The sequence below is a fragment of the Brachionichthys hirsutus genome, chromosome 12 (genome assembly GCF_040956055.1).
Source record: "Brachionichthys hirsutus isolate HB-005 chromosome 12, CSIRO-AGI_Bhir_v1, whole genome shotgun sequence".
Taxonomy (NCBI): domain Eukaryota; kingdom Metazoa; phylum Chordata; class Actinopteri; order Lophiiformes; family Brachionichthyidae; genus Brachionichthys; species Brachionichthys hirsutus.
This window is the reverse complement of record NC_090908.1, coordinates 10,047,714-10,191,892: the sequence shown is the minus strand read 5'-3', so window position 1 is coordinate 10,191,892 and position 144,179 is coordinate 10,047,714. Positions and strand designations below refer to the sequence as shown.

General features: G+C 43.9%; 4 protein-coding genes across 4 annotated transcripts; 2 read left to right on the top strand and 2 right to left on the bottom strand.

The window, feature by feature from the left end:
* The first annotated feature begins 11,086 nt into the window (after window positions 1-11,086).
* gjc4b (gap junction protein gamma 4b) lies at window positions 11,087-16,906 on the top strand. The gene is made up of 3 exons (XM_068745953.1): window positions 11,087-11,238; window positions 14,283-15,461; window positions 15,552-16,906. The coding sequence occupies exons 2-3, from the start codon at window positions 14,315-14,317 to the stop codon at window positions 15,563-15,565; spliced, it is 1,161 nt and encodes a 386-aa protein (XP_068602054.1). The 5' UTR covers window positions 11,087-11,238; window positions 14,283-14,314; the 3' UTR covers window positions 15,566-16,906.
* Window positions 16,907-17,264: 358 nt separating this feature from the next.
* Window positions 17,265-26,300, bottom strand: LOC137902486 (lactase/phlorizin hydrolase-like). The gene is made up of 17 exons (XM_068746573.1): window positions 25,709-26,300; window positions 25,222-25,292; window positions 24,233-24,310; window positions 24,052-24,145; window positions 23,491-23,575; window positions 22,720-23,398; window positions 21,970-22,621; window positions 20,319-21,866; window positions 19,966-20,234; window positions 19,594-19,884; window positions 19,297-19,495; window positions 18,951-19,153; window positions 18,716-18,822; window positions 18,500-18,631; window positions 18,111-18,334; window positions 17,648-17,884; window positions 17,265-17,485 (listed from the first exon to the last, which is right to left on the bottom strand). Exons 1-17 carry the CDS (start codon window positions 26,298-26,300, stop codon window positions 17,265-17,267), a joined length of 5,682 nt encoding a protein of 1,893 aa, XP_068602674.1.
* Window positions 26,301-47,099: 20,799 nt separating this feature from the next.
* Window positions 47,100-123,939, top strand: hdac4 (histone deacetylase 4). Its single transcript, XM_068746572.1, has 27 exons — window positions 47,100-47,121; window positions 68,022-68,084; window positions 83,931-84,125; window positions 84,240-84,385; window positions 84,695-84,869; window positions 87,118-87,238; window positions 88,260-88,378; window positions 92,749-92,877; window positions 93,118-93,224; window positions 93,343-93,462; window positions 94,123-94,336; window positions 94,750-94,958; window positions 100,160-100,423; window positions 101,578-101,764; window positions 102,196-102,329; window positions 102,838-102,940; window positions 104,246-104,292; window positions 107,439-107,546; window positions 108,839-108,894; window positions 109,103-109,190; window positions 110,190-110,309; window positions 110,395-110,492; window positions 115,410-115,528; window positions 116,200-116,333; window positions 122,994-123,078; window positions 123,156-123,297; window positions 123,849-123,939. The coding sequence occupies exons 1-27, from the start codon at window positions 47,100-47,102 to the stop codon at window positions 123,886-123,888; spliced, it is 3,345 nt and encodes a 1,114-aa protein (XP_068602673.1). The 3' UTR covers window positions 123,889-123,939.
* An 11,526-nt stretch (window positions 123,940-135,465) lies between these two features.
* LOC137902204 (twist-related protein 2-like) lies at window positions 135,466-135,972 on the bottom strand. Its single transcript, XM_068746275.1, has one exon. The coding sequence runs from the start codon at window positions 135,964-135,966 to the stop codon at window positions 135,466-135,468; it is 501 nt and encodes a 166-aa protein (XP_068602376.1). The 5' UTR covers window positions 135,967-135,972.
* Window positions 135,973-144,179: the final 8,207 nt, after the last annotated feature.

The window sequence follows — 144,179 nt, the reverse complement described above, 5'->3', positions numbered from 1 at the left end:
CGCTTCTACTTTATTGGCCCCTCTTCATTGTGAGGAGAGTTGTTGCGTATAACACCGATTTCTTTGTCCCGCCCATATATAATAACTTTATATGAACAGCGAGTGCAACCTGTTAAAACGGGAGATAACACATATAGAAACTAGAAAAGGTGCATTCATGTGCACAAGGATGCTTGCCCCCCCCCCAGAAACAAAGCAGACCTGGTCAACTTTCCTCATTTATAGCAGACACTTTCTGCACCAAATGGGGGGGGAAGGGGGGGCAAAGCCCATCCCTGGAACCCATACAAGCAAGTTGAGGTGTCACCACTTATGTTGCATAATTGAAGACGCCTAGTCGTAAGAATTCAGCAATGTGTCTACGCATGTTCAGAGAATTAATTGCTAACCGCTAGATGACAACTCAGCTGTGAACATGTCAGGTGAAAGAAGAAAAACCGGAACGCTGACTTAAAGTGAGAAGTTGGTTTTTTTTTGTTTTTTGTTTTTTACTTGAACTGCATGAAAGGAAAAAGTAAAGGGTGGAATCATTTCAGTGTCCTGAGTGGGGGAAACTTCTGTAAGCGCAGAGACTAGATTTAACGATTTATTGTTTACCACAAAATATGCAATTTATCGACTGCAATGAACAAACAACATGAACATGGTATATATTTACATTTGTTTTTCCCAAAATAATAAATGCTACTTTCACCGACTCCTATAATCTCAAAAGGATTCAGACCCTTTATGACCTTTGTCGTCCTTTAGCTGCTGACAACGTGGCATAATATCCACCATCCGGAAGCGTCGCCGAGGAATCACAGCCCATTCCTCATGGAAGTTTAGGAATATTCCTGGATTTACATGCTTCTTCAAATCCCACCAGAGATTTTCCTATCGCATTCCCTGTCAGGCGACTATGAATGGCACCCTTTCACGATTCAAGGTTCTGAAAGCAGGCCTTTGAAGTCTGCTTGGAATCAATGGCCTTTTTGAAGTGTCCAATGACACGTGAGATTCATGTCCCTCAATGACGGTGAGATGCATTCTTTGAGGATTTCCTGATATTTCTTGGACTTTTTCTTGCATTTTACAGACTGCAGTTTTTCTATGAGGAAACTAAAGCACCAAATGCATCATTGCGATGCTATTTGCCACCGTGCGTAGGATTCATCATCCCAACAGGTCCGTATCCAGATACTTTCAGCCACAGGAACGGACATTTCTTTGCTTCTGAATGTCTTGGATTTTGAATAGTGGAGTCCTCGCCCTATAAATAATTGTGTTTATCTTGTGACGTGAGTGTTTACAGTCCCGCTTTCCCATGCACTCGAAGGCTCCTCCTGCATCCTGACGTCGCACATGATATTCATTAGTTTATCACATTTGGAGGATCACACTCGATCATTCCGAGCGAGGCCACAACACTCCAGAGCAGCTGATGGTGCTGCTAGCCCCTGAGGCTAACGTTATTTAGCACGCTGCTCCTGGCAGAAACTGAATCGCGCCTCCAGTTCTCACTGCCAAAAAAACAGTCTTAGTTTTGTTTACAGCAAAAGATCACATGAAAGAAGTCGGTGAGGTTGTAAATCATTGCATCTGCTAACAAATCTTGTCACGGTTGAGCGCAGAGAGAACGGTGCAACCCAATGTCAGAACCGGACCGGAGGAGGCGGACCTTTGCGGGGACAGTCATCAGAAGAGAAGGGCCCACTTCCTGTGTTGATTTAAAAGACAAACAGTTAGTAAATAAATGTCATTATAAACTAATCTTAAATATAAACATGGCTGCGATATTCAAGTCTACCCTAAATCCTACACGTTGGACTTTTACCTTGTGTAACAGGCATTTTATTCATGTGCAAAAGATGAATAACGGCAGCATGCAGAATGCGCCGATGACCCAGAGTAATTATCTAAAAGCGATAACATGCTGTTTTTCCTTCCTTATCTTTGCGATTGATCTGATTAGCTTCACCCATCTCTGTTTAGCCTTTGCCTTTCCTTTTTTCACACGGTCAGCTTGTTGAGTTTTTAATTTTCTGGTTTTTCATCTCTCTTCAGTGTTGTTATCTGCTTTCTTGCACTTTTTTTAAATAAAAATTTCAGTTTGAGCATTTTTAATCAAGAGGATTTTTTATTATTATTATTATTGTGCCAGCTGTGTGTTATAGCATTTAGCTTGTATTTCTACTCCTGAAACCTGACAGTAGCGGCATAAAAATATATTTATGTTAGGTAATCATAAAACAGAAAAGCTCTGTGTCTGAGTAACTATCCTACCACTACTTACTCACAGTTCACAACGGGGACTACTGGGTTTGTCCTAAATTTCTGACGTCTATCGACAGATGGGTGCATTTTTTGGGGCATATTTCTGAGAAAGTGGTCATGAAAAATATTTTGAGTTAAGATGTGGCTTGGATGCTGCTAGAATCTGAATCTGTATCTGTGAAACTCTGCATTTACCTGTAAGAAATCTTTTGTTTTTCAATCATCGGTAAGATTATATAGTGCTGTGATGACTGAGGGAAAGTAAAAGTGCTCTTAAACCTGGAAGTGAGGGTTTCGATGGGCCTCCATCGCCAAGCCAGAGGGTAACGGGTCAAACCGGTGCATGGAGGGCGGGGATGGGCGGAGTCTTTGAGAATGGATTGGTCTCTGGAAAATCAGCAGGAGCTGGAGTCGATTATCATTTTGGGCAGAGTTGATGACCCTCTGGTGGCTTGTTAAACCTGTTTCAATACAACACCTCACCCATATATGAATAAACACAGATTGGTTGGAATTCAAAAGATGGGATTCACAATGTCCTCTTTCCACATTCGAGCTTCAATACAGAAGCTGTTGTTGTGTAGAGTTTGAGTCGTTGCATTAAGTAGGTTGGAAAAAGAAAATGCATGAAAGAACATATGAGATGATGATCGCCACTAACAGTAGCTTCGTCTACAGGAAGCAATGAAAGGTCGCCATGGGCTCTTCCAAGGCTTATTGACCGAACAGGCCCGAGTGTTCCACTTTAAAAAAAATAAAAAAAACCCACAGCTGTTCGGTTGCACGACTGGAAGAAAGTGAAAAGTTCACAAATTCCTCTGGAGGAGCTCACAGCTGTTGGGGGAAAAAAAAAGTAAAAAATCCAACCCTTGTGTTCCAAGAACCACCCAGTTTTGCCTTTTCTCAGATTCCAGCTTCTTCCTATACGAATGCAGGGATGAATAATTGTGGATGGAAAAACACAAATATTGTTCCCGCTGTGTTAATGAGCTGGTGACAGAGGGATTGCTGACGCAGCCACGCAGACAAGCCTGAGCCGTTGTGTAACTGGCTCAACCGCAGGGACGACTCCGTGTTCTTTTCTCAATGCAGAAACAGGTGGGACTGTGAGACGCCTTTAACGGTCTCTAACAATTGGGTAGCAAGTATTGGTGTTGCTTGTTCTTTCATAAGCGTAATAAAAAAGACTTAACAATCAGAGTATGAATCATGACCGACAGGCTGCTGCACGGGACATTTACTCCGGATTAAAGGATACACTTGTACATCTGAACTGGGTGCCAGATGAGAGGGTGCGGCTGCGGTCCAGACCAGAGCCGACCATTCTGAGTCCGTCTCGTGTCTTTGGAAGGCGCTCACTGGGGAAAATGTGAATCCCAACTACTGGTGAAAACTCTACACTAGTGCATTGTGTGTGTAGGGTTCACACAGGAAATGTGTGAAGGATGAGACATTAATAGAAATGTCAGATAAAGGTCATTATTGTGAGGTTGAGCGGCATTAAACACGTTATATTCTAACATAATGACAGCAATTATAAGTTCGAAAGATTTAGAATACGTTAAATGCATTTGCTACAGACTTGTGTTGGTCAAATAAGCAAATCAGCAAGTTGACCATTTGCGATTGACAAAGGGAGATGCATTTTGACATTTTTCTTTTTACATATTGTGTGTGTGTGTGTGGGGGGGGGGGCATTTTGGACTTTAATGGACATGACAGCTGGAGATATGACGTTGTGATGTCCGGCCGACCGGATGTGTTGAAGTTCACAGTGCAGTCTGAAAGGAGCAGGCAAGAGTTTTTTCCGCAACAATTTGGACTTTTTTTTCAGATTTTTCTGGCCGTTTCTGCAGCGTCTGAGTTTGGTTTAAAAGACCAAAGGCGGATTCTTTCTGTTAAAGCGATGCCAGGTCCATAACAACCATATGAAGACGCCCATATGAAACAGACGAGTCAGCGTTTGTCCCAGACTGTATGTTCGCAGTGTTTTCATCAACACCTTTTAACCATTTGACAACTATAACATAATACATGCATCCATCTGTTATTTTGAAGAACAACAAAGGAGCTTGGCTTCCCCGCTCCTGTCGGGGCTTGCATTTTTCATTTGAGATGCTTTAAATTTGTCACCACGGTCACCGAAACCGATGACCACTCACATTTCAATGTCCTTATCTACGTTTTCCCCTTCAGCATTTCATTCTGACTGAAATCAGCACATTTACATACAGGACTCCCGTCTGCCTTTCTGCCCCGTTAATTCAAATGCATGAGGGAGCAATGGCGTGACACTGGGGGCGATTTGAAGCTTTCGTTGCCTGTTGATTAAGGAACCCCCCCATCTTTTAGCATTTGCAAAGACTGTCAGCAGTTGGGTGATGAACTTTGCTAGAGTCATTTCCACTTTGAGGCCTCATTGCTCAGTGAGACTCAACTGCAGACATGGTCTTCTGAGTAATCGCCACCGTAAGGAGAATATGTGTGTAACGTGTCCCGCTCAGTTTTGGTCCAAAAAGAAGCTGCGAGACTTAAAAAAAAAAAAAAAAAAGAACCTCTGATTTCATGACATCACCACTCAGACATGAGAGGGCAGCGCCAGATGGAAGCAGCAAATGTCCATGTTGAGAATCCTACAACAAAGACACCATTTAATGTGAAACTTCTCACCCAGACTTTCAAGCACTGTCAAATAAAAAAAATCAGCTATGTGGACATGGATTTAAAACAAGAATCGCATGCTAACATGGCGACAAGATGATTGGTTGGCCAAAGCATTTCCTCCCTCACACACAAGACAATACAGATTTTGTCAAATGAACTCGAGTCCAAATCATTCTCGTCACTTTCACAGGCGTCCTCAAGTTGCCGCACTGCCATGAATCCAAATCCTCTTTCGCTCTGCAGTCTCTGTGATAGATAATCTCATTTTCCTGCCACCCAGAGAAGAGGGGCTGTTAGCACTGAATCGATGGTGATCCCGGCCGGTATACGCAACCAATAATTCCTGTCTGTCCAACTCAATGCCAAGAGCTGGCAGCAGGACTGCCAAGTCTTCTAAGCCTTTTACGGCTCCTCGGTGCTGACATCACAAAAAAAAAAAAAATGCTGTTTATGACAAAAAGTTGAGGCTTTAATAGTCAAAATGACAATTACTTTTATAGCTGTCATTTGTTTTATGCTTCTTGCCTTTGACAAGTGCAAGTGAGGTGGAAACCTGAAGGAGAAAGAAAGTTTCTCCACCTGGAGATAAAATACGGACCGACTTCGGTTTTGATGTAAGGCTGGCTGTCATTGGAAGAAGAAAGACGGAAAACAGCTTGGGTGTGTGCAGAGTTACAAAACCTCCGAGCCAGATGTGAGCAGATTGAGAGTCGAGATACACATGGAGTCTGTTAAGGCAGAGTATCCACAGGCAGACACAGAAATAACTGTGTGTGTGGGAGTTAACACTATAGGCCTACAGTTTTATTTTTTACAGCGTGCATTAAAACACATTTTTCAATTACGTAAGAAATATATATATATATATATATATATAAATTTGTTTAATTTAAGCCATTAATAATACCTTTTAAAAACTGCACAGGGCCTATTTTCTGGAGTTGTCAGTCAAACTTTACAAAACAGCGCAAAGAACAAATAAAGAGTCTCGCTGTATCACCTTTGAAAAGTGAAAACCTTTCACAAAGAGGTTTTATGGACCCTAACAGCACAAAGAGTCTGCCAGCCATGTGATGTGTTCTAAGCAGGGGGGGGCAGTGGGACACAGAGGTCATCCTGAAAACCCACATTTCCTGTGCCTTGAAGTGTTACTTTCTACCCCTCATAGAGGGGCCTCGGGTTTCTTTGCCCCGAGGCACCGCTCCTTTTTTGCTTGGGTCAATCTCTGTTGTCATTTCAATCGATATAACGATCCACACCTGAAGACGCATTGCATAAAACAATGAACTTTTGCTTTACATGTTTACAGCATTTCACGAAAATGTCAACTTATCAACGTGAGTTCCAGTTTGCAATCTTTTAAAATGGATTTAAAATAAATGTATGAATGCGGAACATTTTAAAACGCGAACAAAAGAGGCCTCAATGGGGTCAGGTCAGAACTTTAAGCAAATGTTGAGGTCGATAAACAATCAACTTCAGTGAAATTTGAGGCCTGACTATGAACTTTTGTCCAAACATTGCTGATTTTGGATACGCTGAGGAAAAGGAAGACTATGGATAGACTTGAAAGCTCAAATGAAGACGACTCGGGGGAAGTCCAGCGAGTTGCGATGGTTTTAGTCCTTTTACGGCACTGGACAATTGTCCTGTCAGGATATTTCAGTTTTAATAACCAGGACTGCATAATTTGTAGAAGCGAAACCACCAATTTGCTTAGATTTGAGATGTGTTTCCATTGTGCTGTTTCAAAAACAACAATTGAATCATCTTCTGAAAATCCACCTGTTTTGTGCACGTTTCCATGCAAGTTCGGGAAAAAAAAAGAAGAGATTTTACTCAGAGTACAACTCAAACAAGTACCGGTAGTTGTATGAATGGCTGCAAGTCTACACATTCCTGGGTGTCACCTGTCGTACGACTTTCCTTATTGTGATCCGCTTAGCGAAACGCGTCTCTTCCTCCGAGAAACCGTCGTTTGTGGAGACACACGGGAGCTGTTGTTTCAGGTTTGGAAACTTGAAGCAACCCCGGCAGAGATAATCATCTGTGGATCCCGCCATCGGCCGCACCCAGCCCCCCCCCCCCCCCCCGATACCCTCACCGCCACCATCTGCTACGGGGGTAGGGCTGTCTGTTTCCATAGTAACCGTATACCCCTCCTCCGTATAGGAACTGAGGTTTCTTTTGTGTGTCCCACGTGCTATCTCAGTGCATGCTCTTTGGAGATGCTGCTGCTGACGTCGTATCAGGTTCTGCGCTGATGGATTTCATTCACGATCACACAAACAAGATGACGTCCCGGATGAGGAGCTTTTTGGAATTATGGTACTGGGGGGGACTGGGGGGGGGGGGGGGGGGCAACAGCTGTAAACACCATCAGTCCCCCACCCACCCCACGCAAAAGAAGGTGACATTGCAAGATCACCCACCCCCTTTAAAACGCCTTGCACAATCAGCCCGTCCCCCCCAACCCCTTCAAACTGTCCCAAAAGTGGATGATAAACAGGAGTAAAAGTCTCAGGAAAGAGAAGAAGCATTCTGAGTGCACAGAAGCCCCCCCCCCCCCCACCACCACCACCCCCAACACACAGAGAGTTATTTGCCGAATGACTTCACACAAACACAGCAGCATAACTGTGATGACCCATGAGGTTGACTTTTACGAAGGCAATCATTTAAAGCGTTTTCGTCTCACCATGAAATCATGGTCAAGAACGAAAGTTTCGATTTACGGCATTCTCTGTGTTTGGAACAAGCGTCACGACAAGGAAGAGAACTCAGCTATAACGCTGGTAGATTTAAAAATACAGTTTTTTACTCTTGAGCAGTTTGCGGTCGTAGTAATTACAGTGACTTTCTTCGGTACGCACGGCACCGACAGCTCTGGATATTGCTCGCATATGAACGTAAAATGTGCCTACAGGCCTGTGTTGCATATTTAGTTTTATTCTGATGTGATTATGGGGGGCCTTTGTGAGATCACAACATTTCTCTATCCAGTCCAGCGTGTCTGAATCGGCTTATGTTTTGAGGTAAAGTTATTTTTGATCAGAGGCAGAACCTTATTAGGCAATATTTAGGATGCACAGACTTAAGCAACACAGATGGAAAGCATTAGTCTTTCTGGCTGGAAAATCGACTTCCCTGTTGTGCTTTGAATTTAAATGCGGGCTTAAGTTCACCGCTGCACTCCGATGACTTGTTTCTTATAGGTGTAGGTAGATTCTCTAGCTTTTTTCTTTGTTTTGATTGTGGATAGATATTTACATAAATATGAAAGTGTGACAACTGGCAGCCAGCCTGCAAATGAAAGGGATTCCTTTCTGACCTCCATAGTCGGCGTGGATTTTTTTTGCAACATCAGCTCGAACGGATGCTAAATTAATCTCGCACTAAAATGATTCGCTGAGCAGCAGCCCTTGCTTATTCTCTTTGGCGTGTTGGCAAGGAAACGACCCGAAGAATGCAAGCTAAAAGATTAAAAACAACAAGAGCTCGCAGCGAGCCTTAAAGAGATTACTATGACTGGAGCCGTGCGTTTATGCACCTTTGTCCTTCTGCAAAGATGGTGTTAATTTTGGAAGGAGGGTGATCCCTGCTGATTAATGCTCACATTGTGTGCTGCAAGGGAGCGTTGCATATAGGAGCACACCTTATATTAATGCAGCAGAAGCCATATTTTATCCATCCTCGTGGTCCACTCGTGATTTTCGGCTTCTTCTGCTGACAAAGGAGCGGAATGCGACTGCCTGAATGGGAACAACACGACTTTGGAACTGGAACTTGCACGAGCATTTAGGCTCCAAACCAGTTGTGGGATGACTCTTTCAACGTGTGTGTGTGTAACTAGAAAGCAAACATCACAAGGGGATGATTCACAGTGGGTCCGGTTCTGGAACAAACAAGAGCGTAGCCCTTTCTACCTCTTTGGAGATGTTGCGACATCGTAACTATGGGGCTGGTCGCTGCGAACGAAAACACGTCTGTTCGCAATAAGTCATGACGAGCAGCCAGTTCTGCATGACAGAAAGAGATCCGACTATGGGCGATAGAATAAAGCCGGCGACTCGATTCCCTCACCTTCATGGTCAAATCAGAAAACCTTAAACAGGCTCACTGAAATGCCACAACAAGAAATTCATGCTTCTGTGTCAACACGAGTAAGCAGATTGGAAGGGAACTGACAAATAGCCTCGGGTTTAAGCGTAAATCATCAACGTGTGTGTGTGTGTGTGGTGGGGGGGGGGTCCTAAAGATGAAATGTTCACCTTTTAAACTTCACCCAGCATCATCCGACATCAGGAATAACTGCTCAGAAAGCAAAAAAGCGACTTTGGCCAACGGTCTGAAGGGAACCAGGAGGCTCCTCCAGCTCCAGATTATCTCTGGACTGTGGTTCACCAGGGCACCCCCACAATGCACCCTTTAGAATAAAAGAATGCCTGTGGTTCACAATGGAGCTTCGCTGCTCCCTGAGAAGTGGGGGGGGGGGTCAGCATTCCTCCCCTGACCGCCTGTTTGCACCAGATATTAAAGAATAACTGCTGCTTGTAAAGATGTGCTTTCTCCTGCTACTGGGCTAGATGTATATATGTATATATATATATGTATATAAACGGGGGCTTGATCTGCGGCAGCCCATTCATAACAAGCAATGAGTGAGCGAGATATACGAGATATACGAGATCTGCTTTGTCTGCGTTTTTTTCTGAGGCGCGCAATGGAATCCTGCATTCGGGGAGATGAGGGGAGAGCACAGTGTGATCATTCAATGTGAGCAGCCACCCCAGGAGACTCATGCTGACTGGATGCCTGCAGTACTTAATCTGGGTAACCAGACGTCTCCCACGTGAGTCATTCCTCTGGAGAAAGTGCAGCGTAAGGCTGGAACTCCAACAGGCAACTCATTTTGATGGAGTGCGAGCCTCACGCCGTACTGCAGCTTGTAGCTTCTTCATTGCAGGTTTCAGAAAAAAAAACTGCACTGATGGGATTCGGCGACGCAAAGCCTTTAGCGCATGCAGGGACATGCGTCTTTTAAACTCTGACCCTGCTAATGAGAATACTACTGATGAGTGTGTGTGTGTGTGTGTGGGGGGGGTGCAGCTTCAAAGGGATGCTGTGATGAAAGGCACGTGCAACCGCTGCAAAAAAATAAATAAAGCAGCGGCGTGACGTGGAGGAAAGGCCCCCCCCGCCGATGGGCACCAGTCTGCAGCAGCAGGAAGACGTGTTCTGTGTTCTCTATCAGACACAAGGCTTCTGCTGCCTTGTTATCTCCACCGTCTGATCAAAGCAATGTGGGCAGACGCATCTGCAGGCTGCAGCACGAAGCATTTAGCGCTTGCAGCCCCCCCCCCCCATGGTGCATGGTGGTATTATGAGCAGCCTGTTTGTTGAGGCAGGGCTCACATCACAATCCAGATTGTTGGATTGCAATCATTTCCCCCCAGCGATCGATGTCCTAATATATCAGGTCACCAGTATTTCAGTAGTGCACATGTACAGTAAAAGCAACCCCCCCCCCCCCCAAAAAAAAACAACAACAACATAAAATACCCCTGATGCTTGTGAAACTTTATTACAGCACCGTTCTGTCTCTAGAACCAGACTTCTGTGTCAGCAGGTAAAAGTTCCTATTTGCACGTGCGGATGGATACAAAGACAGCGCCGATATAAAATGAGTTTATTCCAGTTCCTCACGTGTCGCTTCTTTTTTTTTTTTTGCTGTTCCCATTCTGCATTTTTAATACACTCAATATATATATTGAATTAATATTAATGAAACAGCTCCTGGCATTCAAACTGAAACAAGAGTTAGCAAAGTTATGCTAACTCTTCCTAGCTGCTCAGACTGATTATATTATTGTTATTATTTTTCTTTCTTTTTTTTTAAGCACGACACTTCCGGCCCAGGTTGGAGATTAAAAAAAAAAATATTTATTAAATATTATTTAACTGTAGTATTCAGACTCTAGGCGAAGTTATCTGAATGGCGAAGCGGGAGATTGCGTCAGGGAGCGGGGGGGGGGGGGCGTCGGTCGGTCGGCCGCCTCCCTCTCCTCCGCGCAGACAGGGGGGAGGAGAAACGGGAGGGGGGGGGAGAGACTAGTCTTTTGTCCTCACGCAGCGGTTCAGCTCAGAACCACCGACGACTCCTCGCAGGGAAGAGACGCCGGGACGGCTTGATGTTGGAGCGGGGGGGGGGCTTTCTGTTAAACGAGAGGAGACGAAGGAGAAGGCTCCCATTCTCAGAGACAGCTTTCCGGGAGCCGACGTGCGGAAGCGGAGGAATCCGAAATCACGACGTGGAAGGTAAGAATCGAGCCGCAGCATCACCGCGCACAGAGTTGGGAGGGGGGGCGCTTTAATGGCGCTTTAATGGCTCAACTTTAGACGTTTTGCTGTAACTTTTGAGCTCGCAGGGAGCGGGGGCCGTTTTCGGAAGAATAAGAAATGCCTCGCCGTGTTCGGGAAGGCAGGCTCGGAGGTGCTCAAGTTTACGCGCGGCGGCTGGCTGCGTTAATTAGACGATGGCGTTGCGCGGCTTTATTTTTCATGCTGCTATGCGGACTGTTCCGTTAATTTAATCCGCGTTTCTAGATTTTCTCGCCTGGATTTGGTGATGGAGGAACGCGGGGATTGGTTTCTCTTTTTTTTTTTTTATTCCCGTTTTTTTTTCTGCAGCTCTAAATCGCCGCCCCCCCCCCCCCGTCTGCAAAAGCAACACATTATGATGGATGGTTAACACGAAGTTGGACCACGGCTCACTTCTTTTATACGGGCTGTTTGTCTGCCATTGATTAATGCGCGTGGAGCCACGCGTAACGGCTCCGTGACGTCGTTCCACGAGGGTTTTTTTCTTCTTCCGACTTTTTTCTATGTGTTTTTTTTTATGTATTTCGTATTTATGTACTGCTTTGACGACATCCGGGGCCTAACCTACACTAGTTTGACTCTGAATAGTTCTGTTCTGGTTCTGTTAAGGCTGGGGGGGGGGGGGGGTTCTCTCTCTCTCTCTCTCTCTCTCATGGAGGACCTTAAGTAGCATCCCAGATGTGGGAACCACAAAAGGCCTCTCTGTTCTGCAGCCAGTGTCGAAACGCATGGAAGCAGTTTCCACGTGATAGAATTAGGTGAGAAGTACAGATCAACACGGGACCGTCACAAGGGCTGAAGCCCCCCCCCCCCCCCCCCCTCTTAAATAAAGTAATTTGTTATTTAGACACCCTGATTGGCTCCAGGAATAGACCTGGAGTTGTTTACCTCTGTTATTCTCATAAAAGCATTTTTTTTATTTTTTATTGGGACACACGGATTAGAATAAACGCTGAAATTTGCAGACAAATGTTTTTCACATTTTTTTTTTTTTTTTGACAATTAAATGGAATTTTCTACCCGTGCAGCTTGTTAAAAACGTTCCTGCTGGGAATACCGCCAACGCTCACGCCTCGCCGCTCGGTGCCGCTGGGTTAGCTCGCTGGAGACCCGGTTGCATGCCCCCCCCCCCCCCCATCATCATCATCATCATCCCCATGTCATCTCGCCTGCTGAAACAAAGCTTTATCTCAGGAATTCAGGGTATGCTCTTGTATTATCAGCCGAGCAGTAAGCCCAGCCGGGCCCGCTGGGTTCTGAGATGTTTCACCTCATAGCCGGACCGCGGGTTCCAAACGTAGCGGGGGGGGGGGGGGGGTTCAAATCAAACATTCTGACTGCTGGGATTGTAAATGCACCGTTGTGATGCCCCCCCGGGGCTAATCCCAACCGTCGAGCTACTTCACAAGCAGCGATGTGTTCTCTTGACTTTTCGTCCTTAACGTTCATTCATCCGGAGGAATGTCTGAATGCAAAGGTTCCATATTTCACGTCATTTTAAATACTTTGCGCGTTTTTTTTAAATCACTTTTTGTCGCCTTGAACACAACGGCAGCGTTTTGCTGCCTCAACAGTTTAAAATGTTTTGCTGCTTATTCTTCCAACGTTTTATTTGTTTTGAGTCTAGTTTCCACAAAGTCTAAATATGAACATGGAAGTCTTTTTTATTTTTTTTTACACACGCAAGAAAAAACACTTTTCCATTCCATCTTGAGCGAAACCGTTTTCACGCCAGCTGCCTTTTTAAACTTGGAACACTTCAAGTCCTTCCTCCTGTTGTTTGAGTGCGACTGCAGACGAAGAGTCAATGTTGATGGTAGTCGGTGCTCTTAATGATTCCCTTTAAAGAGTGATCAAGCGGCCGGTAATGACCGTAACCCCCCCCCCCCCCCCCCCCCCATCACTTTGAGTTGCACAATAGAAACTAGTGTTCCCTGCTCTGTTGATGTAATCCGGGCAGGTTTATCAAAACAACGCTCCCCAGTCACACCTTGGGAGTAACTGTCAAATATTCCTTCCCAGTAAATAAAAAAACTTCATCCTACCTGGATTCCAGAGCGGGGCTTTGGATTTGTCTCGTGCCGTATTGCTCGACATGCTCGTAAACAAAGATGTTAATTTGTGAGCTCTGCAGAGGTTTCAAACACTGCACGGGTAGACGAGGCGACTCGTGTTGAAGTTTTCCCGCTATGATTGCACCCCCCCCCCCCCCCCCCACAAATCTCAAAGCCAGTACCTGTTAGGTTCCTCGCATGTGCCGCACGGCAGAGAAAGCAAGGTGGCACACTCTTTAGCTACTCCCTTTCCCGGCTCATGGGGGGGGAAAACAAGACGTGATTTCGGTGTGAAAAATCATCAAAGAATTGGTTTTAAGAGCAGCCGAAAGTTGAATTCTGTGCAGCCCTGAAAGGAAATAGTTCTGTGGTCTCTGATAGTGTCTACTTAGTGCGTAGTTTACAGCAGAAGATAATTACTCAGAAGTTCGGTGGGTCACAGCGGGTGTGAAACCACAGCTTGTTGCCTCTTAAAGCTTTTTTCCTAGCCACCTTTTTCTGTTGCATGTAGTAGTAATCCTGTCGGATTGAACCACAACCACCAGCAAGTACATGTATTCAACCCAATGCATATGAAGATTGGTTTCTGGGCTGTTATGTATTTAATCTTGTATTTTTTTCATTAGAACTGACGCCCTGAACACGAACCTGCATCACGTTTTCAGTGTTTCAAACATGTTTTAACTTAAGACGATGACCTGGATGTGGTGAAATTCTATGAAATCAAATGTGTCAAGGGGTAGTTTGGGCTGTTTGCACATGTGAATCAAGAGCACCATCTTGTGGCTGATTTGCAGTAACGCATGAAATGTTCCATTTTATTCTTCTATAATCACAATTGATATATTTTCAGGTTTTGTTGCCTTTCATGCGGAGCGTTTGTGGTTTTAAGGTTCACCCCTAAATGAAATGTTTCTTTCCTTGCAGGTTGAGCGGTTTCCTGCGATTCCAGATTCAAAATGAGTTGGAGCTTCCTCACGCGTCTTTTGGACGAGATTTCCAATCACTCCACGTTTGTCGGCAAGATCTGGCTGACCCTCCTCATCGTCTTTCGCATCGTGCTGACGGCGGTCGGGGGCGAGTCGATATACTACGACGAACAGAGTAAATTCGTGTGCAACACGCAGCAGCCCGGCTGTGAAAACGTGTGCTACGACCGGTTCGCGCCGCTATCGCACATCCGCTTTTGGGTTTTCCAGGTGATTATGATCACCACCCCGACCATCATGTACCTCGGCTTCGCCATGCATAAGATAGCCCGCATGGAGGATGACGACTACCGGCCGCGGGGAAGAAAGAAGATGCCCATCGTGAGCCGCGGTGCCAACCGGGACTATGAGGAAGCGGAGGATAACGGGGAGGAAGACCCCATGATCCTGGAAGAGATAGAACCCGAGAAGGAAAAGGAGACCGTGGAGAAGCCGAGCAACAAGCACGATGGTCGCCGCCGCATCAAGCGCGACGGCTTGATGAAGGTCTACGTGTTTCAGCTGCTGTCTCGTGCCGTCTTCGAGGTCGGCTTCCTGTTTGGGCAGTACATTCTGTACGGGCTGGAAGTGAAACCGAGGTACGTGTGCGGACAGAATCCTTGCCCCCACACTGTGGACTGTTTTGTCTCGCGTCCCACGGAGAAGACCATCTTCCTGCTGATTATGTATGGAGTCAGCGCCCTGTGTCTGCTCTTCACCATGCTGGAAATCCTCCACCTCGGCATCAGTGGCGTCCGGGACTGTTTTTGCAGGCCGAGGCCTCGTCCTCCCACCCCCCGCCACTCGGCCATGGCCAGCCAGAGGTCTTCGATTTGCCGCCAGCCCTCTGCGCCGCCCGGGTACCACACGGCGCTGAAGAAAGACCCGTCGGGGAAAATGGCTTTCAGAGACAACCTGGGGGACTCTGGTCGCGAGTCGTTTGGGGACGAGGCGTCGTCCCGGGAGCTGGAGAGGCTCCGCCGCCACCTGAAACTGGCCCAGCAGCATCTGGATTTGGCTTATCAGAATGGGGAGAGCAGCCCGTCACGCAGCAGCAGCCCAGAGTCCAACGGAACCGCAGTCGAGCAGAACAGGCTGAACTTTGCCCAAGAGAAGAAGAGCAGCACATGCGATAAGGGTGAGACTTTCAACCTTTCGTAGATTCTGATCTGATTGAAGGCGGTAACGTCAAGCGTTGTGTGACAGTCGTCTTCGTCTCTGTTCACAGGTCTGCGTGCATGAGTGCGTAAACGGCCCGGGTGACGCGCGGTTTAGTCCCGCATCAGGAACTGAGAGAGGGAGTAAGGGAACAAAGTGCGAGTGTGTGTGTGTGTGTGTGCGCGCGGTATGAATTTTGCTTGAGGTGCATGAAGTCAGCCCCAAGCCCACCAGTGTTGTGGTCGAGCATCGAGTCGAACAAGGAAGACGGTGGTCGTCTCAACCCAGCAATAATGAAGACGGCGGCCAGTCAAAGGATCCAAAGTGCTAACAAGCTACCATCAGACAGCAAGAACGTTGTAACGTGTGCATCTCCCTCAGGGCAGCTATTCTCCGTGTTTCTGTTTATATTATAAGACTTAGAGCTAGTAGTCATTTTTTTATTTTTTATTTTTACGTTTGTTCTCTGTTGGAAGTTCAGTCAGTGCATCTCAAGTTTACCTTCGACCTTAACTGGAACTGTTTTATGGTGTTGTGTTGAGGTAAGGCCAATTGTGCAAAAAAAAAAATGTGTTTAAACTGTAAGAATGTTGAAACTTGGTGAGAGTGCGAGAGTCTTTGTGGATGCAAACAAAAGGTTGGCAAGGCACCGCTTGCAACAGAAAGGTACTGGACTTGCTGTCGTGCTGATGAAGTTGTGTTCTTTTTTTCATGCAAAGTTGTTTCATCGATTGATGTCGATGTTGGACCAGTCAACAGTCCCAAGCCCGGTTCCTTGATAAATGGAACACACTTGGGGTGCCTTTTGTCCAAAGGAATAAACAAACCTTGGGTAATGCTTGAAAACCATGTAACTCTTTATTGTTTTTTAATGTTCAAAAGTGTATTTGATACTGTTCTTTATTTTTTTTGAGTGGACTTGAGAGAAGTTCTGTCACCGTGGCTCGTTTTTTTGATTTTAAAGAATGCCTTTCACTGCTGTCTTAGCTCCCCGAAGCCCAAATCAATCCGGAATGGACCGTGCATTCTGAGAATATGTGGGTACAATTTGAGTTGGCGCTACAGTTTCTCTTTAATATTGTTTGAAATGCATCCCCTGCATCTGAGCTTATTATTTCAACCTGAAAGCGTAAGTTTAGTTTTCCCGTTGCTTCTGGATGTGGAGATATTTTTAACGCATTTTTGGATCACTGTTTTTTTACTGCTCCTGGGTCCTTTGAAGGGTTGCAGGCTGACGTAATTTCAAATGTGAATTCAATGCCTTGAATGCGCTCTAAGATGCCATATTTTGTATTCTGAATCACATCCGCAGTGCCGTCAAATATTGTCATCTCAAGTTATTTTTTGAGCAATGTTTTTCTACTTTTTCTACTTTTTTTGTATTGATAGATCTCTGTCGTTAGTTTAAAACAAATAAATTTGTTAAACAAATGCAAGGTCTCGAGTGATTAATCCGGTTTACATTCCTTGAAGTTGTGAGTTGAGTCCAGTTTATACTGGTTAAAGTGTGTAACTGTATGAGCAACATTTCATCCAGCGGGACCAAATCTGTTTAATTTATGGTAGATAATTTACTTACTGACCCCTAAAATGTAAACCAAAACTGCTGGACTCTCATCTGAAACTATTTTGTTGATCTTGAGTTTCATTCGTTGAGATGCAAAAGGACTTTGATGATTGAGCAGTGGTAAAAATAAGTTTAAAAAAGAAGCTTGCTCGAGCCATAGATCAACGTTGTCAGGTATTTACTGAGGCAACTGAATCCCGTTACAACCATTTACTGTTAGAACGTCCTCTGGAGGTTTATAACGTCGTCGTACTGCATTTTTCTGCCTTTGTGCGCCTTGAAGAAGCAGACAGTCGAACAAATGGCTCCAAGCACTGCGACAACCAGTAGAGCGAATGTGCTGTACAGTCCGGCCTCTGCGTCCTCAGTCGAGAGCGTCAATCCCAGGAAGCTGACCGAGTTTTGGGGTGTGGTCACTGTGGTGGGCTCAATTGTGGCTGTGGAAAAAGTTTGGTTATTGAAAATGTAACCCGTCGTTTTCACATCTAAAAAGTTAAAGGACAGGGTGAACTGGAGAACATTGATAATGCAGATTTTGGAGATCAGTGTCCTCACATCGATCAGTTGGCAGGTTTAAGAGTAACTCTGCATCAACTTACCTTCGGGATCTGGGTTCAAGCACTCGTGCAGTCCGGAGGAAGGGTCCGGGAATCCATTGCATTTGATGATGGTGGAATAGCGGGCAGCAGAAGTCTTGGCCACTCGAGGCAGGCTAGTGTCTGACTGGTTTACGTAGAAGAGGCCGAATCTCTCTGAAAAGCCGGTGGCCCACTCAAGGTTGTCCATCAGAGACCAAGCTGTGTAGCCACGGATATCCACGTCATCCAGCAGGTAAGCTGGGTGCGCAAAAAGAGCACCTTCAGGACTGAACATACTCGAGAACTAGAAGTATATTGGTTTGAAAATCACTTTTACTCACTGAATGCAGAATTAGTATGATTTGTTTTACTGCAGATACTTTATGAGTTACTGTGAAATTGCTTGTATCAAACAAAATGTATTAAAAATTAATTTTATATATACAGTATATATATATATATACTGAAAGTTGTGGTCGGATACCTTTCAGCGCCTGGTTGATGTATTGCTCATAGTAGTAGCTCCTGTGAATATCGTTTAGTTCGGTAGGTCCTCGCTCTGATATGCCATTTTCTGTGATGATCACAGGTGGATTTCCGTACTCTTCTTTAATGAAGTTTAATATCCTCCGGAATCCAAAAGGTGAGACCTTCAGCCAAGATGAGCCTGAATCCAGCCAGGTGCGATCAGCAATAATTCCAGCACCCCTGAATAGATCGAATGTGTGATATTATTTAGTTTCACAAAAGTTATGGTTCAGATGATGGACGCAGTCAATGTCAGGTAGAAACATAATCTTTAGTTAATGTTATACATACTGCAATGCACGCTTGCCTTTACTGCTTGATATTAGCGTCTTGTTCCAAGCTTACCTATCGGCGTCATAGTGCTGAAGGTTTTTATAATCCACAGGGAATGCGAGGACAGTGGTGTAATGGTTGAACCCAAAATAATCATGGGTACCCTTAATCCTCTTAATCTCATCTGGGGTGAACTCTGGTAACCTGAAGAGATTGCATTTACACATTAAAAGTTTCCTGATAAAACATAATTTCATTCCTTACTTATGACTTCACTTTTTATAGTACCGAGATTTTGGCAGGCCGGCAGCTAAGCTTCGCTTTCGAACGATCGTCTTCATCACATCGCTGTAGTCTCCATTAAACACGGGATGAGCAAACCAGCCAATGTAAAACTGCAAAAGGAGACATGCAACAGCTGTTAAGGACCTCACCTCATGTTGAAATGTGAGAGGAAGATCCCGACAGAAAAACATTCTGCAAAGTACAAGAGACGTGAAAGTACTTCCTGTTTCGCCAGTACCTGCACCACACGTTTAGCTGCATCAATGTCCTCTTGCTTATGGGGATTTCTAGGTTCTGACCAGTCAGAATTGATGGTGATTGAAATCATTCCTTTTTGTGATGCCCGGTACGTGTCATTGTAGAGATGCCAGGCCTCAGCATGAGCCTTGAGCAGGTTGTGACCCACGATGTACGGCAGAGTACCCGGTCTAAAACTGATGCCTATAAGAATAAAAGGAGTATTATAGTCACACCTGTTAGCTTCTTTCTCTTTTTACCTGGCGTAGTACAGGAAACCCCCTTCAAGGACCCACAAGGGTCTCTGGACCGCCCTTGGTGTGAGGTAGTTCATTATAAGTTCATACCTGGGGCAGCTGCTCCGTAGCCATGGCCTACATTGGCTATATTGTATGGCTCATTAATGGTGATCCAAAATTTCACTTTGGGGCCAAGATGTTTAAAAATAATATCAGCATATTCCCTGAAATTTTCAACAATGGTATCATTTTCCCAGCCCCCGTTATCCTGTAGAGCTTGTGGAAGATCCCAGTGGTAGAGAGTGATCTGACAGGAAAGGGAGAATCAGAGATAAAACTTTCAGAATTTACACATTTACAAGTTTCCATTGTAATTGTAATTCTTAAATGTAAAAGAGAACATACATGAGGTTGGATGTTTGCAGCAAGAAGTGCATCCACAAGTCTTTGGTAGTAGTTGAGTCCCGCCTCATTGATATGTCTTGTGGTGCCATCAGGAAGTACCCTTGGCCAGGATATGGAGAACCGATAATGGGTCACTTTAAGTTGCTGCAAGATAGCGACATCTTCTTCTACTTTGTGGTAACTGTCACAAGCTATGTCCCCGTTGTCATCATTGAAAACACGTAGAGGAGTGTGGGCGAACTTGTCCCAGATGCTGAGACCTTTTCCATCTGATCGCCATCCTCCTTCAATCTAGAGACAAAAACAGAGTGTGGGTTATTTGTGCATTTCAAGGATTCTGCCACGATGACACGGTCTCTTCTCAAGAGTTACCTGATAGGATGCTGTTGCAGTACTCCAAATGAAATCTTTACCAAAATGTCCATAAATTTGCTTTTCGTCTTCTGTTTTCGGGAAGCCATTGTTTTTTATGACCTGGGAATAGAAATGAGCCGAGTACTTGGGAGTCCTTGGTCGATTTCGGTTCGTGAAATCCACATGGTGTAATCCAAATCCAAGAGTGTACCCATTGAGCCACTCAAACGAATCCATGAGAGATGCCGCAATGAATCCTTTCACCTTGACCCCATCGAGATCAGAGGCTGTGTATTAAACGTCACACATTAACAAAAGTGTCAAATGAACATGGAAATCAATGATTCAGCAATCTAGTTATGCCTGTTTACCTTTTAAAGCCTCATTAATGTAAGTCTTGTAATAAAATACTCTGGCGGTATCATCCCAAGTTGTCTTAGCTTCTGTAGCCACTCCATTCTCAGTAATGTAAACATCTGGGTCGCCATACTCCTCTTTGATCCAGTTCAGGAGTCTTCTCAGACCCCAGGCGACCGCTCTCTGGTTGCTGATGGCAGTGGTCGGGGAATCTTTTTCCTCGGATTCAGACACATCTTGGTCATTCTCATAGGACGCAGGCTTTAGCCTCAATGTGGCATGCCGTGCAATCTTTGTGGTGTAGTGATTAACACAGAACATGTCAGCGGTCCCCTTGACGAAGCTCTTTTCTTCTTCGGTGAAGGAAGGCAGTCTTGTACTTGGAAGACGCTGAAGCTCACTTTTGTTTCCAACTTGCCACTTCATCGCATCGGGATAGTCACCATTCCTGAAAATAGGGTGTGCAAACCAGCCCAGCTGAAACTGCAGAGCACGGTCTGCAGCCACAACTTCGCGGGAAACATGGACATCTTTGGGCTCAATCCAGTCAGCATTGAGAGCAATAGACACCAGACCACCCTGTGACTTGCGGTACTTGTCATCATATGTGTGGTAAGCCGTGGCGTGTGCTTTTATGAGGTTGTGTGCAACTCTGTAGGGTGCAGTTCCTGGATCACGAACATTTGGTGGGATATGTCCGAGTCCATATCCTGACCATGCAATTGTGTGAGGCTGGTTGAAAGTCATCCAAAATTTCACTCTGTCTCCGAAGGTGTCAAAGCAGAAGTCACAAAATTCGTTGAAAATGTCTATCATGTCCACATTTTCCCAGCCAAGTTTTTGCAAAGCTTCCGGGAGGTCCCAATGGTAGAGCGTCACCATGGGAGTTATGTTATATGCTCTGAGGCCATCAATGAGTCGATTGTAGTAGTTAACGGCTACCTGGTTCAGAGAGGAGCGTCGGCCGTCTGGAAAAATCCTGGACCAGGACAGAGAGAATCTGTACGACTTCACCCTTAGTGCTCGAAGCATGTATAAGTCTTCTTCAATTCTGTGATAGCTATCACATGCCACATCTCCATTTGCACCAGCAGGAATACTGCCAGGTTTTTGTGTGAATGTGTCCCAAATGCTGGGTCCTTTCCCATCAACATTCCAACCACCTTCAATCTGGTAAGCCGAGGACGATACTCCCCAGCCGAATCCTTGTGGGAAAGTGCCGTAGTGGTAGAGTTTTCTCTGGAATTGTGACTGTGGTGAGAATTTCTCCCAGACCACCTTGGATTTAGAGGGAACCTCTGAGGGTTTTAAAGCTGCTCTACGGTGGGTTTGTTGCCTTTCTGGCCTTTCAAAGATATTCTGTTTGCGTGCAACTAATCCATTTCTTTTGATAACCAGAGAGTAGAAATACGCAGATTGCTTCGGGGTTCTTGGTCTATTTGCATCTTCAAAGTTGACATGGTGAAGACCGAATCTTTGGCTGTAGCCTTGCTTTCCCTCAAAGCCGTCCATCAGTGATGACGCCGTGAATCGCTGCACATCCAATCCATCCAACAATATTGCTACAAAACAGACATACACAAGAACAGATTCATGTTGACATTCTATCAGGATTGTGTACAGGATAGGTTGCAATGAGCAAAATGTAACCCTCAAAAAACGAACCTTTCAGAGCCTCATTTATGTAACTCCTCATGTAGTTGATTCTAGAGGTGTCATTAAGACTGTCGCCGCTGTATTCAGTGGGCATACCATTCCCAGTTATAAGGATCGGCACTTTGGTGGCATTCAAGTATTCTATGGAAATGTAGTTTAGAAGTCTCCTAAGACCCCAAGGTGTAGAATGGATCCAATCAGAAGCTGTGGAGGGCCACAAAGGGTCCGCCTGTGCCTTAAAGTCACCCACTCCCTGAGGGCCAGCAGCGCAGCCACCATCAAGGCTGTTCACCAACCGGGAGGTGTAGTGGTTTAATCCCAAAAAGTCAGCTGTTCCACGTATTCTTTGTCTCTCTTCCTTAGTGAAAACTGGAAGTCTTGCTGGCGGCTCAGAGATGGGGCACGCAATTATTTTCTCTTCTACCTTTGTCTTGAGTGTTACTGGATAATCTCCATCCACAAATATGGGATGAGCAAACCAGCCCAGCATGAACTGCAGGTAGCGATCCGCTGCTGCGATGTCTTCGGGTTTGGAAGGGTCAAATGGTTCAGCCCAGTCAGAGTTCAGTGCAATGCCGACCTTCCCTCCTTGTGTCTTCCTGTGCTTGTCATTGTAGACATGCCAGGCCTCTGCATGGGACTTCAGTATATTATGAGTGACCTGCAATACAGATTTAGATTAGTGTTTACATTGTAGATTGACTGTATTAGAAAGACAAGGATACTGTATGTTTATTATAGTATAACCATTGCCCTCACCTGATAGGAAGAAACCACATAGTCTTTTTCTCCAGGGGGATGCTCACCAGTACCATAGCCTGCATGGCTCACCACCCAGGGGCTACTGAATGTGTTCCAGGTCTTGACCCTGTCTCCAAACCTGGCGAAGCAGAAGTCTGCATAGTCCTTGAAGGCCTCAATAATGGAGGCATTGGTCCAGCCACCATTGTCCTGAAGTTCCTGGGGCAGATCCCAGTGGTAGAGAGTTGCAACAGGGTCTATGCCAGACTCAACAAGGGCATCGATCAGCTTGTCATAGTAGCGAGCACCTTTCTCTGATTGGCTGTCCAGGCGGCCAGAGGGGAAAATACGAGCCCATGAGATGGAAAACTGGTAGGTCTTGATGTGAAGGCCTCGCAGGAGGTAGGCATCATATTCCACCTTGTGGTAACTGTCACAAGCTAGATCAGCTGTCTGATTGGCGAAAGCTAGGCCATCATGTCCAAAACGGTCCCAGATGGTCTCCCCCTTCCCGTCTTCTGACCAGCCTCCTTCAACTTTGAAGGACTCACTGGAGGTGGCCCATTGGAAGTCATCAGGAAAGGAATCATTCAGGAAGGCATCTCGATCTGCTATTGTCTGGGCCCCAAACTTATCCCACACAATGTGGTAAGAGTTTTTTAATGCCGTCATCGTGTTAGACTCCGAAATGCCATGACTGTTGAAAAAGACAAATAGAGTTATGTAAATATACGTGAAGCAAACTTGAAAATATGAATGAAAATTAATTTCATTGAGGCTAACTCTTACAGCCTTGGGACATCCTGCATGTTCATCTTAGCCAACATTTCCATCATATCACTTCCCACAATATTCAGGTCTTTGTTGTTCAAAACTGTCATGAGCACAAACAAAGTTCCTCGGATCAGTTTATGATCAACGTTAATCAACATTTCTCACGTTACATTTCCTCGTTTAATGGCTGATTTCTTTACACAATAGGCATCAGCTGTAAAACACAATAATTAGCATTGTATGTATTAAAACTTCAGCAGCTGTGCGCTCCCCACACATGCTATTTCTTGCTAAACTTCACAGGACTGCATCAAAGATAATGTAGCGTCCGTCAGACGTAATTTATTGTCACATGTTAACACTCGCGATTATTGTCCTGTAAAGATTAAAGATACTGTGATTTACAGCTGAACAGCCTTGGCGCCTAGTCATAATCTCTTTGATGTGTCAAAACAAGTACTCATTTTGAAGTATGAGTTTGTCATAAGCGGGCGATTACAATTGCAAAACTAATTTCTTTGTGCCTTGTGCCCAGACTTTAGACAGTGACTGTAAGATGTCTATAATGATATTTACCCTGTAGGAAATCACCAAGGAGTTGGAATTCACTTTCAGGACAACTGTCACAAGTCAGCTTGTACAAAAGGAAAGGCAAATCCCCACAGAACACCTACAAGTACAGCATATAATGCTTGTGAGTCTGATGGTAAATACATATAGTGAAGTGCAAAGTAAACATCAACACCTTTTCACTCACCTGTAAGTTGTGCAGCTCCTTTGCAAAGTTTGATATATGAAGACAATCGTATTCGATCGTGACTGACAAGAAATCCATCTGTTCAAAAATGGTGAATATAGGAGAATATTTGATCACGCTTGTGCCATATTTTGCATTAAAGGACGAGGATAAGGAAGTCCATAAAACATTTTACTGGGCTGGAGATATACTTTGGAGCATGCTGAAATAGATATAGAAAATAAGTAACCACCACAATGGGGCATCTCGATAATCTTGGACAGTCATAAAATCATGGATAAAGAAACATTATTAATAAAACAACTGTGTGTGGGGGGTGCAGTCTGACATATCCGTGCTTTCTGTAGCCAGAATAAGGAAACATTCGGCACAGGCGGAAGCTTTTTATGAACAAACTGCATAATTCGGATTTATTATAATTTTGTTAAATCCAATCCAGCACAATGTAGATTTTTTAATAAAGATTATTTTAGTATTACGTTGCATGGCTTTATATGGCTGAGACAGCTGTAGTTACTTGGCTTTGAGGAATCTCCTTTAGCTAATGTGAATATTGTTTTTGTCTGCTTTTGCTGAAATGCTCAGATGACGATGCTCAAACTAGAGCTAGACCACTGAAAAAAACACTTTTATAAATATTTTCCAAAAATTGTCTCGAACGAAATTGCTATGCTTTGGATCAAAATTCACATTTTAACCACCAAACTCCGGTTTTATAGCTAAAGCATTTTCTTTTCTTTTTCGTTTTAAAATCCAGAAGAGAAACAGCCTGTGGTATAATGCAGCCTCAACGTACCAAATGTGCTTAAATGCATGTAGAATTCTAGACTGCCACAACAACAACAAGATAGTACAATGCTGAAAATGACAGAGCATTGCTTTTTACAAAGACGTAATCATTTCAGATGGTCTTCAGTTGAGAATCAAAGACCAACAACACCTGAATCTAACGCATCATCTGACAAAAGAGGAGGAAATATTCCGCTTACTGAAGTTGAGCTTTTGATTTGGGGAAGAAACGCAGCATCACTCGCTCTCAGGCCAATCGACAGACGTCTGCCTGTCAATACGAAAGTATAAATCCACTGTAAATGCACCTGTATAAGCCTGATTTAAACACAATGCTAACACATGGAACAGCTGATGAATATGTGTCAGATATGCTGCAGGGTCCTGGTATTTTACAAGCTACCGTTTACTCCAAAAAAAGAGAGAGGCATTTTAAATTGTTGATACATGTTTTAAAGTCTGAAGGTTTGTCTGAAAACGATATATATTCATACAGAAACGTACTTTCACTGATCTCACAATGACTGATATAATCTGTGTTATAAATCAGAAGGTGAAGGGCTTCACCTTTGAAAGTAGTCGCTATGAGCTCCTCCTAGAGTACCGTAATTTGTTTTTTGGTACGGAAATACGCTAAAAAATATTACATACTACTTCAAACATTCATTTACACGAGTTCATTCTTACCTTTGCCAGGAAACCGTTGATGGTAGAGCTGGTAAATGTGCTCATTGAGGTGGAGGATATTCTGCAAAGGCAGCCCGTCGTGAAGGACGTCGTCCAGGTCACTCAGTGTCAGCCACAACTGGGCCAGGGCTCCGAACTCCTGGAAGGCAAACTCGGCATACTCCTGAAACTTCTCCCCCACCTCCCGGCTTTCCCAGCCTCCATATTTTAATCTCAGAGCGTCTGGCACTGTGGATCCATGGAGGATGACCAGTGGTTGAAGGCCGACCTCCTGCAGTTGTTCCAGCAGCATCTGGTAACAGGCAACCACATCCTGCCGGGGCTGGCTGGAGAGGCCCGTCGGAAGGAGTCCAGACCAGGACAGTGGCAGTTTGAAATGCGTCACTCCTCTGCTCTGGAGGTACTGAAAGTGCTGTCTGGAGCCTGGAGGAACGGGTTGACTGCAGTCAAAGTCGTCACCCGCTGCCCCGCCTGGGCTTCCCCTCAGCTGCTTTGTCAGAGGGCCGGCAACAAGCATGAAGTCCTCCTGTCCCTTCGCCTCACTGCGAAGACAACCAAGAGACAGACACACGACCCACAGTAGATGCTTCATTGTGGCCCGAGAAGGATGGACTGATACCATCTATTGATAGCCAAGCTTTTTATTCTGGTGTTTGCTGATTGCGTTGTTACACAATTGTGATTGACGTTTCAACGTTTTATTGCAGCCATGCCATCGTGTCAGTAAGACTCTGGACTCACGAATGATAACTGCGCCCCTCTCACAAATGCTTTTTTTAAAACGTGCTTCCTTCTGAGGGTGCAGGTTTAGTACGAAAGGGGGAAAGACAGAGAATATACCGGTAGTCAAATGTTGTTTGATTTGAAGCCGTAGTTGTATTAGCAGCCAAAAACACTCAAAAAGTTAACGTGCCATATACTACTTTGCTTTTGACCCTTCATGCACAAAAGTTATTTGTCCTTTTTTGCGCGATTTAATATTCCACCTGCTCATTTGATTGGTTATGATCGACCTCTCTCCTTAGCACATTATATGTTTTAACATATATCATTCTGACCCTGTCTTGCACAGGATGTTGATGTAACTTTAGCCCAAATTCAAACCATCAAATCATCCTCTTTTGTTCCTTTATTTGAATCTGCACTGAAAAAAATGAAAATCAGGGATGTTCAAATGTGTCATTTTGTGGTCTTTGCTGCGTCAGCGTATTATTTTGAGAAACAAAGACCAGTTTTGCCTGGAAAGTTTGTTTCAGTCAGATTTCCGTGTCACTGTCAATGTGCAGCCTCTAGATGGCGCCAGTGAATAGCTTTTTATGTGGAATTTTGAGAAACAAATGAATATCAAGTCAGCGTAATCATTGATGCCATGAAGAGGGACTTTACCAAAAGTAAAGCTAATGCTGTAGAAGAATATGAATTCAATTTAAATGAGGAAATCAATTACAAATGAGGCTTTTTATTGGGTGTGCTTTGGGCAGTATTTTGTATTTCCCCAAATTATTTAGATTTGCATCAAAGAGTCTGATAATGAAAATATTTGACTTCAAAATTAACATTCTCAGTTTCAGAACCACGCCAATGCCACAAAGAACCTTTGTTATCTCTGCCTCTTTACCTGAAGAGACCTCAAAAGACTTCTTAAAACAGTTCACTCAAAAATGCCTAAAGTACACAGTATTCCTGTAAGCAGCTGGATAAGATGAGGACTTATATAAATACATCAGCTTGAATGTGTTTATGTGTGCCACTAAACTGCAGAAGAAGAAAGCGCCTATTCCTGTCCTTAAATGTTCATACTGAAGTATACAGAGATCGAGATCGGGTTCTTGTCGGTCTTGTCGGAGGTTGTTCACTCACCTCCGATGGATGCAGGCGGCCGCTTGTGGCTTTAAGGCTAAAGTGAACATATCCACTTAAAGAGAACTTTAAAAAAAAAAGGAATGTCTTTTCAAATTAGTTTTAGCATCATGCCTTATAATATGAGCTATAAGGAGTCATTTTACATTTTTTATTTTATTATTATGTTTTAAGACAAATGCCTCATTTTCTGCTCTGCTGTGAGTAGATAATGACTGAATTGTCTGTGTGTGTGTGTGGGGGGGGGGGGGGGGGGGGGGATCTCTTCAGTAGGAGGAAGATGTTTGCTGCTATCTTAAGTGTTGGAAGGACTTAGCTCTACAAACATATTCCACACCTGTTTACCTGTTAGTTTGTTATCACTGTTCCATCGGCGAGCTTGAGAAGCCAGTCAGACTCCTCTAGATGTCATTCAAATGTCATTTTATGAAACAATAAATGCCACATTGTGCTTTTTGTCTCCTCCAGACGCCTGATCCACATCTGTGTCCGTGACAACAGACAAGTGAACACACTACTACACCCATGTTGCTCTGCACAAGCTCTTCATGCCACATGTGGCATCGGCACAATGATGAGATTTGATGTTCTGCTTTTAATCAAAGGCTTGCTGGGTGGAGGTCTCCCCTTTGTGTCGTGGAGGCAGAGTGATGGTTATTGCAAACTGCTGCGTGCCGCCTTCGCTCCCTCGGTCCCCGCGATTTTATGGGCGCACGATGGAACAGTTACTCTCACCAGGAGTTTTTAAAAGCAAAGAAAATAGGTAGAGCTTTCAAATGCGTTGGTTTAATTTTCACCGCTGTACAGTTTGACTTTTCTGTTATTTTCTAATCAAGTCTGGCATAAAATTACATCTTACACCAAAGAGAAAGCTGCATTTTCCACTCTTTGTCTCCTTCCAGGAAAGAGGATTAGATCTTCCGAGTTGAAATCATAGACCAGGAAAAAATGATTGTTCAAGAGTCACGTGGGATTGGACGCTGGAATCGGTGCCTCCCAAAACTGAGGGGAAATATTTTCATTCCAATAATAGCATTGTGATACTTTAAGAATGTCTCTGTCTTAGCCAAAGCTGTCGGAGCAGGGCCTTTAGCATCTTAAAGTTATACTGGGTGTCATCCTTTTGATAACTGGTGCAATTTGAGTTGCATGCAGTTATAAAAGGATCACATAAAACGCTCTTCATCCCCTTGTGAGTCCCATCAGCACCGTTTCCAGGTTTCACCTTTAGCGTGACTCAGTCATTGAATTGTTTTGGAAAAATCTAAGTTGTAATGTCGGATCAGGCAAACGTTTCCCAAAAGCACCATCTGTAAAGAACGAGACTAATAAATGGATGTTGAGTTCTGTTGTGACTGTAACCCATGGCAACCTGTGATGTTGAAACCCAGGTTGGTGAACATGCTCCTGTGTGTTCATTTTATGAGAAGGACACGAGCTCTCTCGCTCCGTCACACACGCATTCATGCGGTCACGAGTTGCTGCCTTGTGTCTTTTTTTCAAAGCTAACCCCTGAAGAATCCGCTGATAAAGATGATTTGTTTTGCTTCAGGTCAACAGTTGATGGCTGAGACAAACAGGAAATGTGACGTCATGAATCAAACATTCCTGGCAGGATACAGACTGTGATCAAATAAAGACACCCTAACATTCATCCATCCATCCATCCATCCGTGTCTTGGGATACACCCCGGGCGGATCACCAGTTACTCACAGGGCCACATAGAAGCACAACCAATCACAATTTGCTACAGCCAATTTGGAGGAGGAAGCTGGAGAACCTGGGGGGGGGGGGGGGGGGGAGCTCTCACAAACATGGAGAGCATGTCCAAATTCCACACAGAAAAGGTTTTTGCCTGTTTCAGGGCAGTGGGAACGAGTTGTAAACCCTAAACTGACATCCAATCGCCATTTATCATTCATTCACTCGTCTTCCGAACCGCTTTGTCCGGCACCGGGTTGCGGGCCAAGCTGGAGCCTCTCTCAGCAGGCAATGGGCGAGAGGCGAGGTACACCCTGGACAAGCCGCCAGTTCATCGCAGTGCCACACACACACACACTTATGGGCAATTTAGTGTAACAAATTGGCCTAATTTGCATGTTTTTGGCTGGAGAACCCACACAGACACGGGGAGAACAGCGCTTACCACTGCGCCACCATGCGGCCCATCACCGTTTATGTAAGTTTAAATTTTATACTTATTACCAAGTCCAATATTCGGTGTTCTTGACTCTTAAATGTGTCTGTATGCTCTCTGCCGCTGGACGGGTGGTGTCAAAGAAGGTTTTCCTCTGAAAAGAGCGGACTGCTCCAGCCGGAACCCGAAGCGCTGAGAGTGAATCAAAAGAGCTGAAAATCTCTACAGAGCTGTGGAAAAACGAGTTGTAGATTAAGGTAATAACTCGCCGCAGCGAGCAGCGATTCCACGCTGTTAATACAGTGTCGTTTGATATACTGTCATCATAAAATAATGATCATAACCCCCCCCCAAGGGTTCACAACTAAAAATGTTTACTGTGTCATGGGTAAAATATTGATATTGGACAAAGTCACTCCTTGAAGTCTAGTTACATGTAATTGTTTGTTAGACTGAATTTACTCAGTGGATCACATGAATGAGACATTTTGGGTCTCTGATACTTCATTAGGTACAGCCAAGGGAACTGTTTCTCTGTCAATCTCCTGGAGAGAACTTTTGTTGAGATAAAGTAATAAAACACGCATCAGATAACGGGCTGGCATCACGGCTTAACTCTAACAGCGCCTGTTTTAAAGCTAGTTAGGGACCACTGCTGCGTTAGAAGCAAAGCCTCCTGAGGGAAGCCCTGTTTGAAATCAACAGATGTCTTTATTGAGATCATTATCACAGATATTGCCTTTGACAGAATCAATTTCCTTGTTTTTGCCTCTGCGGTGCTAGATTGGCTAAATGCTGCCTTCTGGGTTCCCGATTCCCACTTTGGAGGTCTCGGCACGAAATAAAGCAGGAATGGAAACTGGAGCAGGAAATTGAAAAGAGGGGTCCTGTTGTGTTGTGGGGGCTGCAGAGTCTACTTGCATTTCCTCTGAACATGCCAGGCTGGCGGTCTCTCCAGATGTATGTGTGATAATTCTCCCAGTCGTCAAAGTTCTGGTCAGACATGTGATTCAATATTAACCCTGTCTTTAAATGGTAACGACAGTTTCATCATTACTGCAGAAGTCCTTGCAGCTTCTGACACTTCTCATTGGTGTATTATCAGGTACCACACTTCTTTTTTTTCCTCATTATACTTTTGGATTATTATTATTATGTTTTTGATGGAATTTGTTAGTTTAGCAGGATTACGGAAAAACCTGCTGGATGGATCTCGATGGTAAAAAAAAATAATCTGAATATGGATCTTGGTCTAGTTTAGATTCCGTCAAATTTTGAGAGGGATCCGGATACCCGTCTGAATACAAAAAAATATATATTCAGGATTTTTCCATCTATTTATAATGGAGGCTTTTTCAAAAAATCATATCTTGTAAAATATGCGCCATAAAGGGGTTTATACAAAATGTTTTCTGGATCTGATGCAGAACGAGGTCAGGATTTGTTTTCTAGAATCTGGTAAAAAAAAATACTCCGATTCACTTTGACTTTTCATGGTTGGTGTATATTAATACCAAGAACTATTTAGAACCTTTTCGTGATGATCCAGATCACCATGTGGACGGTGTAAATCTAATTACGAGTGTTTTTCTAGTTTTATTTTAGAACGAGGGGGGACAATGATGGCAGGAGAGACAAAAATAAAATACTGCAAATACTCTAACTTTGTTATAGAGCTCGTTAGAGCTCATCTAATGCTAAAAGCTTCCTCAGTTATTACCAGCGTTGAAGACAAACTTCATGAACTCAGCTGTCAGGCCATAAAGGTGCACACATAAACAAATGCAATGCCTAGGAGAATAACAAAGTCACTGTGTGCCTCCTCTCACAGAACGGGTCTGAACAATCTGGCCGGGTTGGGTTTGTTTGAAAATCCTAATTAGGTCCAGCTGTCTGTGTGCCACTGGTCTCCAGGAAACAATTAGTGACTGCCCCACCATGACAGGATGCAGGCAGCCTCTCTAGCGCTGAACTCTCTCCCCCCTACTGAGCCGAACCTCCCGCTGAAAAGCAAACGAAACAGCGAGGGACTTCCAGGGTCATCAGGTAGGCAAGGGACAGCAACGTGCTGTAGCAAATCCTTTGTGTTTATTTACTATCATTTGATGCACTGTGGACGAAACCTTTTGGAATCGATGCAAATTGATGGCAGAGTTTGATGAATTTACAGTGAGACATCCAGAGACATCAGTTTAAAGGACACGAGTATGGAAGAGATGGTTGGAGAAAACTGTTGGATCTAATAATGAAGCAGTTTTCGTCTTTAGTTTTGGTTTAAAAAAATATACAACTGTACATATATACACATAGTATGTAATTTCTGCTGATGGGAGTCTCTGATTCAAAAGAAAGTGGGGGGGAAAAGGTCTTTTAATAACATCGTGATGTAAACTGGGATCATGGGAGTTTACAGCAACAGGGAACAAGTGGAAGAAATGTTAATACATGCTGAGTTCACTCCCTGGCCCTGCTGGAAATGACATCATCAGGCGAAGAAGTGGAGCACACCAGCTTGGATGAAGATTTTTCCTCATTTTGAACATTATGCATTTACACAACTAAAATGGCTTTTAAAAAAACGAAAAGGTCTAGTTGGTTGAGATAATTTAATCATGTGAAGTTGATGTTTATATACACAATTCAATATACTATGATGTTCTTTGCTCTGAAAGGCTAAAGGAGGAGGAGGAGGTTGGGATGGTGGCGGAAAACTGCTGTTGCGAGTTCTGTTGCTAGTCAACGTATGAATGAAGCATCAGATGATGTAAGAATGACCTCAAGCTTTCCCTGAAGCACACAGCTCAAGTTGCAATAATTCTGCGTAGTAAACCCAATATCAACATTTCCTCAGCAGCACTGCGTTCAGATTTTCTTTTTCTGCACGGGTTGCGCTCTCATACCGCAAAACCAGCCAAGCTGCTGATCACTATCGCGTGCCGTCTCTCCATCCCTCTCTGCCTGTTTCCCTCACTGTGCAAAACATGGAAAGTGGAAAAGAAAATTAAACTGGAGTGTTTTTACTTTTTTTTTTTACTGCAGGGCGGCCAATTGCCTCCAAATGAGTCACAGCTTGACTCATGTGTCATTTCGCTTGGTCTGCTGCGGCACACGAGCGCTAGTCAAATGCAGTTAAATGGAGTTAATGTTGGATTCGAGCACAAAACGTGACGTATTTCGAACTCTGGACCCTAACCTTAACCCTAAGCAAACATTGGACAGTACGTACTCTCCAGTGTCATCTCCCAGTTCCGTACCGGGCGTCACGCTTCCTAAAGGTCTGCCAGTGATCATAATCCTGCTGGTCAAGAAGATCTGGTCTTGTTTTTTTCTTTTTCATTTCTCCATGTTGAGCACAGGGGTGCACAATAAAATAAAAGTTTACAGCTTCATTCGTGCTGTACGTGTAGAATATATACAGAGCATGCATGCGTATTGAAGTTCAATTGAACAGAATAAGAAAGGACGTATTCAAGTATGCATGTACATGTACACCCAGGAAATACAAATTCTGTGATTCTTCAAAACATCTCGGTGATGATAGTAAAAGTTTAAAAATGCAGGAAACATTTCTCATCAACCCTGAAAGCGTCAGTGGCGTAAGAACAGTTTTAATCCCGCTGGGGTTACGTGCTCGGAATAGGCTTCCACTTATCAAGAGCAGACGATTGATTCACGATATTGTGGTGGAGACTTGTTTCTGGAGAGACGCGAACACAACAGCCTCTGATTTCCTGCCACCCTTTCATTGCATCCGTTTCTTTTCCCTGAGAAATCTAGTAGCAGGAATGTAAGGAATCGGTATCTTTAATTTTCTCGCCAACAAACACATTCGAAATGTGGAAGGAAGACTGAAGCGTCTCCGTGGAATACATGAGATCCTTTTTGTTCTTGAAAAGGCTACATACATAAAAGAATTGTTACGATCAAAGCTCCAGTGTGGATTTCACTCCGGTATTTTCTTTCTTTATTGTAACATTTGAATTCCAAACATTCATAAAAGACACAACACGTGCGTGTTTAGCCACAAATCCACACTAATTGTTATCTTCAAGTTGTGCATCTGTGAACCGAAGCACAATCTGTACAGCCCAGACTTCAACAAAAGCCCCACAATAAGACTCTTTATCCAGTGGGTTTAAGTGCACACTCTCAATTATGTAATAGATGATCATCCCCTGTTTCCATGGTAATGCTGCTTAAAACTGGCGGGGAGCGTGCACGATTTTGAACGCTGTCATTCTTTGAACTCTTTCTCTCTTGTTGGCGTTCTTAGAGGATTAGAGCTGCATTCTGTTCATCACCTTCACCCGATCATTTCGGAACGGTGTCCCCCCCCCCCCCCCTCCCCGCACCCCTTTGTCCCCTATTGGAAGCTCCTGAGCGTCTTCATTGTGTGCGATTGGGAATAAGCATGCAGTCTGGGAGTAAAGAAAAATGAAACCGCATTGCTTGACTTCTGGTTCTGCGTAGGCATCCTGAAATTCGCGGTAAGGTTTTTGTTTGACTCCAGATTCAAGGACGCATTCAACCCTCTGAAAGCCAAATCTAATGAAAGCGTAAAAGAAAAACAACTGAGTGAAAAATCAAGAACCAAAATGTAATGTAATGTGTGCTGTAAATCTACAAGGATTATTTTGGGCTTCGCTGCTGCGCTATAAATCGAGCATCTTTATGTGGAGGAATACAGAAGGTCACGCTGACAGTCTCACAAACTGCACTGAAAAGAAAAGAATAAAACCGAGCGAGAGAAACCCTATTGACACACAAGCAGGCATGATCGGAGTCATCCGGGGATCCACTGTGTCAGGAGACCCTTGAGGGATCACCGATGCCATGTCGGCTTGGTGTAACAGGATTGGCTGCTGCGCCATGTCTTAGATACCATTAATCCCTCTTATCCACTTACTGCACCTTAAACTGTGGAGGAAGATTTGCTGCTATCTCCTGTCAGTGATCCCTTCTTTAAATCCGAAGCCGAGGAAAAGCTTCACGTTACATCCCAATCCACTGGTGTGTATTCTTAGAGTCTGGGTTAGACAGGTGAAGTCATTTGTGGCGGTTGATATTTCTGCAATGTGTTGTTTTCTATTGATATGGAAAAACAACTCCCCCCCCCCCCACCCCACACTCCAGAAATCCCAAAATCTCTCAGTCCACCTGTTCTATTTAGGATTTTTTTTCTCCACACATCATCCTTTAATTCCTTTCCTGTTTTCAGATCAGGTGATTTAATGTCATCTTGGATTTACAGTAGCCAATGAGAGCCATCCACCTGTCTATGGAGTTGCAGGACATATAATACACATCCACTAGGAGACATTGCTTGGACCTAAAATATTCATAGCAAATGGATAAAAGAGCAACAAGTACAACTCATCTTTCATAAAAACGGTGACAAAGGAAAATGAACTGAACTTGTGGACTGATCAACACAAGGTACAAACACAAAGGCCGACATGAGGATTTAGATATATTACAACAATATATTACAGCGAAACTCTGTTTGCACAACAACTTTGTCACAGTACCAGCCCCCCCCCCCCTCCCCCCCCACCCGTTTGCCACTTTTTCATGTCCTGGCATCTAAACTCGGCTGCAACTACAGCCTGCAAATGTGTCAACGCTAGCTTATCTCCTAAAAGATAATGCTGTGCTCTCCGGAGAATGCTCAGCTATGTTGAGTTTGGAAAAATTGATCTTCCCGTTGGAGAGTGCAGGAAATCCATTCACTGCTGTCAAAGCAATATTACAATGAAAGCATACAGCGTAGATTTCCTGCAGATCTCAGGCGACCTGGGAGCTCAAATGGAATTAGGACTTGCGTTTTGGTAGGAAAGAGGATATATTTGATGAATCAGGTGTTTTTCCAAGCCTGCACTGGCATTGGAGGAGCGCTTGGGCCTACAAGCAACTTCTGTCAGCAGAGAGGATTTTATGAATCACTCGTATTTTGGTGAAATGAGGACAGTGTGCATCGTTAAAACTACGACTGGACTTTATTGTTGTGTCTTGATGTTCCCTTTCTCAGTAAGTAGATTAAATCTTTTGAGATCATACCCCTAAAAGAGTTTTTAAAACTGTTGCAGCATGAGCTAATACACAAGAGAAGTATGACCGTATTCTAAACCCACACGTTGTCCGAGCGGAGCCTTTCCTCTCCTACGACACATTTATATGACAGCTGTGACCCGTTTACACTCGTATTTCATGACATACTGCATATTAATGTATGCATTATGGCAAGCAAGGCTCATGCCTGGGACTTATTATGCACTTATTAAGCGATATGTTTCACACATTTGGAGGGAACAAGTCTTAAATGTTAACCATCCAGCCAGCTGCGTGTCTAAACATTTCCATAAGGAGGGAAAAACTGAGCTTCACCACAGTCGGCATGGAGACGACCTCTGAGGACCGAGACTGGACAAGAAATCATGGCAATTGATTACCCGAGTGCCTCTTGATGTGTTGAGTCGGTGTCATCACACGCCATAAAGAGCACAGCTTTTCTAGGAGGGGGGGGGGGGGGGCTGAGTGCATTTATAATCAGCACGCGCTTAGATTCACATCACACATCAGTCAGCTGTTTGACACACACACACACACACACTGATCCACTAAGCTATAGCGGAGAACACAGTCTGAAACTAGCCCTGACTGTATCTGTCAGGTAGATTGAGAGGCTACAGAGCCAGCAAGTACATGAAATAGAATAGAAAATGCTCCAGCACAGTCTTAAGCCCGGATCTGTTCCTGTTACATAAAGTCCAGATGCATTCCTCTCCTCGCTGCAGCGGGGAGACGTTCAGAGGATGCTTATTACGCTGTCAGCGGTGTCCTTTTGGAGGCGAGTGGTGCCTGGGTTGATTTGTCCCATCTATGTTCAAATCAGCTGGTTTGAGCGCATAGTTATTATGCTGTCAGCGTTTTCTTTAGTCAACGGTTCCACTGGGCTGAGCCCAGTCCTGACGCGTGGTCTCAATGTGGTCTATTGTTGCGCCGGCCTGCTTTAGATCGCAGACTAAGAGTGCACGTAGCACACTGCTATAGCATTATTGCACTCATCCAATCTTTTTATTCTAGACTTTCTCAATCCAATTATTCGCTTTCAGTCTCTAGGAGCGCTCTATAACCTACAGAGGACAGCTTCACTCGTTTTTTTTCTTTAATTATCATGAAAATTCCATCTTCATCACGTCCTGTCTGGCCTCTATAATCAGCTGTAGACAGCATGTTTGGATTCAAAACAATGACAAGAATAACAACTCAGTTTTCTCTTTCTTCCACCTAATTAAAGCTGAATTCCCATAGAGCATGCGATTTTTTTATTTTTATATTGCTGATATTGTGTCATTGTTGTTTTCAGCGCCTGTCAGTGATGTCTTTGCTATTGTTTAAGAAGGAAGATATGAGCTGCAACCCCTACGGTGACAACTGTTTATTAAAAGTTGGGGGGGGGGGGGATAGGATTCAATAATTAAAGGCTTTCTGCGGGGACAGTTTAAAAATGATACTTTACAAAAAAATATCAAAGAAACAAGGGAGATTTCTTATAATAATAAATGCTAACTTAATGATATCACATGAGATTTGATTTTTTAGCCCTGCTTCATACATATTGTGTGAAAGTTTTAATGCTAAAAATATTTAGAGGCCACATATCATTTATGCGCTACTCAGACTTATATTTGGATCGTAGATATTCAACATATAGCGTCACCTTCACATTTCTTTTCCTGGTATGAAAGAGGTTGAGGAGGATTGTGTCCTTGCAGATGGTGAATGTAATTTTTTTTTACAATTGAAGATAGTTAAAGCTGATTACGAGCACCCACATTTGCCTGTATTTAACGTTTCCCTGTATTTCACTGGGGTTTGGACTTTCTAATCATGCCAGGTTTTAAAATAAAGAAGGAGGCAGATGATCGCCGTCTCTCCGACACCGATTTTAACCCGTCATTCGTAAAATAAGTCTCACTTTTCTCAAATGGAAAGTCTACCGTTGGTAACGGCCTCTTTACTCCGTTCAGCACGAACCAATGCGACAAGTTGTGACATGTTCTCATGCAGTTGAGGAAAAGTGATTCTTAAGAAAACGAAGCAGACTTCCCTGCTGCACGAGGAAGCAAAAAACAAATATTCACTCATTCACTCAACAGGTTTTAATGAAATACATGCTGAGTTGGTGTCCATCATCACATTCCTCATCATCAGAATAGTTTGGGTTTTTTCTGCATTTTCTGACTTGTATATGTTCTTAATGACTTTACTCTAAATCAGAACACAATGATGTCGTGAAATGTTGGACATTACATGCGGCGCTTGGTTGTTAATGATTCATCCATGACAGAAGAACAACAAGCGTAAGAAAACCTCCTACTCCTTTGACACACAGGAAGCTGCTTGCTGGCTCAACCCCCGTTTCTAGCCATGTAAGCACATTATTTAAAAGCTCAAAAAACCTACTGTCGTATTTCAGCATCTAAGTACTTCCTGTTTATTATTACGTTTTCAAATTGACATATCATGTTTCTCTAGCCTCTGTACACAGGAAAATAATTTCCCTTCCAAGGACTCAAATCCTCCAAATAGTAATGAACCACTTCCTATGACAATTTGTCATCATATGAAACTGGATATATACAAGCAAACAGTAAAAGCTTCCTTCATCTGAATTAGCTCTTTGCATTAATATTGATTTCATTGTCAGCATTGGAGGTTTTGCAGCAATATTATTTCTACTGTTCTGTTTACCAGGAGGAAACTATGGCATGCCGTCAGAAGCGCCTGGATTCTTGGGTGTGTATGTACAGCTTAGAGGCTGATGTGAAAGTGTTCTGACTTGGCTGGTACGGTCAGGCTGATATGACATGAACATTGAATTTATTTCCAACAGAGTTACTGCTGTCAGTCAAATCTGATCAAAGCACAGTCACTCCGTCCTGATGAGCATAGCTGCTTTTTGACTGGTAACCCCCCCCCCAAAATAACAAGGGTCATTTTTTGGTGCTTTAATCAGTCATGAAAAATCAATGGAAGCAGACCTCCTCCAAAATGTGAAGGTTCCATTCATGGTGAAACAAATACAACTAATGGCAGCATGCATACCCACCACTTTAATGAAACCTTCATGTAAATTCCAACAAAATATAAGCACCATTAAAAATAGCTCCTCTGACATTTATAGTATAGAAAATTAAAATGCATGCTCATTCCTAATTTATATAAAAAAAAACCTTCTTACAAAGTCGAAAAGTAAAGTTTCTAAAATAATTCTATTTAAATGTTTGACGACTTCTTCCTCTCACACACACCTCTTGCACGCTTCCATCTATTTTATTGTAATCCTTTGAGTCATTTATGTGTAATTTGCAGACTCTATGCAAATAAACCATTTTAAAATGTAACAGGTTCTTCCCTGTTTTATGGCCAATCCTTCCAGCAAGCATCAGGAAAGCCTCGCACAATTTAATCAGTTTAATTTTGTTTAATCTTACGGATGGATACAAATGTATTTATTTATCTTTAATTGACCTTTATTTAACCAGGTAAGTTAATTGAGAATGAATTATCTTTTTCCATAACGACCTGGACCTAAATTGCATGTTTTAATGTTGCAATGCTTCTGCTTGTCAAGTGACGTCACATAAAACGCGCACAGAACACATGACACTGCCTCATTATAAACGGTATGACGTCAAACGTTCCTTCAGCTGTCAGTCATGCTGTCCCGCAGGCCCCGCCTCCTACAGGAAGTCGCGTGACACGTGACTGAGTCAGTATGGCGGCGGTGTTCGCTTGACAGTGCCGACGGGTCCTAAAGCCCTGTTCCCGGTGGATTCTACTGGATACCGGGAGAAACACCAGCCCTCTGCGCCCGCGGTTAGATTCAGGTAGTGTTTCGCTCCGTGTTTTCACCACATCGTTTTCTATTTGTGTTTTCACACACGAGGAGAGAGAGAGAGAGAGAGAGAGAGAGAGAGAGAAAAACAACAACAACAACAATGACAGAAAAAACATTTGTGTTGCCCCAAGTTCGCCCCCTCGGTTCCTCTTCCTCTTCCTCTTCCTCTTCCTGAACTCGTCCCTGATGTTCCTGGAGTTTGTGTCGTATTTCTCACTAGTTGTCATTTTGAAGTGGATGTAAAAGTTGAACGTGTGTTGTTGACGGTCACATTGACGGTCCCTTGTTTATTTTATTTTATTTTTTATTTTTTTTTAACCATTCTCTCCAGTTTTCAAAGTGTTGTTTTAGGTAAAAGCAAGCAGACGTACAGAAATGTGTCACCCGGTCACGGTGGTTTGTTCGCCGGCCAGCGCGCGTGTAGGAGCTGTATTTAATGGTGTAATAATGCTTTCCCTCCACTGTTATAACGTTATCTCACATATTTAGTAATGAATAAATAAAAAAAATAAGCCGGTTTTGGCGTTCATGTGTGAGGAAGAGAAGGTAATGTGGAGATTTGTGCTGCTTTTGGGAGAGTTTTTGGGGTTTAGGTTGTCAGCAGAAGAGCGCAGCAGCAGGAAGGACCCCCCCCCCCATGTAAGACCCCCCCCAGGCAGGTGAAAGCCTTGTCCCCTCATCTGTTGGTGTTCTGTGAAGATTTATTTTCCACATGAAAGGAAAATGCAGCGATTTCAATCAACGATAAACCGGATCTTGATTAGTCCGTGGTTCAATTTGATTCTTAGCTATTCCGGTTAAGATGTGACTAAAAATGATTCCAGATCTGTGCCAAATGTTCAGAGGCCCGAGTACTGATCTCAGCCTTTACTCTAAGCCTTACCCCGTCTCCCAAATGTGAAGAAATGTTCCCATTCATTTTTTCTCTTCCTTGAGTTAGCTGCTTTAAAATACTTCAGAACAGTCAGACGCAGTAAACGTGGTCGGGGGTGGATGGTAGCGTCGGACGCCAACGGCACAAACCGCGGTCGGAGTCCGGCCTGCGGTCGGTGGTTCGGCACTTGAATTGAGGTTCGGGAAACTTGTTTTTGGGTCAAATGCTAGCGAAAACGATTGGAATATGTTGTCAGTCGACATTTGACTGATCTTGACTCTTGCGTTGACGCGCTGGTGAGTCGCCATCCGTGTGGTTCCACAAGAGGAAAATGTTTCTACAAAAATCAAGGGCATCTGTGTTCTCCACATGTTCAAGCTCGAACCGGTCCACATGGGGATGAATGAGCACCGTCTTGGACTAGCACGGTGGTGCAGAAGGAGAATCCATTGCTGTCATTTAATCTCAGCTTTTTATCTAAACATCCCTGAATTGCAGGCTAACTTCAGTGTCGTAGCCGAAGGTCCTTCTTCCTCTGTTCCCCTGAGTCTCCTTTTAAGCCTTTGCTAGCGGAAGCTATTCCCCCTCAGCCTTACAGGCTTTGAAGGGTGGCTGGTGTATAGGCTCGTAAACTCCAGGCACCACAGGAAGAAGCCCCCCCCCCCCCCCACCCGTGAGGCCAATGCCCAAACTGCAGGCAGGATCTGCGTAGAAAATCCTTTATTTGTGGACGACAATTATCTTTTCTCCACCTAACGGCCAGTGAGAGTGAGAAGCGATTCGTTCCTTACGAGGGCGAATGTATTCCTGTCCGAGGTTAGCTTCTGTCTTGTCCGTTCCTGTTCGCCGACTGCGGATCATGTTATTTATGGTATGGCGATTGTGTGAAAGGCAGGCTGAGCGTGCATCGGCCTTTAATTGGCGTTAAACCATTTCAGACTGAGCATCTTCTAAGAATGGGCGAACAATCGACCGGCCCATCGATCCGTGCTCTACTTCCTCTCTTAAATGTGCAGCTCTGAGACGGTTGAGAAAATAAACGGCCCGTTTGATTTTCGCTCTTCTGCTTTACTGCTGGGATGCAAAAGGGTTCACTTTAATGTGTTTATTCTTTCTCTGGATTTTTGTAAACAAACAAACAGAGCCTTTCTGTACTGAATTCAACCCACCAGGCCGGCTGACTACCAGGCATACCGTTTCGGAGCCCTTCATGCTCGTTCTTTGTAATCTCATTAATAAGCTCATTTCGCTGAGTTCCATTGTGCTTTGTCAGGGTCCAAGCCGTGACTTTCCAACTTCCTCCCATCATTTAGCACAAGCTGGCACTGCATAAGCTCGTTTGTTTGTGGACATTTTGTGGTTGTTGTCACGCGAGTGGATACTAATGAGGTCTATTTATTTCCTTGTTGTGCGTGGGGGGGGGGGGGGGGGGGGCAAATAAGGGGACAGGAAGCTGTGAAACACCGGCACATTCACGTTGCTTTGCGCTGCCTTCCGTTCAACTTCTCTACGTGTTTGCAAACAAATGTATCTTTGTGCCTTTTTCATTTTTTCTCAGTTTGTATTTTGTGCATAATTGTTATTTCACCACAGCCCCGTTAGCTGACAGTCTTTTCACAGTCATACGACTTCCATCTTGGATGAAGCGTAAAATACCTACATATTCCTTCCTTGCTTTGCCTTTCTTTTCTCACTTGACATACTTTTGTGCAGCTTACTAAGTGCGAGAAAGCTGGAATTGGCCACGAGGCCAGAGAAGCAGTAAAAGTAGACAAGAGGAAGATTCAAAGCAGTAAAATGGACACAGAGTCTTTAATGGGAAGCTTTACAGAAGCTCTCAGCCTCAACTGATGCGATTTGAAGCTTGATGAATCCTTGTGTGTTGATCCTTCTGAGTTCATAGCTGTGCTCATTATCCCAGATTCAGATCCCTATACCTCATTATGCCTCACGACTCCAATAACAAATTCATTTGAGCTCCTTTGTGCTCTGCCGGGGCCGTGTCCTGACTTCGAACCTGTCCCAGCTCCCCAAACTTGCAAAAAAGTGTTGGATGAATGAAGCGCTTGGGGAAAGTGGTCCTTGTTTGTGGATTTGTTGTAGATGTCGAGCTAATGGTTACTAATTGAGTCTATTAATGGCACTGTAGTTTTAGGCTTCTGTTTCGACTCAACTAGGACTGTGCAAACTATCCCGCCATATTTAGCCCCCTTCTTGTTGAATCACCATAACCAAAACGATGAGGATCTGAGATTGTTTGCTACCATAATTTTAATTTCCCGTTTAGAATATTTGCACTTTGCTGCAAATTTATTGCATTTCACAGAAAACTGATTTTAAAGTCTTCCGTTTTTCTGTTTGAGATGTTTTATTAAGACTCAGTCTATTTGAATAACGATCGGGCCTTGGAAGTACAACGCGATCGATGCCAAGCAATGTGTTGAAAACGGTGTTCAACTTCTGACATGCGTTGCAAATGTTAGACGCTGAGGCTTCAAATGGTTGAACATTAAACTTGACTGCTCTCTAGCATGGTTTTGACATTGTCAATGTACGGTGAGGTACAGTTTAATGTCCTTGTGCTGGACGATGTCCTTCATGCTGTTTTGTCGTGTCCATTTTGCCTAACCGTTTACCGGGTTTTCTTCGTCTTTTGCTCTGTCAGTCATTATTCTGAACGGTAAAGTTCAAGTGTGTACCTCTGTGGTATTAAGATAAATAAAGCAGTAATATATAAGGCATGCATGTCACTTCTCCATCAAGCCAAAGGCTTATAATGCAAAAAAAAAAACACATTTTCTTCCCATCAGTTTGTCCACAAAACAAGTCAAGTTTCAACTTATCTCATTCTGAAGGAGCTTCTACAATGTAGAAGTAGAGCTCTAAGTTCATGAGCCAGTCAGGCAGTAAGGTAATACGTGGTCCACATCATAGTTGACTAAATTCTTTTTTTCTTTTCTTTTGTAGATTAATTTAAAATCGAAAGCGTTTCTTCAGGTCATGCGTCGGTACCGCTACGACTTTTATTGTGCGAAAGTAACACATTTGATTATACCACTGTCATGCAAAAGTCTGTTGTGACTTATTATTTATTTTCTAATCTGACGATGGCCGTGATGTCCTGTGGTCGGAGCAGGACTTATTTATTTGCAAGAACAAGAACATACAGAAGGCAGCGTTGCATTACTGCAAGTCCTTTCATGCCCGGTAGTGTTACTTCTCAAGCATTCGTTCACTCCTCCCCCCCCCCCCCCCCCCCAGCTCACCCACCTTAACTGTCTTGCCACCTCAGTTTGGCACAGCAATACCCTCATCTGAACATGGGACAGTCTAGACATGTCACAACGTTCTCTCCCTGCCCTGCTGTCAGAGAACTTTTCTTTTGCCGTTTCCTTGTCGGAGTAGATTTATGGATTAAAATCTTTCTAATCTAATATAAAGTTGTAAAACGATTCTACACCCACAACAGCAAGGAAAAAATCAGCAATTTGTCAATCAACACATTGGAATTGCCTCTAATCCCACTCACCCACTGAATAATTCATAGTAAATTAGAGGTGAGAGGCTGAAGTCTTTCTGGCACAAGTGCATTTTCAGTGATTCATTTCATGAGCTATGCAAGGGGACTCTTAATTGTTGTTTACTGCTGGCTGGCCGACCACATGTTATTTTTTATGTCATCGTGATTACTCCCGGCAGCGCACGGAGAGCTTGGGAAATGAAGTCCATTAAGGGGTCCTGAGAGCTGTTTTCCTGTCAAGCTCCATGAAACGCTTCCAGGTTCAAACTTAACCGGATGAGGACAATAAATCTAAATGGGGATGCATGAAGCGTTGGAGGTAGTACATTGTGGTTCCGTAGTGCAGGAAACATGGTTGATGATGTCAAAAAGAGCGGACTTGCCTCCCCTTTGAACTGTTTTTGTTTGACTCGAGTAAAGAGAATGTGAGATGAGCGAACGCCAAATCGACATCGTAAAGAAAAGCTGTGAAAGGCACCGGCTGAATTCTTGAGTGACAGGTGGAGACGGTAGGTTGTTGTCTGAGGATTGCACCTCTGCCCGCCAGACAGCATACTGCAGCCTTTGACACCTCAGCATGGCATAATCCAACCGGTCTGTGAAAGGCTTTTCTTTATATATGTATTTATAGAACGTGCACGCAAACACACACACACACAGGGCATCTAAAGGCGTTTAGACTGTGTACTCAATGTTAAGACTGATGCGGGTATGGATGGCACCGCTGCGTTAATTACATTTTTGTACAGCTTTCGTGGAGCTTTTTTTGTGAATGAAGTACAACTTGTTTAGTTTTTGCGTGACCAATATGCATCCTCTTCACTTATTGTCATCATGTCTCTGCAAAATCAAAAAATAATTGAAAGTGGCCTTGAAAAGGTCCCACAATGCACTGCTCATTCAATACTGTTTACAGTTTAGTACAGTACTAGCTATTTTTAATAGATAAAAAAAAAAAAGTGTCGCGATGATATCACCGCCTAGGGCCGTGACAGTTTTTCCTGTCATGCTGTAAAGAAATTCCACCTGAATCTTGTTGTTAAAATAGCTCTGTGCTTAGTGACTCAGAGAACAGGAATTGCAAGGTGGCTTTAAAAACAAACCCAAGCAGGGCCAAGGTGCAGCAGTAAATTGCTTCTCTGGCGGTAATCGTACAGTAAAGATGACACCAAACGTTGCAGCTTCTCGGGACCAAGAGAAACGTCTTTCCCCAACGGTTGGGAATTTGAAGTCGGCCATTTAAAGCTAAGCTGCACAGACTGAAAATGAACTTTTTGATGGTTTTAATTGGTTGGCTTCAAGCTTTTTTTTTTGGACAAGCTGTAAAATAAAGCCATCATGATAATCATCCAACACAAGCGTCTTCTGTAATAAATGAATCAGCTGTTTATAAAGAGAACCCGCTTTGTCATTTATGTGTAACGCTGCCCCTAGTGTGTGTTTTTATAGAGCATGTTTGTTGTAAAAGCAGAGGGTGTGTGACATTTAACGCCACACGTATTTTGTCTCGTTATGTTTCCTGCATGTCAGCTCTCCACAGCTGTAGTTAATACCCTGAAGTCACCTTCCACCTTGCGTCTCTCTCTCTCTCTCTCTCTGTCTCTCTCTCTGCGGATAAGCGAGGACGTCCATACCTTATCGTAGTTCCTGTTGCAGTCCAATGACTGATAACATCATTTGTTTGTGTTCAGCTCTGATGACAACCTGTTAGATGTGACAAAGGTGAGATTCAGCTCATGTCTGGGTGAGCAGCCAGAGGCTTACACATATGTGTGTGTGTGTGTATGTGCGTGCATTGTATCTACGCCCTGCAGTTACATAACACACTCCAGACAGCGTAAAAAGTTTTCTCCCGCTTTAGATTCGGGTTTTTAAGCCTCTGTTTGTGTTTCATTATGGCCTCAGCTGATCATGCAAGCTGTGGGAGTGAAGATTTAGTAATTCCACTACAAGCTGGCAAGCGTTGCAATTCTCGGAAAGTCACATTTCATTAGTCGTTTGTAAGCCGTGCCAGTGTGTATCTGTATCTGCAGAACATCAGTGGTTGTGCTTTCTATTGCCATTAGCATGAAATGGTGTGTGTGTGTGGGGGGGGGGGGGGGGGGGGGGCGTCGTCTTCAGAATGAGCGTCCACCTATGTGTGCAATAACCTGTAGTCTACCTACCAGCGTCAACCATTTTTCGCTCGATTGCTCTTCACTCAATCGTTGCGTCATTTGAACCCTCCCGGAAAAAAAACCCGGGAATTTTTCCACAAATGAAGCGAGATTGATTCGAGGAAAATGAATTCACGTGATGCTCTTGCCGTCGGGTGTTTAGACTGACGACATGTCAGGGATGTTAATGTGGGAGTGGGAGACAACCTTATTGTTTATTGTGGCTGCGTGTGGACACCCGGAGCGGTCTGAGTGCATCTGGAGTAATATTGGGAACGCAGCCACACCTTGTTCGATGCGCCCGTCATTTCCACAACGTGCACAATGCAGCTGTTGTGTTCGCCACCACCGTTGGTATCGGAGTAAATTATCCTGTAGTGGCATTACAGTGAACATTGCTGGTGTCTCTTTCCAAAATGGAACGGCGTGCCACTTTATACGAGTTGGAAATTATTCCATCTCATGCAAGTCGAGAAGTAGGAATAGAGCAAAGTTGTGAATGCAGCACGAATGATATCAATGGATTCAAAGTTTGGGACTTCATTAGTTTGGAACATTTTGGCACGCCTAACCCTAAATCCGGGGGATACAAAAAATAAAAAATCACCACTTAATTTCACTTTTCCACTCAAACGCACACAAAAAAGTTACTAACAGGCCACCAGACCTCTGATTGAAATCTGGCATTCATATGAAAACCTGCTTCCCTCTCACAGCCCAACTGCGTGGTGGAAGTCCTGAGGCCTCCACACGTGGGTCATTTGTGATGAAGACTTGAACTGCTCCCCTCCGTGCCTCCTCGGCCCGGCGCGTCCCGCTGGCAGTGCCAACTTGGCTGCATTTGCACACGGTGACCACGGCAGAGGCTTCCAGAGGGCCTGACAGTCTCACAGCGTGCCTCTGTGAAGTGAAGTCCGCCTGGCAACAGCAACCGTAACGATGAGTTCTCACAGTCGGACAGGTAAGATGTTAAAACACTTTACATATACGAAGTTATGGTTAGAATGTTGAGGGAGATTCTGAAAGCTTTATGTTAGTTAATACACTGGCTTTAAAACTAACCTTAACCCTTTAAAGCCCGCACCATGAAGTAATCGTCAAAACAATAAAAGGGTTAACATGTGATGAGTTCAGACAAAAACGTAAATGGAAGGGGAATCGCTGCTTTTGATGAGATGTTTTTTCTTTTAAAGTATAGTTGATCATTCCGCTCCGATTTCACCAGTTTTCTACGAGGCCTCTCAAAGCTGAAGGATTCAATTATTTCATACGGTTGACTTGACATTTCATTAAACCACAGGCCTAAACACGTTGCACTGTTAAAACAGCAATTACACATCGGTGAGAAGGAGATGGCAAAGGAAGAAGAGGGTGGGGGCTACACGAAAGTTCTTTTTTTTTTCTTTTTCTGACTGTGAGGCAAGAACATTGATTGATTCCCTTTTTCTAAAAATTTGGAAAATTCTGACTTAAATTTCCGACTGTTGAATTCATTAAATTAATTTGTGTTTGACTACTGATTGGCCATGAATTATACTGTAGACCTAAAGGCCCATTGATTATCTGTGGTAAAGAGGGATGCAGCTATCGTAGCAGTATTCCATATGCCTTCTGCCTTCATCCACCCTGTCTGTGCAGTCTTGCTAAGTCATTTTCCATACATGACAGATCATAATTTCCCGTTCTCAAATGGCCGTTTTGGACTTCTGAAGGGCCCGTTTGTCTGATTTAAACTTGGGTGGCAAAGGCTGGCATGTGAAGTCGCTACTTGGAACTGGGTTTATGGCCTTGGAGCCAGAGCTAGAACACGCACACACACACACACACGCACACACACACACACACAGAAAATGATATACAGTATTACTGCAACATAAAATGTGGCTTTATTGGGAGTTTTACCGTCAAGACAGACGATGGCAGCTAACAGCGGTGTGCAGAGCGGAGGAGGAGGGGGGGGTTGGACGGTACGTACCGGTACACACTTTATACCATAATCGTACCTTACAGGGACACTTACATGAACCTGGACATCACATTTATGCCTTCGGAAGGCTTTGCGTTCTTGATGGAATCCTTCTGTTTGAGGATTGTACATATCGATGTACTCCGCTCGTACTGGCGTGCCAAACCCGTTATGCGGACGCCACGGTTTCATCGCCATCGTCGTCATGTATTGTTTTCTTACCACTTGCTTTCTTTGGATCCATCATATACTCGTATACTACATTTAGTTAAATTCTACCTGCGTCTGAGCTTTCATCCAACCTGCAATTTTATGATCAATTCACGCCACTCTCCACCGAGTCGAAACACCAGAGCCCAGGAAGGACGTGGACAAAAGGAACGCTATCACCTTGAGGGTTTTAGGTTAGCGGGCCGGACTGTGGGAAAGCCGGGGTCGTCTCTCCGCGGGTCGTCGTAGCAGCAGCAGTGTTGAGGTAAAGGGTGTGGACTTTTCAAATAAATACACGAATCGCACCTTCTCACCTTTCCGAGTCCTCTTCAGTCCACTGATCCACAGCAGATGGCTGTGAATTATTCATGTGAAGGTTTTGGGACTTGCACAGCCAGATGCAGATTTTATACCAGAGATTATTCAGGATGAGCAGCGATCGAGAAGGCTTGGCGGCATAATATGTGCTTTTTAAGGCTTGCTGGAGCATAAACAGTCGATAGCACATAAAACTGTTGTTGTTTCCCCCCCCCACCCCCCCCACCACTGGAATTAATGCAGTACTCCAGTGTCATTACACAGGGATTAAACTGCTTCTTGTGCTGCTGTAAAAGCCACTGTTTTTTTAAATTTATCTAAAGTCCACTTTATTTCCATGTCTAATTGTAGCATTAGCTATTAGCGCTCCGATGAGGGGATGTGCACTATAAATGCAGGCTTGATGTGATTTCTAAGCTTTCCTGATCAAATATGAAGTAAATAGTTTTGGACTTTCACATTTCTGGTGAGGATTTCTCCTTATTAAAAGCTGATTTTAAGCACATTAAATGAATCGGAGTTCAAATAAAGTAAAAAAATGTGTATTAAGTAACCAAATTTAAGATGAAGCTTTAGACTTGGAGGTAATTAAAGTCACCTGATTTTAGGGAAAGCCTAATTGTCTAACTTTGCCTGCACTTCTCTTCTTTCATCCTCATCTCCTCATATCTAACGACTGTCCTTTGGACAGCCGGAGGGGAGGCAATAGCAATCGCTTCTCTTTGGGGTTTGATCCATTCGAATGCTGCATTAATTTTATTATTCTCATTATTATTCTTTGTGGCTTTGCAAAAAAAAAAAGAGAAAATTCCTCAATGGAAAGATGGACGTAAAAGACAGTTGAACCGTTTCAAACAGCCGTTTAAGAGAACAATGGATGCTGCTTTGGAGAAATGCGATTACTGCCTCGTAATTATCTTTCTCTCCACACTTTCGCCTTGATATTCAGTCCAAGTAATCTCATTGCTAGATGAAAGAAGTGTTTAGCCTTCAGAAGAATTTATTTAGCATTCAAGTCTTTTCTTCTGCTGGAAGAGAGGCGCTGAATTAAGGCTTCATTTTGTTCTCTCACTTCATTATTCAGTGGTTTTGAGGTTGATTTGTTAGCTTTTATAGGCAATATGGAATTGAACATTTACATTTTTTTATAATGTATATTAAATTTAAACTTATGACTTGCGTCTTACTGGCTTTCTATCAATCTGGATGTGTGTGTCTTGAAGCTATCACATGCTATTAAAAAAAAACAATTACATCTGTGAAAACAATTACATCTGAAACGAAACAAGGCTGCGTGGCATGAACAGCATCAGAGAATGCAGAGAACGTTGAAGACAGAGTTGATGTCTCACCGCTAAATTCTTGTGCAAAACAATGCAAGACCGAGAAGATTAACCAATGAGGATCCGCATCTCCCATGATGCTCACAGTCAGAATTTGAGAAGCTATGTTCGCTCACTGTGCGGCAAATGTTTCATCTAACCTCTGCAGATCCCAAAATCGCAGTTTATGCTAATTTCTATTAGATGCGCGCGACATATTCAAGCCGGGACGTATTCCGTAGCTTCTCAAAGCGTCCTCTGAAGTCTGCCCGGAGCATGCTCGTACCCCGCTACATAATCTGGACGTCTCTAGATTAAGGCAGTCCCTGCACCGCTGTAATCCCCATCTGGTTTGGAGGTATAGTCTGCTGTTTGGATTCAACAGGGTATAGCGGAGGAGAGGGAGGCGAGTTAGGGGTGGGGGTGGGGGGCTCTCCGAGGATGCAATCCTCATTGCGTCTATATGAACAAAACAAAATCAAGAGTTCCCAGCAGTTACACAATCTGTTAGCGAGGGCTCGGTTCCGCCGTCGGTCTCCCAGGCTAGAATGAACTTTTCCAGGCACTAATCTCACTCATCTCATCCCGGCAGCAGCGGCCTTCAGTCTCCGCTGTGGGCTGCCGCACACACTCAAAAGAAGCAAGAAGTGCTGAAAGAGCTGCTGTGTTTGTTTTGACTAAAACTCAGGTCCCCGTCCTTCTGGAAGGCTTGTTAAAAATAGAAAGCGTCTTTGTTTTCCACCTCTCGAGATATTTCGTTGCATTGCCTTTCAGTCTGACTCATTTAGATGTGCGTATCATCAATTAAATTCACACCACATCCTCCTCCGCACCAAACCTAACAACGTTACTCTCTTCTGAGGGTGAGTTTGCTTCTCTGCAAGCTGGGTGTTTTTATTTTTCGTTGAGCACGGCAGTTCATTTTCTAAAGTTTTAATGACTTATTCATCCTAGTGTGGAAGAGTGAGGGTGGATGGAGTGGTAAAACCCGGTGGAGAGAACAAGAAAAAGAAATTAAACTTGTCTTTTATATGTAATATAGATCAGCTTATTGGACGTGCAGACTCGAGTCTTCGGACCGCAGCAACAAGAACTTAACTTCTGGGAGCGGTGAATCAATCGCAGCCGCTCGGTGGTCGTCCACCGAGCGCCTCTTATCAATGCTAATGCACGGAATTCGATCAGGTGACTACTCTAATGGAATAAATGTCACTCACGACTCACCAGAGTCCATTTTTCCACACCTGAATGACTCTGATGAGGACTTGGGACAAAACCCCACAGGGCTTTGTGTTATCTGTGTAATTGCAGGAAGATTAAAAAGAAAAAAAAATATATATATATATTAGGCCAAAAGCACACAATTCTAATCAACCATAAATCAGATAATTAGATAAGCAGATGGACCGGCGAACGCCGTGAACTCTGTGGACTCACTATTGTCAAGTTATAACAAGAGCTGCTGCTGCTTTGGCTGAAGTACCAATTAAAAATAAGTTATTATAAGAAGCCGACTGTGCTGCTGCTGCTGTTGTTGTTATTCCTGCTTGTTGTTTGATGACTATTTGTGAAAGCCACCTGCCGTCATTTGATGTGGATATCATTACAGGGCTTCCAACAGACTGATGGAATAAGTGGAAGTGCCAGGGAGCCCCAAAAATATTTAACTCGTTTGGGTCTGATTGATGTTAACCGTGGCTCAGCATTAAATGGTCATCAGGGCTATAGGCGGAGATTGATCGCCCATTAATTGATTACAGATGACATTTCATTGGCCGGTTGAAAAGCAAACACTAAAATATAAATCTGCATGGCCATTAATATGCAGAGATATCCACTTCAAGCACAACCAATGAGCGTAAAACCACATGATCTCCTTGTGTCTGAGAGAGAAGGGGAGAAGCACAGCAACAAGATTACAACATGAATGTCTGGTGGGCAGACAGCCATCAGAGGATGAAGGTACTGCAAATCCTGCACGCAGTAAAACTGCTGTTTTATTCACGTTTTTCCTGTGTATGACAAAAAAAGATTCCTTAAATGAATAATAGTTAATATTACCTTGTGAGCACTTCCTGCGTGATATTATTTTATGAAAACTGGTACGATTCTTGTTCAGATGTCTTTAAAGATTTTATTCATGTGTATGTGCCCCCCCCCCCCCTCCCAGAGTAATATAGATGAAAAATATCTTCATGGAACCGTAGCATTAGCACGGTATTTGCACTGACCGGAAAAAGTCTGAGCCACATTGTTTAAGCTAAACATGCTTGCTATTTTGAGTTTGAAATGACAAGTGGAAGCAAAAACGCAGGACTAGCACGACCAAACACACACAAAGACAGAGTTTACAACCAATATTCAATGAGAGGGAAGACGGCGTCGGGGGGAGAAACACAGCAGTGAATAATCTCCAGTGGAATCAGAAAATCTCACAGCAGGAGGGAAAAAAACTCCCGACGCTGAATAGAAGTCACCGCCAAAGCTATTGAACATTTCACATTCATGTTTTTGTATTTTGATCAACACCTCCAGGGCTGCCTGTCTGGGATTCTGATGTTAGCTCAAAGCTGCAACGCGTGGCCGTCAACAGCATCAGTCACAGTTTTCCAATTAGATATCATTGGCGCCGACATCCAACAAGTAATCAGTCACATTCAATTTCTTACATTATGAACCCGAAAGAGGGTTTACATTGGATTTAGTAGCAGATACTGAATAACTCCGTTAGTTCCACCAAGAAAGTTGTGTTCTCGCGTCCTTTTGAACGTTGCAAGATTCTCAAATTATAAATGAAATATGGAATCTATGACTTGGGCTGTCCTCAAAAACCACAGCAGAATTGAATGCAACGTTTGCATCTGATAAATAATCAAGATAACACTACTACTAATTAATCCTTAGTAGTTTATCATTGCTCGTTGATAGTAGAGCTGCCTCTTCTTTTGATTAAAACCGTGATAATTAGAATACTTCCACATTAGCTGTCACAATGACTCCTACCTTATTGTTTTATATTTCCTTCAGTCCCGTTCTATGAACTTAAATCTTCCATTAGCAGATTATTATGAAATATGGCTGTATGCTAGCTCCTAGCAGTCTACAGGAAGATTTACAGCGCTGCATGCAGTCACCCTGCTGTGGAAATCTACGCGAGATCAGAGTTCAGCAGCTCTCGTCATCCGTCAAATTGCATGGAGTTTTGTCTTCCTCCCACGCCTGTAATTTACCACGCTTCTCCTTTTCTCCATTTGCATATCATAGCAAGCTCATTACTTTAGCTTTCAAGAGCTGTGACGTATTAGATGAATGAAACACATAGGGTACGCTGTAGATTAACTGTTGGCTGGATAAATGAGCCGCTGTTTACAACCCTAGTGGAGTAAAATAATTGCTCGCTGCGACCCGTGGTTTTTTTTTTTTCCCCGATGCTCGCCGACAAAGGAGAAGCTCAGAAGAAGACAAAGTGAGAGTTTTTGTTCCATCTCTCAGGGATTGTCGCTCATTGAATCCATCTGAAGAAAGTCAGTTGCAAGCTGTTTTTTGTTCCATTTTTTAAAGCAAGAATGCAAAACGTTTCTGGACGAAGAAGCATCTGTCGTATTTGATAGCTGTGAAATGAAGGGACAGTAACTCTTCAACTGTTGGTTGGTCAAACGTTTGACCTGTTTTTGTTTTTTTTAAACTAATCAATAATGAAAATAATTGCCTATGCAATCTTGCAATTCTCTTGACTACAGGAAATGTAGTCAAGAGGCTCACTGTCATTATCACGATTTTATTTTTCGGCACTTGGCAGCACTTGGTTGAAGTTAGCGGATGATTAGTGTCTGTTTTTAATGCCGAAGACGTCGGCAATGATTTGAGGCTTAAGAAAAGTAATTGGGAGACAGGGGGTCGTCTTTAATTTAAAATATGTAAAAAGTGTGATCTGGAAGGCAGGCAGGCAGCGCTGGGTGAAAAACGGGAAGGAAGCCAAAGGATGTTTTTCTGCCGCCACAAAGCGTGATGAACACGGTAATGAAACTGAGATCGTGACCATTGAAGGATTGATCAAGCGAGAATCCCCCCCCCCCAAAAAAAGATAAATTCCCCCCCAGGGAGCCTCAGAATGCTCCGTTTTCTCCTCAAATTTTCAAACAAAAGGTGCCTTCATGCTCAATATTTCCAGGAAATATACAGAAGGTATATTTGAACCTCCTTTTTAGCTTTTTCCCTGAACGACTTCACTCCTTTGCTCGCTGAAATCTCAGCGATTATCACATGCTGAACTATCTGTTTAGTTCTGTTATCGTCACCCTGACTCGTCCTTTCGTGTCACCGTCTATCAGGCTCACTGTCATTATCACACAATTGCACTGGGAGCTAACACTCTAATGAGCATCCGTGCAATGGCAAGCCACACAGCGAGCGTTTCGTGCTACTGCATTGGAAGATTGCTGACACATCGCAGAACGCACGCAAACATCGGACCCTCCGTGGGAATGTTTATTTGACCTGACAAAGATGCTCCCTCATCTTTTGAGGGTGAGCAATTTATAGCGAGCACACTGGGTGCAGAAAGCATCACGGACGAGGAGGAGGAGGTCGCCAGCGCCTTTTTAATGGTTCTTATCTAATCGCATCAAGGATAGGGGAACTTTGTGCGGCTTCATTTCAGGGTAGTTTTACTGTATTTTCCATTCCAATTAATTTTTTTTTTTTAGATTATGAAAGGAATAAAAAAAAAAATTCATTCTCCAGCCAAAATTCCACCATGATGGAAACCAGAAGATACCTCGGTCATTAATCCTCCCTGTTGATAATCTGTGAGAATTATGAGAGGGTATTCCTTGTTTCATGTTTTTTCATTGCAACACGTGTAGCAGGTGCGATCCATCAGTTTGACTGCTCTTTAATGAAAATGTGACGCACCGACAGTTTAAATATAAAACACAGGTCTCGCATCGTCTTCTTTCTCTACCTCGTGTTGATAGTTTAAGTAGATTTATGAAGGGACGGGGTCGCTCATCTTATTTCTGTGTAGTACACATATTCACGTAGAAGGAACTCCGATCACATTTCAACAGGCTACTCACATCTGATTAAAATCGATTGAGACAGAGTTTGATCACTTGTGGTCAATCTGAATCAGATTTAACGGGATGTGACTAAAAGCTGTTTGAAATGTTCCAACTTTCCTCTACTAGTTTATTTTATATATATATATATATATATATAAAGCCAAACTACCACATGTGTTTTATTTGAAAGGCGATGCAGCATGTGCTAATGATTATAATGGTTTTTTAAATCTATTTATAGGCACTATTAATAGTCGCCCCCCCCCCCCGCCTCCCCGCCTCAAATCTTTTCTTCCTTCACAAAGTTATTCACACATTCATTTAGAGAACAGAGAACATTTTGTTCCAAGAACAGATCTGAAGGGGGGCCCCTTATCTCCCTTTGTCTACACCAGACACACATTAGCCTCATGCCAAAGCAGTGAGTAAACAAACCGCATCAGCGCAAACCGAGGAATCAAATCTCGCAGAGCGTATTTGGTTTTTTATATTGCTGAAGCATTACACTTGCATTAGCTGACCATAATTTAATGCCTTGTATCAAACACTCCGGTAGGAGGTTTGACTGCCGTCTCTGCGTAGCAACAGAAAGCTTTTATTTCATAATTTACAAACGTTTTTTTTATTGTCCTCGTGGACGGCCGATCTCACCCTCGAGCCACAGAGGATCACTGCAGCCTGATACATTAGTCGACGTAAATACCTACCTTAATATTGACTGTGTAATCCCTAAACGTTTATTCTGTGGATCCACTGTCGGCAGAGTAGAGAGGCGTGCTAGCAGATATTTTCAAAAGTCCTCAAATTGGTCAAATTTGGCACGAATACTCTGAATCTTCTTTGGAGACCTTTTTTTTTTTGACTGGACACCATCATCAGGCCAAAATATGGTTTATGACAATATGCCTGCAGATCCTGGGAAGAGAAGTGGCAGACACAGTAAACATTAAAAGTGCTAAACCTCAGTATCTTTGCATTGTGACGTGAGAAAATACTGAGCTACTGGTGTGACTATAGCCTCTTAGGACCCTGACACCCGCAGGCCAGCATTTGACCATCGACTGGGGGCCAGTGTATGAACATAGATAAGCTTTTGGTACCATGCTGTCGGCACGTCCTGCTCTTGCGGGATTTGAAGACTCAAGCTTGTGCAGCAGCAGTTAAAAGAGGACACTTTCTTAAAGACGTTAACGAGTTTGCAATAATCTGTCATCACACTAAACTGTTGCGCTTTCATAGTTTGCTGTGAATTCTTCAAGTGTCCCTGAAATAAACTGGCACAAGGTACACGCTGGTCGTTGCTGTTAACGGGCATTTGAAAGCTTTTTATGAGCTGCAGATGGAACCAACAATATTGTAGCTCCAAGACGGCATGTGGAACCAATCTGCTAATAATCCGGCCAGAAACAGAGGCGAGCCTCTGTCTCCATCAGCAAAGGTCAGGCTGAACATAGGCCCTTGTTATTGAAGGGCCTTTTGTCAAAAAACAACCACAATAAACAAGCAAGCCTTTCTCAGCTCGGCGCTGCTGTGCATATTTTGCATGAAAACAAGCGTGACTCTTTTAATTTGTAATTAGAGGGAGAAAATTGGCATAGGGACTGAGCCAATCACAGAGGGCGAATGGGTGTGTGTGTGTGTGTGTGAGGATGTACTTGTATAAGCGTCCATGGCTGACAGTTACGGGCCCTTTCATCTCTCGCTTTTATGCGGATAGTGAAGCTGTCGGGGCCGACACTTCTTGATATGCCTCTTTAAAACCTGCCAGTCAAAGGCCGAGATTGTAGCGTGTTGAGTCATACTGTGAACGCATCAGTAAATGTGCACGTGTTCCCGAACGGTTCATTCTGCCTTTTATGCAGTAGCTACTTCATTAGCATGAATCACATCCTGACATTTCACTGCCAGTGTGTGTGTGTGTGTGTGTGTGTGTCGTCACACAGTCATCTCTGACACAAATTTGATCCATCTGCGGTGCCTGCGTCCGTCTTCTGGGTCGAAAAGAAGACTCTGAATCCATGGGAACCACGCAGACATGCTTCCAGGGCTTAGCATGGCGTAGCTTTGCGCTGGATATCAATGCTAAAACTTATCAGGCGTAATGTGCCGTTTAATTTTTGTTAAACACGTTAGCAAGCTAATGAATTACTAATGAACACCAAGTTGTTTACTTCCCTTTTGGATCGGTGTAACAGAATGTTACGGATTGTTTCAGGCAATGTATTGTTTGACGATGTTAATGGGGGGGGGGGTTCCGAGTTCTTTAAGGAAATATGGGTAATAGTGCAAATAAATATAAAACAACACAAGACATGGGTGCATGGGTGTTCATTTGAATGTGTTCTTTAGTTATGGATTGCACGAACCAAAATGTTTAATCTATGAAAAATGATTATTATGTCGGCAAATGATAATATTGAATTACGACACTCCCACATCATAAATTAAATATGCATTTCCAATTGTTTCCAGGGAACGATCTATTCAACCCCTCAGCCCTCTATATGTAGCTGCTTGAGTCAATGATTTATGTCTAATTACCGGTTACATGCTCCGCACTTCCTCTGACAGGCTCCGTATTAGAAACTGAATCTTATAATTAACCCATCCTCTCACATGAAAGTAATGGCAGAGCTTTGCCTTGTCAGAGACCTGCGTTTGATTGTTCTGTCATCTCAGCCCGGCCTTCCCCCCCCCCCCCCCCCCCCCGCCGCCGCCGCCGCCGCCTCGGTAAAATATCCCAGCGGTCCAAGGAGAGACGAGCGGCTAATGCGATGCGCACTGACTGGAGAGGAGCGAAGAGGTTGACCTTGAAGGTGTTTCTTCAGTCGTCAGAATAGAGAAAAGATTCAAATTCAAGATTCCACACGCATCGGAGCACTTCTAAATATCAAGTCTTCAAATAAGAAGGCATTTAGGAAAACAGTGCAATGCTGTTTATCCTCAGAAAACCCAGGCGTGTTTTAATAATTCACTTGACTTCTTGTCTGTAAGTTGAGCAGAGGACATTTTTGAATAACCCCCCCCGAAGACTCCAAATTATATCTAGGGACTGCATAGCTAAACAAACTTTTAAACATTTTAACGAATCCTTGAAATGTCAGCTTTGCGCTTTAACGCTTATCACGTTGCCATAGAAACAGGTACAAAACAGCCCTGAAGCTCATCATATAAACATAATTTAGCTGCTTTCATTTTAGACAGCGCTGCTTTTTTTTGTTTAAGTCCTTATGTGGCAAATACGGCCTTTTAATTCACTTTCGGGCTTCTGTGTTTTTGTTGTCGTGGTTTTGCTTCATCCGTCTTTTCCGTGGCCGTCCTTCAGGCTGCTCCCACCGCCGAATGATCTCGGGGAGTGTTTTGGGATTGGATCAGCGTTGCCGAAGGAGCTTGTTGACATCAGATGGCACGGGATCTGAATTCACACACAAGGCTCAACCAATGAGCCTGAGCAAACCCACCATGGGCTCATAGAGAAGGGAAAACCAAAATAAATCAAAAACAAGTATCCCCACGTTTGGCATGTTCCCAGAGAGAGAGAGAGAGAGAGATGATTGAAAAAAGACATTCTGGATATCAGAAATGACGTTAATGTTGTTTTTGCTCAGATTCTGGCACTGGTCAAAAAAACCAGTATAACAATGTTGATGGGTTTGTTGTGAAACATTAAGATTTCAGCCAAAGGAATGGATAATAAAAAAAGAAAATCTGTATCTAATGAGAGAATCCAAATATCTCTTACAACAATTACAGATATTTGAGCCACTCATCGTACATCAGAATGATGTGGATAGTAGTGGATAGTTCACGCATGACTCCCCTGTCTGTTATTTCAGGTGGTGTATTCATATAATGTCCTATAAGGTGTTGGTACACACAGACATCCTCCCGCATGAATCACAGAGCCGGCTAATTCTAATAAACACACTGAAAATCAACTCGGCCTCAGATTGCTCTGTAATCCCACAGTAAACTCTCGCTAAAACCTGACTGAGTTTGTATTATTGCAGATAATCCCCTGGTCTGGATTATATGTTGTGTTTATACACACACACACACACACACACACACATTATTCTTATGCTGCTTACTAACTGATTGCATTTCAGCTATTGTCTCACTTTCATCAGCCACACGGATCACAGTACAAAGCAGACGGCTGCTGGCTGTAAAGCCACTCTGACACTTTTTTTTTAATCTTATTGCTTTTGAACGCTGCTACAGTTCTGTCACCAAATAAATGTATGACCTGGCTCTTTCATCTTACACATGTCCGATCATGGCACGCTGTGATATTCCCATAAAATGCTCGGCTAATACGGTTAGCAATGCGTAAGTATTCTTTTCTCACCACTGAAAAGATTCTCTTTCCTTAAAACAGCTCTGTATATACAGAATAGAAAGATGCTAACCTTTTTTTAACATTTTGGTACATGACTCCCTAAAAGTGCTGTGGCGTTTGCTTTTGCTCAAAAATGTAGAAATCCTACCACTCCCAGGATGCAATGTGGCACGAAGACAAATACTCCTGGTGGACGACCTGGGTGAAAGCGGAGCTTAAGATTGGTTCTAATGTTCTGAAACAAGGAAGTAAAGCAGTTTGACAGCAATAAACAACAGCAATATCAAATAGGAAATAAATAACACATATATTAAAAATAAATAATAAGAAAGAAATTGAAAGTTTTCTTGCACATGTGGATGTGTGACAGTATTTGAAGGATATTATTGTCTTCCCTGCAGCTTCAATCTCAAATTCCATTTGGATAAGATCAAAAGCCTAAAACTTGACCGCTGATAAATCAAGAATTCACCCCTGGACACGAGGCTATCACAACTTGTCAAATCATTTTGGATGAGTGTTTTCTCTGCTCTATTCCTGTCCCATCTAGATTTGGTCGGTTGATTACGCTGCAGGAGTCTCCTCACTTTTGTGTACTTTGTAAATATCGCCGACGACTTGAAACTCTCGGCTCCTCTCATGCGGCAGTGGCCAACTGATGCGTAAACACAGAGCAAAATCACAGGAGAGTCAAATTCTTGAACTGAGGTTCCCGTCCTCATCCTTGCTTGCTTTTTAAACAAGCAACGAAAGCTCAGCCTCCCTCCTAAAAAACCTCTCCTAGCACCCAAGTCCGGGAGCATTGCCAAAAGCAGCCTAACGCTAAACATTCACAGCGCCGGGGAAGAGAAAGCAAACTCTGGGAAGGTACTGGATTGACGTCAGAGCGAACCACATGTGAGAAATTCCTTCCTAATTACCGGGGATGCACTGGGTTATTGTATGAAATATGTTCTGGTTCATATTCATCTCTTAGAAGGTGAGTCTTGTTGTTATAGTTTTCTACTTGTAATATTCTCATGGTCTTTTCTTTTTTCTCTACCTTTCTAACACCCTCCTCCTCCGCTTCCCCTTTGACCACCTTACTCCTCCTCCTCCTGCTTTGCTTCCTTCCTCCCACTTTCACTCCAACTCATAAAACATCTCTGTGGTAAATAATTTAAAATTGACAACTGACACCTACACCCACGTCTGCAGGATTTATTTTCTCTTTGGATTATTTCCGCTGACCAGCTGGTCTCGGTCCTGCACCTGTTATTCCTCTTTCCAAGAATTCAACAGCACGTTTTTGACTGTTTTCACTGTAGCTTAAACCCACCATGCAATAATTCCTTCCCTTTCTTGTGTGAAATTTTACAAACAATGATTTACACAAAATGTTTCTGTATGTCTGATAATTTTCCATTCCTTAACATCCCAGACCTCTAGAAGCTTTTCAGCCTTATTTCCTTTTAAATGACTTCCCAATGTTTCCCAACAGCAGAAATATTCTGAAACTAAGCTTGGATGATCAACATATGTGATTATCTTTGAATATTTATTCAAAATGTAACAGCTAAAAATATTTTCTGTGGAATTCTGCTGCATTATTTTGCACTTTGCCGCAAAGCAGAGCTTAACACTGTATCTACAAGTCGGGAATGGATGGTGGCGGAGTCAAGGGGAACGTTCAAGTGGAAGGGAAGCCGGCATTAGCTGAGTCGAATATAGATAAAATGAATTTAGGAGAAAGGACTCCTAAATTTGTACTGAAAATAGAGACAGAAGGGATTCGGTAAAGGCTCCCATATCAAGTGGAGGAATGCTTTTGAAGCTTTTCCTTCTTCCCTCTGGATGCATTTCATTAGTGGGGGGTGGGACGACTAGTGATCGGACGCATTCTGGCGGATGGGAAGACAGGTGTTGGGGAACAACGGATTTGGCAGACAAGCAGGAAGAAGCCATCGGTTGTGGAACTTGTGATACGTGCAACTTCCTTTGTTCATTCAGACAGACACGGGCTCAGCATATTAGAAATGTCCGTGCTCTGCACATATTTTCTAACAAAGCCACAGATGATCTACTTTCATGAAGTGAATTTGATCTGTTTTAAGGATAAATAAATTGTGTTGAGATATAGTTTCACGTGATGTTGTTTGTGGCTATGTAGTCTCATGGACAAAAATAAGCTACTCCTGAACATGGAGAATGATTCTCCATGTTGTGTTCATGTTTAAACGACATAAAGATAATGAAGTAACTGATATGCTATAACTTGGATCATGTCCATAACTTGCCGGTACTCATCTTAGACAAAACCGGTCACAGGCATCAAAAAACAATGTTTTTGTGATCTATTAAAAGCACTCGGAGAGCGCAGACCTCCACCAAGGCTCCAAGAAAATAAAAACATTCATATATTTAAAAATTATTGGATCCAGATCAACATCAAAAGGTTATAAATTGTTCTTGGTATCTTTATACACCGTCCATGAATAGTAAAAGTGAATCAGAGTCGATGTGTATTTTTAACTGATTTTTGCATCCATAAATGGAGTTTTCAATGTTTAAATGTCATATTTCTTCTTGACCTCATTCTTTAATGGGATCTAAGTTATTCCACATAACGTTTTTCATCAAGATCCATCCAGTTTTTTTTCCCCATAACTCTGCAAACAAACAAACGGCATCAAAAACAAAACCTCCTTGGCAATGATCACCTTCACGCTGGCTGCAGTACACGCAATGATTTAACATGACGAGGCATGTTGGGAATCACACCCATATTGCAGGCATCAACACACACACACTGAAGTTCTTGTAAAGTTCTTTTAAGGACAAACTGTAAAAGACAATCATCTCACTGGTGCTATAACTAGCTCATCATGTCCAGTCTATATTTGTCTCACTCTTTCTTTTACACCTACAATTCTGTCCAAGGTTAAAACTCGGTTGTTGGAATAATGACGAGTAACACTGCAGGATAATGATCAGATCTGGAAAGAGAAAAGGTGAGGGAGATTATTTTTCAAGAGCATGGAGTTCTTTTTCCGTGATCTTGCCGCTTCAACGCGATGTTCCTCGGTCTTACAGTTCAACAAGTAGTTTACTTGGTTTTTCCCCTTTAGAGTAATTTGTTCAGTTTTCCTCTGTCTCTGTGTTTTTTTTGGATTAGAAAGGTCAATTTGACCAAGAGTTTGACATCTAGCATGGAATTTCTGTTACCTTCTAATCTCTATCTCCGTTAGAGGCACAGATGAACAGGTGCTATCAGGGTAGTCTGAAGGAATCACTGCTATTAGATGCTCGGAATGTTCCCCTCTTTTTTTTTGGCATTGGGTCTTAACAGGAAATTAACTTGGTTTACCGAAAGTGGGTTCGTCATGGTTTGGAACTGCTTTGCAAAAAAACGTAGTTGAAGAGTTGAATGCTCAGTTATTAAATGTGCGTATATTTATGCTGGACGCCACTACGTCTGACGAGAGGTCAGCGTGAAGTATGATGTAGATGGATCTCTAGGTCTCTTGCAGACCTTTACTGTGGATGCGGAGCCACCACCAAATGGAATCCGCCAGGTGATGGCCACATGTGTGATGCTCTTACAAACAGAAGGGCCCTTCTCTCTAACCAGTGACCCCTGCACCGCTCTACAGATGTCTGCGTTTAATGCATGACACACACACACAGACCCATGTTGGCTATCAAGGGGGGGGGGGTCTACTGTCTCCCGTTGGACCTTATGCTGCCTGCCTGCTGCCGGACCACATGGCCTCCACTTAACAGTTATTGTGTGTGCTAGTGAGGATGAGGGCCTGGGGCCATCTGACCTCAAATCCACGAAAAAGTATCACGTTTAATTTGAAAAGCGTAACAGTCCTTCAGACTTCCAAATTCTAGGAATCATTTGTTACGCATAGATGTTTCTCTGAAAGATTTGCATCAGTGGGGTCAGTTGGTTAACAACTCAAGTGGAGCTAATCACGATGACGTGCCGTGATTAATCATGATTATTCACTAGTTTAAGGCATTGATATTTAGTTACTTGTTAAAACAAATTAATTTGTGTCAAACATGACAGATTACAATGTCGCAACCCCATGTCCAGTGTAAGGTCTACATGCAAGCTACATCCAGAAATGCTACGGCCTTCACTAAGCATGAGATAATTTCTGACGGACAACTGTCCTGTGGTCTCATGAGTTCTTTTTGGAAAAAATTGCCAAACCTTTGGAGTGAAACCTGACTTATTTAATCATTTTAAGTGTTTCGAATTCAGATCGAATTTGTTGGAACTTGAATATTTGTTTCCCTTTTCTTCTTACTTCCACATATTATGTTTGTATCTAATTTAATGAATGCATATTCATGCACGCATCAACAAAAAAGCAGACAGCTAAGTTGTCCTTCATTCCTGCTGAGTCACACACAAATGTAAAACAGAACTATCAAAGGCTGTGGTCTGTGTTGTAGGTTTAAAATACCCAGAGGAAGTGCTGAGTAGTAAGTAAACATGGCCGCTACACCAACAAGTGGTTTGAGACCAGGGCCCACAGAGAAGTTAAACAAGAGTTCAGTCACAAACAGACAAATTGGCTTCAATATAACCCGAATCATGTAAAACAGGCCAGCTCTACATAAGGGTTACTTATGGTTTAGATTTAAAAATCTACAGCTTGATAAATAAAATGCGTCCCCCTTCCGTTATTGGTCATGTCCGGTTTTTGATTTGACATGAAAATAGCTTCCAAATTATTAATTTGCCCTCCTTACTTCCGCTAGTGTGAATTAGATGCTAACTGCTGCATGCTGCCTTTGAAATTACCATTAAAATGTTTCCTTATGAACATTCATCATCATACTAACTCTTTCGGTGCCAGCCATTTTCAGCTCAGCTATATGCCGAGTGCCCCGAATTTCGCTCATTTTGCCCCACAGAATATTTTGTAGTATGACTTATGCAAACACCAAACCTACCGAAAGAAGGACCAAAGTCTCTTTATTCATCAGGGAGAAAAAAAAAAGTGTGTTTCTACAATTTTTGGCCGTTGAAGAGAGGCAGAATTCAATGTCGAGTTTGGCAGTGAATGTTTGGGTTTAGATAGCAATAGCAATGGCATTGAAAGAGTTAAAGAAACTTCTGTGGAAATTATATCGTACTCAATTTTCTTTGCCATATCTAATCAGCCAGTTTGTCCTACAAGAGTAGTTAATTTTGTTTTGAGCTAGAGGATGGCTCTCATCTTGGAATGTCATACATCGCCTCCCAGCAGGTTGCATCTTGTGGCTTAGAGTGCCGGTGACAGGTTGGCTTGGCTGGCGCGCTCTCAGACTGGCGCAGAGTTTGGTTGTAGCAGAAGGGCAGTTTTGGTGGGGCCTCAGCAGACAGGATGGCATAGTTGGCAGAGCCCAGAGGCTGGGCTCAGAATACTCCAGACTTGGGCTGTAGAAGACCAGACAGGGTGATGGCTGGCACGCCACGGTGGAGGTTGGAAGTCCGGTGGAGGTAAAGTTGGCCTTACAACGAGGTGATTTGAGGACTTCGTGGTCTTTGGTGGTGGGAGGTAATGTACAAATGTGTTTATATGAATGTATGCACGTTTTGGAATCTGTTCTTATATCATGTCAGGGTTCTCCTCGCCGGGTGTGCACCCACTGAAGCAGGCACTACTGCTTCCTGTTAGCCTCAGAGCCAACTTGCCTTCCTGCCAAACGTCGGTAAGATGACACTCTGTCTCTTCCTTTTCCATGCGGAGATCACGTATGTTTATCCATGAGCGAATCTGTCCCCCCCCCCCCCCCCCCCCTGTAGGCTTTTGCAAACGGTCTTGAAGCCGTGCAAGCTAGTTGTTTCTTGCTGTAGAAGGATCCTAAGTGAACGTATTCGTACTCCTACATATCACTTGGGAGAATATGCTTTACTGTTGCCGAGGGGCACGCACATGGCGAAGGTAACCCAGGTCAACGTATTTAAATATCCGTCAGTGTCCACATTACTCCCACTGCAAACTGTGGCCCACATTAGAACTGCCTTATACAGATCTCTGTTTAGCGGAACACCGTGCAGGACATTACTAACTTACATAATGCTGTGCTGCTGAATATGCTTTGATGCACAACCAGAATTTGCTCTAAATAGTGTAGAGTGTTACAATTTTATCCCTTGTTGTATCCTCACAAAACCAATGAAAAAGATCTTTTGTCCGGGTTTGGTTTTCCACTAAAACTCTACGCAGTGCTCATCTCTCTTGAACTTTTATCTAATTGTATCGCTGTAATAGCAGATAATAGTTGTATTATAGAGGACAACAATTCAATCAAACTCTGACACAATGGTAACAGGGTTTAGACTTGATGGATAAGTAGCTGCTTTAGAATGATGAGTGCTTTTCAAGTGAATATGTGGCTGCGGATGGTCTACGCAAGTCCTTGCTCTTGAAGACAGTGAAGTTGCAGTGAAATGAGGGAAATGTATATATGTATTTAAATAAATAAGTTGTGTTTGTGTGTGTGTGTGTGTTTAATTGATAAGTTCATTTCATTTAACAAACAACAAACAACTGTATCGGTAGAGGGATGCTGATGATGGAACTGCCAGGGAACAGGGCTAGAGGTCAACCCAGGATAAGATACACGGACATAGTGAGGGAGGACATGAGAGTGGGTGTTGGGGAGGACGATGCAAAGGACACGGCGAAGTGAAGAAGGTTGGTTTGCTGTGGCGTCCCCTCACGGGACGAGTCGAAAGAAGAAGTAGGAGAAGGAATTATTTCACAAAATTGCCAAAGTTTAAATTCCGAGCTCTTTCATTACTGATCACTATGAGAGAAATTGATGAAACATTACGCAAATTACGTTTGTCAACAAGGCCACTCTCGTTTTTCACCAGGGACAAAGTGATAGACATTTCTTGGCTTATATACTTAAAGTATCTACCCAGACTTGGTATTGTGACTTCTAGTCTCTGTCTTTGTTCTACTAAACGCCAGTGTATCACAAATGTTTTTCAGACCAGCTGCTTTGTGCTACTGTTGGTGATAATGACAGCAATAACTTTCCTTCCCTCTACGAGAGCTGCTCTTTCTCTGTGTGTCTATTTGATGTGGTTTCCATGGAGGGTTTCTCATTGCTGTGTGTTGAGGCAGACGACTCTTGGCCTCTCTTCCTCCCCCAGGCATCAGAGGTCATAGTTTGCTCAGTCAAGGGTGGGTGACCTCTCAACTGGCCCGGCCTCCATGAGATTACGTGGAAGTACGCGGAATACGTTTCCTGTACACATACAGATACATATAAACACAGTTATATACGCAAAGCCTTCTTACACACTCACAAAAAAACATCCAATACAAAACTGCAAATGCTTTTTTTTTTATCTGTAGCTTTTTGGATTGTTTCATTTTCTGCATTCATCACTGATTTCAAAGGAGCTTTTAAAAGGGCCAGAGAGCAAAAGGAAAGGTGAAGATGTCGAGTATTATGTGCAGCAACGAGGAGACGCATTGCACTCGTGCACATTCAGCTCTTTCTTTTGTGCATGTGTTTGTGTGTGTGATTGCTTAGCTTGTCTTTGTCGAACTCCGGTGTTGTCTTCCTGCCATCTGCCATTGCCACCCTACCGACACACACACACACACACACACACATGCACCGACTTGCACACACATAGAAGCTCGCAATAATACTCAATCATTCCAAAATGTCTTGATTTTTTTCCCCCTCCCTTTTCCTCTAGAGAAAGTTTCCCCTCACAATCGGCACATAAGGACGCGTTTCTCCTGTTTGTTCTTCTCGTGTAGTTTTGCATGTTCTCATCGACTTTTTTGTTCAAGAAACAAAGGAAGCAGGCTTTAACTGGGATATGGAATTCAAAAAATGCATCTGGTGTGTGTTTGTGTGTAGGCTTAGACATGAATAATTAATTCAGCCCCTCCCTACGTCATGTATTAATCATGGGGCAGTCTGCTTGGGCTGAAAATAGAGCCTAGCAACCCAGAAAAATTCAAATCCATCGCTGTTATGGGTATATCGTGTGATGCTGCTCGTTTACGCGTGACACAGCACGTTGAATTTCTTCCACACTTCTTTTTCTTTCATCACATTTGTCACCTCTAGTTTAGAGATCATGACACAGTTCCTGATATTTGCGTGAGTGATTTTCAGAGAAGTTCTATGTTTGAACGGGCTGATGTCTTTGAAAAGTCCTTTTATCTTTACACTTTCTTGTGATCTGACGTTTGCAATACTGAGCATGCAGGCAAAGTTAATGTGGCCATAATTGCATGATTATTGTACCCGACGTCCATAACGGCTTCCAATCTCTGGGGATAAACCGATGGTGGAGGAGTGACGACGTCATTTCAGCCTGAATGTTTGCAGATGGGAACAGAAAGTTTGTGTAATGAGTGCAAAATCTTGACGTCAGCGTTTCCTCAACTTTGTTTGACAGAGATCATGTTGCTGTAAACTTCTGCTTGTCACTTTGGTTTCTCACGTCTCCCGCTCCCACGTATCCTCCGAGGTTTCTCCACATGCCTGTCCGTTAGTCTGTACCTCCTCTTGTGGGGCCCCTAAACAGCTGTCGGTGGTCTAGAGTCTATTCATCTGCAGATTTCATTATCGTGCTGAACGCTGTATTTAAGAGGTCCTTTTTCCACCGCTTGACAGGTGGATGGACCAGCGATGAGCCGCCTCTGGAACTTCTCGCTCCGTCTGCACTCAATCATTTCGGTAGGAAATCTTTATCTGTGTGTCTTTGTGTGGAATAAATCCACAATGACAAATTGTTGTCATCGATACAAATTAGAAAATGATTCAACTGAATATCATGCGCCATGATTACACGAGAGGATTTTATTCTACCTTGGTGAGGTAGAAATGGTAAAACGGCACTTTGACGGTTGATTAAGTGGAACATTGATTCACATACTACCCATGTCAAGAAATATTTTTACATTTGCTCTTGTGAACAAAGAAACACACTCCGAGAGCTGAGTGATTGTTGCAGTCATGCCTGGTTTGATGCAGCTCTTATGATTACAGAACATCAGAGCTCAATGGAGGATTTTGTGATATTATGGTCGTCTTCACTGGATAATGTGAGGCTCAAGACTTACACTCCGCCACTCTATGTTTATGGGGAAATGTATAATTTACTCCCGAGTGTGTAGCAATCGCCGTCAGCTGACGTTGTGTGTTGTTTTTCGCACGCGGTGATGAATTATTCAGTGGCGGACTCCCTTTTGGAATTCGCTTGCCCACTGCACACGTGAAAGTCCGTCTCAAATGAGACATTTTGTTGGAACTTCACACTCCTGTTGACAGAACTGTGGGATGATTGCACCCACTTCAGCATGTCATCAACCCACAGGCGATATGTTTGTCCCATGTGGCAGGAAGAATCGCTGATGGAGCAGTGATGTCACAGATATGCTGCCCGAGATCTGGAGCCTTGTCCTGTTAATAGCATCTTTCGTCGTTTGAAACAGTGACACACAGAACTGTGTACCCACACAGATACACGGTTTTGCTGATTGATTATCTGTGTGGAGATTTCAAAAATTAAAAAAATATTTATAGTTGAGGCTAATCAATTATTTTGAACTTTTTTCAAATTTCCCCTGACACAAGAAATATAAGATCGTAAATGATGCATTCACTGTACTTGAGATGCCGCGTTTGCTACCATATTGAGCCAATGAGCTGACGGCATTGATTAAGAATCATGATGTAATGGTGATCAGCTACACATTTTAAGTCCAGATTCACGTAGATTGTTGGGAGTAACATACATCTCTAAAGATATTTCTCAAGCTAGAATTTAAATGTCATTGCTTAAATCTAGCACAAGAGCTGCAGCAAAGACGCTGAAGTGAATATTTTTTTAAATGCACAGAAATAAAGTAACATGAATAACATGCTCAGCCTCATTTAAAAAAGGGGAAAAGAAAGAAAGAAAAAACCACTGGAGCTGGTGGAGGTGAAGTGAAATGTCTGTGTAGGTGGAGGTCTAAGAATTTGAGAACGTATTCAGTTTGAGTGGGTGGCAAGTGCATGATTTCATTGATTTATGTGTACAGGTAGACCAGTATAAACTAAAATCCATTAGCCAATTATATTTTAATTAAGGTCATGGTCATTTATCAATCTTTTTTTTTTTTTTTTAACACATGACAGGCGGCCCATTGTTTCTCACGGAGATCGTTAAAATGTCCTCACTCAAAGGATGTTTCACACAAGCAAATGCAAAGGAAACAAATCAACTGACTAAAACAAACATATAAGCAACTTATTCTACCACTGAACTCATTAAACTGGCTTTTCACAAACTGATTTATTAATGAGTAACGTCACAAAGAATTATCTACGGCTTCTGAAGCATTAACACCCAGGGTTGATAAACATGAAGTATGATTTAATAAAAAAAAAAAACAATGAATTGTGTCTATTTGCATTTTTCAGTCAACATTAAAAAAATGTGTGGTTTTCCTAATAATAACTCTATTTTTTTTTTGTCTGCCAAAAGGAGAACAACAGTGTTTTATTGGATTCAGCACGGTGCAATGTCCTCTTAACACATTCATGAAATGTGTTAGAATTAATTAAGTGGGTTCCAAGAGCAAACGGTAACACTTCCTGTTTGTGGTGTGTGTGTGTGTGTGTGTGTCCACTGCTGTGAAGTCCATTTTAACACAGGACCTAATAAAACTAACAGCTGCAGCCCTGGTGACTGTGGCGTTATGTGTGTTTGTACGTGTGGGTGTTCTTTTGCGGATACTGTAACTTTCGGAGCCGAGTGTGCGTGTATCAGAGGGAATGACTCGTTTGTCAATTTGAATAAATGCTGAAGAACGAGGTGGAGGAGGATGATGAGGACGGCTCTGCGATGGAGACAGATTTGGGTGCATATTAAACAGGATGAGTACATTTTTGCACAGAAGGGAGGTGCCGAAAGAGGAACAGAAGTCGACACCTTTTCTAAATCACTTCCCCGCATTGATGTGAATGTGGGTTTGAGCATCTGTTTTCTACACTCAGACCGTAAGTGAGGGACAGAACATTTAAGACGAGATGAATATGCACGTATGGGTGTTGTGTGTTTGCGTCACACGTATGTCCGTCCGTCCGTCCCACCGTATAGCCCAAACTGGGTTCCTCTCCACGAGCCAAAATGGCTTTCTTCCACTCTGCACAAATTAGCAGCAGCCCACGCTCCTCTAACACTCAAACGTCAGAGCACAGACACTGCAGGGAGTGAGGAGGAGTGACTCGAAGGTGAGAGAAGGGATAAGGAAGGAGGAGGAAGGCAGGGGGGGGGGGGAGTATAAAGGAAGGACAAATTTAGGAGAAGAGGAAGGGAAAATTGAAATGTGGCAAATAATATAGGCGAAAGTCTTTTTTTCTATAGCTCGCCAAAACTGCTTTGTTACGTCTCCTTTCATCACAGCCTGGCATGAACTGTTCTAGTCATTGTCAAGAAACTTGACAGACTTTAGTTTTCTCATCTTAATGTTCCATTTTCTGACTGATAACATTCAGCAGAATGTGAGTTGGTGCACAACTTGGGAACGCCGAGCTGTTCGCCGAAGGATATGGCGTACCAGTTGGCCGGCTTTGGTTTTCTGACATAACGGCTCGTCTTTATTTAGAGTCGTGAATTATCTCTGAGCCCTTAAAAACCTGAGCGATGGAAAGAAAGTCAGGAGAGAAGGTAAAATAAATGCAGTAGATGCAGGTGTGGGGGGGGGGGGGGGGGTGTAAGAGACACATAGGAAGAGACTTGGAAGGAGGACATCAATTTGAGGAGAAGAGAGCCGTCACAAGTTGAAAACAAGTTCTGAGGAAAGACGCAATTATGCAAATATCAGCAGTCTCATTACCATTTCAAAACTCTGGAAAGGAAATCACGAAAAGCACATTTTAGGGCGACACCAAATCCAGCCTCGCTCGCTGTATCTCCACCGTACGAACTCTCTTTCCTGGCTTCCTCTAAACTCCAGTCTTTTTTATTTCTGCTTTATTTCTAACTCTGCCCTTGGTTTTACACATTCTGTCTGCGTCTTAAACTGGCCTGAATACATGCTGCACATGGCAGGATGCCGCTTTGCCCCCCTGAACAGCTTGAATACTTGGTTTTCACAGATTCAACAAGATGCTGGAGACGTTGAGAGATTCCAGTCGTACTGTGAATCGTAGATTGATTGGCTGCAGATTACTTCTGAGAATCTCCCATTTTCACCAAAAATATCAATATATCCCTGACAGGGACTCCAGGGGAGATTCAAAATCTGGTGACTCTGGAGTATTCTGCCCTATATTTCAAGACCCATATACTATTATGTCTTATGACTATGCAGACAGATACCGAACCTACCAAATGAAAGATTAAAGTCTTGTCTTTGATCAGAAAAACAAAGCGTCTTTCTGTCTTTTTCCCTTCTGGAGTCATTGGCCGTTGAAAAGAGGCGGAATTCACCAAAATCAGTGTTTTTCCACAAAATATCTTTAGTGACACATCACAAATCTCAACAGTTGTTTACTTCCAGATGACAATAAAAACAACACTGAAAAGGAGCTTTTGATGTGGTAATAACATGTTTATTTCCAAACGATACATCAACTGTACAGCGGCTGCTCCTCGGCGATCCAGACGGGAACCGCTCGTCGGACGAAACCGGGTCAGGCTCACTGTATCCGTCCAAAATCCGAACCTGAATCCGAACCCATACATAAACGAGATAGTTTGTTACAGCGAGTGAAATGGGATGGGATTGGATGTTAAGAGTTGAGTGTGTTCCAGAGGACACCCCGTCTGTAGGTCACCATGACCGAACAGTAACACCAAATGCATCCTCCCTCCTCTCCATCTTCCTCCCCTCTTGTCACCTTGTCGTGGTATCTATGAGTGATTATAGTAATTTGATTAAAATGTACCAGTTTTCCTGCACAAACTGAGATTTGATACCAAGTAAAGTCTATCAGGATTGCTCCTGTCCCTACACATCGGTGATATGCCGAATGTCGTGCGCTAAAGCATTCGTTTTCCTGACTGGGTCACCAAATCAAGTGCTTTATCCTTCTATCAGATGATAATTGAAGATTTAAAAGTCTGTAAGTTTCCCGCAGCCCAACCTTGACAGAGACAATCATCACCTGCTTGACTTACCACTTTTCCTAATTAAAGACGACCTGTTTTGTATACACTTGCTCACCAGGGAGGGCACACGGCCTTCAAGTCCTGGTGCCAGTTCCCCAGATGGAAACACAAAACCCCCGACTACCCCCCACGCACTCCCTGAACTGGCATGGATACCCCTGCTTGGTGCCAGTTTGGTGAAGGCAGGAGTCAGTGGGCAGCTGCTTCTTTTCTACACGCACACACACACACACACAAAGCCACGTGAAACCCTGTGCCCAAGGGACGCTTCCAAATGGCTGACTTGAACTTTTGATGAACTGAAATATAATCTGCCATTCTTTGCTTCATCTCATGTCCTTGAAAAAACATCTTTTCTATTTATTATTCATACAACCATTAAAAGAATGAATCACCTCCATTTGGAGTGTAACTGGGAAGCTAAATATTCACAAGTTCACAGCCTTGATTGCACCGAAGCAGCTAAGTTCAAGCCGACGTGCACAGGGAAAGCTAAAGCTACAAGAGGACTGGTAAAATCAGATTTAAGTCTGAGAGAAAAATTGCAGTTATAAAGGGAATACAAGGCCGGGACCAGTAGCTAATGATATCTACAGACGTAGCCCGAGGTCCTGGCCTTTATGTCAACCCGGTTTAAAAGTCTCTTCACATTTAGGTCCAGGAAAGGAAAGCAGAGTGCTCAGAGACCAGACTTGTTTTTGTCTTCCAGCAGAACAGGCAATCTCTTAACCTACTTTGTCTGCGTCAATGCCATTACCCTGTCGGTGTTTGTGTGGACCTGGTAGAGGGAAGGAGATTTTACCATGGCATGAATTTTACATATGGCCCGGTGTGTGATTTGCCATGTGTGGACGGCTGACTGTCTCGGCTTTCAAAGTCCTTCGACGTCTGCAGAGGCCAAATTAGTATTAGTAAAACAATTATTATTAAATACAAGATCTTTTTACAAATTATTCTATTTGCTCTGTGTGTGTCTTTTTTTTTTTTTTTGTAAACCTCACTAGCATTGACTCTTTCACATCAGCGTGGTAATATCACGCTGACGTGCACTTTTAAAGGTCGACATCACATGTATTCATTTAACTTTTGCCACGCTCTGCCCTTTCACTTCCTTTTCAAATCACTTGTTAATGCAGAGGTGTGTTTTGTAAAGGCTTTTAAAAGCCAGAGCAGGGACCATGTGAATCCAGCGTTCTCTGGAAGCTATCTATTATGGATGATCACTAAGGCTTCAGATCTTCGCTCTGCACTCGCCAAGGGTTTGGCTCATCTCTGACCAGCAACACCACCGCGACCATAGGCGTTGGGCATTCCCCTGTCCGGGAAGAGGGAGCTCATTATAGCCAAGCCCACAGCCTAATGACAGTGATAGATAAACCTTTAACACAAGACATAGTTTATGGTTTGCTGTCTTCAGTTGTTTGATTTTAAGTGAAGTGAAGTTTGCGGAAGACATTGAGGACAGATTTAGCTGTATGGAAAAATAAATTCAAAGAAAGACAGTTATCAGCGTCTCTCCTGTCGTCCTTAAATGCTGACTATTGTTTAAAGGAAGACAACCCCCCCCTTTTGTTTGGCTGTTGTTTGGCTGTTGTTTTGTTTGTTCACGGCTCATGCCTCACATCATTTTTCCCATCCATCAACCTGGAACTGTATTTACTACCTCTATATAGGAAATATTGACAGTACACGGCAGGTTACAATCTGCACTGCACGATAAGAGTTTGTGGGTGTAGCTTTAGTGCGCAGGGCTATTCTCGAGACCCATGTGATTTTAAAGTGCACAGCGATCAGCGCGGTAGCCTGACATCGCTTATGAGTTCAGTGGAGCTTCGCCCAACTGCTAATGGCTCTACGTCTGCCGCAGACTCGGCACAGACTGGGGAAGCATTACCATTGAGACAGAAGGAGAGGGTGTAAAATATGAATGAACGGAGCTCCCCACAGCAGCCAGGAGCTCCAAACATCTCTTTGTCTAACCTTGTCTGGTTTTTAAAGAAGCACAGAGGGTTGGAAATGTATTCTTGTTGTGCCAGTTTCACGTGTGTCGCACCTCTCAGGTTTATAGGTGCGATCGATGATTGATTCCTTTCACTTTTCAATGTTTAGACAGGTATGACGCAATATAATTACTTTAACACCCTCCTTTTCGGTCTGCCCAGAACAACTAACGTCAAATGATTACATGCTGCTCTTTTTTGAGACATGTGTTCACCTCGTAAAATGTTATGCCCGTTGGTATTTGTATTTTATTTTTGCTACTTTATATTATTAAAGGTTTTTTGACCATGCTTTTCTATTTGCTTATCTACCATATGTGCTGCTTCTGTACTTTGTTTTACTTTAACATATTTAACATTGTGACAAAGACCATATTCTTGGTAGAATAAATGTGCAATGTTTAAAACCAACAAGGCGATTCTAATAAGGTGGAGTCGTGTGTTCTGCATCAACAGAGTGCTTCGAGTCAGAAATTCATTGCCTAAATGTGTGTTTTTATTTGACTATAGAAAGCCTAAAAAAGAGCTTAACAATTCTTCTCAATAGAAATTACAGACTTAGCATTAATGGTGTATTTCAAGACTCCCACAGGTACCAGTCAGTTGGATGGGGGGGGGGGGGCTTGTAGAGAGAGAGTCTGTATTATAAATAACCCAAATCAATAATAAATGACACAGTATCTGTCATATTCCGAGTCAGGTCTGGGTTTCTCTGGGGAGATGGATGAAAAAAGCAACCCCACCACCGAAGCGATGAGGGGGAGGACGAGAGGATGGGTGGATACAAAAATAAGAGCAGCTACCCCCCCCCCCCCCCCCCCCCCCCCGGAGCATGCACCAGCTTGTGGTTATGGTTTGCATGCATACATTGTGTATGTGTGCACATTATGAGGCGGACACATCTATTACTTATTCATCAGTCCTGTCTGCCAGGCTGCCACAGTGTGTTTTTCAGCATGCCTTGCAATCATTATGCCACATGCATTATTTAACGTACACGGACGCGCGCACGCCGGCTCTGATGCAGATAGCTTCAGAGCTATTTATCTCCGATACGTTCGCTTATCGCCTCGTCTGGTTCTCTCACAGACGGCAGCAAGTTGAATGCGTGCCCCAAATGCTTGCCCCACCCGAAGCAGGGACCTTTGTCAAGTCGTAGCCCATCCGCTGTCCCCTCCAAAACGTCACTCTGAAATTAGTTCAGTAGCTTATCTGTTGTTACGGAACGTTTTTAAAAAGTGTTGATCATGAATTCATTAGAGAATCTTTTTATAGTCCCTCTGCTGCGTCATAGCCAAAACGAGATTGTTGTTTTTTTTTTTTTTTTATCAAAAGCCATCGCACGCGTCCTTTGTTTTGTTTGCTAAGTTGGAAGCCTCTGGTCTTTGATCACGTTACTCACCATCGAACCAAATGTCTGTACACTGAAGTTGAGCTCAGTAGCGTTGGCCGTTATCGGCGTCATCAGTCGTCATCTGTGGGCTGCACGAAGCTTGGTTGACCCTTTGACGTCAACACTATACGGAGAGCCGATAATGCACTTATCTCTGGTGGTTGCATGGGTGTTGTCTGATCAAACAGGCCTTCTGGACTTTAGACTGAACGAAAGTAGCTCCTACATACATATTAAGACTCGAATTGTACAGTGATGGCAGAGGAATATACTGAGAAACTTGGAACAATCCGCTTGGTTCATTGTGCAGAATATAAGGACATGAATCATCAGCCACTCATTTCTTTACCCAACTATGTTTTTGAGTGGCTGTAGGTTAACAACCTATCCTAGCAGCTCTTTAAATCAATCTGTAGAATAAAGTGAGGCTTGCTGAACACGTCTTGTGTCGAAACGTTTCCTCCAGAGAGGAAACATTGTGTCGAAAGTCTTCAGCATCGCTTGTATAACATCAAAGAGAAAAAAGTCAATCTATTGAACAGTGAGTGAATGTATGTTTGACTTAAATACTAGTCTCCGGAGAGGAGAGCGTTTAAAAAAGCTAATGCTGGGTCCGTTGGTTGCAGGCAAAGCACCTTTCAAATTTCTTTTTTTGTCTTGAGTGTGTGTTGCAATTAATATTCATTAAACTCTTATACTCCTATTATACATATTAAAAAAAAGTACTGTTTGTTTACAGCGAGTACCATCGTAACTCTTTTCAGTCGTTCCTCTCGTTGCACGTCGATAGGGTGGTGCTTCTCAGGTGTTGGGAGGGAGACTTTTTCTCCAGCCATGCATGCATTCGTCTCGGTTTCTCTTCTCTCCGTATGTAATAATTCATCGTCTTCGTGCGATGCAGCTCCCTAGATATTTCTTGAATGATCGCGAATTCAATGGTCATTTTAAGCCACTCGCGTTCTAGACTTTGTGCCGCACTTAAGACGCAGAGAACTTGCAAAGTTGTAACTTGAATGGAATATCTGTTTAAAATGTAAACAAGATGAATAAGAAATGCGTCTGAGTGAAGGTTGGTAGCGTACTCAGACATTTTTTTCTGAGGTTGGATATTAATGCCCGTCTGAAAGCAGCGTCTCACTGAGTGTGCGGGGAGAGACAGATGTCTGCCGTGTGTTCAGTGGTTATGAATTGTTCCATTATCATCAACAACTGTCTGCTCTGTGGAGCTGATGGTGTGCAGAGCAGTTTTAGGCGGACAGGATATATGTGTGTGTGTGTGTGTGTGAAAGAGAGTCTGTGCAACAAGTAACATGCATGCTCACATTCAGAAATGCCAGCAGCGGAGAAAACAAAGTTGAACTCCGGAGCACTGGCTGTGTTCGTGGAATCGCTGCACTTAATCCGACCGCCTTCTCTGCTGGTCGGCCGTGTTAGCAGGAAGAGAAAGGAAGAAAAGAGAGAGAGAGAGAGAGAGAGAGAGAGAGACTCCCATGAAATGCTTAACATACCTGAAACTGATGTCACAGAGAGAGGGAGGGAGAGAGAGAGAGAGAGAGAGAGAGAGGGAGGGAGAGAGTGGGAGGGGACCATAGGAACCGGGGGAGAGAGAGTGGCAGCTGGAGGGCAGAGCGAAGCACGTCACTGAGGGGAAACAGAGAAGCCGTGGAGTGAGAGACGGAGAGTGTGAACGACGGAGAGAGAGAGAGAGAGAGAGAGAGAGAGAGAGGGGTCTGTTCTCGTTGGGCGGAAAACCAGGTCGGTCTGCTGTTTGTGCGCTGCAGTGGACTACAGCTCTGATCTGACTCTCACGCACTTCCTTCTCTTAGATATAGACTATACACACACTAACGCCCGCACACACACACACACACACACACACAGACTCACAACAACCGGACAGAACTGCACAACTGATGGGTAAGAGCTCTGCGCATGAATTGTTGTGCAACTGTCATTCAGTGTCACCTGATCGGTAGTTGTTTTTCCACGCCGGAGTTTACGACTGTTCATTGTTGTAACACTTGCAGCTGTTTTGATCTCCAGGCATGTGTTTACATCAACTCATTTAGCCTATGACTGTGTGTGTGTGTGTGTGTGTGTGTGTGTGGGTGTGCAGCTCAGAGTGCTGTAGGTGTTTGTTGAGTGGTACTGATGCATGGAGGCTCCGCTCGGCGCAGCCTTGAACTGAATGGAGCAGATGGCAGCGCCTCTGTCTGTCCCTCCCCGGCAGCCTGTTGTGTTCACCAGTGTTTTGCGTGCACGTTTGCATTCTTACACTGAATCTTATGGCAAAAAACAGTTTTGTAGAATTTTGTTTTCATCGTTGATCACTGTTGGATCCTCTTGTCTGTTTTTTTGCTGTTTGTTTTTGTTGTATTTTGCCCCGTCTAGAAGATCCGGTTTCGTCACGCCGGTTTGAGCATCCACACCGCTGGTCTTCCATCAGATTAAGAATTGTGTTAATTATCGACTTGGTTTCAGGTTCTCCTACTAAAGAATGTTTAACGCCTTAAACTTCAGCCGGATCCCTGAGATCAGCTGATCTCGCTTCCTAGCTGAGAAGAGTGTTGACCATGTGTTTTCTGTTATGCCCCCCCCCCCTCCCCCCCCCCCCCCCCCAGCTTTGGCGTTCCCTTCAGTGTGAGACCAGCAGACTCCACTGCTGCTTTCTTATTGCTTCCTTAAGACTCCCTCTTACATGATTTCTGGGCTCTTTTTTTTTTGCTTTTTTTTGCTTTTATCACTTCCATATTTCTTTTACTATTTTATTTTATTTTATTTTTATTACACCACACATTAAAACAGCACAGCCGAGTAGCGTTCACTAGTTTTCTGCACTTCTCTGATTCCGCTGTCATATTTTAGATTGTTTTAATCTCATTGTTATCACATTTAATTTGCGCTTGTTGTGTTTTTATTTAAATGCTTTAAATACATTTTATTTGCCACTTTTACTCATCTTAAATTGAACTTTGTTCTTTTATTGGTATTCTCTTTTGTCAGCTCTTTCTCTTATGGGAGACGTGTGTCCTCTATTTGATCTCATATCTTCATTAAGGTTATTTCTTCTACCGGTACTTCCTTATATTTGTTATTTCTACCATCAACATTGAACGTGCTCATATTGTGAGCCGTATACATTTGCGATCTGCTGCTGGGGTATACGTACTGATTTTAATTTTCGTCCGCATATATCTCTCAATCTGGATTTTGCTTCATGGATAAACTTTTAAAGCGGTGCATCAATACGATTCTTATCACTCTTAAATCGTTGTATCGATTTTCTTTTTAAGATGTTATTTATTTAAGGACACCGCCCTGAAACACATCAGCCCAGTGTTCGTGATGCGATGTCCTGTAGGACGCGCTAACCAGCTCCAGGGACAAACGATGACATGTGGACATGTGGACATGTGGACATCCCAACAGCAGACTTGGCAGCAAAGCGTTGAGCTGACTGCACATGCAAGCCGTGTGTTGAATTAGTTTCCTGCCGTCATTGGTCTTCGCTCCATTTATAGCCCCTCCTCTTCTTCCGCGTCCAACCAACCACCATCCACGGTCCCATCAGTCACCATGGCGTTTGCCTCCCTCCCTCCAGCTATATGTTTGTGTGTTGAAGGGGGCTTATGGCCCGGTAGCTCCATGTCAGCGATTACTCCTCATTCTTAATCTGGTGTCACTTTTTATTTTTTTTTATGCACGGCTTTGTTGTCATCGCACAAACCTGCGCTGACTTTTTAACATTTTACGTGAGAGACGCTGAGGGAGGGGGCTCCCTCTGGAATTCTGGTCTATAAATAACTCCCACTGTGTGATCCATGATCTTAGCCTGATGACAGGAGAGAGAGTCAGAGGTAGAGGGACACAGAGCGTAATGGGCCGAGGAGTTCGCCCTGAGGTTGCATCATCATGTGTACATTAGTGCGACTGTACATCCGCACGGGATTCTCTGAGAACGGCACAAAATCAACAGAGATTAGCTTCCATCGGTCCCACTTACCGTAGCTGTAATGAGTTCAACGCTTCCCTCCGAAACGCTCAATCATAAAGAAATAAATTACTTGTCAGGGATGTGAAACAGGATTTTTAATGACTTCCAGATCTTTAAGATCTGATGCAGTTCATTTTTTTTTTTTGTCTTTGCTTCAGCTCTCATTGTGACCTGCTAGGCCCTGCCTCCAATGTGCATCCCCCCCCCCCCCCCCCTCTCCACCCCTAGCGCGCTGCACCTCTCAGGTGCTCGTGCTCACACTCTGCTGGGTGGCGCCCAGCGTTGGTTTGCTGCCATTCATGAAGATTTGCTTATTGTGAATGAGATTGTGTGGCTTGTTAATCGGAGCGCTTCCATTGTTAGGTAACGCAATAGTTACTGCCATGTCATCTTGACCAGGAACTGTCAGACAGACGTGATGCATTCGCTTCCTATCGTACAGGAGTGGATTAACTTATCGGGATCTGTATGGCGGAAAACCGCTGAGTTGAGGAACAATTGTTCGGAATCACCACCGCAGCTTTTCATTAATTTGTACCGGTCTTAAAAACGCCCATTTATTCTTGCAGACTACATGCAACGGACACGGGTGCAGTCAAGTGCTGGTGTATTCCCATCCCATTCCCATCCCATTCCCATTGCATTAAGGTAGTTGTGATACAGCTTGGCTTGTTCTTCATTTGACTTCATTTTTTTTTTAGATGAGGGTAGCTCTGCATTTCCACGTGTCCAGGCGACATCTTATCACGACCTGCTTCGTGATACTGCACATCGCCTTCTCTGTAAATGTTTGCGTTTGACATGCTTTTATCAGCTGCCGTACTGATCTCCGTGATAATTTATCTTTTATTGTTTCGCGAGCACAAGCTGTTGTACCAGGAAGAAGGATTTGCAAAGCCAAGAGAACTCTGCATGGGGTTACAATTTATGGTGTTGACTTAGTGCTATTAAAATTCAGGAGAAGTCAAAGATTACTTGATGTGTATGTCACACACCCCCCCCCCCGCCAATAAAAAAAAAGAACAGCTTGAATGTTGTCGTTGCATGTTTGCTCTGTTTTTTCAGGGTGGATGCGTCATTTTATCATGAAAACAAACATTGTGACGCTATGGAAATACATTTACGTGTGATGTTTGTATTATTCGGCATAGTTATTGACCGTTAGACCATATTGTATACTATAAAAATATATTTTATAAATGTCATCAAAATTGTTTTACAGTAGACTATCCTACTATAATCAGAAATAGTTGCAGACTATCACTCTTATTTAGAAATGCGTTCACGAAATTATGGTATTGTACGTTTGACGAATTTAAAACGTATGTCTATGAAAAAAGTCCAAATTCATCTTTATCCTGTTTGACAAGAAAAGTGTCCATTTTGGTTTTGATATCAAGTTTAAGTGAGTGGGGGGGGGGGGGGGGGGGCACTTATGCTTATTTCCTTTCGTTCCTTGGCGAAAAAAGCCTTCACTGAAATATTTTAATCCCCTTCTGGTTGCTCCACAGTGAAATATCTGTATCCTTGGAAAATGTGACCCAGAAGTCACCAGGGAGTTCTGTCAGCTTCCTATTATTCTACATGAGTTTTCCTCCATGTTTGAGTGCGCTCTGTCTGCATCAGGGGGGGGGGGGGGGGGGGGGGGGCGTGTCACAGAAAGGTCAATTGAGGTGACTCTCAATGCATAAGTGACACTGGGATCCAACAGCCAGGGCACCAATACGAAGAGTGGCACTGACCCAACGCGAGGTTTTGTTTGTTCGACCTTATTGTTTACTGCTTATTTAGTGTGCCCAAACGGTGGACAAGGCATGTGTGTGCAAAATGTATGCATGCACAGCAATTGTGAGGGGGTGGGGGGGGGGGGGCAGCAAGTTCACCACGGTTCAACGGGAATGCCTTTGTTTGGATAACGCGGTAGATTGCCACAGATTGTTCAGAGCGAGAAAGACAAAGAGCCAGGTTTTTGTAACGTTGGACGTCTTTTCTCTGTGCGTGTTCATCTGGAAGTGAAACACACAAGTTTATAGGTCAGAGGTCCAGATATCATTTTAACGCACATAAGTGCATAATTAAGTTTTCTTGCACTGGATACTATCATAGACTAAAAGCACCAGCATGTCTGGACCAGCCACACCCTTCCTTCTCTGCCCTGCCTGCTGCCCCCGTTGGGTGGTGTTAAGTTTCCTCTCGCACCGAAAAAAGCCTGCCCAGTGCCACAGATGTTATTGGCTATCTCAGCAAGTAACTGCAACCCCACCACCACCTCATTGGCCACAGGGGATGCGAGGACATGCATGATAGGTCAGAGATGCTCCCCATTTGTTTTAGAGTATTGATAACTGTCGGGGCTTGAGGGCTTGGCCTGGTGGAAGGTGGTTCTCCAGGGAGCATTGATCGCTAAAAAGACTGACACACATGAGCATCTGATCTTGAGTTCAGATTTCAAATGCAGATTGAGAAGTGATTTGATTGCACGAGTTTTAAAAAGCAATCGCTGATGGCAAAAAAAATCTGTGAAAAAAAAAAAATCCGAACATCCCACTTTAATTCAATTCAATACTTTATTGCTATACGACAGTCATTGGGATTTGTTTTGGTGCAGTTAGTGCAATTTTACATCATGCAACATCATCACAGTAATTTATACACGTGAGAATATGTTCGGTGCCACACAGATTAAAATCTGAAATAAACATTTCCTTTAGCAAAAAACCAAAGTGCCTCGAATCCGCCATACTGAGATTACATGTTAAAAAGACTCGCCATACACGTCTCTCAGGCACAGATTGAGGAATGACGCCCGCTCTCGGTTAAAACAAATCGAGTGGTGTTGACGGTGTGTGACCACGGCACGTCGTGTTTCAGTTGCACGTCAAGGTACAAAGGTTGGCGAGCATTTTTGTTTGCATTTCATCCCATGTTGTGTCGAGTGGTTGTTTGTCCGACCGTTTTTTTTTTTGGGATAAGATGCCGTCTTGCACTAATTGCACTCACCTGCTTTTTGGATATTAACCATGTTGATGTTTGAATATTACTTCTTGTGTTTGCTTTGCGTTTCAGAGTTTCAACAGCGCAAGCAACCTGCGCTGCTTCAGGTTGTTTACAACCTGGACGATTTGTAGCGGAATAAATTCATACGATTTTTAACACATTATATTTTCCTTGATTTCCAACCCCGTTTGTCTGTGCAGCATCCGCATGGACACAGTCAACGATGGAACACGCGTGCACGCAGTCAGACTGCAAATCCTTGCTGCAAACTCGTGTTTAAGGGGGATTGTTTTTGCTCGCCACTGCTTTCTTTCACCATTCTACCCCAGTCTGCTTGTATACGTTGTCAGCTTTGCACAGAAATTGTATAAAAGTGCCCGTACATAGTTGAGAACGGCCTTTGCATGAGGGCTGTGTAAACTATAAATGATGGAGGCCCATCACAGCACAGAATGTCACTCTGATAATCTTTCAGAATCACACAGAATTTTCATGTTAAACTCTAAAATCGACTTATTCTCCTTGTTGGCCGACACGGATCCACCACATTTGATTTGAATTGTAATGTTGAGAGCAACAGTCAAGGCTGCACTGTCCTCACAGCGTTCCTGTGTCTTATCTGGATCAAGAAGGACAGGCTATTTTGACTATCAGAAGATATTAAACATTTTGGACCTTGGATTAATGATAGAATTGTGTTATAAACATGTAATCCAGGATTAATATTGGATCCGTTTCCTTCTTCCTCCTCCCATCTCTGTAAAGACTCTGACCCAACAGCATATTTTACTCCAGAGTGACATGTACTAGGGCGGCAGCTCAGTCTTGTTTTTATGTTTCTTCATTATGTTTAATGTTTGCGCAGAAAGACTAGACGACGTGCAGGTCTTGGCGTATCGTAGCTGCTGGACTAGATGTGTGGATTCTTTGTGCTATATTTTCAGTCTAGTAAAATGCATTGTAAAAAAAAGTTATTGCTGCACACTGTAAAAGATTCTCTCTTGATGTGCTTCTTCCTCTTGCTGCTTCCTTAAAGTGGATGTGAGCACGGCAGCACTGCCCATGCAGGTGCCTCCCGCCACCACAGCCATCCTTCCCATGGACCTGCGCGTCGTGGACCACCATCACCACCAGCAGCCTTCTTTCGGCCTGGTTCCTCAACCCCACCCGACGCCGCCTGTCACCAGAGCCTGTCTGGCGTCGTCCGAGCCAGGCCGTGGGTCAGTCATTAGTAAGTCGGGGACGATCTCTGTCAGACACTGTCCTATCGTGGCTATTTATTACAAACACCACGCCTTGCTCCGGGGCATTGCCTGAATGTTCAAGTGTTGAAAATCTCCTGCAGACCACCAGGAGCAGCAGCTGCAGCAGGAGCTGGTAGCTCTGAAGCACAAGCAGCAGCTCCAGAGGCAGCTACTGATTGCTGAGTTCCAGAGGCAGCATGAGCAGCTGTCGCGGCAGCATGAGGTCCAGCTCCAGGAACATATCAAGGTGAGGGTCTGTGTTTCTGTAGGTTTATGTGAGTAAGGAGGATTGCTCTACCATCAGAAAGACATGACAAAAAAACAACTAGGTACTCATATTCAGGCAATGAGGGTGATTATCTGGCAGGAAATACACTCATCTCTCCCATCTGCCCGGTCCCCGGTTTAGCATGACATTCATCACTTGACTTGGCTTGAACACATCATTGATGATTTACAGGAAGTCATCGCGTTAGTCTTGGAAGTTTCTTTGCCAAATCCTCTCGTGGCCTTTACCTTGTCTTCTCTGTCTCCTTTGTGCTCTTTCTTTCTTCAGTGTTCTTGTTTCTCTATCCACCAGCACCAGCAGGATTTACTGGCGCTCAAGCATCAGCAGGAGTTGCTGGAGCACCAGAGGAAGATGGAGCGACAGCGTCATGAGCAGGAGCTGGAGAAGCAGCAGCGGGAATACAAACTCCAACAAATCAAGAACAAGGACAGGGGACAGGAGAGTAAGTGCAGCAGCAAGTGAATGTAAAGTGATCACCTGGCTTCCACGGAGTTAAGAGAACAATAATTCACAGCCTTTCCCAAACCCGTTGAAGTCTGTAACTTGATGAAAGTATAGTGAGTTGCCAAACTAGCGTCGGTGAGCCAAGAGCAAGTTTTATTGAATAAAATGTAACGCAAGAAGAAGATCAATTCCACACGTTAGTGGGTGGCATTCTTGAGGTCCGAGCTCTAAAGGAGCTGTCAAGTTTGACTTAACGTACTCAATGCTCTCCCTCCAGCTTCTCATCGCTGCCAACATCTGCTCTTAACTGTGCTGCAATGGATTTTATCACGGGTGGTGTCAAATAGTCTTGGCCCATCTCGACCCTCCACAGCACCTGTCCTTGTGGGCCCAACAGTCAGAACAGCCTGACCTCACACCTTTACCACAGAGGATATCGGAACAAGACGGCCAAGACGAGCTGAGAGGAGCGAGACATTCAGTGGCTCGCATTTTTATGTTCTTCTTTTTCAGTGTCTTTTTTTTCTTCTTTTTTTTTTGCACGGCAATAAAACGAAACCCACCAATTCACTGTAATCCGGAAACCATTTATTTTTGATTGCTTCCAAATGATCATATTATCCGTTCAGGCTTTTTTCTCCCACCTCTCTTTTATGATGGCATTTACCACACCAGACTATGACGATGAAAGGTGGCATTTCAGAAACTGCATAAGAAACACATGCACAAGGATGATCTGAACTGGATGTAGGAAGTTATCCAAGTCGAGCTAGAATGTGTGATAAATGTTTACAATCTCTCATTACATGAAGAAACTGTGTGTGTGTGTGTGTGGAACGAGATTACGACTGATAGAACCCGATACCTGCAGTCAGAACAATCTTTCCGCAACATGCTCTCACTCGGATTGATGAACGAATCAGTTTGTCAATACTCTAATCAGCTTTGACACAATTGCGTGTTTTTCTGGCAGGAGGAAATGTTTGCTGTGTCAAACTGCTTTTCCTGTTCTAATATCCGATGACATTATCTACTAGAGTGGCCGCGTAACACACTCATGGCTTAACTTTCCTTCATGAATTTGTTGCCGAGTGTATTTTATCCAAAGAATACAGCATTTTAATGCTTCGTCCTTTTAACATACTAGTTTGTGTTTATGCAGATGGACCACACGCGTAAAAGTAAATGCTAATAATGCGCAAATGCCTCTTAAGCTACTGCTACGTGTTTGTAGTCACTGAGCTAATGTTGGGGCACAATCCATTCAGGAATGTAGATAAGTGTAACGACTTCCTACTTTATTCATGGCTCATCATTCAACCCGTATTGATTCTTTTATCTTATGTCTGTGAAACGCACTTTTCCCTGCAAGCTGTGATGCGGTTTTTCAGCGCAAATCTTTCAGAATATTGTTAATGGCCGGCCCACATATGGAACCACGGTATTCTTCCTGTCAAGTTTCCTCAGCAGCTCTCTGCTGGGCAGGGCGAGCCTACAGTTTGACGTCTATGGAAAGAGCATCGGGCTGTAAACAGAGGGAGCTTTGTTAAGTACTGCAATAAATTGCATGGAAGGCAGTCTCATAAAAGCCAATTTGCTTCAGTGGCTAAGCGGATATATGGGGATGTCAGCACTTCCAGATCCACCGTGATTTAGAAAGCATATATTAGCTGTTGTCACTTCCACCTACTGTATTTATTACTGTCTCGTAGGCTTGGCGTACCCGTGATCACACAGTTGTGATTATAGAAAAGCACACCTCCACTGTTTTTCATGTGTTCTCAAGACGCATGTTTTTCCCCTTATTGCTCAGCTCACCCACTCTGATGTTATTTTTCTCTCTCTCATTCACTCCACTCATCCATGTCCTTCGTCCCTAGATAATTTGACTGTAGCTACCAGAATGAGGGCGGTAATTGAGCCGAGACCGGGAGCTGAGTGAAACTCGCGATGTGTCTCAGAGAGGAGTCACGCAGCACTGCGGTTGTCTCTTTGGAATATCAGCGAAACCCTGACGCAAGAACGTGCGCGCTATCTGTAGTTAGAAATCCGCTATCTGTCCAACTGCGGATGGATGTTCGAATCCTTTATCACAGTTTGGACTACAGTGCTGAAGAAGCGCTGAAGCTCAAACTTCTCAGAGATACAGTACTGAAGGAAGTGTGATTTTTTTTTAGTTTATGAAAAAGAGCAACGAGACAAGTGTACAAAATTATGTCTCTGTGGATTTATTTTTCTCTTATTAGGTGCAGTCGCCAGTACGGAGGTTAAGATGCGGCTGCAGGAGTTTGTCCTCAACAAGAAAAAGGCCCTCGCTCAGCGAAACCTAAACCACCGTCTGCCCAGCGACCCACGCTTTTGGTATGGGTGAGTGTCACAGCCCATCACCACAGAACCACGTGTGCTTAGAATGTGGCTGGCTGTACCCCCCACTGAGGAATTTGCGCAGCCAGAAGTACATTTTTAATTTTATTTTTCATAACATTGGTAAAAAATAAGTTTCAGATGTGTTTGATGTGAGAGAAATGGACTCTAGAAGTTTTGTTTTTGAAAGCCTGAACAAATTATTTTGAGTTGAAGCAGTGCATTTTTTTATGGCTGTAAAATACAAACGTCTGGAATTCAATGAAATGTTAAAAGGAAAGGTGTGTTGGAAGTCGTCGCGATTTTTAAATGGTATTATCCTCTTCCACGTCAACGTTTTAGACATCTTTCAATATTACTTTGTGATTTTGCACTTTGTCTGTTCAAAGAGGAGCAATGATGAAAAGAGGCGAAAAAGACTTTCCAGACAGATGAAACCTTTTTTTTTCAAGCTCAAACAATGCACTTCCCTGGGTAAATATCTAAATCCAAAATAATGAGTGACACCAAAGTCCCTCATGGTGGCTGCGCAGACCCTGTTGCTGTTGTGTGGGTGTTCCTGTGTGTGTAAACGGTTGCCCACATCAACATCAACAGTCGTTGCCAGTCGCCTTGGAGTCAAACAGCAGAGGAAATGTTCAAGGACTGTTTTTTTCTTCTGTCTATGTTTGTAGTCAGTGATCGACAGCGGGTTCTTTGAGGTGTGTTTCATTGTGTGTCTGTGTGTGTTTAAAGTCGGCATAGAGAAAAGACAATAGCACCTCCCTCTAAATATTTGAAGAGGTCTTAAGCAGTCAAACATTTCTGGTGAGGTAAGAGACGATAGAGATAGCTTAAGAGCTGGGAATCTATCGCTGTCGCAACCATTTCTCTCCACCCTTAGTATCCGTTTGCTTTCTCTTATTCCGATCCACCCACACTTACTTTGTTACATCCTTAAGAATTGACCTTGAAGCCATAGGCTGTCTTTGTCTCATGGCCTTGTGTGTGTTTCACATTGTGCGTTAATGTTCTTTTGTTGTAGAAAAACCCAACACAGTTCTTTGGACCAGAGCTCCCCCCCTCAAACAGCACTGTCGGTGTACAGCCATCCGATGCTGGGCACATACGATTCTAAGGATGACTTCCCTCTCCGTAAAACAGGTACAAAATGCCGCCACTTCTTGAAACTGCTTACCAACCGTGGAAGGCAGCCCTGATCTTTTTCTTTTTTTTATCGCTCTCTCTTTTTCCTTCTCTGCTTTAGAAGTTGAAATGGCTTATTGGGTTTCAAAGAATGGGTCATGAACTGGAAGTAAGGCACTGTGGGGTTGAATGGAACCCTTAAATAGTATTACGAAATACATTACAATTTTAAATAGGTCACATGGACTATTCTAAGGGTAGTTAGGTAGAATATTCAGCCGTTTGTGCAGGACGTAAGAAGAACAACCCGCCGGGCTCTGCCCAAAGTTGTCAAATCCACACAAGAGATGCATAAATGCTGATGGACAGTCTCATGAGAACGTGGTGTGTCGTCATTTTTCTCTTGCACAGAACAAATGGAGATGCCAGGAAGCTCCTCGCCAAGAAATTGTCTGACATAATTCTAAAGGAAAACTTTCCTTCTGTTCCAGATCACAGTGAATGAAAGTGGAAATATGTGTGGATCGCTGACAGTATTTCTGCTCAGCCATTTACCTAATAGTCAGGTGTTTTTAATAAAGGGGTCCAGTTGGCTGTTCTCTTTAACTCGTGTCTATATATTGACTAATGCATGCCGCCAGGCTCTTTCGCAGTCATCACACAGCATCAACAAAAGAGCCTACATGTGAGTCTTAAGAAGTGTGAGAACCTTTTTGATATTTCAGAATGTCCGACTCTGACAGTTCTTTTTTCCCCCCAGCCTTTCCTTCATGCCTATCGCAGCCAGGCTTTGATTGCTACTTAGCGTCAGAAGCTGCTTTGACTTTACCGCTGCCTGCTGTCACAGCTGGAGGTTAAACTCTGTGTACTCTCCACTCTGGCCCACCTGCTGTGAGCTGGAGGCTGCAGCGACTTATCCCGGCACACGACCTGAGACGGCAACGTTCGAACGTCAGCAACACTCGGGTGTAATTTCTTGAAATGCTGCGCATAATAAAGACAAAGGCCGATTTTCAGGAGGCTTGGAGTTTGGAGGCAGGGCCCTTGTTCTTTGTGTCACTTGTGAGGAGAGGTTGTGACATCTGCATATATATGGCCACACTATTGAAGATAATTAGTGTCAACAGTGAGAAGACGTAGATCAGATTAGACAGGCAGACAGTGAGATGAACTGTGCTGAAGACAGTCGTTTCCACAGTCGTGCGTAGCTGTGACGACTGCAGCCGTCATGCGTGACGCTTTTGCCGAGATGCGTGCATGTAAATTGAAATTGTACATTAAGAAGCGAGGCCAAGCAGACAGTATATCACAAAAAAGAGCTTCATTGTTCAACTCTGAGAGGCTCTATGCGGCGACGCCTCGGAGAACACAGAGGAACACTTTGAATGCTGCGGCAGGAAGTCTGTTTGGTCGTCAAGACGGACTCATCAGGCTGACCCTTCTTTTATCCCCCCCCCCCCACCCTTCAACACACACACACACACACACACACACACACGGCCACAAAGTGCAACGGACATTTAAATCCTGCAGGATGTCCATATAAAGTACGACACTTCCACGTTCCGTGTTCAACCGAATGCTTTAGCGTTTGACTCGCCCTAGTGAGGTTGTCCAGCGAGTGAAATTGTATCCGTATGTCGTTCGAACAATACAAGGCATTGTCTGTTGGGGTTGACTCCCTCCCATCCTACTTTAATTTCTAACAATCAAGATGAGAAGTATTTACTCTGGCGTCTGGAGAGATGATTCGCTTTGCTTGAAGCACCAGTGATACAAGTTTGACTTGTTAGCGAGTGTAAACACCTCCAGGTATTTAAATCAGAGGAAGTCAACGGTAAAGGACTATTGAGAAACCTTTTATTTGATTTTTCTCTTTTTCTTTTGTAAATTGCTTAGATTTAATGCTTTGAGTCACTACAAAGCATTTCTATCTGTTTGTATACGTATTCCCTTCTGGCATTTTGTAATGTATCATCCACATATTTCTGGGAAGCTGCATTGATGAGAGAACTACTCTATTGATTTCCATAAATCTCCCTCACTCTGGCCTTCCTAGGAATGGCTTCCCCCAGCTTGGCTCTTGCAGCTCGGGACTCCCGTCTGTCAAAACAAATGAAGCTGATCAATATGTTTTGTATCAGAGAACCAGTTTCCTCCTCCACTCCTGTTGAAATATTAAGCACCACTTATGGAGACGTTTAATCTGGTATTGATATGTCATCAAATTTGTAGGCGTGGGACGGTACTGGAGTGGAGTCCTTCTAATTTATTTCTGGTCTCATGCTACCGTGGATTTATTCACATACGCAGGTAATGCATGCTGCAAGAAACACATTTTAAGCATAAGATGCATAAGATGTGTCTGGGAATACTGACTGAAATACTGCAATATGCTGCACAACAAAACGGCAAATCCAAAATGAGGGAGAGAGTCTTAGTATTGGTAGGGTGAGGAAGACGAGGGAGAGGAAAGCAGAAGGGAGGGCGAGGAGAAGTTGAAAGGCGCCGAAGGACTGAAGAAGGGCTGCAGAAAAACGCCAGCATCAGCAGTTAAACCAGTCTAGGCCCTCAGCAGTGAGCGTATTTGCACGTGTGCACACTGGGCGTGCTTTTGCCCAGTCGGCATTAACACGGTTCAAAGTCACTTTGTCCCAAGGTGAACACCCCCCTTGGCGAATGCACAGCCCTCCTTCAGTCTCCTCTTTCTCCTTTTACTGGCCTCTGAATCTCCCTCTCACCTCTTTGACTTTCTACTCTGTCCATTTCCTAATAGCTCAGAACCGGACGCGACCTCGGTCACCTTTACTTCCTCCGTTCCTTCGCCGCCTTTGCAGCTTAAAAATCAAACATGTCAAACTATTGTTGAATGTTTGGATTTGTAATATTATATAATATAATTCTGATTTTTAAAGTTGTATTTTGTAGTATATTAATTAGGTCAGTGATTGTGATAATGTGAAGCTACAACAGTTTCCTATACAGTATACGGTAGTAAAATTGAAGTTGAATACACTTTTATGCTATAGTGTTTCCCTCTCTATGGTCTCCGCCACTTCTGCTAATGCATAGCATTTTATCCTGATGCACCCAATCCCTCTTAACAAAGACTTTGGAAGAGTGCCCTCCACTTAGAAGAAGCTCTTTTTTTAAATAATTGACTTTTATAACTTCAGCAGCATGTTCCCCTTAAAATTGAAAGTGCATTTGAAAAAGTACTTAGGCATTATAAATTTACGATGGGTCATCTCAACCCCAATGGCCAGGAGGTATATTGAGTGCCTGCACCTTTTTGAAGTACATTAAAACTTTGTGTTGCTTCATGCTACAGGAAACTAAAGCTCAAGGTTTTTTTTTTTTTGATTACCCTTAATAAGTCTTTCAACAATAAATCTTTATAGTACACAAATAATAATGAATTGTTTCCACTTGGCTGCACCAAAATAATCCCAGCTCTTTTTTTTTGATGGCAATGAATTCAGCGAGGTCTCGATGATACATGTTTGTTGGACAAGCATGGGGGTCAACCGTTGGTCAGCTGTCCAGCCCCAACTAATTGAACGGAAGGAATGTGCCGTGGGATTGAAGCTGCCCGTTACTAGGGCAGGCTGGTAGGGACACATTAAAGCGAGATCAGCCAGAAAAGGTCAGGTCGTCAAGCTCTGCCGAGATTCCTTGGGTATACTGAACTCTTGGCTTTTGTTCTCCCTGCCCTCGTTGTTACAACCGATTCGGGCACTTATCTTCTGTTTCGCTGAGCGCCAAGAAATACCATAAAGCGAGACGCGCACATACCCAAATAAACAATCATGGACACACACACACACACAGGATGTGTTCACAGTGTTCATTAGCAGAGCGTGGCGGCGGCGCCATTAAGCATGGGGGTCAAGAAAGCTGCCCATTTGGCTGCTTTCCTCTGTTGTAGCAGGGATTCGCAGTGTCACATGACCGCAGCTAACCTCGACTCCGAATCTGTCGGTAAACGCTTGCGGTGTAGCCTACAGAGACTGGCTGATTAACCTCTCTACTGGCCTGCAAATACCCCCCCCCCCCCACACACACACACACACACACACTTGTGCAGCCCAGGAATCCACCACAAAGCCGCCTGGCAGAGCGACCGCTTTAGTTTTGACATTTACTGCACTAATCTGGGGTGTCGCATTAATATTTTTAGATTGGGTGGCCCGGTTGGAAATCAAATACTTAACCCTGGCATTGCTCAGCTCTATCCTCTTAGTTGTGAAATGGGATGGAATGGATAGTATTTAAAAACATAAGACATTTTCAAAGGCCTAGTATTCCATCAAACGTAAAAAGGACATCTCAATTCGTCTGTGTGTTTTTATCCACCATCAAACTCCTGTTCCCCTCTTTGTTGTTAGCCTCTGAGCCCAACCTGAAACTTCGCTCTCGGCTAAAGCAGAAGGTGACGGAGCGCCGCAGCAGCCCTCTGCTCCGAAGAAAAGATGGTCCCACCATCACTCCCAAGAAGCGTTCTCTGGACGTGGCCGGTGAGGATTTTGTTTTTATTTCATTTACGATAAAGATGTGATTTTCTTTGTGAGGCAAGTGGGGAAAAAAATCAAATATCATAACTTACTTGCCACGAAAAAAATAATATTCAATCATTTGAAAAAGAAGTCTAATTCAAATACAAACAAAACAAGAGCAAGGGATGTTTTATCTCAGACGCTCGATTGGCCCAGGTCAGCATGCTAGAAAAACCGAACCTCTGTGCTGTGTGCCTCTAGAGTCTCTCTGCAACAGTGCACCAGGCTCAGGTCCCAGCTCCCCCAACAACAGCTCCAGTAACATCCCCAGTGAGAACGGGGTCACCATCTCCAGCAGCCCAGGAGAGGTAGGCGACCTGACTGTGTGTGTGTGTGTGGAAAAAGAGGCAAAGTACTGCATTGAAGACCGTGTCTCCTTCATGTCTCAACTCTGGGAGTATTTACTGTAATGTTATGTGTGTCCAGGCCTCCCTGCTTCAGAGGTTGGTTGCCAGAGAAGGCTCAATGAGCCAGCTCTCACTCTACACCTCCCCATCTTTGCCCAACATCACCCTGGGACTGCCAGCCACTGGCCCTGCTGCTGCTGTGAGTGTAGCCAAGGCACAGCTGTACTGATCACAGCACAGGAACGCACTCTTACGACTCTATTATATCAGAAACATGACGGTGAAGTTACAATAGTGAATAATTGATTTATTATAACTGAGTTATCTTTAATGTTCAACTATGAACAAGTCTAAACTGGGGTTATTTCTTTCTCTCCTCCTCTTGTCTGTTTTCTTTTTCCCCCCATCTCACTCCCTTTCTGTCTCATCGCCTCCAACAAAGAGGGTATGTTTTCATGTGTCTGTTGGTTCAGTGGTCGGAGGGTTTGTTTGTCAGCAGGATTATGTTAAGAGCGCTGGGCAGGCTTCCATAACGCTCAGTCGAAATATGGGCCAGGAAATAAATGTTGCTGTGCATCTGGCTAAAGGGACAGATCCTCTCGCTCTCTCTCTCTTTTTTTATTTTTTAACAGTTTCTTTAATATTGCTACTTTAGGTTGTGTTCTTCAAAAGCTTCCCTAATAACACAAAAACTGCTGGACTACTTTCCATGAATCTTTGTGAAGGGATGGCCCCTTTGCCAGACATGTGAAGGATTGTTTGGTCCGATTGGAGCTGACTCTACAGAGTCCCGCTCTCGTTTTACCTTTTCCTTCTCCCTCTTTCCTTCCCTCAAGCTTCTTTTTTTCTGTCTTTCTAGGGGCTGTCAGGACACCAAGATGGCGAGAGTCGTCTAGCATTGCCTGCATTGCAGCAAGGTATCCCTCTGACCTCGCCGTTCCTGCCCACTGCCCACCTGCCCTCGTACTTGGCATCTTCAGCGCTGGACAGGGAGGGGGTTGGAGGGGGTACAGCTGGTCACAACCCCCTTCTCCAACACTTGGTGCTGATGGAGCAGGGCCACAACCCAATAGGTCAGTAGTCACCACAACGTGAACTTTTGACTGTAAAGTTGTACTTGATTCACTCCCGGTTTCATGACTATAAACGTCTGCAATATTTTTAAATCGGTTACTTCAAGCTGATAATCAACTTGTTCCTCAATGTAATTACCCTTTTCCTTTTCTATACATTGTCCTGAAATATCTTTTTTTGCCTTCAAAATGATTTGAAGGCGAAGTGGTAAATACCTCTGCGCTGTTGCTAACATTTTTCAAGTTACCTCAATATCAAGTCTCCAGTCACTGATTATTTCCCACCATTATGGCTTCAAAACTGTCCCTGTGAACGACGTGGATCCAAAAGCGATAGGAGTAACAGTCAAAAGTACCGCAAACAGACTGAGCTTATACAAAAGGCTCATGACGTTCTCCTGTGTCTACCACAGTCGGTCTGGGTGGCCTTCCACTATCGTCGCCCTCTGTCTCCAAACTTGCGCGGAGCCACCGTCCCCTGGGAAGAACCCAGTCGGCCCCTCTGCCTCAGCAGCAGTGTGGCCAGGCCCAGGCCCTGCAGCAGCTGGTGGTCCAGCAGCAGCACCAGCAGTTCCTGGAGAAGCACAAACAACAGTTCCAGCAGCAGCATATCATCACCAAGGTAACTCGGCCCTTTAATAATTTGATGCTTTAGAAGAGGACAAATCGTTTGTGAGTCACGTTTGCAAATTGTCGACTATACCCCCCCCCCCCCCCCCCCCCCCCCCAGTACAGATAAACATCATAGAGTGCAATGCATCTGTTTCCTGCTCTTGGACGGTTGAACTAGCATGAACTTTAAGCGTGGCATGTAATATGTTTAATGGCAGTCGAGAGCTGCGGCGTATCGACGTTTAAAGTGAGTGATGACAGAGAAGGTTAGGCCTAACTACAGTTTGTCATACTAAAGTAACCACAAAGCATCTATTATATTGATCACAATAAGCTTCCAGTGTGTTTCAATGCGATAACACATACACAACCTGACAAAACACTACGAGACCACATGAATAATGTGACTGCTGCAGCACAGAGCCTTGACGCCGTACCTGAGGGATAAATTCAGTAAATCTAAGAGAAATAAAGTTCAGAAATCACGTCGGATATTATTAGTTTATTGTGAGTAGAGCTTAAAGATAAACGTCAACATCTGTAGTAGAGCAGCAGAATGTGTGTATAAGCGTGTGTGTGTGTGTGTTTGTTTTAAACCAAAAAAATAATAGCATCTCATCCATTTCATGCTAGATCTCTGTGTTGAATTAAATAAAAATGATCATTTATAGCTTGCATATTTTGCCTTTGTTTTAAGCTAGATTTAGTTTGAAGATCCAACAGTGTCATGTGCACAAATCAGGAGTACGTTTTCACACTGCCGGACATGACGCTGATTGGCTTAAAGGCTGTGACTCCTGTTGTTGCTCCGAGAGAAGGATGAGTCAGCCTGCAGTTACAAGTCTCAGAGAAAGTCGGTGTTCGTGCATCGCTTACATCTCCCCGTCACCCTGGCAACTGCAGTCTGGAGGAAGCTGCCTCCGTATATGGTCACACAGGAAGTGTGACTCACTGCATCATTGCGTGCGTGTTCCTGTGTGTTCACACACACAAGGTGAGAAGAGGATTCACAGCTTCTTAAGGTCATTGTAAACAGGGAGATTTTAGTGTGTGTGTGTGTGTGTGTTGTAATTCCTGTGGGATTAAGCTCTATTACCTTGTGTTATTGAGCTGTTGGTGACTCTTTGTGACTCCAGCTAATTAAGTCAAGCGTAGGTGTAACAACAATTTATTGTTATATTTATTAGTTTTAATAATTTATTTTCCATCCCACTTAAAGAAGTGTGACATATGAGTTACACGGAAAGACATAGGAACTGTATTTGAGCCATTATGATCTATTTTCTTCTAGTTGTATTCTTAGAAGCCGGAGGTTACCAAAATTAAAAAAAGAATGCATTTGTGAAATATGATTTCTTTTCTTTAATTTAGTTCATCAAATCACAGACAAATTCATGCAGTTCCGTCTCCAAAGAACCGATTTCCAAAGGCTGGGATGGCGTAAAATCATTATTTATACATAAAAAACAATATTTACAGATCTCATCTTGTGTTTGTGAAGGGTTAAGCCTCTCTGGGATGGCCCTGACTATCACCCGTTACCAGTTAACCTAGTTACATGTGGAATTTTCAAACTGTTGTTCTTATGTTGCTATAATGGTGATGGTTCTGGTCCATGGCATCGTGTTCTCAGGCCGTCTGTCTAGGAAGGAACTGATTCGATTTCGGTTGGCAGTGTCTCTGTGAACTCACAAAATGATTACACAGCAAAAACTCAATAAACTAATTAGGACAGATGCCGCGCAGATGTCTCAATTTATGAAATGACATTTTCTATTTAAACGGTCAAAGGTCATTTGTACGGCATGCTTTTTTTTCCTGTTTGTTCCGGCCTTTAGTCAAGACCGAAACTCGGGAACCAAAGGGGGGAGCCTGTGATCACGTTTCGCAGCCGGTTTGTCCGGTGGATTGGAAACACTATCTTGGTGTTTCTCCTGAAATTGTGGTCGTATAGATTTTATGTCGTAAAGACGTGTGCGAGAGGCATCCCCGTTTTTGAAAGGTGCCGCTTTTTATACATTTACGTTTTCTAGAAACGACTATGCACTTTGCCCAGGACCCAGGATCTCATTTGTTGAAATCGGGTGTAATTAGAATATTTACAGCAGTTAATACATCCCCTGCTCAACACAAGTATACGGTAGCTAATCTAGCTCTTCAAACCAGCTGTTGTTGTCTTATGCAACACAAGTAATTCTTGCTTCCTGCCTTGCTTCTGAATCTGTTCATTTCTCCGTGTGAACTTTCATTTCAGACTGTGACAGCAAGGCCGGCATCAGAGACAAAGCGTGTGTTTATAGGCACGAATGGGGAGATGGTTTCACCCTTGTTAACCGCGAGCGGAGGAGATCCACATCATCAGGATCTCCTCCGCTCCGTTTTGAAGCTGCCCACAGGTTTCTCTTTGACCGCACCTGGTATAAATCTATACACCAGCGGTTTTACGGCGTGTGATTCGTTTTATTTTCAACAGTACAACACTAATAATCAATGTGATTCAGTTTTTACTCTGGTGTGGATTTTCCCCTGTCCCATTTTGGTAGGTACTGGGTTTGAACCTACCTGCCAGCTGGAGACCTCTCTGTATCGGTGTTGTGTGTAAACACTGGTTTCCAGTAGCTGGTCTGGTTCCCACACGTAAATATGTTATTGTTGTCTTTACAGCAAGTGTACCTGTACTTGACTGGCAGGTGTTTACGTTGTACAGTTTTAGCTGCGTTGATGTACATTATGGGATATCGCCGTCATCCACACAGTTCTGGAACATGTTGGAATTCTCTGTTCGGTGAAAGGTTGACAGACAGGAAAGGAATGGTGGTTGTTCTGAGTGTAAATGTAAACTCACCGGTCATTTTCGATAGATACTACATTCATTTTATATGCGGTGTTAAAATAAAAGCACAGATCTGTGATTCGGGAAAGACAAACACTGAGGGAGTCAGTTGTGTAATAATGGAAATGAAGTATTGGAAATATAACCTGCCAACGTATTAATGTTATTTATGGATGCAGTAACAGCAAAATCACCCAAGAGCTGCCAAACAGGTTCTGACAGCAGCTCCTGCAGACACCCAAATGCAGCCCATGTTTTCCCCTGCTGCTGCAAAAAAATCAACCATCCTGACTTATGACTGGTCTGCAGTCGTCGGGTTTATGCTCAGGCGTCCCATTCTAACGAATGTAATATACATAAACGACGTGTCCCCAGGTGCTCTTTTATTTGTTTTGCCTCTTCTTCCTCCGAAACAGCACAACAGGATGCAAAATGTTTAAGTACCCTCCCTGACTCCGGTATCACAAAAACCCCTCCTCAAACGCCCCGGTGGCGTAGCGTGTTTGGTTTCATTGATCTGTCGAGTTCACCCTCGCTTTGTGAAACGCGAGTCATTCCGTCCTTTCTTTCTTCATGTTTTTCTTTTATTTCAACAAAGAGAAGAGGCCTTACCTGTACAGACAGTCGGCTTTAACAATCAGACATGCGCTAGCTGCAAAGAAGAGGAAACAAAAAGACACTTGAAACTGTTTGCCTTTCAATTCCTGAGACAGGATAGCAATCATGAGGTGGGCTCAGTCACATCATGTTGTGCAAGAGTCAAAGAGTGTTATTTTTATTTTTTATTTTTTTCGCTTCCTGCATTCTCAGGCTTCTGACTGATTCAACAAGCAATGTTATGTATTGTCTGTCCCCCTTATGGTTGAAATCCTAGCAACTATTTCCTCTGTTGAAACAGATTGGAAGAAGAAAAACAGAGAAAAACAAGAGCGACAGGAAGAGTGAGAATCGGCAGTGAGAGTGGATGAGTGTTTTGAGTTTGTTTGGAGAAGAGGGACTGGGATGAGGCAAGAGCCTGCTCTCTGACGTCAATGGACTGTTCCCTGGGCTATGTGCCAGCCAACTGTGGGTGTGTGTGTGTGTTTTACATGCTCAACCTGCAGTCTACTCCAGTCGTGACCTACAGCATCAAGGTTGACGTGTTTGACGACAGAGACGGCTGCCGCAGCTAGATTTAACCCCTTCAGAAACTTACCCAGCTTTATTTCTCTGTGTCGTTCGTTTCCTTTGTTTTCTCCTGTTTATGCAAAAAAAAAAAAAAAAGTAAATCCATCTCCCTGTTTGTGAAATTCTGATGTATCAGTGACGATCAGAGGTCAGAGTACAGGTTCAGCTTATCTCCCTGTGAACAAAGTGTACAAGCTAATGTTAGCTTTTCGTTCAGATCGCTGTTTGTGCGTGCTGGAACGGATCAGGCGGCTATTTTTAGAAGCCCAAACAGCTTCAGCTGACTTAAAGCAGTGCATCATACACAGATGTTTGTCCTCCCCCTCTACTGCTCTTTTAGTTTCTGGACTCTCTTTGTTTGTACTTCTATCTTCATTTCTTTTTGGATTTTTCAGGCAGTTTTTAAAAACCTCAGATCTGTAATGGCGATATAAGTATTTTACATCCCCCACCACACCCACACACACCCACACACAAACCGTACCAGCGTCTCACCTTTTTCCTGTCAGACATGGCTGTGTGTCCAGGCTTGCCGTTTCCAGTCACTGGCTGTAAATCCCGTACCAATCTTCTGTTGCTAATGATAGTTTTTTGTCATAATTGTTGCTGCTATTTTAACCCCATACACTGAGGTTATGTTTTCACCTGTGCTAATCTGTTTGCTAGATTATGGGTTGGTTGGATTGTTAGCGGTGTTACGCAAAACCCGCTGGATGGATTTCCATGAAACTCAGTGGGAGGACAGTTCCATGATTGCATTAGAGAGATTTTTCTTTTGTCTTCTCAGAATATTTCTCATAAAAGAACTAAACAGATTTTCTCTAGGCTTTGAGCGTGAACCAGTCGAGGCCCCTTTATGCTGCGTAATTACATACATTTTTTCCTTCTCTTTGTTGTGTCCGAACACATTTGTCATTTTTTACTTGAAGGGTAGCCACACTGCCCCCCCCAACCATTACCAGTAGTATTGTTCCATTTTGTCCGTCTCATGCATGACCCTAAACTCTCTTAAAACAAGCACAAATATGTATGTAATGTACTTAGAAGAAGGAAGACTGTCTGTGTCTGTCTTCACCGCTAAGCATAAATGAGCCCTTAAGCTTCACAGACTTGTTTGAGGATTGTTCAGCTTCGGCGAAGGATTTGGTTCCTCCAAATCACTGTAATGTGCAGTAAAAAGTCTCACCTAATCTTCTCTTCTTGGCCTCCAGATTATGACCAAGCCCAGCGATCAGGTCTCTGTTCCAAGCTCCAACTCGTCAGGCCCGGCCAGGCAGCACCAGAGTCACCCAGAGGAAACGGAAGAGGAACTCAGGGAGCACCAAGGGCTTTCTTCATCCTCTTCATCCTCCTCTTCTATATCTGCCCAGGAGACCGGGGTTCTGCGGGGGCTGGTTATCAAGCAGGAGCCCCCAGACCCCCATGAGCAAGAGGAGAGGGAGAGGCAGGCAGAGACGGACTACCTGTTCAGACAGGTAAGGCTGAGGGACAACAGTTGCGTATTGGACATTGTTTGCGTGTGAAATTAGCATATTTTAAAAGACAGATTCCACTTTTCACACAATTCCCCATTCGGGTTTAAGGAGAAATATTTGTCACCATTTTTCAGTCGGATAAACGAGGAAAATCACAGCAGTGGCAGACGGGAGTGAGCGGTGACTGAAACGTTGCGCTCTCCATCCTGTCAGTTCAGCCCACGCTTGCATATTTTTAAGCTATATTTAAATCTTTTCCTCCGTGTCACAAAACTATTTAACACATGTTCTACTAATGTAGAACATTGTGTTGGAAAGGCTCAGGGCATGTGCGCCTCCTACACATAACACCACTCCATATTGCCACGCATTCCCTTTCTAATACACACTGTACACCCACCCGAAGTATTTTCGTGTCTACGGATGTATATCATGCTCCATCTGTGAACCACACACACACGCACACAAATGCTTGCCTTTACGCAGTGAGGGCGCCATGCCCTCATCTGTTTAGCCCATCCCTGCTGTCAGCTCAGCCAAATTCAATCAGGCACTCTTCTCGCTGTCGCCATGCCTCCTGTATTGTAAGCACAAATGCCTGTAAGAAGTGAACAGGAAGTGAACAGGATTGCTTTGAGAGACTCTCCATAGCGGAAGAATCACTCGCATATTTCCAAATTGCTTACATGAGGTTCTCCCAAGTGAAACATTAATGTGTACCGAAGAAGCGTTGGGCTTTCACTCCGCTTGCTCATTTATGAGTAGATGAATGAGTTATCTCTCTATTGTTCTAACCTGCTCCCTTCATTGTTGCACGGAGAGTGTAACGGTTATGTGAAGTGAAGAATTAGAATAATCATCGTTGGAAGACTTTTCTGAATTCTTTTGCCCTGAAGGCTCACATGAAAGTTATCGTAAACCCACTATTTTCAGATCCTGCCAACTAGATTTAAGAGATTCACTTGCATTGGTTCCATATTTATGTGTCGTTGTCACGTAATCAATATACAGAACGTGAAACCGGGATGTAATGAGAATACAAGTTTTCCGTTTTTTGTAGCAAGTATGCACTGCCATCTTCTGGCAGGAGAAAGCTATTGCAATCCAGCAGTCATGCCTCGTGTGTGCATTGGTGTGTGTTTGTGTGTGAGCAGCAGGTTCTGCTGTTGGAGCAGCAGCGAATCCACCAGTTGAGGAACTACCAAGCTTCCGTGGAAGCCGCCGGGTTGTCGGTGAGCTTCGCTGGACACCGCCCCCTCTCCAGGGCTCAGTCTTCTCCAGCCTCGGCTTCCTTCCCCATGGTAGTCCAAGAACCGGCCGCTAAGCCTCGGTTTACGACAGGTTTGTCGAAACATCATAAACATGTGCACACTGCAGCTGGCTATGAACGTGATGTTTTATTGGCGCTAGTAAAGAGACCCTACCTAAAGTAGAGCAATAATAAACCAGATGTGTTCCTGCAGACTGCAAGATAGAGGAAAGCTCACAGCATAATGAGCCACACGGTGGCTGTGTACATGCACAAGGCTGTTGCTAGGCATTATGGAACCCCTGATGATGCAACCCAGTACAAGTGTAACTTACTAGAGGAAAAAACCTCATGTCTCTGGAGCATTCTCTGCATGATCGCTTGTTTATGATGAGGCAGGTGATGAAGAAAACTGCTCCATAAATCACTGTGTGATTATAAGATTATTTTTGGGGACACCTGTTCCTGTCCTTGCTGTCACAGGTACACAGTCACTGCTAATGTGTGCGTTTGCCTTTTCCAGGTCTGGTGTATGACTCGTTGATGCAGAAGCACCAGTGCACGTGCGGGAACACCACCAGTCATCCAGAGCATTCTGGACGCATCCAGAGTATCTGGTCCCGACTCCAGGAAACAGGCCTCAGGGGGCATTGTGAGGTGAGGACGCACTTATACGTGATAACATTTTCATGACTCGGAGACGTTGGGTTAAGAAGATGTATTAAAATATATGGCAGGTAAAACCTGATGAGTTTGAGCTGTCAGGAGCCACAGTGAGTCGTTTAATTAAAACCCACTTAAACAAGCCGGCAAGAAGCTATATATCTCTGCTGGGGGGTGGGGGACGTTTCAATTATCATCGAGGGTTAAAGGCGTCCCTCGAATGCCAATTATCATGATTACCAGAAGGGGGCAGTGTGTAGCCATTTTCATTTGGCACCAATAAAAACAAAACCTTTTTAAGGTACGTCTCACTTCCTACATCCTGATTGAAGCGTGCAGACGCTCCTCTCCTCCCTGGAGCTTCAGAGTGTGTGTGTGTGTGATTACCTTCATGCACTCCCATGCCGTCCTTTATTTTGTGCATTATTTTTCAAGGTGATAATTTCTTTATTTTCTGCCCCCCCCCTCCATGTCCTCTCACCCGCTTCTATTCTCTGAACAGTGTATCCGTGGCAGGAAAGCCTCACTGGAGGAGTTGCAGACAGTCCACTCTGAAGCCCACGTCCTGCTGTACGGAACCAACCCAATGCGGCAGAAACTAGACTGTGAGACATTTGCACATAAATACACCCCCCCACTCATAAACACACCCCCACTGATGCATTTCTCTGCATTTTACTTCTAGCCATGTCTTTATCCACCTACTTTATCTTATCTGTGTGGCAGCTTTAACACTGAAATATATTGTTAGGTAGCGTTACAGTAAGGTTTTGCAGTATTTCACACACAGGTTACAGGCAAATTTGGATGCACACACAAGGAGGAGACACAAAGGATTCTTCAGCATCTGTTAAAGGAATCTGCAATAATGTCTAAACCGCGTAATGCCAAAAAGCTCAATGCAATAAAGTCCCGGAGGTGTTGCGATAAGGCGAGGACCCGCTGAAGCTTGTTAACTAAGAGTCTCTCAGGCTGCTTAGTCACTTAGCTCTTGTGCAGGTGTAGCCCTGTGTAGATGTGTAAGTAAAGGTTCAAACCCCCCCCCCAGTGGTCACCTCAGCTTTCACTCCAGTGAAGACATTAAGTCTCCTTAATTCCGGCTAGACCAGATCCTCCTGCGTAAGGTTCAGCCCACAGGTGGGTTTGCATACACACGAATGAAAGTCGGAAACTTACAAAGGTGGCAACTAGTTAGGGATTAAAGGATTAAAGGATACATGGACACTTTATTAAATATCTGGTTGGGATCCCCCCCCCCCCCCCCTTTCTTTTTGTCAGGCGCTTTGCGCACATGTATTTTAGCTGAACCTCGGTAATGAGACTTCCACGTTCTGCCCATTGAGCTTCCAAAGCTCTGCTCTTGTACTCGTGAAACGTAACACTAATCCAGTTGTCAGCACTAGATTGATATTTCAGTTTTCAAATTGGGAGCTTTTCTTAAAAAAGCATATTAATACAGTGACTTGAGTGATTAAACTTCATATTGAGTTTGGCATCCAATGAAGGAAAATGTTTTTATTTGTTTAGCACAAAAGTGCAGTTAAGTTTAATTTGAACAGTCATTTAAAAACGTAAAAGCTAAATAAAGGCCAGCTAGTTTTGCTTATTTTCCCAACTGTCAGAGTTAATTTGCTCCAAATTCTGTCACAAACTGATGTCTTTCCACCCTAAAACCCCGATTTCACCTGCAGAGCTTTTGATATTCAGGGCAGTGACCTCAGTTTTTCTTCACCTTGCCCTATTATGGCAATTATCTCGCTATTGGATTAGGTCAGGAAGTCAATCCCTCGGTTTCAGGGGTCTTACACTCATCTCGTCTCGAACGTTGCCTCTTTGCCAACCGTCTGCTCCTTTGCTCTCTAATTCGCTGCAACTCTTCCTAACTCTGTACTTCTTTCTCTCTGTTTCAGATTCAGTGAGTCCCATGTTTGTGAGGTTACCGTGTGGGGGCATAGGGGTGAGTAACTCAAAACACAAAAGATGAAATTTAGTCGTCATCTACACACATTTCTAAGGGATACATTTTTAGTCCACCAAATCCTTCTCCCTCTAAACCCAGCGTATCCTGTTTGCTTTATTTATTAAATATTCCCTATTGCCTCTAAATTTAAAGAGTTAGTGGGTTTTCACTTGAGGAAGGAGCGCTCAACTATTTGTTCTTGTACTGGTATACAAGGTCAACAAGACGATCTGAAGCTGGATCAAATCCAACAGAGAGCGCCACAGCAAGTGTTTCTGTCCAATCTACCGTTCACTGTGAACGCTGAATGTAGCTTAAATGCTATAGGGAAGAGTCCAACTACTCAAAAATCAGTTTGGGATTTTGTGGCTTCCGGAGACTCGGATCGTTCTGCATGAGCCATTTTAAATGCGTTCTCGGTTCTTTCTTTACATTTTAATACAAGTCCCCTCCCCCTCTGGTTGTTGAGGACAGCGTCGAATTTATTTTGGGGTTAAACTTCAGCCAACTTTCCGTCGGCACGGCTTGAGCACATAATGACTGGATATTTTGGGGTTAGCTATTCTTTTAATACAAGCTTCGGTCATGGTACGAATATTCACTGAGTAATGAAGTACTTGTAATTTGCATTCCTGATATTAATTGGGCATTGTTAGTGTTTATCTCACGGGTTTATTCAGTGGAAAATCACTGCAGTAGACTTCTGTGCTTTTACAACATAATGTTAATCTAATCAATACCCAACTGCCGCGGCTCCGCCCGACTTCGTAGTGAAATAAATGAGCCCAATTTCAGCACCATCAAATAGTGTAATAACCGTTTCCCGTCGCCCACTCCTTCGCTCTCTCTCTGTCTCTCTCTCTGCCCCCTGCCTAAATAATGGCCCCATTTGTTCTTGTTCCACCAAACAAACACACAGTCACACAAACACACACTCACACAAACACACACACACACACACACACTCAAAAACACCACCCCTGAAGGACCAGAGGCAACAAAAGCTGTTGCTCGCCTTTCCGCTGCTTTTAATTATAACCAGATGTTTTCAGCATAAGAGCTGCGTATGTGTGTGCGTTGGTGTGGGGTGTGTGTGGGGGGGGGGGGGGGGGGGGGTGTTTTTGTTTGTGTGCAGTTTGTTGGAGGATGTTTGTGCGCTAAGGCAGTTGTTTGGAGTGGAGCAAGAGACATCGTTCCAGCAGGATGTCAGAACAGTCTCACACCTCTTTATAGATGTATTTTATTTCCCATTATGTTTACAACCTGTCCATATTGCTCTAACCTTTACATCGCCGTCTCTTGTCATCCATACGTTCTAGCCCCCCCCCCCCCCCCCCCCCCCATCCTCCCTCCCTGGAGGCTTCATGCTGCCGTTTGTGCTGTGGTGGGAACGAGAAGAGCCCGGCCTCCGTGCTGCTCTGTTCTGCTCTTTATAATGGCAAATGAGGCTAAATTGTTGTCTTCCTGTCAAACACATGCACACACACAAATCACACACGCACACGCAGGTTTACAGAGGGGGGGGGGCAGGGGGGGGGGGGGGGGGGCTGAAATTAGGCCGTCAGCCTGAGGAGTAGCATCATTCTGTCATCCCAGCACGTTCCCGCTCTTTTTCTGCTGACGCACACACACACACACACACACGCACACACACACACAGACACACGCACACACGCCTTCCCTTTCACTTTTTCCTGACGCGCTTGTGTCCCGCTCCTGGCTCGAGGCGAAACTAACATCAACATGGGAAATCATAAAGCACTCGCTCTCCACATGCTGCTTTGGAGCAGCATCTGTTTGTGCTCATTACCCCGACTTGTACATGAGATTCAGTTTCCCATTCACTCACTCACTTGGCTCCTCATTTCCTCGTCCGCTCAATCACGGACTCGGCTACTGCACGGCGTCGTCCACTTACTCGCTCCTCACCTTCGGCTCCATCAGTCACTCGCCAGCAATGCTTCGCCTTTAGTTTTAGCCTTTGCTTAAAGGCACCACGGTTTGGTTTTGTGACAGTCCATCTTGGCACAGCTAAGATGTGGATGTTATTACGGCGTCCTCCCCCCCCCCCCCCGGCTTTGGTCACTCCCTTGACTGGAAGCGAGAGGAACGTAAAGTGAGCTGTCTGGTTTGAAAAGCTGTTGAGTCACTTAACGCTCTGATTGGCCGAAGGGCCGACTGCGTGGCAGGCGTTAACTTCGCCAGTCAGCGCAGTTGATTGAAAGGCGGTGAGCGTGAATGAAAAAGTCTGGCGCGTCTAACTCCGCTTCTCTCCTGCTTGGAGCTCTGGCCTCGGACGCTCCGCACGTGTGTGTACATTACATGCACGTTGACATACAGACCTTCCCTTTCTTCTTTTCCTCCGCCAGCTTCTTTTCTCTGTTTATCGCTCGCTCCATCTGCCCTGCAGTATCTACCGCGCCTGAATGAAGCTGTGTATATTATCCTGAGCAAAGTCCTGCATGCTCTCAATCCCATAGAATACTGTGGTCCAATTGACTTGTGTGTGTGTGTGTGTGTGTGTGTGCGCGCGTGTGTGTGTGCCGTTGCGTTTGGGGCTGAGGGTCGAGCATGCCTCGGCATTAATCAGTCCTGACCGCTGAATCGTTTTCAGTTAAACTTAAAGACCAGCAGTAATAAGGGCCAATAAGAATATATAAATACCTTTTTTGTTGGCTTGTTTCCTTATTCTGATTTTTTTAATCCAGATTTTTATCATCAAGTTAATGGTATTGATTTGATTTGTGTATTATATAATAAGAAAATGTCAAACCAGAATGTATAAGCCTTAATAATTAGCAGCTCCTTCGTGTTTTGATGCATTTATATTCTTACCTTCACTCCTTGGTGTTCTAGTGTTAGCAGCTTTGACCATTTGTCTGCATGAGTAAACTTATAATTATGTGTTACTGCCTCATTCTTTGTCTGTTGTTTTCGCTCCAGAAAGCCCTAAAGTCTAACTTTGAGGCTGCGAAATGACACAAGCGAAAGGATTTCAGTTTTAGTATTGCTGTCATCCTGCATTGATGTAAACCACACCATCAAATAGCCCTCAGTAAATGAAAAACAATGCCCCATTGCATATTTTTCACCTCCTAAAAACGTGAAATAAAAGAACATGTTTGTGTGTTTGTGTTTTGCAGGTGGACAGCGACACTATTTGGAACGAGGTCCATTCCTCCAGTGCGGCCCGTCTGGCCGTCGGCTCCGTGGTGGAGCTCGTCTTCAAAGTAGCGTCGGCAGAGCTGAAGGTCAGTCGGGACGGTTTGACGAGTCCAACGCATCTGTTTCCTGGATTGTCATGACTGTGTGGGTGATTCCGGTTTGTTCTGTCTGGTGCCTCACTGAGAGCGCTCATCAATAATGGAATAGCCGAGATGCTAACTTATGACACACTCTGATGCGTCATTTCAATTCAATTCAGGTTGAAATATTAGTACCTGCAATTAGCTGAGATTTTTCTTCTTTTTCTGTTTGAATTCGACTAATTCTTGCTAATTGCTAAAGCTCCAAATGCCTTTTAATAAAGACAAACGCCCCTCCAGATCTTTCCATCCCAACGTCTCGTTAGCACCTCCCAGACAGACATCGCCGCCCCCTTCATGCTTTGCCCACCAGCCAGCCTTCCTGTGTCTGTGGCTGCGGCTGCTTACTATTTGAACCCAGCAGGGAGGCCCGGCACGCTGGCACTGCAAATGCCAACGGTCCCCACTAACAGGCCTGTTTTATTAGTGTTACACCACAACCACCTGCAGAGCAGCCGTCACACTCAGTGGCGGCTAGCTGCGCTAGTATTTAACATTATTTCTTTCTGCGGGCGTTATTACTTCAGAGAAATAATGATCTGCGCTTTCCATATTTGAAAGAAAATCCAAAGGATCTTACGCCCCAGGTGGAAGAATGCAGTGAAACATGAACAACGTGGACCTACTTTTAACCACGGTTCAGATTCACAGCTATTTTCTTGCCCTCAAACTAACCCGATCACGCATAAGTGTGCACACGGTCATGCACGCTCACGCATTCACATATACGGTATGTGCTTAGATGCATACAGAGGATCCCTCCGAGGATCCTCCCCAGCCAAATGACCACATTCCACCTGCACCAACAATTCCCTGCACTCCACGGTGTGCCATAAATCTACTCCATGCGCACGTTTACACACACAGCTGTTGCTTTCTATTTCTCTCCCCATGTCTATTTTAATCCATTGTCCCCCCCCCCCCCTTTGCACGGAGAAACGGTCCACCCTCCCCTTGTGTCTCATTCACCTATGTACGTACCGTATTATCCGGCCTGCCTTAACCAAGGGTGTCTTCAAACCAGCTGAGGCAGTTGTCTGTACGATAAACTGCCGGCTGGATACTAATCCGCAGCAGCTGACACAACATCATTAGTCCAGCTTGCCTCGCTCCACATCACCCCGGACGTCTATCTAAGGTCTCCACATAGCACTAGGAGCCCACAGAACAGTTGCTCCGAGTCCCCACAGTTCATTCAAGTTTGCCCTGAGTGAGTGATTTTTGTTTTCCCCTGACAGAATGGGTTTGCTGTCGTTCGTCCACCTGGACATCATGCAGAGGAGAGTACGCCAATGTAAGTCAACTTTCCCCAGCTCTTAAAAACCTTTTTGTTAGCTCACCCTCATGCACAACATATCCCTGTCACATACTGAACCCTCTGCTTCCGTCACAAACAGCAGACATAGTCATGTTGCCCTTTGTTATGTCATGACTGCGATCCGGCGTAGAGTATTGAAAGATGACAGCGATAGTAACTAGTTATTGCCTCTTTCTTTTTTCAGGGGTTTCTGTTACTTCAACTCCGTCGCCATCGCAGCCAAACTCCTGCAGCAGAGACTCAACGTCAGTAAAATCCTCATCGTGGACTGGGTGAGTTAAAACCGTAGCTCTAACTTTACTGTAGGAGGAAAGAATATCTTGCTCTGCTTATCGTGCACTATCGACCCTTCATAGTTATAATCGCCTTGCTTTTGTTTTTTTCCTGTTTTTTTGTGACCCCTGACCTCCCAGAACTTTAATTTAGACCAGAGCTTTGCAAAACCTCCATAACCATTTAATTTCCTCCTCTTTTTTTCTAACGAAATCGATGGAAATTTAAATTTGCATTTAATTCATCCTCTGACTTTTACTTACGCACACAGTAAGTGACTCTTGTCAGAAAGGAGTAGACAGGATATTGTGTAAAATAAATCAAAGGAATGCATGTATGCACTCATTTGGCCATGAGTCTGGAAGTGCAGCCTGAATACTGTGTTTTATAAGAAGCACAGAATGACTCGCAAAGACTCGTGAATTATGTCAGACGCTGCCGTTTTTCTTCAATGGAAGGACGGTATAATTTATGAGAAGGTATGACAAAGCCTCGGTCGTGTCTGCTCTTCAGTGGCATCCCCAGCTCGCCGTGGCCGTTCGCAAAAGCCTTTGAAAGGCCTTTTCATTTCCTCTCTGTCTGTCGCAGAGAACTTTAGTGCAGCCAGCAAATTCATTGTCATGCCTCGTCTGCCTCCAGCCAACAAGGACATTTTTAGGATCGGCGTATTAAAGCATTCTTGGGAAATAAACAATGAGGTCATTTAATTGAGGTTGTGTAAGCTGAGTGCTTTATTAAATTCTGCTGACCGTCCCTTTTAGACGTCGCCACAGAACGCAGACTTGACTGTGGCAGTTTGATCGTTTTTTAAGTGCAGGTGCAGGAATGGATCATTCTGCCTGTATAAAACCGGCCATACCAAGGCCGCCTCTGTTACGTGTCTAGCGTTTGAGTCCAGAGCGATTATGCCGAGATTGCTCTTGTTTCTTCCTGAATCACAAATGTTCAGTTCAGATGTTCAGATTTGACCTTTACCTGTCCCTTTGTTATGTGTCCAGGATGTCCACCACGGCAACGGCACACAGCAGGCCTTCTACGCGGACCCCAGCGTTCTCTATATTTCACTCCATCGCTACGATGATGGAAACTTTTTCCCTGGCAGCGGAGCACCTGAAGAGGTGGGAGGGATCGCCGGTTTGTCTCTTTCGACCTGATAAAATGTTCTATTTTTTTTAATTTATTCTATTCATGTTTGTGCTACAGGTGGGCAGTGGGGCAGGTGCAGGCTTCAATGTGAATATGGCCTTTACTGGAGGACTGGAACCTCCTGTGGGCGATGCAGAGTACTTGGCTGCCTTTAGGTAAAACGATGACATCCCCCCGTTGTTTTAGAAAGACAAACCTCATTTGTGGATTTGCATCCTTGCGATGCCGTCTACCGAGCACGAAATATCTCGGAGGGAAGGCTGTGCGGTGCGTACTTTGACAAATGATCTATTGTTCATTGTTGAGAAGCTATGAAGCTGCTCCACTCCCAGATTTGTATTAAGTCCACTATCTGGGGGATGTTTATAAGTTATTTATAAGCTGCCAAACACACACACACACACACACACACTCACACATGTAAAGCATACACAAACACAACTTGAAAGGCCTGCAAGCGTACAGCATCACTCATCACAGACACACCCATGTCTCGCACATATTCCTGGTTCTTGGGATAGGAGCAGGCCTGGATTGGCTCCGGTGGTCTTTGAAGATGAACCCACAGTCGTAACCTCGTGTCCATCTGGTCCGAACCAAACGCATCACGCTGACGGGCCACTGGCTCCTCGCAGCTTTCGGCACGCAAGCCACCGGATGCACACCTCAGCCTGCTAATGCAGCCCAGACCCCTTGGGGCTCCAACCCACCCTGTCGGCTTTTTGCCCCTCCCCCAGAAATCCACCTCCTAACATCCCGCTGCAGCTTTGTGTCCACAGAAACGTCTGTATAATGGTTCTATGCAGTCCAGATACTATTAGAGTCACATTTTGATTTTCTTTTACGCGTTCTGGCTTTTGCACTCGCTGTAATCACGGCAGTCACTGATAGCTGAGAGTGGACATGAGACAGGAATTGTCAAACTTTTGGCATCGGGTATGGGATGGGCCTGCTTTTCCATCTCTGTTACAAAAGAAAAACATCTTAGTCATTCCTGCAACGCAACAATAGCATCTTTCTTTGGACATTTACTGCCTCCTTTATGCCCACTCGTTTCAAACACAACGCCTCATATTTGTAGCGCAGGCTTTTGGAGGCTTTCATGTGTGGATCGGTTGATGGCTTCTTTAAGTCTCGCTGGGCCACTTTTGGACATGTTCCATTTGTATTTTACAGTGACAGAATATACTTTATTAGCCAGTGTGTACTCGTACAAGGAATTTATTCTTATCCCTGTGTTCGTGCAGAAGTAGACATGCAGTTTAGAACAGCATCGACCAAACTTGACAAAAACACGTTGGCTAAATGTTTAAAAGCAAAGAATTTGAATGTTAAAGGATTGTATTGTGCAACAGCATGTGAAATGCATGTGTGTAAACATCTAATGTGTTTGTGAATTCAACTGTAGGTCATTATAGTAGCATTATTTAGCATCACGGAAGAGGTTCTAAGATATGAAGCGTAGGAGAACCAGACTTTTGTTGTGCATCACCTCAGACCCTGGCGTCATTAATCCCCTGAGGTTCTAGCAGTTTGGTACAATTCATAGGCCCCACAGGACAGCAGCAACCCTGCTCTACAGCCCATAGATCTACCATGCACATGCACATGCCATGCTTTTATAGATGCACGCATTTGCAGATGCTGCATAGTAATTCATCATATATGTGTCACATGCTGCACACACAAGCTTACATGAGGTTGCATGGATAAAAGCACGAAGAGACGGATGCACAAAAGCGCAGACCTGCAGATTGTACATTTAATGCCTTTCAACGGTTTGGATCGCATGCAGACAGAGGCACGTGAGAGGGACACCTGATACACACAGCCTCTCTCTCTTTCCTCCTAAATCTCGTTGTTTATCTGTGTTTTGTGGTCCTGTCCTTCCTCCTCTCCGGGAGGGGATGCGTGCCTCGCAAGTCGGCACCTTCCCATTCCTCCGCTGGCCTGTGCCACGTTGCATTTGCAGGGGATCAAGTCTGAGCCTCCAGAAAAGCACAGAGAAAAAAGATAAGAAAATTGGCCCTAATGAAAACCAGAAGCACCGTCTCTTTCTCTCTCCTCCTCCTCCTCCTCCTCCTCTCACTCCCTCTTCTGCCATGAACTTGGAAAGACGAGAGAGGAGGAGAATTAAACTTAATTCAAACCAGCTCTCCGCAGCGCCAGATGACAGGGCTTTGAAGTGTAAGTGTGCGTGTGTGAGTTTTTCGCTCTTTTATTCTCTCTATTCTCCAGCTCTCTACAATTTTTTTATGAACGGAGGGGGGAAAGCCTCGAAGCGTTCATGTTTAACCATTTGTTAACTAGTTTGATGAGCATTGCTTCCTCTAAAGGACAGTTTATTTTTATTTTACAATAGGCCTCTCCTGGGCATTTACTTCAGTCTATCCACTGGTTGGGAGCCATCAGGAAAATACTGTTGTGATATAAATTGTTTTACAGTATTAACACAATTTATTATTCAAATGCATTTTAACAAATCACACCTGAGGAGCTAATGGTAATGAAATTTGTTTTAGAATATAATATCTTAGGCATTGGCATTGCCTGAGACATCATTATTTTCCATCATCACATCAGTTTCTGTTGCAGAAGCAGCAACAAATTTGTCACTCGCACTCACATATATTGGATCAATATATCCATCATGAATCACTGAAGACATAAAGGGGAGCTCCACCAATGATACACATGGAGACTGTTTACCCGCACAACACAACATCCCTTGTTTTGCTTCCTGTCAGCTACTCGATGGAGGTTTCTTGCGAGTCTGAGAGAGGAGAAGCATCGGACCTAGAGTTTCCAGAGCTTTTACCCCCTGTCGTATCGACTTCTGTAAAAATCAGAAAAAAAAGACGACCACAAAAAGTCTGCTACACACTCACATGTATGCAAACTGTACCGGAGACAGGTGCATGGAGCCATGACACCCTGACGCGTGCACCTGTTGCCACGCAAACCAAACATTTCTAAACAAAGGTTTTTACAACGTTTCCACTCGTAGTCAGATCCAGCCTGTGGTGGTGCAGATTGCAGCCTCTCCACTCAGAAGGCCCCATACAGCTCGGTCGTAAACCTTCATTTCCTTAATCTACAAAACAATATGGCAAAGGCCCCGCCATGATCGGCGCACCTGGAGCAGTTGGGGGGAGAGGTGTGCCTTGCTCAAGGGCACCTCCACAGTGCTCTGAGGGTAAACTGGCCCCTCTCCAGCCATCAGCACACACTCCTCATTCCGTCTGGGCTGGGATTTGAACCCGTAAACCGGTTGCTCTCTCCGGTTTCCCAACCCAAGGCCCAACCAACGGAGCCACTGCCGCGCCCCCCCCCCACCCTTTTAGGTGTAATTACATAATAGTGGAACTGAGCCACCTTTGTGGAAGTTTTTAGTGCACTTTGTAGTTTAAATGAAATCCTGCATTCATGTCGGGAAATTTAAGTAGTGTTTTCTTAATGATGTATCAGTGCATCCCATCATTTTCATAGTCTGGCCTATCCAGACTGCAGCTGGTCACTATTGACCCACAGTGTGCATCAATGATTAAATCGCATAGGGAGCTGATGCTTTAACTCCCTGAATTTGTATTGCACCCTAAGCAAAACTGATAAGAGACCTTACCTTACTTGGATATACACTCTTTAACTAGAAAACGTGAACTGCACCATTGGCTTCATGCTTTTATGCTGCATAAAAGACCATCTCTCTCTCTCTGTCAATCTTTATCTCTGATCAACTTCTTTATATGAGATTTTTGTTTGAAATGTTGCCAGATGCTCTCTAATGTGCGGTGACGTATGTCCATCCATCCTTGCTGTAGGACTTCCAAAAAAACCCCTCTTGTCTCCCTCAGACAGCTGTTGTGTACCTACGTCTGTTGTGTTGTGGTTGGGGGTCTGGTCTACTCAATTAAGGGTTATAATCTGGCGGTTAAAAAGAAATGGAAAAGCTGGTGGCCTGTGGAGTTCGGGGCACGCTGCTCACACGCAGCCAGCACACGAGCTCTGCGCTCCTGAGGTTGGCAAAATACAGAGTGCCTCTGACGGAACCGTGTGGGACTCCATCACTAGATCTCACCAAAACACCGCTCGCCCACATTGCCCAGAACCCACAAAACTCCTCTGTAGAGGAGACCTTGTTTTGCCATCTGGAAGTCCAACTATTTATGAGAGAGAACTACTAAATCATGTTAAACCAGATGACCATGACACATTGTGCTTTTAGTACAAATATGATTAAGCTCCAGTATAATGGACTGATTAAGTGAGCTGTTACCGAGCTTGGGTATAGCAGTGAGTTTTTGTATTGTGATTAATTGCAATTGTCTTGATTGCATCACACATGTGTAGTCCAGTATATAAGAACTCAAAAATCCAGCTGAGTTAGTGATCCTTTAGCTTCATCTAAAAAGTTGAACTTCTAAAAAACAATCTGTTGATTCGTGCATACATTTTCCTGTGTCTTTGGCATAACAATTAAGAAAGATTGTCTTCAGCTTCATAAAATAAAAACATAATGTTTGAAAGTAGATTAGGCTCATGCAATTTATTTTATCATTCTCTGCAAAACTATTTTTGTATAAATATCTAAACTGCGCTGGATATTCCAAACACAACTCTTGGTGAACATTTCATAGTTTCCCCCACTGATGATTGGATTTATGCGTGTGACACATTGAACACGAGGGGCCTATCTCTGCTAGCTCTCATATGCCACACCCGTCCAGTGTCAGAATCGTCCTGCAATCTTTACACTCCTGCAGTTATATCTGTCCTTCTGTTCCTTCTTTTTTACTCCAGGATGTTGTGTATTTTTGTGCTAGAATAAAAAAAAAATCCACTTGAAGAAGTGTGTGTTTTTCAGTGAACACGATCTCATTAGGGGATGTTTGCTTTGAAACCCTTGAAAGGATGAGAAAAGCCATTAAAAGAATAAAACATGTAACTTCTGATAGACATTCAAACATTACGCTACAACATTACAATACAACATTATTTATCATTTACCACAGTAAGCATCCCCAGCATCAATACATTATTTTGTTGACATGTTGCTCTTATTTTTCCTCCAGGACTGTTGTCATGCCTATTGCCAACGAGTTTGCTCCAGACATTGTTCTGGTATCTTCAGGATTCGATCCTGTTGACGGACATGCGTCACCACTGGGAGGATACAAGCTCACAGCCAAATGTATGTATTGATGACAGCTGCACAGTTGATTTCTTCTCTTTTCTAAAACCCTTGCTCAAGAAGTTCATAATTTCAGCCTGTGCACGCCACGGCGACCTAAATCTATTGTGCTAGGAAAGACGCACACGAGCACACACTCATCTTTATTTGCCTCTTACTTCTGTACTCGGATCACAAACCTTTGCATACCAACAAAATAACTTTTCTGAACTCACCCTGCAGATCTCAAATAAGAGCAGGGGTCTTGCTTATGAAGGGGTGATATGGGTGGTTTAGAGAGGATTTCAGGAAGAGGGTATATGGTTAGAATTCAGGGGAGTATGTATGGCGGAATGCATATTGAAACTCGCCTCATCCCGAAAGAAAAAGATCAAAGGCTGCGACCAAGCCTAAACACAAAGCCACTTTTATTGAAATTAAACCTGGCTTATATTATAGCTTTTTTTTAGGCCTCCAGTAAATCCACAGTGCACTCTCTTCTTCCTCTTTCTCTCTCTGATACACTCCTTTCCTCATCCATACCCAAACCCTGCTTTTTTTTTTCTTCTTTTGATCAACATCCAAAAAGGAAGTTAACGCTTGAACATCAATGCTCCCCTCATGTCATTCTCTTTCTCCTCTTCTTTCTGCCTCCTCTGCCTTCTCCTCGCTGTCATTTCCTGTGTGTCCAGGCTTTGGCTACCTGACCAGGCAGCTGATGGGTCTGGCAGGCGGTCGGGTAGTGCTAGCCCTGGAGGGGGGTCATGACCTCACAGCCATATGTGATGCCTCTGAAGCTTGTGTCTCTGCTCTGCTTGGCAATGAGGTAAGATGTGAGCCCGGAGGATTGGGAAGAACTGTCTTTGAAATATCAAAATAAGCTTGAGCAAGGCCTTAATATCGGAACTGTGGACCAAATCTATGGCTAATGTGAGAGACTAAGACCACATATAGCTGCATGAAAACATGCTCTTATTTCTAATTGATATTTACATGCTACTGTAAATTGGACTTTCTATTTGTAAACCAGAATCCACCTAACACAAATAAATTTAATAACAGATTATTTTTTTTTATTCTTCTTTCTGGACCCGGAGAAATTAAAGCTAAGATCTGGTCGAGGGAATACCTCTGGACCCCAACAGGTGACTTTCACCTCAACCACCAGTAAAAGTTCAGTCACATCTTTCACCAAACAGTGTCCTTAGATAGTAAATAAAATAAAGGTTAAGCTTGGACAATACTCTGACAAAAGTGCTGTTGTACTTCAGCCCAAACTGTTTTCTGTGCATTCTCTGTTGCTCTCTCTCTCAGAGACGAAGTCACACACACACACACACACACACCGGGGGGAGAGCATTTCGAAGTGGAAGGTTAAGTCTGTTAGGGTTAGGTGTGTGTATAGGTTGGGCTGTGGAACTGAACAAACATCAACGCTCTGTTATTCGTGGCACACAACAGAATAGCAACTCCTCAAAGCCGCCCACTCGTCTCTTCCAGCTAATGAAGAGGCTGGAGTGCTTTTTTGGACAACTGCTCAAGTCTCATTTTCTCCTTCGACATTGTGCATCCAAGATATCTAAGTGCTTTTGTTTTTTAAAGGAATGCTGAAACCGCTGCACCCAATGGAGATTACATAGCTTTGTGCACAGAGATGAAGGCGTCGCTTGTGTTAAAGAAACGGTTGCACCATTGTAGCTTCGTGTTCGGGATCACTCGTGTGTATTTTAGTGTTTCAGAATAAAGGTTCCAGTCACGTGTGTGTTTAAACACACTTTGGAGCCAATTTTAAAATTCACCCCACAGAGAAATTGAGAATTAAAAAGGGCAACTACAGTTTTTCCTCAGCACCAAAAACACTGGATAAATTAAACACCACACATCAAGGGTGAAAATCCAGACTGACGCACTCGATTGTAATGAAAAAGTGATCACTGTCCAGTATTTTTTGCCGGCCAAGCCACGAGCACACCCTGAGCGTTGGCAGTCAGCGGAATGGCGACTATACCTGCTAAAGCCATTATCTTCTGCCAAGTGAGACATTCAGAGCAGTTCTACAAGTTCGTGTGGGTTCAGATTCCTTCAGCTAAAACAGTACGTAGACGAGCACGAAGAGCGGCTAGTTGTTGGACCGACTGTGGTCACCTTTATATGGCGTCACAGTTTATTTTAGTGAGAATCATAAAACCCAGTCAGTGTCAAACGTGTGGAGACCGTTAAGTTCGTTGCTCTCTCTGGAATCATGCTGCTCAAATTCAAAAGCAAGAATTCCTGCAAATTGGCACGCAAGTTGTATTAATATTGTTTAATTTGAGTCCAAACTTTAAAAAAAAAAGCTGACTTAATGAAAGGAATCGGTTGGATGGCCTCGTTGATGTTTAGCCCTGACTCTATCTGCCCTGTTAATGACGGCGTCGACGCATACTTGTTCCTGTTATAAACGAGTTCTTGGATCGCTGAAAGCCGCATGGCTGTTTTCCATGTGGATCTTGGCGACGGAGCAAAACAAACAGAACAATAAGGCAGAGTCACATGAATAAAAAACTCTGTCACTGTGACGAACCAGTCCGCCGTCTTCTGGAGCACAAAGGCTTTGACGACAGCAGACGCATGAACTGTGCATGTTCTTTAAAATGACACGGGACAGAGCAGGATCTGGTTAAAGCCTTGAGTTTTCCTTTCGTAAGAGGAAAGCGCCTCTTTCGGTGCCAAACCTGTCAAATAAAACTAATCACTGCAGAGGCTTAATCTAATAACTCTATTTACCTGCAGTGTACCCGCCAATGCCTCAAAGTTGAATAGAGTGATGCTGTCATTACAGCTGGTAAAGATTCAGGAATTCAAGGACACTTCAGCAGGGCGGATGCTTTTTTCTGTCACGGAGGTTTGTATTCTCGCCGTTTGAAGGACGCTCTCGTTACTTGCAACACCGCCCTGCTGCAAAATGAGGAATTTGATCAGTGGGTTCGCTTCTTGGGTTTCAGCAGACTGCAGAGTGTCGGCCTCAGCGGGAGTTTGGAAGAGGTCACTGAATGGATGCCATGGGGAGCTGAAAATTTGAAAATGGGCAGCAGGCAGGAAGCGTCAATTGCTTCAACCCTGCGGGACACCCCTATCTCCCGTGCACCCGGGTCTCTGGTCGCTGGTGCACATCTGAAAATGGTTACCATCGTGTCTCCTCCTGCAGGGTCAATGCGATCGGATGATAAAGGAAAGTAGAATAGAATAATCATTTGAAGTTAGAATAATACATCTATTGCAGAGGAGAGATGGCAGATACAGGCTTAACCCTGGATATTGTGGGAGTTTGCTGGCTGTTTCTGATCTTGTTCAGCAATCCAAATTCTTTAAAAAAAAAAAAAAAAAAAAGCCAGATTCAGATTGGAAAACTACCAGACTCGAGTAAACATTTTAAACTTTTCCTTGGAACCCATTCAAGTCTCTGCTATAAGATTGAAAGTTATCATGACGTGCCTGAGTTGTAGAGAATGCCTCATTAGCAGGCAATGACTTTAATTGCAATGAACAACCCCAAGTGTAGATCCTGCTGACTCGCTTGGCTCTTTGTTAGCAAGTGACGGCAGTTGTTTGAGCTAAGGCAGATTCTTCAGTCTTCAGAGCTTTCATAATCAATTGCACAGGAAAAAATAGGAGAGGCTGGATCATTCCTGATCACATCAAAATGACAGGAAGCAAGTGTTTTTATCGTAATCTCAGCAGAGCTCTCTGTCATGGACCTGGAATGTAGCTGGGAAACGTCAGTGAGGAGTTGAGCCAGAGGGAGAGAGAAAGATTTTTTATTTTTTTGCTCACTACCAAAGTCTGGTTGTGGCTTCTTATAGCCAAATGGAATCACATGTAGAAACAAAAGACTTGTTTCAATTTAAGGCCTAACCAACCAGGCAAGGTACCGTGTGTGTGTGTGTGTGTGTGTGTGTGTGTGTGTGTGTGTGTGTGTGCGCGTGTGTGTGTTGGCCCACTGTGAATGGAGTGAATGAGTAGGCTCAGGCATGGGACCACATCTGGATTAGCTGGTCAGCTGTGCTTTTGTTTATGAAGCGTCAAACTGCCCGAGGGTTTGTATTGTCTAGATCGAGAACTATCCCAGATCCACGGTGTCGTCATATTTTGCTTAATGGAAGTCTACAAATGTAGTCTATAATTTGTATTTATCTCATTCCATAATTTTACATGAAGACAGAATATGTCTTTTTGACATAGACTTTGTGCAATGAGACATCTTAATGCAAAGTTCTGGTCCAACGGGAGTGTTTAGTCTAGTTTGTGTGCGTTTAGGGGGCTTTGACACGAGTAGGTTCAGGAACCACTGGTTTAAACCATAAATGATGGCTTCACTGACATTGCTTAGAGTTGCAAAAATAATGAAGTAAAGAGAGAAAATGAAGTTTTCCCTGACAAAGATATTATTATTATTATTTTTTTCATCAGCACTAGAAATACCGAGTAAGTTAGGCACCACATATCAAGAGTAAATAACCTGACAGATGCAGTCATCATGAAAAAGTGATCAGTTTAGGGTCTTTGATCAAAAGATCAGAAACTACACGTTTTAACATGCTTTAAGGGTTTATTGATACTGTTTATGCAAGAGCCACTTTCTGTTTTCACTTTATTTTGGGATTGAATTCATGAAGCGAGGATTACCACTTGTTTCTTAAAATTGCTTAAAAGAAAGATGCTATTTGTGTTTCTTATATAACTAATGCACTTGTTGATGCATCTACCTACAAAAGGCACAGATTGGCAGCCCGGACACTGGAACCAAAACATCCTGAAGGTGTTTCTTATATCCGCTTAACCTCCTGTGTAGTTTTTACTTCCAGTGTTTTACTGCTCATAAAGTGTGAGAAATATATCTGCGCTTTTATTGGCAGGTTAAGATGGGCTTTGCTATAATGAGCGTTAGGTTTCCTTTGAAAGCGGCTCAGATTAGCTGGGAAACGAAAGGGATGAAAATAGCTGAATGGACTCTAGGGTCTGTTTTATTCGCCTCCTCCACCCCTGCAGAGGGTAATCGTGAAGTCTTTTTTTTTTTTTGTTTTTAGTAGAATGGCTCATGAATGATGCATCGGCGACTACACTAGTCAACTCTGAACTCATGACTAATTGATGATTGCTTGCAAACAGATGTTGGCCCAGTTTGAACCTTGGTTGTTAGCAATTATATGATAAACAACAGGCTAATATGTTAATTCATAACAGCTGTCAATGAGGTTATGTGGTGTGTTTAGACGATCAACTTCACCTGCCCCGCCCCCCACCTTCGGCTCGAGTATTCACCACCACCGTCTGTTTACAAGGCAAACCCACAAAACTTGCTCAAAAAGGTCTTTTACACAATACACACCATTGCCTTATTCAGCTAGCATAACATAATCAACTGGTTTCAGTGACTGCCAGCAAATGCACACGGACACAACAGTAAACAATGGATGCCTTATGCACTTTTTCTTTTGCTGAACAAGTGGATTTCCTCCTATTTCCAGTGTTTTTGTTCCAGCCTCCCTCAGGAATGTTTTTTACCGGGCACATTCCTTGCTCTCGGCTCACGGCTTTCCATGGTGTCTTAGTTTTGTTGGCCGGGAATATAGCGTGGGCTGTGTGACACGCGGAGAAAAATACTTCAGAAATCACAAGTCCACGTGATCGAAACGACATTTTCCTCCCTGTCTCTCTGGCTTCATGTCTGATGGTATGATGATGTAGAACTGATGACACAACTGGGACCAAAAACCTAAATAAACCGAAAAGTCGTTGTGGATGATGTGGCAGATAAATGTGTGTGTGTGTGTGTGTGTGTGTGCCATACCTGCCAGGTAGGGGCCCCTGGTGTACCCTGACAAGAGCCGTTAAAGTTTATAAGCGTGAGGCCCATCTGTCAATCAAGCTGACAGTCTGCCCCCATCCAACCCCTAACTTTCAGATGATCTCCGAGAAACCCCGGAGAAGCCCTGACCCTGCTCTGACAGGGAGTCGGGCTAGTAAGGGCTGGCTGGGGGTTAGGGTGAACATTTGGCAGCTGTAGCCTGAAGGATGAAGGATAAAGTTTAGACTGAAAGATTGATGGTTTGAGACCACTGACTGGGAAAAGGAATTATTCTGCTACAGTCAGAGCGACAAGTTAGCGGAGAGACACGAATATCCAGGTTGGTTGTTTCCTGATCAGCCAGTCTGTTCTTGGAAATCCAAAATATTTCCAAACTGCTGATTTATTGATGAGAGTGAATGATCTTATCCGTCGGCCATGACGTGCCTATTGTGACTGTTATCAGCAGCACATACATGCATTATCTGGTTGTCTGTTAGCTGTGTGTCTGGGAACGGCTACACACGAGCTTCACTAAATTTTTCAAATAAATCTGTGCGAGTCGTGACTGCAGGTATTCACCACACGGTCGCACACAAAGCACAATCAGCAGTTCTAGGAAATGATGCGATGAAACTGACTCTCATTGTTGGACCCGAGAAGAAGGAAGCGTTGTTCAGGCCCATAGCAAATACATTGATGTTAATGCCTGAACTGAATGTGTGTCTGCAGGCGTGCGCCTGCGTCCGTCCCCGTGTCCATGATGTAGCCTGTCGTGCCACTGCAGGATTAAAGTCTCCCTCTTCCCTCGGCCCCCGTGGACCCCTCCCACACACTATTTGTTTTAATTAAAAGAAAACTTCCAACCTCTGCCAAAGCCAGACCGACCGACGAAGAACTTTTTTCTTCTTCTCTTTGACGTTCTACTCCCAAAAACCCCGGCCAAAACATTTTTTTTTTTTCCTTTTTCTCTGTCTCGTCTTACATGTTCCTCAGTTGGTCCTTTATTCTGCTGGGCTTATGTGGGAGTAAAAATAGAGATGCGTGTCACCTGTGATGGAATGTAGATTTGAACTGACAGGTTTGACAAAATATGGACGAGAAAGTGTGGCAGGAACGAGTCTGCCAAAGGGGATATTGAATCATTCCGGGTAGAGAAGGCCAGTTGGGGGGGGGGGGGGGGGGGGTAGCCTTGTTTCCTCTGAATTGTTGCTCGGGGAGATTCATAGGTTTAGCTCTTCTCCCTGAGAGCCACATGTTTCTCTGTGGACGTACGTCTGTTGGCTCGAGCGTCCCTGTATGCGTTTGTTCGATGAAGCTTCCATGTGTGGACACTAGTATGTGTCCATAGCGTGGGACACAGTACAAAGCACCTATTGTAGTTTGTGTCAAAGAGTAGCAGCGCTCTTGTGAGTGGGAGGACGTGTACATCTGCAGGGACATTCTCTATTTTTTTTTCCTCCACCTCTTGGAATGACTCGACAACAGCCGGTGGTTTGATTTCAAAAGCCATCCTTTTAAACCCAAAGGGAACCGCAACAGTTCGGTGGACATTTTTGTGTCGGTCACATTACTAATAATACATATCTTGCTTTTGCTAAACTTCCGGTATAAAAAAAATAAAATAACGAGGGGAAATGTTTTTGCTGTTATTTCCAGTTGGACCCGATTCCTGACATGGTTCTGGAGCAGACACCGAACGCCAACGTTGTCCGCTCCGTGGAGAAAGTCATTGAATCTCACAGTGAGTGAAATATTTACACGCAGACAACATGAATAAGCCGTAAACAAATCTAAGAATGAATTATTTCCGTCTCGCAGGTAAATATTGGTGCTCGCTGCAGCGAACCGCCTCCACGGTCGGATGCTCGTTGAGCGAAGCCCTTGAGCGGGAAGCAGAGGAAGCCGAGACCGTCTCCGCCATGGCGTCGCTGTCGGTCGCCAACAAGCACATTGCGAAGAGGTATAACGTTTTGTCTTTGTAATATCTCTGAGACTGGTGTGCATTTAGAAGAGGAATATGTTCCTCCTGTGGGGTAGAGGGATCATTAGGACCCCTGTGATTGCCTGACAAGCTCAGTCACAACAAACCTCCAGGGAGTAACTGTTTCTTGTGTGTTCTATTGCAGAATGTTTTGATTTTACATTTCAAAAGTTGTAAAATAGGGACTTTTAGTGTTTAATTGTATTTCCTCTTGGCAGGCAGGTCTGGTATTGTCTCCTCTTCTTACTCTTCATGCTAAGCTTGGCTTAATAAACTGCAATTTATAGCCTTAAGTTTCATTTGCAGATTTGGATACCAATATTTTCTCTTAGTAATATAGTATAGTAATGATTACAGGGTTCATAAACGTCTCGTTTCTAGGCTTTTTCTATTCCTTTCTTTGAGACTGTGGTTGCTATCCTTTGGCTTTGGTGGAGGTCAGTGTTTTATAGCTGCAGCTCCTCACAGTATATACATGGTGTAAAATAAATAGTGCTACTACATAGTTTATAATGTTGTGTTTTCCCCAGGGCTGAAGAGGAACCGATGGAAGAAGATTCTCCTATGTAAGGTGTTTGACCACTGAGACCAGTCTACGACGGCGTCCCCATCCAGTCTGTTTAAATGCCTCTCGTGTGTCACCCCTGCTGAATCACGATGGCATTTTATTGTGGGGGGGGGGGGAGCAAAGCAGAACTGACAAAAAGTGGCAATCAATGGAAATGAGACGCGCCAACAAGTCGCTGATCAGCAGTGCACAGATTGATCAGCATTCATTTGTCACATGGTCTCTTCAGCAACACGGATACTAAAGGACTGGACTCCTCAATCTGACAATGACAACCTCGAGTGCCGGTGCTTTTTGACCACAGAGACAAGTTGCAGTCGTCCTCATCTTGTATATGCTGTTCTTTTTGTGCTTTATCTTCATTTTTCTCACATTCTGATTGTGACTACAGACACTACGGATCATTCCTCCTCTTGCGGGACGTCCAGACGAATGGAAGAAATGAGTTGAATTCATTGCAACTAGGGTGGAGAGGACGGATGAAAAAAGGTCAGGCGGTGATTCCAAATGGACTGACGGTGAAAGACTGCGTCTGTGCCTTTTCTTTTTTTTTTTTTTTTTTACCTTGTGGATTTTCTGTTGAAACTCTACTGAAAGAGCTTTGCCTTAAAAATAGGTTTGGGAACAAACCCCTTAAGCGTGTCTCATATGGTGACACATCTACTGCCTGCATGTTGTTGGCACATAGACTGGAAGACTGTGGCATGTTTACCTATAATCCTCTGCAAGAAGCCTACTGTTTCTACCTGTACTTCATTCTTTCCTTTTTCCCCCCTCACGATTTTGATCATCTCATCTTAGTTCCCAGCCACAAGCTGAAGGTTGTTTATTTTCAGAAGGGAGTAATGTACAGTTCCGTAGTCCGAGAAAACCTTTTGGATGGCCTTCCATTTAAGCAGCTCTATTGTTTTTAAGGGTTAATCAATCATCCATCCATTAGCTTCATCCACGAATTTGACAGCCGGACCGCACATACGTTATTACTTTCACATTCTGTGCCTGCGTGAGAGGCGGTAACTCTCCGAACCAGCAACTCTCCGTACCAGCAGGTGCGGAGAAACTGAAGACCGAAGACAACGGTACGAACCGGTGATGAGAGCGGTGTTCGGACGACACAATTTTATTTTATTTTTACCATGATTAACAAACGATTATGTATTTTATATGCATATAAGTATTAAAGCTGGAAGTTTTTTTTTTTTTTTTTTTATATATAAATTTTTTGCATCATTGTCACTCAAACCGGAATGTGCCCGTTCGACAGACGGTGGCGAGAATCAAATCTGTCACCAAGTTCAGATTATTAATATTGAATGTCTCACCCTCACACGACAGTTTATATTTGAGTTGCAGCTTTAAGGACAGGACACATTTCGTGTTGGCATTGAAAATAATCGTTTATTCGTGTTACGCTCGGGACCGATTGATTTTTTTTTTAGCATTAGTGGCAAGGGGGTCAAATTCAGAAGTCACTTCAAATCATTTTGAACCACGGGAGAGGAGTTATGTGTTCTGGTTGTGCTGAATGTTGAGGCTCAGAGGGAGGGAATATGGAACAGCACAAAATCTAGCTCCACAAATGCTCAGCGATGGCCCGACTTCAGCCCGCTTTCAACTCGGTAAGAGATCTGCTTAGTTAAGAAAAGTGTGCATCATATAACTTCTACCTGCAGCAGCTGATTGAGGTCATATTTAAACGATGCCCAATATGGACATTTTACTGAGGCATCCCTTTGTGTCCCAATGACCTTCACACCTGGAATTCTGCAGCTCACAGCTGGATAAACAACGTCATGCCCTTGCTAAGCACATCTGCTCCCCAAATGTTGAGGCTTGTGAGGCAGGTGTGTGTTTACATCTGTCCATATGTTCAGAGTTGTTTCTCTTTTTTCATCGTCCTATTTATTAGTCGAATGAGCCCATGCGCAGCGAATAGCCTCGCAACTTTAAATAGCACATGTAGCTCAGATTGTTCTTCTGAGTCCTCCAAATATTAACTCTTCGAAGTTACATTTGTGTGACAAATCTGCATTATTCTGGATGTGCTTGGCGCTTAAAGGGACGGTTCACCCAAGCTGATGCTGTCGAATGGATTAAAATGCAACCCCCCCCCCCCCCCCCATCTCTGTTACATGACGACTGATCTTGTGATATTGCCCAACGTCACCCAGTTTGAAGACATTCTCTGTTTGACTTCACGTTTAAGTTGGCTGCTAACTGATGCTGCCAGCTTTTTAAGTCTTCTGGAGAGATGTGCATCATCAAAATATCACACCGTCATCCGTCTGATTGATCTCTTTTTGTAACGACAGATATTTACGTGTTCGGGGAGAACGCCGCAGCGCTTGTTTGCTCTGTGGACTAACGCGCCTCACCTTACATCGACCCATCAGGATGGGAATGTAATAATTGAATTTTAAATTCTTATGGTTGATCTGTTCTTTAATGATTTTGGGTCTGACTTGAACACAACTGAGACATTCCTGCCTGTATGCGTCCTTAAAACGCGACTCCCTTCTCTCGCCTGTGTTTCAGCTACAAGCTCCTCGTGTTGACTGTATATTTACAGCAAACGGGAAAGACAGCGTCGTGGCTCTTGTTGTTGTTTACTGTACATAGGACACGCCTCCTGGGGACTTTGCAGTAGGTGAGGCCTCAGATCGCGTTTGTACAGGTGATGACGCGACAACGATCTCTGGGGGGGGTCGGTGTGTTTTTGAGGGAAGGCTGGGATGCACATATTTCTACTTTGTACAATGATGGACGATTGTGTATTTACTGTCTGTTCATAGTAGATTTATATATGAAATGATTACATTATATATCTATACATAAATACTATGATCTTGTTTTTGAAGTTGGTGTCAGTGATGCGTTTAATTGGTCTCCATAGAGTCGGCTGTTTTTTGAAGGCACCGTTGAGCAGATTTTTACAGGTTCTTTTTGTTTTGTCTGTCCACACTGATGCTGAGTTTCTAGTTGTGTCCTTGCTGTTTGCGCTGCTGCCCTCCTGTCAGCCTCACGTTGTTTGTACCATTCCACACGTCTTTCTACGTGCAGTTTAAAAACACTTCTTCTTCTTTTTTGCTGAAAAGATGTGGAACACTGAAGAGGAAAGAATATGAGACAAATTCAAAACTGGCTGACGTGATTCATTTCTTCCTCCTTCTGTACAGGATGGATTTGAATTGGAGCGCGGCCAATGCCTTTTTTCTGACTCTGAATTTCTTAGACATTTTTTTTATACACAGACCAAATGGCCGCCGTCTTGATGTAAATCGACATTCTTTCATATTCAACTCGTTTGTTGTGTCATTTTTCTCCTTCGCTAAGTGATGCCTCGGATTCTCAGGGGGGTCCGTTGTTTAGGAAGACTGTCCTGCATGCAAAAGGTCGGAGCTGTTTGATCACTGCAGAAGCACAAGTTTCTTCTGTCATCACAGAAAGCCACAATTCATGGACACATTTTTACACTTTCTATACCTGGTAACGTTTTCATACGGTTGAAATTGTCTGCTTCTCCTTGAACAAGAGGTAAAAGCTGATCTTGTTCAATGCCTGTGGTCCTCTAATACTTTGTAAATTTACAAGAACACTTTTTTTTACAGTTAAAAACCCCAAAGAGACTACCAATGTCTGCACATTGAATAACATCACATTTTAGCTTTATTTAAAACTGTTTGTGTGTGGGTAATGTGATGTTTCTGTAAAACAGACATCCTCTATTTTTTACCCCGCCCCCAGAACATTCCCAGTCTGCTGCTTCAGGCTGCTTTGGTGTTGGTGGACAAACTAGCATCGCCTGGCTAATCCAGCTATCAGTCTTAACACAACGTGTAACCGAGTGAAGAGTAGCAGCGTTGCGTTTTACTTCCCGTCTCACCTATTTAGTTTGAGTCCTCGCAGTTCAGACCATCCGGGTCCGAGTCAATCCTCTTTTCTCTGCATGATCCCTACGTCTGCATGCACTGCCTACCTGTCTGCCTGTCTGTTTGTCTGTCCCATACTACATATCAGCAAGAAATCAAGCACTGGTGGACGATAGTACTTTCACTGTATCCAAAATGTATTTTCTCTTGTAGTGCTTTTTTTTTGTTTTGGTTCTGCCTGGAAGAGTTTGGGTGTTTTCCATATTCTTTGCTTCAGGGATCTGGGATCATCTAACCTTGAGGACTTCAGTTGAAAAATGTAAAAAAAAAAAAAAGAAAAAAAGTATCTAGCACTTGTAACACAAACAATAGATTTATTGTATTTATGTAGAAAAACAAATGGTTGTTGTAAACTGCAACAGCGCAATGGAAAAACCTTTTTATACCAGGCAAGATGTGACTTTGGTGGACTTTTGGAGAAGACAGTTTTGTTTTGTTTTTAATTCATTGTCACGTGGACTTCAAAGGGCTCCATCCAGACGCCTGGTCGTTTCCGTGGTTTTTCCATTCCACTTCACTTAATATTCCAGTTATCGCTGTGAGTGACCACTGTGGTTCAAAAACAAACAGTTCTAGTTTACATGCGTATAAAATGCATAATCTTTTTTTTTTTTTTTATCAGTCATGTTTTTGGACTTGTTCGCCCATTGTTACAGAAATAGTACATTTTTCTCGGGAAACTTTACTCTAACATGTTGTGTTTGACATCACAATATAAAGTATTGTTTTGGAAAAAGTGTACTGTCTATTCTTGTTTGTTATCCAGTTGCTGGTCTCTGGGTTTGTCTTGTCAAGTAAATGCGCATCCTAATATTTAGGATTATGATATTTATCATAATATACGTGATATTTTCAACAGTCGGCTCTTGTTCCCCGACCTATAATCAGGTCTTGGAGTAAAACCGGTGGAGTTCTCACTAAGACCAGAGGGAGGCAGAATTTCAGAAATGGGGCCCTTACGGTAGCTTGGAATGGGATTAGCCACCCATTTGGAAGGGTCAAAGGTCTGAGCTGGTGTCCAAATAAACAACGGTGAATCCCGGTTGGTGGTGGAGCGACAGCCCAAAAGCAAACAAAACCAAATCCCGCCTTGCCTTCACCCAAATAAACACGCATTCCTCTGCTTTCCTGTCAAAGTCTGCATTTAGAGAGTTACGGCGTAAATATTATCGCGGCCTCGGCCTTTGTAGGCTTGTCACCATCTCTGTAAATCATGTAGCTTTGAGACACGACGCTGAGTCAAAGGCAAACGAAAGAGCGCCGATCTCTGGCTCCTCGGGAGAACGGGCTTAAAGAGACGCGAGGGACGATGTTTACTATCGCACAGATGTCGTAAAGAGCCCAACGAGGCTCCCCGAAGTGAAAGAAGGGTGACGTTAAAGCCGGGAATGTGACCCCCTCATTGGTGTCTGGTGGCCGGGGACGCTCTAACGACCGTGTTCGTGACGCAGACTGCCCGTCTCACCTTTAGCTCGCGTAGCCGTCACCACGTTCGTCATCCCTGTTATGTGGTGACACCGGCTGACCCCCCCCCCCCCACCCTGAGGTCAGGTCGCAGGAAAGATGGAGCCGCGCTAGGTGAACTTTCCTCCTCCTTAAAGACCAGCCTGCAAGATGTGCGCTTCTCTGCCACAACAAAGAATGTAAATGTCAGTCCGGATTAAAATCTGGGAAAACCCCTTTATCTATTTTCCCTCTAGTTTGGCCACAGTGACATTCTGGCGTGTGGCATCTCTCTTTCCTCGCTAATCTTCCTGCAGCGTCCATCGTTGTCAGTTTGCTCTGTCATTACCCAACCACTGGTATATGTAAAAAAAAAAAAAAAAAAAAAAAAAAATAAAAGGGCCTCATCCTCCCATCTGTACTCATCACCACGCCTTTTAATTGCTGGTTTGACTGGCCCGAAATGGCGATGTCTTCTGGCCAGATGCTCGGATGACGAGGCTAATTACAGATGAGTCATTAAAATCAGTTTTGGATCATTGGCACATGTCAAATATACAAAAATGCCTGCCTGGTCTTAAAATGACATTGTTTGAGTATTAAATCTTCAGTTTCACTCAACTTATTTTATCCCAAGCATGAATTTGGAAACAATGGCGATGCGCGTGAGGGACTCGGTGACCGCTTGCTGTTCTTTCCACTGGAGGTTCCACCAGTCCTGCAGGGACGTCTGATCCACGCTGTGTGTTCAAGGCTCACCAGCGTTTGCTTGTGTTGCTACTGTAAGTGTTTAGTCTGGTGTGGATCGTCTGCTCAAATCAGAAAGGCGAGGCCACACAGGGGTTTTGAGGAGGACGATATATGTCCTCCAGTGTTTACTGAACACACTTTTCACTCGCTAAATGGATGCTAACTAACCTGACATGCTAATCTTTCTGCTGGCCCATCTCTTCTCACCTCCCACCAGTGAAAACAAACGAGCAAGAACCGACTCCTGAACCGCCGTGACTGATTGACCTCTGCTCACCCGGCGGTCGTCGCTTGTGCAGATGCAACGCATAGGGAGGGGGGGGGGGGGGGATGTCAGGGTGTGTGTCTCCCCCACATTCATACAGGGCAGCCCCCCCCCACCCCCCCCTATGACTGTAGATGACTCTGATTTCACAGCTGCAGCTGAGGAAGATGAACTGTTTCCGACTCTTCGATGCGATCCAGAGGCCTGTCTGGTGGCGAGGAGGTGCTGCCGTGTATTTTTGCCTCACGGTCACGTTAGACTGAGGTCAAGCACCTTCATCGCAGGATGGCGGGAGTGTTGAGTGTCTCCCTGGCGCTCGGTCAGAGATGCATTTGTGTGATCCGTTCGTCACAAGGATGTTCGCCCCCCCCCGTTCAAGAATCATGTAATGCCAGCAGAGGTGGTGAGAGAGGCGAGAGACAACGCATGAATTCAAAGAATGAGGCAGTTTGTGTAATATCATCCCTCCACAACAACTTGTGTGTGTGTGTGTGGGGGGGGGGGGGGGACCAGATGGACAAAAGACAATGCCAGATGGAGAAGATGATATAAGGCTCAGAGCCAAGTTACACACAAACACACACACTCACTTTGACAAACGCAACGCCCACGCATTCCCTTCAAACAAAAGCGATTGTTAGTCCCGATATTATTACTTTATTTACTTTCATTGCTAATTCATTCATTTTTATTTTATTTTGTTTATATTTACACAACCCAGGCACAATATAAACCAGAGCAGGATTTGCAAATGAGCTACAAAAGCCTTGAAGTTTGGTTCGTTTGTTGTCACAGAGGAACATCAGCACAAACAGTGACAGATTTCATGATCTGCATCTGATCCCCCCCCCCCCCCTGCGGTTTTATGGCACCTCTCCCACACAGCAAGATATAAAATCATGATGGCTCAGCCTTTTTTTTTTTACCATGGGATCAGCATCTACGGTAATTAAGGATAGTTTCACAATATGACACAAAACATGAGAAAAGAGCGTTTCTGTTTAGGTTTGTTTGTATTACCCAAAGCAGCACGTTGTATACTTCACTCCGGAATCCTTTAAAACCGTTTACCTCTCCGGTCCCACCTCTGGAAAAGCATGAAGATGCAAGACATTAAGAATAATCAGAGTTTCTTCTTTTTTTGAAGTCCTGAGGGCTGGAGATGATGTGGCGTCGGCCTTCTGTGCAGGATCAGACTTAAAGGGGACCCTGATTAAATGATGGCATGAAGAAAAAAAGCAGAGACGAGCACAAGAGAAAGACCAGATCCTCTCCTCACTCCTTTTCATCCCCGCAGCCTCGACAGCCGAGGCGGTGCCAGGATCACGGAGAGCCGTCCCGCTCCCGCCGCCATGTGACGTCTCGCCTGTTAGTTTGGCTCTCAGTGTAACGGCACACAACAACAACACCAAAGCCAATGCGTCTGAACTCGCAGCATGAGGTGAGTAAAGCAAAGGCCTCAAGTGTGTCGCTTAACTGGTGAGTCCGATTGGCTTTAATGCACAGTCAGCATTTATTTCAATGTGCAAAACAGCAAATGTTCAGCTTTGACAGTAACACACACACACATTCAGAGAAAGTCGGGCACGTCGACATCCTCGTCCAGAGCGGTGCAAGGTCAACCCCGGGTTCCTTCAGTGAACCAGGACAACGCAGAATCCCGTTTGAGGCACACACCGTGTAAACCTTTTTTTTTTTTTACTGCAAATTAAAGTTTTGCAGCTTTTTCCGTCATGATTTTACAGGAAACATCTGGATCTCTCTCACCGCTGGAGCAGTGGCCCCGGGTGATTCTGTGCTCCTCAGCTGTGAGGGCCCGGGATAATGAGCAGGTATCAAACGGGCTCCAACGGATAAGCCGGTCTAAGTAGGAAGGGCTCTCCAACAGCATTTGAGACCACCAAGGGAAAAAGTGAAAACTGGTTCATCTTCATCATGTTATCCCGAAAAGGTTTCATCTCCGGGAAGGAATGTTTCTGTCTGATTAGAGAGAAAATGAGATTTCTATTCACGTGTCTGGATCTCTGTTTAGCACGGCCCTGCAGCTCATGTATGTTTATGCAAGTATTCCAGCATTTACTATTTCCCCTGCTTGGAACTTAATACATTCAGTCTGAACGGCTCATTCCTGAACCGGCAGGATCAGAGCGGAGATCACCGGGACACACGTCAACCGCTTCATTCCAAAAATCATGCTTAAAATGGACATGAATGTGTTTACACAGATCAGCGAAACCTAAAATCTCTTTGCCTGCAGGTGTTTGCCCCCCCCTGTGAGCTCAGGCAGACCGTTTTAAAATATAGAGATATTTACAATTAGAATTATTAAGCTGCTTTGAGATCTGTGCCACAAGGCAGAGGGCAAAGTTTACATGAAGTAGCCCCAGAGAGCCTGCAGTTCCACAAGCAGCCCCACGTTAACAATGAGGCCCTTTCAGCGTTTAGATTGCATCTAACCACGTCTGGGAAAACGAGATATACACAATTTAAATGTATAAAGAGTGAGCGTGAGACGTTCAAAGACATTTCCCCGGTCGTCCAGACGAAACCTGTCTGTGTGTGTGTTTTTTCTGGGTTTTTTTTAAGCTGCAGGCCGAGGTTTCTTGTCCTTATCTGCGGTTGCGGGCTCAAAGAGCCCAAAGGCATCGTCATTAGAAATAATTACTCGATTTTAAAGCGGGCAAACGTTTTATATGGCTGAGCTTGAGACTGGGCTCGAATTTCCTGCGCTGTTAATGAAGCTGTATTTTTTATGGTCGTTTTTTTTTAAGGTTGCCGTAACAAGAGGGGGGACAGAGAAAAAGGTCAAATTCTCACACTCAGCTGTGAAAAAATATTCCTGTAGATATTTTTATTTTATTGGAAGGTGGATAAATGTAGCGCACCGTTTATACATAATTCACTGTTTAATCATCCCGGATGGAAATTTGCCAGAAATTCAAGAGGATTTTACATCCAACTATTTTAGGTCGATATTTGCAGCTGGAATTTAAAAAGAAAAAACGATTTCGTTCAAAAATATGTTTTAATAAATAAGCAAAAATAAAACAAAGTACATTGGACGGAGTTTGGAGACTTGCTAAAGAAAGTCGGTGAAATAAATCCATGCAGGAAATGACTGTAAATTGCATTGGTCCCTTTACAGGCTAAAGGCGTACTTATACACAGGTATGTACAATATGCATTCATTTATATATAGACTATTTATACTTTCGGGTTAAAGTCTTTCAAAAAACAAAATATATATCCTTCTAAAAATGGCTGAAGGCTTTGACAGGCCGTAAATCCGAGCTCTACCATTTCTGGCCTCTATTTCAGGTCCGTGTTTTTTTCTTCTTCTTCTTCTTCCTCCTCCTCTCTGCCACAAACAGCTCCAGAAAGTCAGTGTGATGAATCTGCATCCACACACGCACGCGCACGCGCGCGCGCTCCAAAAAAGGTTTTGTCGCTGTGGGTCACATTACGCCTCTGAGGTCGATGGGTTCTTCAATAATTCCTTTGGTCCTTCATTGGTAGAAGTAAAACAGTCTGATGGAGAGACAGAGATGATTAAATGACAGGATTGGAACAGAAATGAAAACTTCGCGCTTGAGACGCATTTACAAAGGAAGTCTTTAATGAATCGATTATTATTAGCTGCTGATCTGAGTGGAACCACGTGGCGACAGATGGGCAGGGAGACCTTTTTTTAAAATCTGGATTAGGTTTTTTCATCTGGAACAAAGGTGGTCGTCTGATTTTCAGTTTGGAGTACGCGCGTAAATTCACGCGGTTTCACTTCGCTGCGCGTTTTTGGATAAACAGTTCAATCTAAAGCCTAAACCCTCAGAGGAACATGAACCCATCTGAGGGGGGTAAACGACCTTTTCCCCAATTGTTATTTTATTTTACAATCTAAAAAATAAATCCACTTTAAAATGTATTGCGATGAAGTTCAACCCTCCAAACTGCACATCAACCCGGAATAAGTTTCATTCAGTGTCTCCCCCCCGAGGCTTTATGTGTGGAGAGATAATAAGAGGCGGCCTTTATTCACCTTTAATTTGTTAATTCGGCGTAAATTCTGACATGAATCGCTCAACTCTCCTAAAAATGGCAGGTTGTGCATTAAGTGGAAACAGTTCAGATGTAATCGTTTATTTCCTGTTTGCCTTTTCAGCTATTTTTTTTTTTCTTTTCCAAAATGACAAGTTTAGTCCAGTGAAACCGCAGCAGAAGGCGAAGCAGCATAAGAGCTGGAGCATTTCTGCAGCTGTCAAGTCCTGCCTGAACTTCTGGGGTTACTAAATCTCTGACAGGAGCGAACAAGGCCGCAAAATCTAAAAAAATATATAATACAATTAAATAATCATAATAACGTCATCAGTTCCTGACAGCTTGTTAATACGGGCCTCTCTCTTTCTGTCTGACACCGAGTTTAACTTCCAGGTCCAGCCGATCTGCCCATTCCTGCGGTTTCCTCACAGGAACGCGTTCTTTTGTGGATAGAAATGAACTGCAGTGGAATTTGCAGCTGCGTTTTTGCTTCTTTTCATCCAAGTTATTCATAAAATAACTGCTGAAGACGAAAAATGCAACTTTGATTGTTTAAAAAAAATTTTTTTACAAAAATTGGTCAAGGAGGGAATTTCTTATTATTTCTTATTTTGATTGTTGGAAAATGTTCCAACAATTGTTTTTCAACCTCAGAATGACGATTCCCTTTTTTTTTCTCGCACTGGATTCATTTGGGGGGGACTTGAATGCGTCTCGGGGGGGTCACTGGACGGATGCTGGAGGCCTCCGTGTGTGAAATCCGTCACGCACACGATAATCGTGCGCGTCTGGGGGGGGGGGGGGGGGGGGGGGGGTGCGCAGCCGACGATGTTAAATGTTCTTATTATCCAGGCACAGTTGTGGTTTGGGAATTGAATTACTTTGTGCATCAAACGATAGCTCCTCCAAATCCAGCACACGTGACCCATCATCATCATCATCATCATCATCATCATCATCATCACGTAAAAAAAACAATATTTAGCCGAACATCAACAGAAGAAAGACAATTAAGTTTGGAAGAAGATAAAAACGAGCAAACCTTTCTGCCAGCTCGGGTAAATCATACAGAGTGTTACCTCCTGTTTTGAACAACCTATCTGCGCTTTGTGGTACCCACCGCTTTGGCATTTGTGCGTAAAAGTTTCCTCTTGTCTCTAGTGAGACGCCGACATCGACCAGGCGCCTTCCATCCGCCACACGGAGAACGCGTAACTGAGCCTCTCGTGCGCAACGTAGCTGCAGCTGGACATCTTGTTGTCCATCTCGTCGCTCTGCAGCACCTGACAGAGGAAGTCGATGTATCTGGACGCGAGCTTCAGCGTCTGGATCTTGCTCAGCTTGTCCGAGGGCAGCGTGGGGATGATTTTACGCAAAGACGTGAAGGCCTCGTTCAGAGACTGAGTCCGCTGCCGCTCCCGCACGTTGGCCAGGACGCGCTGGTTCTGGAGCTCCTCGTACGACTGGCTGCTGCTCGGGCTGGGCTTTTTGCCCCGCTTCACCAGAGCCGGGCTGCCGCCGCTGCCGCTGCTGTCCTCGCTGGACTTTTTACTGTGTCTCCTCTTCTTGGAGAAGCTTTTCTGCTGCCTGTCCGGCTCCTCCTCGCTGGTTAGCAGGCTATCCACCGGGGACACCGGAGAACTGGAGCCCTCTTCCATTTCTTTCTTGAAGAAATGCAGGGATAGGGAGGAAAACGCGCTGTCCACCTTCGAAGCCGTGGTTGCAGAAAATAAAATGTTTAGATATCCGTGTGGAGATGAGGATCCGCGGCGCGAGGGTCTCGCTCTGTGCGCGTCGCGCAGGAGGAACTGGCTTCAGACTGCAGGGCTTGTCACGCTTCTTCTCACGCACCAAGTTTTTCATTGAATTTTTTTGGAAACTTTATCCAGGTTTCAGACGCTAAATAGTTTTCACAGTGGAAGGGGAGGGCTTTTTTTGGGGGTGGGGGGGGAGCCTGCGCGTCTTGGTCTGCTAATAAGCAGGAGGGACTAGTCATGGTTTCATCTGTCTGAAACAAGGTACTTATTCACTGCCAGGAACGGGTTCTGTTTAATTCGGGCTCTTTACGCACAGGAAAGCGCGTTATTGGCATTCATGTGCGCGAAACTCTGGATCATAATTAATTATATTATAAATTATGAGTTTAGTTATTCTAAATATTCTCATCAGAAAATGTGCTTTTCTACTAATAATTGTATTAAAGTATTGTTATTATTTTAATTCCAAAACGAACGAATTAAGTTAAAGATATTTTTTCCTCACGTTAAAAAAGATCTCTTTAAATTACGATTAGAGATTAACCCGAATCAAGTCACAAATGCTACAACTTAATTAAGCCGTAAATAAGATCCATTTGTTCTCTGAAACCTTCCAGTCACTCTTGCACTAAATGTTTTTTTTGTTTGTTTTTTTTTTTGCTCCTCTCTGCAACGTTAAAGGCGAATTACGCGCAAAAGTCGCCGCGTGCCATGAAATCTATCCACTTGATCTATAATCGAATCTTGTCTGTGCGCTCTCACCGTTCTTCTAATGTGGAAGTCAAACAGGAAGGAGGCTTAAACTAACCGAGGAGCTCTCCGGTTTCTGCGGATTCCTCCAGCGGTGGGGTTCTCCATGTCTTTTTGTCAACGGTCCACCTCTTCATCATGTCATGTTCTCCCCCCCCCCCACGCGTGAGCGGCGCACAGGTGGCTCACATTATAGAGCCGAATTTATCCACTGCCAAAGTGCACAGTTTGTCCAAATCAGCTGACTGACCTCCAGAGATTTCTGAGGCTCGATCTGTAGAGATGCGGTTTCTGTCGCTGGGGACTGGGCTTTGCTGCTCCCATGGACTAAAATGTCGATTTAAACTTGTTTATATATATTAATTTGAAAAGAAACTAAAATAGAACACAGAAAAATACGATAGCAAGACGGTCATCAAATGAAATCTTTCAGGAATGCTTAATTGGGCTTAACTCATAATTAAATTACACTTTTCTCAACAATAAAATCATTCATTTAACAGGAGTTCTGCCTTTCTTTTGGGGGGGGGGGGTAAATGTTGTTTGCAAACCAAACAATTCACCTTTCTTTCACTCAACCCTCAAAAACATATTTGGATGATGTTTCTGAAACGATAAAGGAAAGCAGGTTAATGCGAGTCCATCATTAATTAAATTGTCCTGAATAATTGCCTCTTATTCGGGAGCAATTTTCCTAATTTACATAACCCACATTTAAGTTCGGCACCGCTATCGAAGAATAATCGGACTGCAGAATCTCAAATGCCTGTGACCGTGCATGTTGTGTGTGTTCTAAGCGTCCGGGGAGACTGGGTCGCTGTAAATGGGGCAGAACTGAAAACCTCCTGAAAGTTACACAACTTTCTTTAAACCCATGACTTCTTCTGGATTCTGATTTTCCCTTGAAAGCTCCCTTGGCCCCCTGCTCTGGGTTGTGTTTTTTGGGTACTGTCACAGTACTTTTACTCGGTGCCAGAGCTCCTCATTCAGACCCTGGGGTGCCCCCCCCAGCGCAGGTCAACGTGTGGTCCCGGGTCTCGTTCACAGACCCTCTTTGCCAAGAAAGCACGGATTCAACACGTGCAGATATGAAAGAAATCCTCAAATGTGTACGAGCGTAAAAAAGAGAAAACAGACCCACGCAGGAGCGAACACAGGCAGAAAGGCACACACACACACACACACACTTTCCCTGATTGTGCCCTTTGACCTCCTGCTCCCTGGCTCGGCTGCAGGAGGCCTCATCGCCCAGGGGAGAAGGATTCTGACTGCAGAGCGAGAGGCTGATCCTACGCAGCATTTGTGAGGTAGACTCCACTTCACAGGGAGAAGAGGCGCAAGAGGCCCCCCCCCCCCCCCCGGCCCCACTGCACTTTGGGCGATGATGAGTGTGTTCCTTTTTGAAAAGCAACGCAGCGAATGATGAGGATGATGAGGATCACGGCTCCGCCCATTATCAAGCCCTGATCTTATTCCAAATGGGGAATATAATGGAAATAAAAGTGAAAACTGTGTCAAGAACTCACTTGTGACAACTCGACATACATTTTTAGCAAATTTGTCACCTTTCTTTTTTTTTTTTTATAAACAGTTTGGCATATTTAGTCTGAATAATTTGAGTAGAATTCTACCAATTGGATTTGAATAATCCCCATCATCACTTGGGAGACGTTTTATCTCCAAGAGGAGGCTGCGGCTCCATTTCCTCTTTCATCCCATGTGGATGTTGGTTGGTGATTCATGTATATTTCATAGCTCATTGGAGTTAAGAGGAATTCTATGCCCCTGTGGTTCTCGTATAAGAACCCTCTGAGAGAGATGAAGGGGAAATGAAGTGTGGCGAAAGAGAGAGAGCGAAGGAGAGGGAGACGGGGACGGGACTGCCTCTCAGATCAAAGATGGGCTCCGGCCATAATTCAGCAGAGCGGAATGACGCACCTCTGTCTTGTCTGACACCTTTAAAACCAGCTCCACATGGGCCGAGGGCATGGCCTTAATAAGCCCGGATCCTCTTTGCTGACGCATCAGTGAAAACAAATCCTCGCTGCGTGCACGCCCTTCTCCTTTCACGCCAGGCTCCGAACAGAAACGGCCGCTGGTGAGAGGAGAAGTGAAGTGAGAGGTGCTGAGAGATTTTTTAAAATAACCAGGTTTGGAGAGGAAAAGAGAGGCAGGAGGCCAAAGCCGTGGATGCATGATGAGTCACTCTGTTTGATCTGACGGAGGAGGCTCCGGACGTGTGAGGGAAGGTATGGAGGAGATGATTTGTTAGAAGCTGCCTGCCAAGATCATTTACCTTTGACTGGAACCTCCCCAAACACTTACGAGTCTCACCCCAAATGATCTTGGCAAGAGGTTCCGAAGCCACGGTGCGTCTGCCTGAGCGTGTGTGTGTGTGTGTGTGTGTGTGTGTGTGTTTGGAAACTCATGTAGGTGATGCATTATCACCCTGATTTTTGTTTGCATCAGTGGATCTGCATCTGCCTTTCCATGCATGCCCTTGTGTAGTGGGTCTATGTGCGTCACAAAGTGAAACAAGATGCACCAAAGATGTTCAGCAGAGGAAAAGACCCAGCTGCATCCCATTGTGACAGAAAGCAGTGCCTATATTACTAGCTTTCAAAGCTACTTGTAGCCTCGCTACGTTGCTGTAAGCATTTCCGCGTCTCTGCCGCTATCTGGTTCTGTGAAATAAGCTCGCCTAAAACCAGCCGATGAAACGCAAGGAAGAAATCCAATTTGATAATGAACACGTGGGATCATTTTTGCAAAGATTCAGCCACAGAACAAGTGTTCTTGCTGTCTATTGTGTATATAAATGATGCTTCAATGTTGCATGAGTTTGTCTGACTGGTGGAGGCCCTGAAATAGAATAAACTAATATATTTACATTATTCCTTACAAAAGAAGTAAAACAAGAAAAGGACTCGGAGAGCGCAGACCTCCGCTAAGCAGCTCATTCGCCTCCTAATTGGATTTACACCGTCCACATGGTGATCTGGATCATCCTCAAAAGGTTCTAAATTGTTTTTGGTATCTTTATACACCAACCATGAAAAGTAAAAGTGAATCAGAGTTCACTCCATAAATGGAGCTTTCAATGTTAAAATGTCATATTTTTTTATGACCTAATTCTGGATCAGATCCAGAAGATATTCTGCATGATAGTTCAAGTCGGACTCCTTTGTGACTGTGTTTTTTGGTGAGATAATTGAATGCATATTTTACAAGATATGATTATTATTATTATTATTATTAAAGCCTCCATTGTAAGTAAATGGGAAAATCTGGGTTTTTTATTTTATTTGTTTCTAGACCGGTATCTGGATGGCTCTCAAAATTTAATGGACTCTAAGTTAGACCAAGACCCATTGTCAGATTTTTTCATCAAGATCCATCCATTACCCCCCCTCCCCACCCCCCCCCCCCCCATAATCCTCCTAACAAACATAACATAACCTCCTCGGCCGAGGTAACAATACAAACACATAATGACCGGTTGGTCTCTTCTCTTCTTTATGTCTTCATGATGCACCTCAGCTTTGGAGCTTTGAGGCTGCAGAAACAAAACGTGGCATCCCAGAGCTCTTATTGAGATATAATAAGAAAAATATAGCATTATCATTCACAGGTGGCGTTCCTCATAAGAGCAGAGGCCTCCACTGTGAATTAAACAACAAGCAATATTGGTGAGGGGTACATAGTGGGCCATAAAACCGTAGGCACCTCTGCTCATAGAGCCCGTTCTTCAGTAACTCCATTCATCCATTCATATATCCACACTTCTCCGTCCTGCCGCTCCGAGGCTGATGACAAGGTGTTTCTGAAATCACATTAGGGGCCCTTTCATAAAGGTTTCATTGGGGAGTGTGTAACAGCTTGAAGCATTTAGGTTTTGTTTAATACGACGCAGACTCGCTGCACCATGCTTTGTCTCCTCTGTGGAAAGGGGCCAGAGACCCCCACTGTCAGACTTTGCTTTGATATCTGGAGGTGCAGGGGCGAGACAGAGCTAAAGAACCCCCCGCCCCCCCCCCCTCTCTCCTTCTACAGACACCACCACCACTACCTGCCGCTGCCCAGCAGCCCTGTAGAGTTACGGCCATCCAGCCGGCCAGCTGAGCTTTGAAGTGCAGTGGAAGATGTGCGTGGAGAAAAGAGGATGATCTGCAGGGGCTGCACTCGTTTCAGGTGAACGTTCTAGCAGCTGCTCCGAGCCACGCCACAGGGGTTGCGGCCCGCGTTTCAGCTGTGTTGATTGTCCTCTTTGCAGAAAATCGAATTAAGAACATTTTCAGTTTTAGTATAGCTCAGCTTGCAAGTTTGTTTCACGCAAAAATTAAGAAACAGAATAAGTGAAAGGTGTGTTTTCAGCTCGTTTATTTTACTTGACGTGTGCGATTTCAAGAGGTTACTTCATTTTTAAAAAAAAATGCTATCGAGCATTTGTCTCGCTGCACCGACAGATAGATTCAACGTCTGCATTTTCTCAAGTGGCTGAGGTACTCTTTTTTTTTTTGCATGGTGCTCAAATCCCGCTGTTTGTCTGAGCTACATGTGTGTGTGCAGACTGAGGTTGTGCGTCTGATGTAGAGACACGCTGTAACAGCACAACACAAACTCAACACAAACTCAACTCAAATGCACTTCATCAACCTGACAGTTTACAAGAAACAGACTTTGCTCGAGCAATTATGTTGGCTATAACACAATTAAATTCATTATGCATGTACTACTTCCAGAATGTGAACTTTAACCGGGCTGAGTATGAAGGATCGGGGGGGGGGGGGGCCTTGTCAATAGGTTAGGGGTAAATTTGCAGAACAAACGACAGGGAGACTGTGCACTTGGGTGCGATGGGGCCGACTCCTGCACAAATAATGTCACGTAATTAGCGGCGCACTTGTGACCCTGATGCCAAGGTTAGCAGGACGCTTGTCTCAGGTTCACAGTGTGACCCAATGAAGGAAGGCTGGGCAAACAGGACTGTTGTTTGTTCTGCTGATTGGGCCGGGGCAAGTAGGGTGAAGAAGTAGCGTTTGCAGTCCACTGTCGCTCCCTCCGTGTCACCTGTGTCACCAACACTGTCCTCGGCTCTGCTGGAGAACGGGCCGCGTCGCAAGAACTCAAATTAAAGGTGAAAAATTCAGGAAATGTTTAATGCTTAATGTTAAAGTCTTTTCACGTGTTTCAAACTGTTTTATGAATGATAAACAGAGGAATGGAAAAACTCAGAATTTCAAGCATTTTGTCCTTTTCAGCCTCCAACTCTGAAGAACAGAACCGATCCAGAACCACGGAACACAGAATTTTACACGCCAACCTCTCTACGGTGTGTTACGCCTCTGAAAGCGTTTCAGGTTCAGCTGCTTTATTTTATATTTTAAAGACAGTTGTCTTGCTTATTGCTGTCTGCACTGCTTGTTGAGTGCCCCCCCCCCCCCACACACACACACCTCCCACTGTCCGGGGCCACTGAGTGGAGGCCCCTGGGACGTCTCTCTTCAAACTCTGACCTGGGTTAGGAAATCCTGGGATAAAGGTGTGCTTTTGAGAAGAAGACATGTAATGACAAAAACAGACGTGCTATTTAACCACAGTTTCACACGTATTAAAGAGCCAACAAACTACGTCACCGTAGCAACGAGTGCAGGGGGCGTGGCTTCAACGTGATACAGCAGCCATTCCCATCAGGAGTTGGTGTATGATTGTTTATTGCATCAGATTATGTTTCGAGATTGGGCTCAAAGGGCATCTGTCCTGAAGACCAAGACCCCCCCTTGGAGTCAGACACTGGTGGTGGCGGCTGATGAACCTGATGATTCCTTGAGGATTGGGTGGTGATTTGAGGTAGCACAAAACTACATGGATGATGCATGAATGGAAAGCCATATTGAAAAAAGGACATCAGCAATGATGCTGTGCTATTGGATAGATGCAAGCATATATCTATATTTTTAATGACATGTTGCTTTAAACTTGCTCATTTATAGCTGTCATTTTGTACAGTTATTATCTTTTTATACACATCTCTACTTAATTCTCATTAAACTGCTTTTGTTTGGATCATTTTTGTTTTTTAATCTCGAAGATTTAAGCATGTGGCTAAAACTCCGGCCTTAAAGGAAACATCAAAGTGAAAGAATTTCTAAATCAAATGAGTAATTTCTACATTTCCACACAACCTTTTATTCACCTCTAGAGTTATGTGAATTTGATTTTCAGACAAATAAGCTACGCTGAACCTTTTTTTCAAGGCTGTTTCCGATCACCTCCATCCAGAACTCGACATTGTTCCAACAGGATGTGATGCACTAATTATATTTACGAGTACAAGGCCCGAAACGCTGGAGTTAAACTAACACAATAAACACACCTGCTGGCCGACGGCGGCGCAGCCTCGCTGCGTTTGTCAGTGCATCCCTGCCGGATGTTAAATCAATAAACCATCTCAACACAAAAACAAGTCCACAGGCTGGAGGAATGTTTCTCATTCTGGCCGCCAAACATCCCCCCCCCCTCCCGGTTGAATCATCTGAATGGTATTCAGAGCTGGTTTTTGTTGGGTGCGTGAGATGCTCGAAACATAGACGTCGTCGAGATAAAAACAAAAGGCAAACGGCGACACGCTTTGCTTTTACTCAATCAGACAGACTTCCTGGCTTCTCCTGGAGCTTTTGATCGCAGCTCAGAACCCACTGGGAAATGATGCTGTTAAAAAGTGTCACAGAGAGAAGTGTAAAACAAAATACAACTACAAAAGCACTCAAAAGCCGAGCAGCTCGTTCCCCTCCTAATTGGGTTTACACCGTCCACATGGTGATCTGGATCATCCTCAAAAGGTTCTAAATTGTTTTTGGTATCTTTATACACCGTCCACATGGTGATCTGGCTCTAAATTGTTCTTTATGCACCAACCATGAAAAGTGAATTTACTTTACCTCATTCTGGATCCAATCCGGATGAGTTATTCGCCGATAAGATAGAGACCCCCCCCCCTCCCTCCATAAACATCGGTCAATAATCAACCGAGATATTGAGAAACAAATTTTGAAGCTCCATTGACTGCAAGGTTGACAAAAATTTCAAAGTGATTAATAATCCAGGATCTCTTCTGGATCCTCACCAAAATGCAATCATCTGTTCCCATGGTAACGCTCCCAACAATTCCTGAAAATGACATCAAGATCCGTCGGTATCGTTTGGAGTTGTGTTGTAACAGACAAACAAACCAACGCCGGTGATAACACAAGTTTAGTTTTAAAATCCTCACAATCATTTTAGTGCTTTTTATTATGTTTTACATCCTCGATGCTTCATGGGAACAGGTCAGACCAATCGTTTCCGTCTGACGTGAAATCAAA

Coding starts and splice junctions, on each gene's coding strand:
- LOC137902204 (XM_068746275.1), bottom strand. CDS start 135,966: ATGGAAGAGGGCTCCAGTTCTCCGGTGTCCCCGGTGGATAGCCTGCTA.
- gjc4b (XM_068745953.1), top strand. CDS start 14,315: ATGAGTTGGAGCTTCCTCACGCGTCTTTTGGACGAGATTTCCAATCAC.
- LOC137902486 (XM_068746573.1), bottom strand. CDS start 26,300: ATGAAGCATCTACTGTGGGTCGTGTGTCTGTCTCTTGGTTGTCTTCGC. Junction 25,293..25,708: donor TCAACGGTTTCCTGGCAAAG/GTAAGAATGAAC, acceptor TCGTATTGACAG/GCAGACGTCTGTCGATTGGC. Junction 21,867..21,969: donor CATAAATGAGGCTCTGAAAG/GTTCGTTTTTTG, acceptor TCTGTTTTGTAG/CAATATTGTTGGATGGATTG.
- hdac4 (XM_068746572.1), top strand. CDS start 47,100: ATGAGTTCTCACAGTCGGACAG. Junction 92,878..93,117: donor GCGTTCTCTGGACGTGGCCG/GTGAGGATTTTG, acceptor GTGTGCCTCTAG/AGTCTCTCTGCAACAGTGCA. Junction 102,941..104,245: donor AATGCGGCAGAAACTAGACT/GTGAGACATTTG, acceptor TCTCTGTTTCAG/ATTCAGTGAGTCCCATGTTT.